General features: G+C 42.8%; 3 protein-coding genes and 2 pseudogenes across 3 annotated transcripts; 3 read left to right on the top strand and 2 right to left on the bottom strand.

Annotated features, from left to right (window-relative positions):
* Positions 1-21,051: 21,051 nt before the first annotated feature.
* Positions 21,052-97,659, bottom strand: LOC148342387 (uncharacterized; annotated as a pseudogene).
* On the bottom strand, positions 29,777-32,238 carry LOC148342389 (uncharacterized). The gene has a single exon (XM_088288815.1). It carries the CDS (start codon positions 31,391-31,393, stop codon positions 29,777-29,779), a length of 1,617 nt encoding a protein of 538 aa, XP_088144941.1. The 5' UTR covers positions 31,394-32,238.
* On the top strand, positions 46,423-66,788 carry LOC148342388 (uncharacterized). Its single transcript, XM_088286079.1, has 5 exons — positions 46,423-46,480; positions 50,764-51,225; positions 51,785-51,791; positions 60,916-61,486; positions 66,753-66,788. The coding sequence occupies exons 1-5, from the start codon at positions 46,423-46,425 to the stop codon at positions 66,786-66,788; spliced, it is 1,134 nt and encodes a 377-aa protein (XP_088142205.1).
* Positions 97,660-105,794: 8,135 nt separating the features above from the next.
* Positions 105,795-111,962, top strand: LOC148342386 (uncharacterized; annotated as a pseudogene).
* Positions 111,963-119,464: 7,502 nt separating this feature from the next.
* Positions 119,465-122,815, top strand: LOC148342385 (uncharacterized). The gene is made up of 2 exons (XM_088288787.1): positions 119,465-119,602; positions 121,320-122,815. The coding sequence occupies exons 1-2, from the start codon at positions 119,479-119,481 to the stop codon at positions 122,291-122,293; spliced, it is 1,098 nt and encodes a 365-aa protein (XP_088144913.1). The 5' UTR covers positions 119,465-119,478; the 3' UTR covers positions 122,294-122,815.
* The last annotated feature ends 6,582 nt before the right edge of the window (positions 122,816-129,397 follow it).

The following is a 129,397-nucleotide window of genomic DNA, read 5'->3' as shown; positions in this document are numbered from 1 at the left end:
CAGTTGGTCGAGGGACGCCACGACCATGTAGTACTTCGGGTCATCGGAGGTGATTCCACGAAGGTGGAAAAGCGCTTCCACATGCTGGAACCACGAAGCCGGATCGCTCTGCCAGAACTCCGGTAGCCTCACGGTAGCGGTGACGGCTGCAAGATGAGGGAGTTGGGGCGGCATGGCCGAGGAAGACACCTCTTCATCTACGACTTGAAACATACTCAGCGTCGGGGTCACCAATGTGGCAGTTGGAATGAGCACACACGACTGACTGTGAACACGTCTTTATTCCAAGACTGCCAACAACAGAATAACGCACAATCACAAATTCGCGCCAACCAACATTCACATGAATACGCCCCCAAACGGGATGCCTGCTGGGTGAGAGGCATGGTCCAAATGTCCGCCACAGCTCTTTATTTTTTGCATGAGATCTTTTTTTTATCTCCCAAGGGGATATTTCACGTGGATTGAGCTCTTAAGTAACTAAAAAAGTAAAAGAAAAAAATAATTAAGGTTCTTTAAGAATATGAATATACAAGAAAGAAATCTCTCAGATCAACATTTCACATTGTCGTTTGTCAAATGTTGATAAATTGTATTTTTCATTCGGGATTTGTCTGTTGTTTTTCATTTATTTGCACGTCACTATTTAAGTATTTTTTTCTTTTACTATTCTTTACCTCTATCAGTATTTAATTCGATTTTCATGGAATTATTTAAGCTTGCTTATGTAATACTACAATATTTATTCAATTTCTTTAATACATAAAAATTATTTCAATATTTTTTAATTATTTTTATTTAAATCTTGAATATTTGTCAACATATTTGTTCATTTAAATATGTGTGCAATTATTTTATTTATTAATTGCATTAATTAATACTTAAAATTTCATTCATTATTTATTAAATGTTTCGATATTTATTATGAATTTAATTAACTCAGTATGTGGTTGTGAATTTTAAATTGAAATATGTCGCTGTTTTATTATGTAAATGTGAGAGTGTTAAAAAATATTTCTGTATTTATTTAGGTACTTAAATATTTAATTATTCGTTTCAGTATTCATTAAATTACGATGATTCACTTTTGCAATTCAGACGCGCAGCAACGAACTGCGTAATGCGGATCCTCTCCTCCGTGGTGACGAAAAAAAAGAAGCGGGAAGATTAACGAAAGCAGGAACGGACCGTGCATCAGCAGAGCGATAAATACACTGTGTTCAGGAGGCGCACACGATATTTGTGCCTTTCTTCATTTTTACTTTGTTTATTAATGTACATTGTTTGCATTGGCCTCAAGGACTCATTCGGTGTGTATGTATTTGTAGTTTTCACTGTGTCACGTGATTTCCTAAAGCCATCAAAGGAAGAGAAATAAAAAAAGAAAATCTGGACATCAGTCTGAATCGTGGCCTTTTCGCTGGACCGGTGTAGCTACACTCTTGACATTCCAAAATCTTTGAGAGAAACTTAGACTATTTGCATTTATCTTTCTTGTTCTATTTAAAGTTCAACTTCTAGTTCAGTTTTTCACCTTTTCACAGCGTAATGAAGGCCAGTTGAGCAAGTGGAACAACTGATTTTATTGATCATCGTGGAAGGCACCTATTTCATAAGCACCGTTTCTTCTCACACCTTTTCCATTAGGTACGATTAAAAAGACAACTGAAAAGCATAATGTTAACAAATGTTCTTCCAAGCAAAGGCAATTAATTTTATTTATGTTTGATATAAAGCCACTGATGGTGTAGTGGTACACTTGCCCAAGTTGTGTGCAGGCAGCGTGGGTTCAGTTCCCACTCAGTGACGGTGTCTATGTCTGCCCTGTGACTGGCTGGTGACCAGTTCAGGGTGTAGTATAAAAACAAAAAAAATCATCATCACTCAGACACAATGGTTCTTCTGGCAATGATCACATTGGCTTCGTGTCAATAAAAAAGCTTTGCAAATTTCAATTTATTATATTTTATTCAAAATCACAAAACCACAAAGAGTCGGTTCCTTCAGTTTTTTTTTGTCCTTTTTTTCAGCTTCAGATCGCTGCAATTCTCACCAGCACAATCGTGTTTCTCAGCACTCTGTTTAGTGGCGAATTTTTTAGCACAAACGCTGCAACTGAATGTCTTGTCTCCACTGTGCGTTCTTGTGTGGATTCGTAAATTTGACTTTACAGAGAAAGATTTACCGCAAACCGAGCAGGAAAAAGGTTTTTCTCCACTGTGTGTTCTTGCGTGCCTTGTTAAATGAGAATTTTGGGAGAAGCTTTTACCACAAACTGAGCAGGAAAAAGGTTTTTCTCCATTGTGTGTTCTTGTGTGGCTTGTTAACGTTGAGTTTTGAGAGAAGCTTTTACCACAAACTGAGCAAGAAAAAGGGTTTTCTCCAGTGTGTTTTCTTGTGTGGATTCGTAAATGTGACTTTCCAGAGAAGCTTTTACCACAAACTGAGCAGGATAAAGGTTTTTCTCCATTGTGCTTTCTTGTGTGGCTTGTCAAACATGACATATCAGAGAAGCTTTTGCCACAAACTGAGCATGAAAAAGGTTTTTCACCACAGTGTGTTTTTGTGTGAATTTGTAAATTAGCCTTTCTAGAGAAGTATCTTCCACAAACCAAGCAAGAAAAAGGTTTTTCTCCATTGTGTGTTCTTGTGTGGTTTGTTAAATGCGACTTTTGAGAGAAACTCTTGCCACAAACTGAGCAAGAAAAAGGTTTTTCTCCAGTGTGTGTTCTTGTGTGCGTTTTTAAACTTGACTTTTGAGAGAAACTCTTGCCACAAACTGAGCAGGAAAATGTTTTTTCTCCACTGTGTAATTTTTTGTGCAGTTTTAAAGACAACTTTGAAGATATTGAGTCAGTGTGACGTGCCATTTCACCTATAGTTTGCTCATTATCATCATCATCGTCACAAGCGCCTGATAATGTGTCCTCATTTTGTGCTTGTGATGGCCCCCAGTGGTCTTCATCACCTTCTGTTGTCACGTGATGACTTGAGCTGCCGCTTGGAGGTTCCGCCCCTCTGTTGTCCTCACTCTCATCCTTGTTTTCATCTTCAGTCTTTATAGGGACAACGTTCAGTGGTGACTTGTTGATCTCCTCCTCCTCCTTTTTGATATGAGTCAAGTCTGGCTCCTCTTTCACAGAACGGAGATCGTTTTCACAGACGTCTGCAGGACACAAAAAGACAAACACACATTTAATTTGGTCGAGTCAAACCTCATGTGGCGACTTTGTCTTATGTTGTTTCTACCATGCTACCTTGACTTATGCCTGCTGCACACGGAGCAATGCGTGCAAGCCCAACTTGGACCGGACCATGGGGGCATTTCATAAAATTACGTCCTACGATGTAACCCTCCCTTTAGCAGCACAACAGTGATAAACGAGCATTTAAAAAGGAAGCACGTTGCGGCTGATGCCCGATTTAATTCCTGAATTAGTCACAGACGTTTCTGGAAGCGAGCTGAAGTTAGCACACACAGGCTATTGTGTGCGTCTGATGGAACACCTGTTGTGGGACCCTAACTTATTAATGGGGGACACCGCAACATAATGTCATTGATAGAATAGAAATCATTCAAGTGAAAAATGTTTACAAGTATTTCTTCTTGCATTTACAGAAAGTTTCATCGTGGGTATTTTTGCTTCCATTATAATCTGGATCCCTAAAAGAATTAAAGGGGCCCTGGCATCAGAGTCGCGATTTATTGCATGATTTACGTTTGGGTTTTTTTTTTGCCCAAAATGACATTTAGCCTGCAAGTACATTCCAACATTCCCCTTTTTATTTTTTATAAAATTTCTGTTTTGAAATAAATTTTAAAACAAAATTACGTTTGAAGAGTAAAAGTTCTTACACATAAGCATTAAGCAACAACACTTTCACTCTGACTTTCATGTTGACATATTTGAATAATGACTGTATATTTTAAAGTTATCCAATATGTATTCAAATTCGACTAAGATACACCATAATATTTGAAGAGTTCACTGAATTATTTTGGAACTGCAATGATGCTTAACAGCCATAGAGTGTCAGTAATGAGTAACAAAGTAACACAACATTGTCATTTGCATAAATTACAAGGAACTTTGAGTTGTGGGGGAGATCCAAACCACCTGGGCCACAGGAACTTTATTACCAGGAACTAAATGTTCCTGGACTTGTTGGTAGAAAAGGGGGTTGTGGCGTACTCCCTTTTTAAGCCCAAAGTAAGCCAAAGATGCAGATGCATTCCTTGCAGCATGCGCTTGTTCACTGATGAGATCCGTGCAACCCTGGATGGATGCATTAAATGTATTTTAAATGTTTGGATGGGGTGAAACTACGCACATGTGCACAAAACAGTGAAGATCCACCGAAGGTTTATTGACTCTCACCCGACGAAGCCAGTACAAAGTTAATAAATAAATAAGACCATTACGTGCTTGATTTAAAAAAAAACTTAATATTTTGTGTTTTATCCACTAAAATTGATCAACCGCCATTGATGTTTTCGCCGCAGTGTGCACATTTTTTAGAGTCCGGCAGAATTCCTTCCGGAAGGAATTGCTTGAACAAGATATAAATACCAGAAAACGTAAAATGTTAAACAATCAGTTCAAATTTTATAAAAAAAAAAAAAACATGGAGTTCACCCCCCACTATTGGTTATTCTTTGGCATATATTTTCTGCACTGATTTCATTTGGCAAAAACAAATGTTCAGCAGACCTGCAAGTAAACGGCAATATTTAAAAATAAAGCGGCAATAACCTTGGACGCATTTCCCCAAACAACTTAATGTTGTGATGCATATTTTTAACGATAGAAAGTCGTTCTTGACAAAGCAAATGAGAGTAAAACGTGTACAAACCTGCTTTGTGTGGCACAACACGAGGCTGGTTGCAAACTTCGTCCAGCAGTTGAAGATGTTGCTCGTTCTCTTCTTTTATTCCACAAAGTTCCTCTTTGTACTTGGGTGTCGTTCTTTCACACATTTTCAAATGATAATTCCCAAAAATCCGCACTTGATCTCTGCTTGACGATGAGTCATGTGCCTCTTTTTGTTAGCGGCTAGCTAGCTAACAAGCTAAGCTAACTACGCCGAAAAGCATCAACGCGCGAAGATCAGGTTATCGGGACACAAAGACTTAATGAATTATGTCGTAGTCCTTTAGAGTAGCACTGGACATCCTTTGAGAAAATTACAGTCAGTTCCACACTAAATCAGAAGAATTTAGCGGTGGACTGCTTTTGTTCCGGTGTGGACGGGTCGGTGGATGTGGTCGAGGTCCTTCGGAAGCTGTGCGCTTGCTTATGACGTCACGCTTTAAGCGCGTATTGTCCAAATATATTTATTTGCCTCAGTGGGTTTTTTTTTTACACCTGGCTGTTCTATTTTATATAATATTTTAATTCGGTTGATAAAAAAAATTAACAAAATAACTAAATTAACGCCACATTCGCGAGTCAGCATCGACGTCACTTCCGCCTATTTCCCGAGAAGCCGCTGCTGGAACAGTAGTGGGACGTTTCCGTTTCTCCGACCGAACTTGCAACAATGCTGTGGTTCACTCGGGCTGCAAGATTGTATGGATATAATGTCTGCATATACTCGCAGTGCTTCTCAGTTATTTCACGCCCGCCCCTACCAAGAAGAAAAAGATTCGCGCCCCCCCACCACCAATTTTTTCTGTCTTTGTTTGTTGATGTTAGATTGTCAATAAAATATCCCTTAACTAAGTGTTGCAAGTATGGTGACAAGCTTGCGTGACGTGTGGGGTGCGCATGCGTGGAGGAGGGAGGGGGCGGATGTTGTTGGAGTGTTGAATGAATGAAAGGAGGAAGTGAAAAATGGAAGAGGGAAGAGCATGAAAACAATAAAGCGAGGCTACAGGTACACCACTGTCTCCCTGCTGGCGTGTTATTATTGATTGGGAGGACTCCGCATTTCGACGACGTGCGCCGATCACGATCCCCGGGCAACTCCGGCCGCGAAGACGGACTCCGCATTCCGACGACGTGCGCCGATCACGATCCCCGGGCAACTCCGGCCTTGGAGACGAATCTCCCCTGCGCCCCCCCGACCACGGTCAGGAGGAAACCGAGCAGGAACGGATAACACTGGCGACCACGAAGGGACTCCAAACAAGGAAATGTGCATAGCCGTGCGCCTTTACGAGCTGGAAGTGTGCGCTGTTCTGGATAGCGGGGCCCGTAGGAGTGTGCTGCCACTGCACTATTACAACGCCATTCACCCCGACATGAGGCCCCCTCTGCAGCCCTCGACTGTCGAGACCTTGATCGGTGTAGGCCCTGGAGACGTGCCTGTACTTGGCGAGGCCCAAATACCTGTCGATATCAGCAGCCGTCAAGTGACCATTGATTTTGTTGTAGCAGATATATCTGGAAATGAAGTGCTGCTGGGTCATCCCTTTCTCGTTCGAGCCGAAGCTCGCCTTGACTTTGGCCGTCATCGCATCATCTTGTTCGGCGAAGAAGTGCCCTACTACCAAGCTGAAGCTAGCCCAAAGTCACATGCCGTGAGAGTATCCAGGTCCGTTGTTGTGGAGCCGGGGCAGGAATGTGTTGTGAGGGGCAGTGTGGATCTAGGCGCAGCCACCTTCGGGAACCTGATGCTCAGTCCCACGAAAGGATTCGTCGAAAAGCACAAGGTGCTCGTTGCTAGAGTGCTGATCGATGCCCAGTCTTCCAAAGCGGTCCCCCTTCGACTTTTCAACCCGGGCAACAAAGCTGTGACTGTTAAGGAAGGATCCATTGCTGGGCTCCTCCAGCCGGCCGAAGCCATGCAGCCGTCCAGCGTGCCCTCGGTGAAGGACACACTTGTTGGCCCGCCAGTGGTTCCTCTGCACCTGCAAGAGCTCTATGCCCAGAGTTCCCAAGACCTTAATGACCATGAGCAGCTCCAACTTAAGCGTTTGCTGTGCACCTATGGCCACACATTTTCCACAGGGCCGACAGACCTGGGCCGAACCAGCCTTGTCCAGCACGACATTATGACCCGTCCTGGCGCTCCAGTCAAACAACCGCCAAGGAGAATGGCAGGAGAAAAGCAGCAGCATGCAGACCAGCTGGAGACGAGAACCCCTGATACTGCTTCGTTGTTTCATGGCTGGACAATGGGGGAGCTGAGCCAAGCCCAGGACGCAGACGCTGACATTGCACCAATACGCGCCTGGATGTCATAGTGCAGTGGCAGCACACTCCTACGGGCCCCGCTATCCAGAACAGCGCACACTTCCAGCTCGTAAAGGCGCACGGCTATGCACATTTCCTTGTTTGGAGCCTTGAGATGGAGCATAGGTGGTTCAGGGCAGTCGCGAGGGCAACTGCTCAAGGTTGAAGTCTTGTTGGGTTTTTGAGGGGAAGGACACTGCTTCTGAATATGGCCCCAGCCTTGACAGTTATGGCAGCGAACTCGACCCTTCTTAAAGTTTTTGTGCTTACTGGATGAAGAGCTGACCGGAGATGGGGCTTCCACAGCATAATCCTCTTTCTCTCTGACAACAGCAGCCCGGGGCCGACATCCAGTGGCGAACCAGCCTTGTCCAGCACGACATTATGACCCGTCCTGGCGCTCCAGTCAAACAACCGCCAAGGAGAATGGCAGGAGAAAAGCAGCAGCATGCAGACCAGCAGATCCACGACAGCCTGCAAAGCGGTGTCGCTCAGCGTAGTTACAGTAGCTGGGCCTCACCCATTGTTATGGTGCGTAAAAAGGATGGGACGTACCGTCTATGCATCGACTACAGAGCCCTCAACGACCGTACCATCACCGATGCATATCCCCTACCGCGTATCCAGGACACGCTGGACACGCTCTCCACTGCTAAATGGTTCAGCACGTTGGATCTTGCCTCGGGCTACTGGCAAGTGGAGTTGACCCCAAGAGCACGCAAAGCCGCCGCTTTTTGTACCAGAAAGGGCCTCTTCGAATGGAATGTCATGCCATTCGGCCTTTGCAACGCTCCAGCAACGTTCCAACGGCTGATGGACCGCGTCTTGGCTGGCCTGCAGTGGGAGACCTGCTTGGTCTATTTGGACGACATCATTGTGCTGGCCAGGGACGTGACGGAGATGCTGCAACGGTTGGGCAAGGTGTTTGACCGACTTCAGCACGCGAACTTGAAGCTGAAACCCTCTAAATGCTGCCTCTTTCGACGCAAGGTTGCCTACCTTGGCCACATAGTATCTGAGCACGGTGTGGCCACCGACCCGAGCAAGGTCCAGAAGGTCCAGACGTGGCCCACCCCCACATCAATCCAGGAGGTAAGACGATTCATCGGTCTAGCCTCGTACTATCGTCGGTTTGTAAAAGACTTTGCATCAATAGCCGAGCCCTTGCACAACCTGACTAAGAAGAACGCTCACTTCCAGTGGCATGCAGAGCAACAAGCGGCTTTTGACGAGCTTAAGTGCCGCCTGACTTCAGCCCCAGTCCTTGGATATCCGCTTGACTGCGGTGAAATGATACTGGACACCGATGCGAGTGACACGGGCGTCGGTGCTGTACTGTCGCAGATTCAACAAGGTGTGGAGCGAGTGCTGGCTTATGGCAGTCACAAACTGACGAGAACCGAACTGAACTACTGCACGACGAGACGTGAACTCCTAGCCATTGTGGACTTCACTTCACATTTTCGCCAGTACCTCCTTGGACGACGCTTCAAGGTGCGCACCGACCACAGCAGCCTGCGCTGGCTGACCAGAATGAAAGAGCCAGAAGGGCAGTTGGCTCGGTGGCTCGAAAAACTTGCTGAATACGACTTTGAGATTGTTCACCGCCCAGGGCGTGTGCACGCCAACGCTGATGGCCTCTCCAGAAGGCCCTGTCGCCAGTCCTTTGTCTGCAAAGTGCCAAGTCCTTCCTCGCATCCGACGGGCGTCACACATCAGGCGCTCCAGTGCGAATTGGACTCTCTCCCCGGTTCCCTGTCGCTGAGTCCAGTGGGGGTAGAGGGACGACCGTCCACTATGGTGTCGGGTCTAGTGGGGGTAAGTCAAAGTGCCCCTGCACCCGACACACATACTGTAGACCAAGACAGTCAGACCAATGTACACATTATCAATATGACCGAGAAGGTACATGTGACGAGAACCCTTGATACTGCTTCGTTGTTTCATGGCTGGACAATGGGGGAGCTGAGCCAAGCCCAGGACGCAGATGCTGACATTGCACCAATACGCGCCTGGATGTCAGCCAGCAGTGAGCGCCCCCCTTGGACTACAGTTTCATCATGCAGTCCAGCCGTGAAGACGTACTGGTCCCAATGGAAACGACTCTACTTCAGAGAGGATGTTTTGGTCCGTCGTTTCTACTGCCTTGACGACACCCAATTCTACCCGCAAATTCTGCTGCCTCGCAATTTACGGCCGGAAGTGATGAAACAGATGCATGACGGTGCCGTGGGTGGACATTTTGGTGTTGAACGGACCGTGGCCAGATTACAAACCCGATACCATTGGTACCACATGAGAGAGGATGTCACCCTCTGGTGCCGGACCTGTACCAGCTGTGCGTCCAGGGCCCGCCCCGTCAAGAGACCACAAGCCCCAATGGGAAATGTCCGGGTTGGGGCCCCGATGGAGCGCATTGCCTTGGACATTATGGGACCACTCAATGAGACTGAGCGCAGAAACCGGTATGTGCTTGTCATACAAGATTACTTCACGAAATGGACAGAGGCGTTTCCCATTCCTGATGAGCAAGCTGTGACCGTTGCCGAAGTTGTTGCTTCTGAGTGGGTGCTACGGCATACCTCATGCACTGCACAGCGATCAGGGACGCAATTTTGAATCGGAAGTATTCCAAAGCATTTGCCGCTTGTTAGGCATTGACAAGACTCACACTACACCATTGTGACCCCAGTCAGATGGCCAGGTTGAACGCTTCAACGCTACTCTCCAGAAGATTCTGGCCTCCACCGCGGAACGTTGCCATTGGGACTGGGACCTTATGGTTCCTTATACTGTCATGGCCTACAGGGCAACTAAACACAGTTCCACCGGGTTCACACCAAACTCCATGATGTTCGGCAGAGAAGTGAGCGAACCAGTGGACCTCGTTGCTGGGTCTCCACCCGACCCAGACATTCAACCGTTAGTTCCAGAGTACGTCAAACAGCTGCGTGAACGCCTGGAGCTGGCCCATCTGATCACCAGAGAAGCTCTGGGTGAGTCTGTTACGCGTGCAAAAAGACAGTACGACAAAAACTGTTGCCATTCGCAGTACAAGATTGGAGATCCTGTGTGGTACCTTGTAAAAGGTACGCACCACGTCAAGAACAAAGTGAGGAAGTTCCTTCCGTCATATGAAGGGCCATTCTTTGTCCTTGGACAATTGGACGACCTGGTCTACCGTATTCAGAAGAACCCGAGATCCAAGGTGAAAGTGTTCCACCACGATCAACTTAAGCATTATCGCAGCCGTGAGCCCCTGGACAACACCTGGGCTTTGGACCGAACTCAGAGGTGGGCACCTATAGAGGTTCCTCCGCCAGCTGTGGAGGATGGCCCAGCACACCATGATCTAGGCCTGCGTGATTTGTTCTCAAGCGTGACTGACGATCCTGGCACCATTTCACCATCTGCATCTGACCCCACACCGGTTGTGCTCATTCCATCCTCCCCTTCCCATGGAGACCATGAAAATGGTGGGGGCGCGGTAAGTGAGTCACTCCAGCTGCGCCTGCCAGTCCAACGACCAGGACGTCCCTGCAGGGCAGCTGACCGTTATGGTGCCTAGGTGACTTAAATGGTGTGAGGAGCACTTGAATGTTCAAGGCAGTTCTCAGGGCCTTATCTAAATTTTATACAATTTTCCTACTTCGTCCATGTTTTAATGGAAGTTGTTTACAAATGCGATTTTTCAATGTTTTTTTGCTGTTAAAAAAAACTAAAAAAACTGTCACTGCTACGCTTCTGACCTGTCATTGTAAATTGCTTTATCTCAGGAATTCCGCCGGTCGCCTTAAATTGATTACTTAGGAGTGGATTTCAGTTCCTTCCTCGTGGCGTTTATTTTCACCGTGGTTAATATGCATTTCCTTATATGAACCGATTATTGTAACCAAGCTGTCATTTACCATACCTCGCTTGTATAAGAGAATGATAATCACAACTGTCTTTTGGGCACCAAGCCTCTTATAGATGTTGTAGGTCAGCTCGTGTTTCTGTGCTGAAGTGGAATTGTTTAATTACCATCCAGAGTGGGGGTAGTGTTGCGACTATGGTGACAAGCTTGCGTGACGTGTGGGTGTGCGCATGCGTGGAGGAGGGAGGGGGCGGATGTTTTTGTCGAGTGTTGTATGAAAACAAAGTGGAAGAAAAAGATGGAAGAGGGGAGAGCATGAAAACAATAAAGTGAGGCTACAGGTACACTGTCTCCCTGCTGGCGTGTTATTATTGATTGGGAGGGCTCCGCATTTCGACGACGTGCGCCGATCACGATCCCAGGGCAACTCCGGCCTTGGAGACGGATCTCCCCTGCGTCCCCCCCGACCACGGTCAGGAGGAAACCGAGCAGGAACGGATAACAATAATATAATGAATCAGTAAACACCATGACTACAATCCCAGTCTTATCTATGCACTGTACTTCTACTTTCATTTGATCAATTATTTTAACATATTCAGTAAACATGAACCTGCTAAATTAAATAATTTGTTAGGAATCGGAGGGTGGAGGTAGAGGAGGACCCAAAATGAAGGGATGTCAGGCAAGGGTAACTTAAAGGGAATTTAATTAACAAAATAGGGCAAACAAGGTACTAGGCACAAACAAACGAAATAAAGTGCAAAACAACGACGACTAACAAAACACGGCTGGGCAGAACTAAACTGGACTAGGACGCAGGGACAGGAACCAGGGATAAGCGACCGTGACAATGAAAAATGAACAATGAGCATGGACAATGAACAAGGGCAACAGTGACATCCAAGAAAGGGCAATGAACCAACGCCGAGTAGTCAGCGTAGGAGGCTTAAATAGTGACGTAATTAGTGGGTTGACGAGAGACAGGTGCGTGGCTGGTGGGCGCGTCTCTCCAGCCATGACGACATGACAGGACATGCGCTGGAAAGAAACGCCCCCACGCCCGTTGAGCAAACGTAAACAAAAACAAGACATGACGTAAACGGACTATAAGATAATTGACCTTTTGTCCCGGAAATGTTTAAAATAATGCCAGCAATCGTAATACAATCCTTCACTATTAATTACATAAATCCTACAATAAAGCATAACTTTAACTCGATTGATGAAAGTAAAGTTTAATTTAGGCTATTAATGTAACTCAGTGGTAGGCCTTCAAGGCCTTCTCTGTTGGCCAAACATAATCAAGAAAAAAAATGATAATAATCGTCACATTGCTGAGCGTTGTATTTTTAGGTGAGAGTTTTGAATCCAATCAGAATTACGCTAGCTCGTTTTGCCGGGCAGGTTTCACAATACGGGGAGCGGGCATTATGCATTCCGAGGCCTTAAGACGCAATTCTGTGGGCATCTCTTCTGTAAAAGTCAATGAGCTTTCATATTTGTTAGACGGTTGTGATAGCCAATCAGATCACAAGTTGGTTACAGTGAGCCTTCTCGCTGGCCTTATGTGTCAGGGCTCATTGTTCGGCGAGGAAGAGGAGGTGTTGCAATCGCCGTACGGCGAGGAGGGGGTGGACCCAAAAGGCGAGGAGGCAGGGATAAGGGTAACTTCAAGGAATTTTAATTAAACAATAACCGAAGGGCTAACATAGGTGCACGGACAAACCGACGGGGCAGGGAGCACAAATCAAAGACGACTTAAACGAGACTAAACTTGAGCAAGGGCGATAACAAAAACTGGGACAGAAAACAGAGGAACGAGAGCGAAGGGCGAAAAGCGAGAACTAGAACATGAACGAGATCAAAGGCGAGAGTCAAGATAGTCCATCATGGGGCAACAGGGAGCTACACGGGATAATGACCCGACACTGGGTTGATGGCATGGAAGGCATAAGTAGTCCGGTAATCAGGGGAGCAGATGGGGATCAGGTGTGTGATCGTTAATGAGGAGCAGGTGCGTGGCTGGTGAGGGCGAGGTGCTGAGGGGAAACGCCCCTGCTCAGCTGATCAAAACAAACAGGAAAAGCACATGGCAGGAAGGAGGGAAGAAAATAACAACAAAAACAATAACAAAAACACTGTCATGCCCGACGCGGATCATGACCTTATGCTGAGGGTGATGAACGCGTTTTGTGATTGGATACTCACTCGTGAGGGGGCAGCGCGATGCCGAATCAACACACCCAAAAGTCGTAACTGGCGACCGTTCGAAAATCTGAAATATATTCTTGCTTTTTTTAAACCACAATGGCCGAAGGAGGGAAAAGCATGGATTTAATTGCAGATACACTTGCAAGGACATTTTCAAGTCGGACCTTTCAAGAGAAGCTATATCGTCCAACACTCACTCAGTGGTGCGTAAGTGTGTTTCTGGATATTATTTGTCCAGCCCTGGTGTCATAAATGATGGTATTTTGATGGGGATTCATTCAAGTAGGACAGAGTAGGACTTCACTGAAGGCACCTTAAATTACTCTCATATGCTGGAAGGTCACTGACCTGGCGAGAGAATTGCCCCCACCATAAACAATGCTCAGGCCTATTTTCTCTCAGGGCAGTATCTGGTTACATCGGAACTTCAGAACCAAGACTGGTCACTTCTGTGAGCTCCAGTCCCTTCATAGTTTCATAAAGAGAATTACTTCCCATATCTATATTAGGCCATTTAAAAATACACGACTTTTTTTTTCATTTATCCTCCTGACTACCAGGGAAAAAAATTTTCTCCAATCACATTTATTTTGAAATTCCCCAATCTATGTGAAGTAATTGGAATATTCCAAAAGAAATTTTTGAAATTTTTATTTTTGTTTTGAAGCTATGATGTTTCTTCTACAGTGCACATCGGAACTCAATACAGGGGAAAACAGAACTTCATTGTGAAACAGTTAGTCCAACAAAAACATCAAAAAGTCTATTTGACAAAGTGTTCAACATAAATATTACAGTCCATCATCTCTTTTCTTTTATTTCACTTTTGCTTCTATTATGCTTATTTGATATGATACTTCAAATAGCAATTCCCTTTCTTGGAAATACAAAGGAAATTTTTGCACTTGGAGCACATAAATGTTTCACTGTTGCAGCCAGATTGGCGACACCCTGATGCATGTGTTTCATCCACCATTTCTGAAAGATGCACAGCATCATAGTCTCATCATGTCATGTCATTATCCACACCACTTATCCTGTACAGGGTCGCGGGAGGGTGCTGGAGCCTATCCCAGCTGACCACGGGCGAAAGGCGCACTACACCCTGAACTGGTCGCCAGCCAGTCACAGGGCGGACATAGACACCGGCTCTGAGTGGAAACTGAACCCACGCTGTCCGCACACAACTCGGGCGAGTGTACCACTACACCATCAGTGACTTCATCATAGTGTCTCAGAGCTGCATTTGACTGTGGTTTCCATTTTTGACGTGGGGAAGTGAAGTAATCTTCGCTATCACTTGCTGCACGTCCTGCACGTCCTACTTGGGCTCGAGCAATCAACTCTGCACCAAGGAGCAAATTGAGGATCATCAAGGATCTTCTGGGGTTTCTTCCCCAGACACTGGCAGTCACGCTTATACTGAAGCCATGAGTTGGTGATTGCCAGGTCAAAAAAGTGAAAAACTGCACGCACTGTCACTTGTCTAGTTTTCCAACCATTTTATGACAGCAAGTTCAGGTGTGCGTCATCTCACCACCATCTCTGATGACCCTCTTTCTTTCCATTTGAAGAGCTTATCACCTATGATCTTGCAGTTGTTTGGAACCCTGTTATTCATGAGGGTTCCAGTTGCTGTCAGTCCTTTTGTCATCAGGGTGTCAAGGAGGCTGATTGTCGGAAAGTACCAGTCAAAGAACAGGTGTGTACCTTGGGGATCAGACTCTGTCAATTGAAGAACAGTTTGTTCCCTGAAGCCCGACCCTCCTGTAGCTGTGAAAGTTGTCTTGCCTTGGTAGACCACAAAATCCAAAACTAGACCAGTTGGTGCAGCCGCCAAGACAAATGCCTTCGGTCCAGTTGGGTTTGGTTTGCCCGGTACATACTGGTGCACTGGTTATCGACCAGTCAAAGGAACTATTTGCTCGTCAATGCGCAATTTTCCTGTTCTTGGCAGACTCAGACATCCTTGCCTTACTTTGCTCAAGAGGGACCTGATTCTCCACAAGAGATCACTTGTTTTTTCTTCATCTAAAACATCAAAGTCGTTGACGAGCTTGATGGAGTTTCTCGATTTGTAAAACCGATTTCTGGTCATGGTTTCCGCCACAATTTTCACTCTCGTACTTGAAGCGCAATACATTTGAATGTTTGGCTATCCTAGACTGCCCATGTCAATAGAATTTCCCAAAAATCTGCAGTAAAATTTCCTCTGCTTCTGGGAATGACCCTTTCTTGTCATTTGGAAAAAAAGAGCAAAATGGATGAAATAACTTCAAACGTCCACTACAAAGGACATGTTTTAAACACTTGAATACTAGGCTCAAATAGACTTAAAATAACTCAAACAACACTTTAACATGTTCATAAGAGTCTTATAAATAAAATGCCAACAGCATTTCAAGGCAAAATGTCTTTGATAAAAAGTATTAAACACTTACTTTTCCTCTTCCCATAAAAAGTGCTTGCACTGAGGGAAGCCATTTTTCATCTACGGTGATGTCAAGGTAACAAACCACCCACCCCTACAAATTTGGTATCATTGGAAAGCTCTGAATGTCCTCTATAGAGCACAAAAAGAGTTAATGCAATTGGATGCACTGGGTGGGAGATATTTAGGTGTAAAAATGTCCTCTACAGAGGACAAATTTGAACTACTGGTCGTCAGGAGGATATTTCAATTTATATTTAAGCTTGCTTATGTAATAATACAATATTTATTCAATTATTTTAGTATGTAAAATTCTCAACAATTTAAACCTTTTTATTTCACACTTGAATATTTCTTAACATATTTGTTCTTTTGAATTTGGATGCAATTTAAATTATTACATCCATCCAGCCATTTTCTGCCGCTAATCCGGGGTCGGGTTATTGAATTAATTTTTTAAGTATTTTTTATCATTCAATATTTATTTCAAGATCAGGACTCTTCTAAATGAGTTCAATATTTATAAAATGTTTCTATATTTATTATTAATTGAATTAAGTCTGTTTGTGGTTTCCAATTTTAAATTTTAATATTTTCCTATTTCAATATATAAATAATGCAATGTATAAAAAATATAATACAGCATGAAAAAAAATATTTGGTATATTTGACAAAATTATAGTTTTTCCAAAGTGAGATTTTGCTTAGCAACAAACGCCAAACCCTTGATAGAGCTCAACCTAGAAAGTGTATTTAGCAAGTCAGAAATTTATTCAGAAAGCGTAATATTAAATGTATGTGAGGGGATATTTGAAGAGTTTGAGTTTTGTTCAATGGACCATTCATATACGAGCCAGCCAAACACAGCGAGAAAACCAGCGCTGGCTCCAGTCGCCATCAAGTTGCCAACTCCTGACATACCAAAACCTTTGAGAGAAACTGAGACGATTTGCGTTTCTCGGTCTGGTTCTTTTTATCGTTCAACTTCTAGATCTGTTTTTCACCTTTTCACAGCATAATGAAGGCCAGTTGAGCAAGTTGGACAAGTGATTTTATTGATGATTGTGGAAGGCAACGATTTCATAAGCACTGTTTCTTCTCACACCTTTTCCATTAAATACGATTAAAAAGACAACTGAAAAGCATAATGTTAAAAAATGTTATTCCAGGCAAAGGCAATTTATTTTCTTTACATGTTTGATGTAAACACCAAAACAAATCATCATCACTCAGACACATTGCTTCTTCTGGCACGGATCACATTGGCTTCATGTCAATAAAAAAGCTTTGTAAAATTCAATATACCATATTTTATTCAAAATCAAAATTTACATCTTACCACAAAGAGTCAGTTCCTTCAGTTTTTTGTTTTCTTTTTTTAAGCTTCAAGGATCGCTGCTTTTCTCACCAGCACAATTGTGACTCTCTGCATTCTGTTTAGTGGAGAATTTTTTAGCACAAACGCTGCAACTGAATGGCTTTTCTCCATTGTGTGTTCTTGTGTGGCGTCGTAATTGCGAGTTATGATAGAAACTCTTTCCACAAACTGAGCAGGAAAAAGGTTTTTCTCCACTGTGTGTTCTTGTGTGGATTGTCAAATGCGACTTTTGAGAGAAACGCTTGCCACAAACTGAGCAGGAAAAAGGTTTTTCACCACTGTGTGCTGTTGTGTGTTTTGTGAAACTTGCCTTATGAAAGAAACTCTTGCCACAAACTGAGCAGGAAAAAGGTTTTTCACCACTGTGTGTTCTTGTGTGGATTTGTAAATTTGACTTTGTTGAGAAGTATCTTCCACAAACTGAGCAGGAAAAAGGTTTTTCTCCAGTGTGTGTTCTTGTGTGGCGTCGTAATTGCGAGTTATGATAGAAACTCTTTCCACAAACTGAGCAGGAAAAAGGTTTTTCTCCACTGTGTGTTCTTGTGTGGATTGTTAAATTTGACTTTTGAGAGAAACTCTTGCCACAAACTGAGCAGGAAAAAGGTTTTTCACCACTGTGTGCTGTTGTGTGTTTTGTGAAACTTGCCTTATGAAAGAAACTCTTGCCACAAACTGAGCAGGAAAAAGGTTTTTCTCCACTGTGTGTTCTTGTGTGTTCTGTTAAACTCTTCTTATGAGAGAAGCATTTTCCACAAATTGAGCAGGAAAAAGGTTTTTCTCCACTGTGTGTTCGTGTGTGTTCTGTTAAATGTGACTTTTGAGAGAAGCATTTTCCACAAATTGAGCAGGAAAATGGTTTTTCTCCACTGTGTGTTCTTGTGTGGTTGGTTAAATGCGACTTTTGAGAGAAACGCTTGCCACAAACCGAGCAAGAAAATGTTTTTTCTCCACTGTGTGTTTTTGTGTGCGGTTTTAAAGACAACTTTGAAGTTAATGAGTCAGTGTGACATGCCCTTTCACCTTTGGCTTGCCCATCATCATCATCATCAGGAGAGCGTGATAATGTGTCCTCATTATGTACTTGTGATGGCCCCCAGTGGTCTTCATCAACTTCTGTTGTCACGTGATGACTTGAGCTGCTGCTTGGAGGCTCCGCCCCTCTGTTGTTCTCACTCTCATCCTTGTTTGCATCTTCAGTTTTTATAGGGACAAGGTTCACTGGTGACTTGTTAATCTCCTCCTCCTCCTTTTTGATGTGAGTCAAGTCTGGCTCCTCTTTCACAGAACAGAGATCGTTTTCACAGACGTCTGCAGGACACAAAAAGACAAATTTGGTTTGGTCAAGTCAAAGCTCATGCGGCGACTTTGTCTTATATTGTTTCTACCGTGCTACCTTGACTTGTGCCTGCCGCACACGGAGCAATGCGTGCAACCCCAACTCGGACCGGACCATGGGGGCATTTCACAAAATTACGTCCAACCATGTAAACCTCCCTTTAGCAGCACAACAGTGATAAACGAGCATTTAAAAAGTAAGCACGTTGCGGCTAATGCCGATTACATTCCTGACATAGTCACAGACGTTTCTGGAAGCTAAGCGAAGTTAGCACACACAAGCTATTGTGTGCGTCTGATGGAACACCTGTTGTGGGACCCGAACATATTGATGGGGGCCACTGGGGGCCATCGCAACATAATGTCATTGATAGAATAGGAATCCTTCAAGCGAAATATGTTTACAAGTATTTCTTTTTGCATTTAGAGATAGTTTCATCGTGGTTATCGTATTTTCGCGACCATCAGGCGCACTTTAAAGTCTTAAATCTTTCCCAAAACAAATGATGCGCCTTGTAATGCGACTCGCCTATTATATGGACTATGGATCCCCTGCTTGAAAATGGCAGTCTGTTCGGCACGAAAGCGGAAGAACAGGACACACCCCGCTGTGATATGATTGGCTGCTGGCCGTGTGGGGCACTGTCATCAACTCACCGACAGATGTCACCATTTGCGATGCAAATCATTGTCATATTCTTCTTAACATCGGAAAAACTTAAGATTTAAACCGTATGCAAATGAACAAACATTTTAGTTCCCAAACATAAACTTGACAGATGAATTAAACTTAACTTTTGTTTCTGGTTTTGTTGTTGCCACCATGTTGTCGGTTGGACAGTATTCCAAATGTCATGCCATGTCATTATCCACATCGCTTTTCCTGTACTGGGTCGCGGGAGAGTGCTGGAGCTGACGTGATAAAGTGTTTCTTAATGTCAACATATTTGCACCTTTGCCTTTTTACAGGCTTTTTCGCCAGTGCTATGGTGCCTTGATTGTCCTCAAAAACAATTAGTCGCTCTTTATTTTTTGCATGAGATATTTTTTTATCTCCCAAGGGGATATTTCACGTGGATTGAGCTCTTAAGTAACTAAAAAAGTTAAAGAAAAAAATAATTAAGGTTCTTTAAGAATATGAATATGCAAGAAAGAAATCTCTCAGCTCAACATTTCACATTGTCGTTTGTCAAATGTTGATAAATTGTATTTTTCATTCGGGATTTGTCTGTTGTTTTTCATTTATTTGCACGTCACTATTTAAGTATTTTTTTCTTTTACTATTCTTTACCTCTATCAGTATTTAATTCGATTTTCATGGAATTATTTAAGCTTGCTTATGTAATACTACAATATTTATTCATTTTCTTTAATACATAAAAATTATTTCAATATTTTTTAATTATTTTTATTTAAATCTTGAATATTTGTCAACATATTTGTTCATTTAAATATGAGTGCAATTATTTTATTTATTTATTGCAATAATTAATACTTAAAATTTCATTCATTATTTTTTATCTTTCAAAATTCGTTCAATATTTATTAAATGTTTCTATATTTATTATGAATTTAATTAACTCAGTATGTGGTTGTGAATTTTAAATTGAAATATGTCGCTGTTTTATTATGTAAATGTTAGAGTGTTAAAAAATATTTCGGTATTTATTTAGGTACTTAAATATTTAATTATTCGTTTCAGTATTCATTAAATTACGGTGATTCACTTTTGCAATTCAGACGCGCAGCAACGAACTGCGTAATGCGGATCCTCTCCTCCGTGGTGACGAAAAAAAAGAAGCGGGAAGATTTACGAAAGCAGGAACAAACCGTGCATCAGCAGAGCGATAAATACACTGTGTTCAGGAGGCGCACACGATATTTGTGCCTTTCTTCATTTTTACTTTGTTTATTAATATACATTGTTTGCATTGGCCTCAAGGACTCATTCGGCGTGTATGTATTTGTAGTTTTCACTGTCACGTGATTTCCTAACGCCATCAAAGGAAGAGAAATAAAAAAAGAAAATCTGGACATCAGTCTGAATCGTGGCCTTTTCGCTGGACCGGTGTAGCTACACTCTTGACATTCCAAAATCTTTGAGAGAAACTGAGACTACTTGCATTTATCTTTCATTTTCTATTTAAAGTTCAACTTCTAGTTCAGTTTTTTACAGCGTAATGAAGGCCAGTTGAGCAAGTGGAACAAGTGATTTTATTGATGATGGTGGAAGGCACCGATTTCATAAGCACCGTTTCTTCTCACACCTTTTCCATTAAGTACGATTAAAAAGACAACTGAAAAGCATAACGTTAACAAATGTTCTTCCAAGCAAAGGCAATTAATTTTATTTATGTTTGATATAAAGCCACTGATGGTGTAGTGGTACACTTGCCCAAGTTGTGTGCAGGCAGTGTGGGTTCAGTTCCCACTCAGTGACGGTGTCTATGTCTGCCCTGTGACTGGCTGGTGACCAGTTCAGGGTGTAGTATAAAAACAAAAAAAATCATCATCACTCAGACACAATGGTTCTTCTGGCAATGATCACATTGGCTTCGTGTCAATAAAAAAGCTTTGCAAATTTCAATTTATTATATTTTATTCAAAATCACAAAACCACAAAGAGTCGGTTCCTTCAGTTTTTTTGTCCTTTTTTTAAGCTTCAGATCGCTGCAATTCTCACCAGCACAATCGTGTTTCTCAGCACTCTGTTTAGTGGCGAATTTTTTAGCACAAACGCTGCAACTGAATGTCTTGTCTCCACTGTGCGTTCTTGTGTGGATTCGTAAATTTGACTTTACAGAGAAAGATTTACCGCAAACCGAGCAGGAAAAAGGTTTTCTCCACTGTGTGTTCTTGCGTGCCTTGTTAAATGAGAATTTTGGGAGAAGCTTTTTCCACAAACTGAGCAGGAAAAAGGTTTTTCTCCATTGTGTGTTCTTGTGTGGCTTGTTAACGTTGAGTTTTGAGAGAAGCTTTTACCACAAACTGAGCAGGAAAAAGGTTTTTCTCCAGTGTGCTTTCTTGTGTGCGTTTTTAAACTTGACTTTTGAGAGAAACTCTTGCCACAAACTGAGCAGGAAAATGTTTTTTCTCCACTGTGTGTTTTTTTGTGCAGTTTTAAAGACAACTTTGAAGATAATGAGTCAGTGTGACATGCCCTTTCACCTTTAGTTTGCTCATTATCATCATCATCGTCACGAGCGCCTGATAATGTGTCCTCATTATGTACTTGTGATGGCCCCCAGTGGTCTTCATCACCTTCTGTTGTCACGTGATGACTTGAGCTGCTGCTTGGAGGCTCCGCCCCTCTGTTGTCCTCACTCTCATCCTTGTTTTCATCTTCAGTCTTTATAGGGACAATGTTCACTGGTGACTTGTTGATCTCCTCTTCCTCCTCCTCCTTTTTGATGTGAGTCAAGTCTGGCTCCTCTTTCACAGAACAGAGATCATTTTGTCTGACGTCTGCAGGACACAAAAAGACAAATTTGGTTTGGTCCAGTCAAAGCTCAGGCGGCGACTTTGTCTTATATAGTTCCTACCGTGCTACCTTGACTTGTGCCTGCCGCACACGAATCAATGCGTGCGACCCCGATTTGGACCGGACCATGGGGGCATTTCACAAAATTACGTCCTACGATGTAAACCTCCTTTTAGCAGCACAACAGTGATAAACGAGCATTTAAAAAGGAAGCACGTTGCGGCTGATGCCCGATTTCATTCCTGACATAGTCACAGACGTTTCTGGAAGCGAGCTGAAGTTAGCACACACAGGCTATTGTGTGCGTCTGATGGAACACCTGTTGTGGGACCCGAACTTATTAATGGGGGCCACTGGGGGCCATCGCAACATAATGTCATTGATAGAATAGAAATCCTTCAAGTGAAATATGTTTACAAGTATTTCTTCTTGCATTTCGAGATAGTTTCATCGTGGGTATTTTTTTGCTTCCATTATAATCTGGATCCCTAAAAGAATTAAAGGGGCCCTGGCATCAGAGTCGCTATTTATTGCATGATTTACGTTTGGGGTTTTTTTTTGCCCAAAATGACATTTAGCCTGCAAGTACATTCCAACATTCCCCTTTTTATTTTTTATAAAATTTCTGTTTTTAAATTAATTTGAAAACAACATTATGTTTGAAGAGTCAAAATCCCTACACATAAGCATTAAGCAACAACACTTTCACTGTGACTTTCATGTTGACATATTTGAATAATGACTGTATATTTTAAAGTTATCCAATATGTATTCAAATTCGACTAAGATCCACCATAATATTTGAAGAGTTCACTGAATTATTTTAGAACTGCAATGATGCTTAACAGCCATAGAGTGTCAGTAATGAGTAACAAAGTAACACAACATTGTCATTTGCATAAATTACCAGGAACTATGAGTTGCGGGGGAGATGCAAACCACCTGGGCCACAGGAACTTTATTACCAGGAACTAAATGTTCCTGGGCTTGTTGGTAGAAAAGGGGGTTGTGACGTTCAGCCTTTTTGAGACCATAGTAAGACAAAGATGAAGATGCATTCCTTGCAGCATGCGCTTGTTCACTGATGAGATCCGTGCAACCCTGGATGGATGCATTAAATGTATTTTAAATGTTTGGATGGGGTGAAACTACGCACATGTGCACAAAACAGTGCAGATCCACCGGAGGTTCATTGACTCTCACCCGACGAAGGCAGTACAAAGTTAATAAATAAATAAGCCCATTACGTGCTTGATATTTTTTAAAAACTTAATATTTTGTGTTTTATCCACTAAAATTGATCAACCGCCATTGATGTTTTCGCCGCAGTGTGCACATTTTTTAGAGTCAAGCAGAATTCCTTCCGGAAGGAATTGCTTGAACAAGATATAAATACCAGAAAATGTAAAATGTTAAATAATCAGTTGAAATTTTATTAAAAAAAAAAAAACATGGAGTCCACCCCCCACTATTGGTTATTCTTTGGCATATATTTTCTGCACTGATTTCATTTGGCAAAAACAAATGTTCAGCAGACCTGCAAGTAAACGGCAATATTTAAAAATAAAGCGGCAATAACCTTGGACGCATTTCCCCAAACAACTTAATGTTGTGATGCATATTTTTAACGATAGAAAGTCGTTCTTGACAAAGCAAATGAGAGTAAAACGTGTACAAACCTGCTTTGTGTGGCACAACACGAGGCTGGTTGCAAACTTCGTCCAGCAGTTGAAGATGTTGTTCGTTCTCTTCTTTTATTCCACAAAGTTCCTCTTTGTACTTGGGTGTCGTTCTTTCACACATTTTCAAATGATAATTCCAAAAAATCCGCACTTGATCTCTGCTTGGCGATGAGTCATGTGCCTCTTTTCGTTAGCGGCTAGCTAGCTAACAAGGTAAGCTAACTACGCCGAAAAGCATCAACGCGCGAAAATGAGGTTATCGGGACACAAAGACTTAATGAATTATGTCGTAGTCCTTTAGAGTAGCACTGGACATCCTTTGAGAAATTTACAGTCAGTTCCACACTAAATCAGAAGAATTTAGCGGTGGGTGTTTTTGTTCCGGTGTGGACGGGTCGGTGGATGTGGTCAAGGTCCTTCGGAAGCTGCGCGCTTGCTAATGACGTCATGCTTTAAGCACGTATTTTTCAAATATATTTCTTTGCCTCTGTGTTTGTTTTTACACCTGGCTGTTCTCTTTTAATATATATTCTATGTAAGATTTTAATTCGGTTGATAAAAAAATGTAACAAAATAATTAAAATAACGCCACAAAAGCGAGTCAGCTCCGACGTCACTTCCCCCCTATGCCCGGAGAAGCCGCTGCTGGAACAAGCGTGGGAAGGTTACGTTTCTCCTACCGAACGAAGCAACAATGCTGCTGTTCGATCGGGCTGCAAGATTGTATGGATATAATGTCTGCATATACTCGCAGTGCCTCTCAATTATTTCACGCCCGCCCCTACCAAGAAGAAAAAGATTCGCGCCCCCCCACCACCATTTTTTTCTGTCTTTGTATATTGAGATTAGATTGTCAATAAAATATCCCTTAACTAACCTACATTGATAAGAAATTTAATTTCGAGAACTATTATCGTGAGGATCTCGAAGCTCAGTACTCTGTTGTGCAAATATTGATGAGATGACAAATATTTGTCATGTCATGTCATTATCCTCACGGCTTATCCTGAACAGGGTCGCGGGAGAGTGCTGGAGCCTATCCCAGCTGACTACCGGCGAAAGGCGCACTACACCCTGAACTGGTCGCCAGCCAGTCACAGGGCAGACTTAGACACCGTCACTGAGAGGGAACTGAACCCACGTTGCCTGCACACAACTCAGGCGAGTGTACCACTACACCATCAGTGACATGATAAATATTTACTAATACGTTTTTTGCCAAAAACTTTATTAACATTAACAAACAGTTATTAATACGTACATAATATAGAAAAGACAAAAAGAAGAGCCAGGGGGATTTTAAACAAAAATTCTATATGAATAACGTAAAGCAACAGCTTTAGTATTGTTGGAGTTGAGTCACCGTGGAAATGAGAAGTATTTAGTAAATCAACTTTTAAAAGCCAAACTTACGCCAATGCGTGTTCGGTTTTTGTACTCAAGAAGAAAAGGGTCAAATAAAGACTCAACAACTGATTAGAGTTCCGATATTTAGTTTCTTCCATTTCTGGAGTTCAGGAAATAGTACAAAGACAGATATCTGGGTGGCTTTTTCTTAATCTCACGAGAAACTGCACTCGGGCGAGCACAGTCAAAAAATGTGCACCATCTTTCAGCCCAGCTTCAGTTTTTATAGGAGTTTTTTATGTCAAGGGTAATGTAGGTTGAATCGGTTGAATCGGTCGTCCTCGCTCCCTCCCACGGCACGGGTCCACGTCCAAGGGAAGGTCCTCCCCAGGTTAGTCATCGTCTGGATAGCTGATGATGGTCGATTCCTGTCTGGTCCCCAAGACTGGCCTTCCCCGGCGGGCAGTCTCTCCGTCTCTCCAGCTGGCATTGCTCTGGAATCTTGTCGGTGTGCATGTGTGCATGTGTATGAGCACGTGTAGGTGCAAGTGTAAGGGTGTGTCTGTGTGTATGCATGCGTATGTGCATGTGCTCCGATCTCCAATTGTTCCGTCTTTCGGAATGTGTTTTTTTATAGCTTCTGTGTGAGTCCTCCAGTGCCCAATTTGGCATGTTTGCATCTTCTACAGCCAATGTGGAGAATGTGCTTCGTTGTCTTTGTCCATGAAGTGCTGTCAGTGTGAGTGCAGGTCATGGAAATGCTCTGTGTGCAAATTTGTTCTCACTACCCAAAATTTCAATAAAGTTCACACATTTAAACTAAGTACTATAAATTTAGCATTTGAGAAAAAATAATAAATCAGAAAACATCAGGACTACAATCCCAGTTATTCTTGTGACCCGTGCTTCTAGTTCCATTTGATTAATGCTTTTTGTTTCAGCAATCTTTAACATATTCCGTAAATATGAACCTGCTAAATTAAACAATTGACCTTCTGTCCTGTCAGTGTTTAAAATAATGCCAGCAATCATAATACAATCCTTCATTTACCATTGCAGTCGTCTTTTCATTGCAGTATTTTTTATCATTGTAGCATTTTATTAATTTCCCCTCTGGAACACGGACAGACATTCGGAGTGTTTCCTTACACTTGTAAATGTTGTGGGATGTAAGTGTGTATATACACATGGGGATTTGTGTATTTACGTATATACTGTGTATATTCGCATAGGTTTGCTTTTTCTGAATGTCTGCTGCTAATGTCATACATTAACGGCTACATTGCACCACCGCCTCTGTGTGATCCATATCTTTGCCGTCGTAACACTGCAAATTTCCCCATTGTGGGAATATGAAAGGACATCCTTATCTTTATCTTTAAATCCTTGTGTTGGTGCTTGTTAAATAATTTTCCATAAGATTAAGATTGAACAAAATGGTGAAACAAAAATTTAAAAAGTAAATTCTGTAACAATTAAACATTGAATACTAAATTATTCCTAAAAGAGTTCAATGAATCTTGAAATTAATGGTGAATTATTGTAGTTTAATGAATACTGAAACGAATAATGAAATATTAAAGTACTTTAAATAAATACCGAAATCATTTTCGAACACAATAACAGTTAGGTAATAAAAGAGTGACATATTTTAATTTAAAATTCGCAACCACATCACAACCTGGTGAAAAACCCTGTAAAAAGGCAAATATGTTGACATAAAGTATCAATTTATCATGTCAACTGTTAATAATAGGGAAATACATTTGGAATACTCTCCAACCAACAACATGGTGTCAGATGTATAAACAAAACCAGCAACAAAAGTAAAATTCAATACAGCTCTCAAGTTCATTTTGGGAACAAAAATGTTTGTTCATGTGCATACGGTTCAAATCGTACGTTTTTCCAATGTTTAGAAGAAGATAACAATGATTTGCATCGCAAATGGTGACATCTGTCGGTGAGCTGGTGGCAGTGCGCCACATAGCCAGCAGCCAATCATATCACAGCGGGGTGTGTCCTGTTCTCCGCCTTCGTGACGAACATTTTCTCAAAGAAAAAAAAAACGACGCCATCTTTCATTCGTCTCGTCGAACAAAGAGAAGCTCACGAGTTATCGCCAAGCAGAGATCAAGTGCGGATTTTTTGGAATTATCATTTGAAAATGTGTGCAAGAACGACACCCAAGTACAAAGAGGAACTTTGTGGAATAAAAAAAGAGAACGACCAACATCTTCAACTGCTGGGCGAAGTTTGCAACCAGTCTCGTGTTGTGCCACACAAAGCAGGTTTGTACACGTCTTACTCTCATTTGCTTTGTAAAGAACGACTTTCTATCGTCAAAAATATGCATCACAACAGTAAGTTGTTTGGGGAAATGCGTTCAAGGTTATTGCCGTTTTATTTTTAAATATTGCCTTTTACTTGTCGGTTTTCTGAACATTTGTTTATTCCAAATGAAATCAGTGCAGAACATGGATGCCGAAGAATAACCATTAGTGGGGGGTAAACTCCGTGTTTTTTTTCCCGGTTTAAAATTTGAACTGATTATTTAACATTTTACATATTCCAGTTTTTATATGTTGTTAAAGAAATTAAGTTTGTCATGTCATCATGTTTCAAAACTATGCTGACAGATGTAGTTTATGTTTATATCCACTGTTGGAGTTGAGCCACCGAGAAAATGAGAAACATTTAGTAAATGAATCTTAATAGCTAAACTTACTCCAATGCGTGTTCGTTTTTTGTACTCAAGAAGAAAAGGGCCAAATAAAGACTCAACAACAACTGATTAGGGTTGCGATATTTTAGTTTCTTCGATTTCTGGAGTTCAAGAAATAGTATCTGGGCGGCTTTTTCTTATTCTGACGAGAAACTATAATCAGACGAGCACAATCAAAAAATGGCGCGCTGATCTCAGCCCAACCTGACATTTCATAGGAGGTTTCCTATGTCAAGGGTCATGTAGGTTGAATCGGTCGTCCTTGCTCCCTCCCACGTCCACGTTAAACGTCCAAGGCTGACCTTCTCAGGCAGGCGGCAGTCTCTCCGTCTCTCCTTCCCCTGTATTCTTGTCAGTGTACAGATTGTGTGGTGTATGTTTTCACAGATCAAATTGTGTTTTTGGTGTTCTTGATAGCATCCCTGTGACTTCCTCCCCTGCCCAACTTGATGTTTGTATCTTCTATGGCCTATGTGGAGAATGTGTTTAGTCGTATTTGTCCATGAAGTGCTATCTGGTTTGTCATCAGTTTAACCTGAGCAGACTGAATCTGTTCTGAATGAGAGTGTGGGTCATGAAAATACTATGTGTGCAATTTTGAGGTCTTACATTGAAACTAAGTCATATAAATTTAGCATATGAATGCATCAGTAAACACCATGACTACAATCCCAGTCAATCTTATCGATGCACTGTACTTCTACATACATTTGAAAAATGCTTTTTGTTTAATCAATGTTGAACATATTCAGTAAATATGAACCTGCTAAATTAAATAATTGACCTTCTGTCCCGTAAGTGTTTAAAATAATGCCAGCAATCGTAATACAATCCTTCAATATTCATGTCCGGTGTGGCCATTCCCTATAAGAAGGGAAGGCCGGAGAGAGGGGACACCTTTCCCTTTTTTCTTTTTGGGGAGACTTCTTTTGACATCAGCATGTGACGAGAATAAAATCTCTTTCTCACCAAAATGGCTGTGTCAGAGAATCTTTTTCCATCACCAATTCTGCCATGCTCCGCGACCTGTCCGGAGGGAAGCTGAGCTAGACCCACACATCAACAACAAAATATACCACATTTCTGGCGTCACAAACAGCATTCTTGCTCCATTGAGGGTCTCAGGGTGCTGGGGCGCAGGCGTTCAACAGCCGGCCGGCTGAACTTTAGGTGAGATGCTTTTTGCAAACATATAGTGTTCGTAAGCTAAAAGGAGAGACACCCAGCTCAAGTGGAGACAGAAAGGTTAAACAAAGTTTATTTGGCAACTTCATCTTCCTTCTGTTCCTCGATGCTTTTCACACATTCCCTTTTATAACATCGAGGAATCAGATTACATTAAAGGGTGGTACAGTTCGTCTTCTCAAAAGCTGGTTTGGTCCGGTTTATCATTGGTGTGTCGTCGTGGGTCGCAGCTGACTTTGACGTCAGCATCTCTTATCAGGACCTAGCACGATGTTGCTTGCTTCATCCTCACTTCTGAAGAAGTGCCACCGCCCTTCTTTTCAACATGATATGTGCACCATGTATTGAAATAAAGTTGCGTCATGGCAAATGTATAATAACCTCCAAATATTATTCTAACATTCCCCCCTGTTTATTCTACATTTGCCCCAAATATTATCATCAATGGAATTTCCAAAGATTTAATTCCATCAAATCATTAGCTTGATAGCAAATGTAAACCCCTCTATTTTTCTTTGTTTAACTTTAATGTATTTGAGCGTTTTGGATTAACGAATAGGATCTCCCAGGTAAATTCAGTCGTCGTCATCAACTTGGTCATCAGTGTCTCCTCCATCACCAGTACCTCTGTAATTAATCAAAGGATATATTTCCTGTCGTTTGGAATTTGCTGGAGCGAGAGCTGTTGAGATAAATCGGAAAAGCAAAACGCGAATGCAGGGAATACAACAACATCCACACAGTACAAGGATTGAGGTGAACATTGTTATAGAAATCATTACAGAAAATACCATATTTTTATATTTACCAAACGTTTTGTTCCACCACTCATCCCATGCAGAGGTACTCACACCTGAGTGTTCCTTCAGCTTTCGGTTCAGGGTGCGCAAGCCTGTAATGGCTCTTGTGAGGGACCCTTCCGGAGAAGTGTTGTTAGGAATGAAATTACAACATTGATCCTCAATCATGGCGCAAACCCCTCCTCTCTCTGCCAACAGCATGTCCACCGCGATGCGGTTTTGAAATGCCATGAGTGATGTTGCTGCCAATTGTTCTTTTGGACCAATTTTACGTCACCCCAGATGGAAGGACGACGTAGGACCAATTGTTCTTTAATAGCTATAAATCCTTCTTCAATGAAGTTCCCCAATCTTTGCACGTTATAGTGTATGTAATTTATTCGATCCACACTCTTATTCGGTGTAATCCAAAGAAGAATGGACTCGAACCCTGCTGCGATTTGATTTACCAACTTATACTCATCTGGTACGCCCCTTGGTTGGCCAATTGCATCCAAATAGGTCATATCACCATCCCTCCAGGAAGCACTTCGTCTTTTCCTGGCGTAATAATAGGGGGATTCGTGGGCTTCAACTGCTCTTTGAATGTCCCCTGCTGTGGATGGAAAAATAGACACTGGTAAGAGAAGTGACACCAATGCACAAGTTCCAACTGCGTCCTTTAATGAATCAAATAATTTAGTACCCCCACACCACCACCACACATCGCTGCGTGGCAGTAGTGTACCTGATTGGAGCAGAGTTGTTTTGCACCACGCTGATGATAAGCCTCCCACTCTATTTTGTGTTCCTGTAAGATTAACACAAGTAAAGTTAGCCACTGCCACATCGGTCGAAAAGATAGGCTTATCTTTCGTTGCTTTCGTAGCCGGGTAGACATCATTCCAAGCAATGCAATCCGCATTAGGCGTCAATTTTGTCATTACTTCTAAAAGGCATGTCGATGGAAGAGCTGCTGGAATTACTCGTAGCAATGGTCTCGGGCCCATACATGAAACACAACTAGAATTTGCAGTCTTAGCAGCTGATTCCATTAATAGTAGCCAATTATTTCCTAATTGGGTAACTCCTGTAACAGCCAAAAAGTGATCATCTACAGAGAGTTTTCCTTTAAATTTTAGCACCGTTTTAGATCGTTTTTTCATCGAAGTTTTGGTCTCTATATTTTTTATAGGGGTAGCCTCAACGGGATTCTCTAAAATGGTAGATACACAAATTACAATAGTATGATAAGGATCTACCCCTTGAGAATATGGGCTTAAATCTAATTCTTCACACGGATTATTGTCGCATCCCCAATTTGTCGAGTTAATAGTTAACTGAATTCCTATCGCTACGTGTGTTAATGAAAGTTTCTTCCGCAAAGTTTTTGCACATTTTTCAGTCGTCCAGTCAGACCAGTCTTGTCCCGTTTCTGCTACCAGTCCATCCCATCTTCTAGTTCTCACAGTTAAGTACCATGTGTACCGGCGTCCATAACTTTGCGCACTATACGCATGTTGTCCTACTTTGAAAACGGATGCTTCACTCAATTTAACTTCAGACCATGGTATAATAGCAGTTGTCATCTTGTTAGTCGGCAAACAAATCATTGTTGCTGAGTCAGCAATGCTGTTGCTCCTAGCGCATGATGTAAAGTCCATCTTATCAGGTAACCTAAAATTTTTAGTTGAATGTCCATTATTATTATTTATCGGTGTATATGTTGGTGTATACAAAGCTTTCACTGCAACCAAGGCTGCACAACACAAAATCTCAAACTTTATCCACGCGAAAGTCATATCGGCCGAGAGACCCCTAATAGGGTAGGGTGGCTTATAGTTCTTCACTGGCCTAAAATGTTTTCAGATCCTATTGATCTGCCCCCACCTAGTCACCAGGCTTGCCTACCTTCCCCTTGTCGGGTGTCTCGGTTGAGATGACCCTCTTACAATGCGCAAGGTGTATGTTGCTTGGGGAAACTGTCCTCGTTTTGGGCTTATGTTTCCCTGACAATTGTGTCGAGCACAGATCATGCAGGCTCTTCAAAAAATCTTTTGAGAAAAAATTAAACCCATATGTTGTATAAAATTGGTTTATCTGTCTTACCATACCTTCCCTCCTGTTTGACATGTGTGTCAACATGTGTCAATATTCCGAAAAATATTTTTTGGAAGAATTGTTTTTTTTTTGTTTTTTTTTTTCTCTGAACTGACATATATGCCATTAGTCAAAGTAGCTCCTTTTTCTAGCCATAGATTTTCTCTTGCATAAGACTTTGTTGTTACATGTCTGCAAGGATGTTGCCTCGCAGAACGTTATCTATCAGCGCACACACAGCCACACCTATGAATGGCTTGTTAGCTGCTTCTTCACCTCTTTTTTTTTTTTTTTTTTTTTTTTCTCTCTCTCTTCTCTTCGTTTTATTTTTGTAAGTCGACTATTTTTTGTGTACTAAGCTGACCAGCGAATTTATATTTTGTTATCCATGAGTTTAAATGTTTTACTTTTTCCGGACATTGGCTTTCTATAAATTTCTAGTCCTTACACGTTAATTGTTGTTTCGGATCGTTTTTGCTAGCTTTTTTTACTGTTTGATTTCCCCATGTTTTCCTAAACTGTTCTCCAATCCCTGAACAGGCTGACAATTACTCTGTTTGAGGTAATTCCCAAGCTTCTACCACAAGTGGCGGAGAATTCTTGCATCTGCTTCCCAGACAGTTGTCAGTTAATTTTCCTGTTCCAAAATGAGGTTGCAAGCCTCCATACACACTTATTCATTCACACTATTTTTCCCTTATTTCTCTTTTTTTCCCTTTCAAACGCGCGTGGAGGATACACCCCTGTTATCATCTATCAGTTTTATAGACTATCTCTGTCTCTTCACGTAATATTGACTAGTATTCTTACGGTTTTACACAGTTTTAAAGACTTACTCTGTCTAGTCCCCACAATATCCCCACGGAATTTAACTACTTACTTGCAGAGGAGTCCGCCCTCCTGTTAACGCAGAATTTAACTACGTACCCCTTCAAATGCCCACATTTATCACACTCATTCATCACATTCGGACTTCACACACTCACCCAAGATGAGCTGAACGTCTCTCTCCGCAGCCGCCCTTCAACTTTCAGCATCCAGTAGCAAAGTCGAGGACCAGGTCCAAAAAAAAATAATAAAAAAAGATAAACAAAAAACAAAAAAAGAAAAGAAATCCTGGAAAAAAAATAAAAAATAAATCCTTGTTGTGGCCACGATTGTCCTCGGTCGTCGGCTTCGCCCCTGGACGCCTCCAGTATGTTGGGTCCACGGCTCTGAAGGACCAATTGTATGTCAGGTTCGCCAATTTGACATATAGTGTTCGTAAGCTAAAAGGAGAGACAGACAGCTCAAGTGGAGACAGAAAGGTTAAACAAAGTTTATTTGACAACTTTATCTTCCTTCTGTTCCTCGATGCTTTTCACACATTCCCTTTTATAACATCGGGGAATCAGATTACACTCAAGGGTGGTACAGTTTGTCTTCTCAAAAGCTGGTTCAGTCCGGTTTATCATTGGGGTGTCGTCGTGGGTCGCAGCTGACTTTGACGTCAACATCCTTTATCAGGACCCAGTTGCTTGCTTCAGACTTCGATGCCAACTTATCAGGGCTCTTCTGGATGTTGTTTACTTCTGAAGAAGTGCCACCGCCCCGCCAATTGCAGACAACTCCCTGTATCACCCCGTCACACTGCAAACACTCAGCATAGTTCACTATATTAAACTGCAACATGTTATATGCACTACATATTAAAATAAGCTGCATCACGGCAAATGTATAATAACCTCTTAATATTATTCTAACAAACTGTTTTAGGAATAATTTAGTATTCAATGTTTAATTGTTACAGAATTTACTTTTAAAATTTTTGTTTCACCATTTTGTTCAATCTTAATCTTTTGGAAAATTATTTAACAAGCACCAACACAAGGTTTTTAAAGATAAAGATGTCCTTTAATAGTCCCACAATGGGTAAATTTGAAGTGTTACAGCAGCAAAGAAATAGATCACACAGAGGCGGCGGCGTAATGTAGCCGTTAATGTATAACATTTGCAGCAGACATTCATAAAAAAAACATGCAAATATACACTGTATATACGTAAATACACAAATCCCCCTAAATATACACACTTACATCCCACAACATATACAAGTGTAAGGAAACTCTCCGAATGTCTGTCCATGGTACAGAGGGAAAATTAATAAAAATGCTGCAATGATAGAAAATACTGCAATGATAAGACGACTGCAATGGTAAATGAAGGATTGTATTATGATTTCTGGCATTATTTTAAACACTTACAGGACAGAAGGTCAATTATTTAATTTAGCAGGTTCATTTTTACTGAATATGTTAAACATTGATGAAACAAAAAGCATTTATCAGATGAAAGTAGAAGCACGGGTCACAAGAATGACTGGGATTGTAGTCATGATGTTTACTGATTTATTATATTATTCTCATATGCTAAATTTAGAGTACTTAGTTTAAATGTGTGAACTTTATTGAAATTCTCAATCGTGAGAATAGATTTGCGCACATAGCATTTCTATGAGCTGCCCTCACATTCACAGCACTTAATGGTCAAATACGATAAAGCACATTCTCCACATTGGCTGTAGAGATGCAAACATACCAAATTAGGCACTGGAGGACTCACATAGACGCTATCAAAAGAAAAACACATTCCAAAAGACATTACAATTGGAGATCGGAGCACATGCACATACGCATGCATACACACAGACACGTACTTACACCTGCATATACACGTGCACATACACACGCACATTCACATCCACATACACGGACACATACACGTATACCTGCATATACATGCACACCGACAAGATTACAGAGGAATGCCAGCGGGTAGAAAGACGGAGAGACTGCCCGCCGGAGAAGGCCAGCCTTGGCGTGTCAGTCTTGGGGACCAGACGGAATAATTGGTGGTGGGGGGGCGCGAATCTTTTTCTTCTTGGTAGGGGCGGGCGTGAAATAATTGAGAAGCACTGCGAGTATATGCAGACATTATATTCATACGATCTTGCAGCCCGAGTGAACCACAGCATTGTTGCAAGTTCTGTAGGAGAAACGTAACCTTCCCACTGCTGTTCCAGCAGCGGCTTCTCGGGCCAAAGGCGGAAGTGACGTAAGAACTGCCTCGCCAATGTGGTTTGAATTTATTTATTTTGTTAATTTTTTCATCTACCGAATTAAAATATTATATAAAATATACATTAAAACAGAACAGCCAGGGGTAAAACAAACACAGAGGCAAAGAAATATATTTGAAAAATACGTGTTTAAAGCATGACGTCATTAGGAAGCGCGCATCTTCGACCTCGTCCACATCCACCGACCCGTCCACACCGAAATAAAAACAACCACCGCTATTTTTTTCTGATTTAGTGTGGAACCGACTGTAATTTTCACACAGGATGTCCAGTGCTACTCTAAAGGACGTCGACATAATTCATTAAGTCTTTGTGTCCCGATAACCTCATCTTCGCGCGTTGATGCTTTTCGGTGTAGTCAGCTTAGCTTGTTAGCTTAGCTTGTTAGCTAGCTAGCCGCTAACGAAAAGAGGCACACGAGTTTTCGCCAAGCAGAGATCAAGTGCGGATTTTTTGGAATCATCATTTGAAAATGTGTGAAAGAACGACACCCAAGTACAAAGAGGAACTTTGTGTAATAAAAGAAGAGAACGAGCAACATCTTCCACTGCTGGACGAAGTTTGCAACCAGCCTCGTGTTGTGCTACACAAAGCAGGTTTGTACCCGTCTGACTCTCATTTGCTTTGTCAAGAACGACTTTCTGTCGTTAAAAATATGCATCACAATATTAAGTTGTTTGGGGAAATGCGTCCAATGTTATTGCCGTTTTATTTTTAAATATTGCCTTTTACTTGCAGGTCTGCTGAACATTTGTTTTTGCCAAATGAAATCAGTGCAGAAAATATATGCCAAAGAATAACCAATAGGGGGGGGTGAACTCCATGTTTTTTCCAGTATAAAATTTGAACTGATTATTTAACATTTTCAATTTTCTGGTTTTTATATCTTGTTCAAGCAATTCCTTACGGAAGGAATTCTGCCTGACTCTACAAAATGTGCACACTGCGGCGAAAACATCAATGGCGGTTGATCAATTTTAGTGGATAAAACACAAAATATTAATTTTTTTTTTTTTAAAGTCAAGTACGTATCGGTCTTTTCTTATTTATTAACTTTGTACTGGCTTGTTCGTATGAGAGTCTATGAACCTCGGGTGGCCCTGCACTGTTCTGTGCACGTGTGCGTAGTTTCACCCAATCCAATCATTTAAAATACATTTAATGCATCCATCCAGGGTTGAACGGATGTCATCAGTGAACAAGCGCATGCTGCAAGGAATGCATCTGCATCTTTGGCTTACTATGGGCTTAAAAAGGGAGTACGCCACAACCCCCTTTTCTACCAACAAGGCCAGGAACATTGTGTTCCCGGTAATAAAGTTCCTGTGGCTCAGGTGGTTTGCATCACCCCCGCAACTCATAGTTCTTGATAATTTATGCAAATGACAATGATGATGTATCAGTGCGAGGTCTTGTGTTACTTTGTTACTCATTACTGACACCCTTTGGCTGTTAAGCATCATTGCAGTTCAAAAATAATTCTGGGAACTCTTGTAATATTATGGTGTATCTTAGTCTAATTTTAATACATATTGGATAAGTTTAAAATATACAGTCATTATTCAAATATGTCAACATGAAAGTCAGAGTGAAAGTGTTGTTGCTTAATTTATGTGTCGGGATTTTGACTCTTCGAACGTTAATTTTGTTTTAAAATTTATCTAGATACAGAAATTTTATAACAAAAAAATAAAAGGGGAATGTTGGAACGTACTAGCGGGCTAAATGTCATTTGGGGCAAAAAAACAAAAAACAAACAAACGTAAATCATGCAATAAATAGCGACTAGGCCAGGGCCCCTTTAATTCTTTTTGGTATCCAGATTATAATGGAAGCAAAAAGTACCCACAATGAAACTATCTCTCAATGCAAAATGAAAAACTTGTAAACATATTTCACTTGAAGGATTCCTATTTTATCGATGACATTATGTTGCGATGGCCCCCAGTGGTCTGCATCAATATGTTCGGGTCCCACAACAGGTGTTCCATCACACCCACACAATAGCCTGTGTGTGCTAACTTCATCTCGCTTCCAGAAACGTCTGTGACTATGTCAGGAATGAAATAGGGCATCAGCCGCAACGTGCTTCCATTTTAAATGCTCGTTTATCACAGTTGTGCTGCTAAAGGGAGGTTTACATCGTAGAACGTAATTTTGTGAAATGTCCCCATGGTCCGGTCCAAATCGGGGTCGCACGCATTGCTCCGTGTGCGGCAGGCACAAGTCAAGGTAGCACGCTAGAAACAATATAAGACAAAGTCGCCGCATGAGCTTTGACTTGACCAAAAAAAATGTGTGTTTGTCTTTTTGCTTTCTGCAGACGTCTGTGAAAACGATCTCCGTTCTGTGAAAGAGGAGCCAGACTTGACTCACATCAAAAAGGAGGAGGACGAGGAGGAGATCAACAAGTCACCAGTGAACGTTCTCCCGATAAAGACTGAAGATGAAAAAAAGGATGAGAATGAGGACAAAAGAGGGGCGGAGCCTACAAGCAGCAGCTCAAGTCATCACGTGACAACAGAAGGTGATGAAGACCACTGGGGACCATCACAAGCACATAATGAGGACACATCAGACGCTCATGACGATGATGATGATGATGATGATGATGATGATGCTGGGCAAGCTAAAGGTGAAAGGGCATGTCACACTGACTCATTCACTGCAAAGCTGTCTTTAAAACCGCACACAAGAACACACAGTGGTGAAAAACCTATTTCTTGCTCAGTTTGTGGGAAATGCTTCTCTCGAAAGTCTTTAGTAAGGCACACAAGAACGCACAATGGAGAAAAACCTTTCTCTTGCTCAGTGTGTGGCAAAAGCTTTTCTTTCAAGTTATATTTAATAAAACACAACAATACACAGTGGAGAAAAACCTTTTTCTTGCTCAGTTTGTGGCAAGAGTTTCTCTCAAAAGTCGCATTTAACAACCCACGCAAGAACACACAGTGGAGAAAACCCCTTTTCCTGCTCAGTTTGTGGAATATGCTTCTCTCAAAAGGGAACTTTAACAGAACACACAAGAACACACATTGGTGAAAAACCCTTTTCCTGCTTAGTTTGTGCCAAGAGGTTCTCTCGAAAGTCGTATTTACGAAGCCACACAACACACAGCGGAGACAAGCCATTCAGTTGCAGTGTTTGTGCTAAAAAATTCTTCACTAAACGTAGTGCTGAGAGACACAATTGTTCTGGTGAGAATTGCAGCGATCCTTGAAGCTTAAAAAAAAAGACAACAAAAAACTCAAGGAACTGACTCTTTGTGGTAAGATGTAAATGTGATTTTGAATAAAATATGATATATTGAATTTTGCAAAGCTCTTTTATTGACACTAAGCCAATGTGATCATTGCCAGAAGAACCATTGTGTCTGAGTGATGATGATTTTTTCGTGTGTTTACATCAAACATGTAAAGGAAATAAATTGCCTTTGCCTGGAACAACATTTTTTAACATTATGTTTTGCAGTTGTCTTTTTAATCGTACTTAATGGAAAAGGTGTGAGAAGAAACGGTGCTTATGAAATCGGTGCCTTCCACAATCATCAATAAAATCACTTGTTCCACTTGCTCATGGCCTTCATTACGCTGTGTGAAAAGGTGAAAAACAGAACTAGAAGTTGAACTATAAAAAGAACCAGAAAGAGAAACGCAAATCATCTCAGTTTCTCTTCAAGGTTTTGGTATGTCAGGAGTGGGCAACTTGATGGCGACTGGAGTCAGCGCTGGTTTTCTCGCTGTGTTTGGCTGGCTTGTATATGTATGGTCCATTGAACAAAACTCAAACTCTTCAAATATCCCCTCACATAGATTTAATAATTACGGTTTCTGAATAAATTCCTGACTGGCTAAATACACTTTCTAGGTTGAGGTCTATCAAGCATTTGGGGTTTGTTGCTAAGCAGAATCTCACTTCGGAAAAACTTTCATTTTGTCAAATATACCAAATGTTTTTTTTCATGCTATATTATATTTTTTATACGTTGGATTACTTATATAATGAAATAGGGAAATTGGCAACCACATACAGCTTTAATTCAATTAATAATAAATATAAAAACATTTTATAAATATTGAACTCATTGAGAAGAGTCCTAATCTTGAAATAAATATTGAATTATAAAAATGACAAATGTTTTAAATTATTTCAATAACCCGACCCCGGATGAGCGGCAGAAAATGGAATAATTTAAATTACATACATATTCAAATGAACAAATATGTTAAGAAATATTCAAGTGTGAAATAAAAAGGTTAAAATTAATATTGATATAATTTCACATATTAAAATAATTGAATAAATATTGTAGTATTACATCAGCAAGCTTAAATATAAATTGAAATAAATGGAAAAAAAAAGTCGTGTATTTTTAAATGGCCTGATATAGATATGGGAAGTAATTCTCTTTGTGAAACTATGAAGGGACTGGAGCTCACAGAAGTGACAAGTCTTGGTTCTGAAGTTCCGATGTAACCAGATACTGCCCTGAGAGAAAATAGGCCTGAGCATTGTTTATGGTGGGGGCAATTCTCTCGCCAGGTCAGTGACCTTCCAGGGTGTGAAAGTAATTTAAGGTGCCTTCAGTGAAGTCCTACTTGAATGAATCCACATCAAAATACCATCATTTATGACACCACGGCTGGACAAATAATATCCAGAAACACACTTACGCACCACTGAGTGAGTGTTGGACGATATAGCTTCTCTTGAAAGGTCCGACTTGAAAATGTCTTTGCAAGTGTATCTACAAGGCGCCGCGTTCAGGACCCAGTCTCCCCAGGAGGCCTGGGTTCGAATTTCCCCATTGTGGGACTAATAAAGGGAATATTATTATTATTATTAATTAAATCCACAGGACCTTTTCAAACTTGTCTTTATCTTCGGGTTCATTGAATACCTCGATGGCCTCGGCTCCGGCATTGGTTCGCAAAAGGGCTATTTTTCTTTCGTCCGCTCTGTTTCCGACTCCCACGGCGGCAAGGTAGAGCAGGAATTGTTGCTTGAAAGCGCGCCAACTCGCGTCCACATTTCCCGTCATTTTCAGCGCTTCTGGTGGCCTTACGGAGTCCATCTCGCGTCAGTCCTTTTCTTGACCCGCGACCTGGTACCATGTAATATTCTGTCTTCTATCTTAAGAAGTCACGCAGGTAACGTGATGCTGCAAGCTTGTATGTCTTTATTTACTGACTTGCATTCTCGTCTATGTGCAGACACACTTGTTCGTCTGGTAACCATTAATTGCACTCCTTTTTAAACTTGTTTGTAAAGCTTGTATCAGTCACTTGAATAAGATATTGTAATTAACGTAGACCCACCAAATTTTATATCTATATCTATTTCAATTCCCAGACTGTTGTAAAAGCTTTCTTTGAATATAATCTAGACAGTGGCATCCTCACAGGTATTTTACAACGTATACATTTCGTTGTGCCGATAATCACCACAATCCAGAAGTGTTGGTTCGCAATAATTGTCGCGGTTCGGTGAACCGCGTGTGGGGAAAGGAGGACCCAAGAGCGACAGAAATGGTAGGAACAGGGTTTATTGGAGGAGGAGGCGGCGCGGCGGGGCGAGCCGAGAGCGTGGCTGCGGGAGCGAGGATCGGCGGACAGGCGTTGAAGCGGCGAGCACCGGGAGTTGCTGGCCGGCTGGCGGAGGAGCGGCGGGTGCGGCACGGAAGAGGCAGGTGAGCGGCGTGTCGGGGGAAGCGCTGGCGAGACGAACGCCGGGCAGGAACTCGGGAACGGGTGCGGGAAGCTCAGGACCGGACGGGCTCGGGTCGGCTGGAGGGGGAACAAGAAGGCACGGAGGTCAGACAAGCACGGGAGGCTACCGGATCCGGCGAACAGACAGCGTGTCGAGACATGGCCAGTACCACGTGAGGTGACGGGATAATCCGGCGTCTGGCTCCTGGCGCGGCTGGATCTTATGCTGGTCATGATTGCTGCTGACGAGCCGCAGGTGCGCAGGAGCCGATGCCCACTTTCTCCGGAGGAGTGCCTGGCTGGGAAAGGTCGCGAACCTGCAAGTAATCAGAACCGCCAGGCCCTCCTCCCAAACCCGAACCGTCACAGTACCCCCCCCTAACGGACGCCTCCTGGCGTCCTACCCGGTTTGTCCGGGTGCAGGGCGTAGAACTCCCTGATGGGGGAGTCGTTCAGGAAGAGCTTGCGAGGGATCCACGAGCGCTCCTCCGGACCGTAACCTTCCCAATCCACCAGGTATTGGAAACCCCTACCTCGGCGCCGCACATCCAACACCTTGGATACGGTGAATGCCGGGTGGTCGTCGATGATCAGGGGGGGTGGAGGGGCGACGGTCGGAGGGCTCAGAGGGCTGGAGGAAACAGGCTTGAGAAGGGAGACGTGAAAGGTAGGATGGATTTTGAGGGAGTCGGGGAGCTTGAGCCGGACGGAGCCCGGGTTAATTACTTTCACGATCGGGAAGGGACAGATGAACCGGGGAGCCAGCTTGCGCGAATCAGTCTGTAGGGGGAGGTCGCGTGACGAGAGCCACACCATCTGTCCGGGCTTGTAGTCCGGAGCTGGGGACCGGTGGCGGTCGGCCAGGCGCTTGTTTTTCAGTGCCGTACGAGTGAGGGAGGTCTTCACCTCGGCCCAGACTCCTCGGATCCGGCGGAGGTGCTCCTCGACGGAGGGGACGGCCACGGCATGCTCCTGGTCACTAAACAGAGGGGGCTGGTAACCGAAACAGGCCATAAAAGGTGACATACCTGTTGCAGCGGAGGAGAGGGAGTTGTGAGCGTATTCGATCCAGGGCAGGGCCTCGCTCCATGAGACCGGGTTGCGGGCCACCACGCACAGAAGTGCGGCTTCGAGGTCCTGGTTGGCCCGCTCGGCCTGGCCGTTGGTCTGAGGATGGTAGCCGGAGGAGAGGCTGGCGGTGGCCCCTACTGCCTTGCAGAACTCTCTCCAGACCTGCGAGGAGAACTGGGGGCCTCGGTCGGACACGATGTCCACCGGAATTCCATGGGGTCGGAAGACGTGTTGGGTGAGGAGTTTAGCTGTCTCCAGGGCGGTGGGCAGCTTGGGAAGGGGGACGTAGTGGACGCACTTGGAGAAGCGGTCGATGAAGGTTAAGATGACGGTGTGCCCATTGGAGGGAGGAAGACCGGTGACGAAATCCAGTGCGATGTGGGACCAGGGGCGGCTCGGGATGGGCAGGGGATGGAGGAGGCCGGCCGGGACCGAGTGGGAGGCCTTACCGCGGGCACAAACGCAGCAGGCCAACACCAACTCGCGGGTGTCCTTTGCCATGCGGGGCCACCAGAAGCGCTGTTGGAGGAAGCGGAGGGTGCGCGGCACGCCCGGATGGCAAGTAAGAGAGGATGAGTGCCCCCATTGGAGAACCTGGGACCGCGTGGCCTCGGGCACGAACAGGCGGTCGGAGGGGCCTGGCCGGGGGTCCGGTTGTTCCTGCTGGGCCTCTCGGACGATCCGCTCGACCTCCCAGGTGGCCGCCCCCAGGAGGCAGGCGGAGGCTAGGATGGTTTCGGGCGTATCCTGGCTGGCGGGAGATGAGAACAGGCGCGAGAGGGCATCAGCCTTACCGTTGTTGGAGCCGGGTCGGAAGGAGAGGGTGAAGTTGAATCGACTCAGGAACAGGTTCCAGCGAGCCTGGAGAGGGTTCAGCCTCTTGGCGGGCTGCAGGTAGGCCAGGTTCTTGTGGTCGGTCCACACCAGGAAGGGGGTCGGGGTGCCCTCGAGCCAATGTCGCCATTCTTGGAGGGCCCACACCACCGCCAGCAGTTCCCGGTTCCCGACATCGTAGTTTTTCTCCGCCGGCGACAGGCGCCTGGAAAAAAAGGCACAGGGGTGGATTCTCTGGGTTACGGGGTCCCGCTGGGAGAGGACGGCTCCCGCCCCGGTGTCGGAGGCATCCACCTCGACGATGAATTGTTGCGAGGGGTCGGGGTGCTTGAGCACCGGGGCGCTGGTGAAGGCCTCTTTGAGGTGGGCAAAGGCTTGGGATGCCGCCGGGGTCCACTGGAACGGGGTGGCTGTGGAGGTGAGCGCAGTGAGAGGACTGGCTACCTTACTGTAGTCCCGGATGAAGCGGCGGTAGAAGTTGGCGAACCCTAAGAAGCGCTGAAGCTCCTTACGAGTCGCGGGCGTGGGCCACTCCACCACGGCCTGGATCTTGGCGGGGTCCGGCTGAAGTTGCCCCCGGGCGATGATGTAGCCCAGGAAGGGCACTGAAGAGACGTGGAACTCGCATTTTTCGGGCTTGACGTAGAGGCGGTTCTCCAGGAGGCGCTGGAGAACCAGCCGGACATGTTGGCGGTGATCTGGGAGAGAGCGGGAGAAGATGAGAATGTCATCGAGGTAGATAAATACGAACCGGTTCAGCATGTCACGAAATATGTCCGTCATCAGGGCCTGGAAGACGGCGGGGCGTTGGTGAGGCCGAAGGGCATCACCAGGTACTCGAAGTGCCCCAGGGGGGTGTTGAACGCCGTCTTCCACTCGTCCCCCTCTCGGATGCGGACCAGGTGGTACGCGTTTCGGAGGTCCAACTTGGAGAAAACCTGGGCCTCGCATAGGGGTTCGAAGGAGGGATCTATGAGGGGGAGCGAAGACTTGTTTTTAACCGTGATTTGGTTCAGGGGCTTGAAATCGATGCAGGGACGGATCGAGGAATCCTTCTTCTTGACAAAAAAGAATCCAGCTCCCAAGGGAGAAGAGGAGGGGCGAATGAGCCCGGCTGCCAGGGACTCGCGGATGTAGCTCTCCATCGCCTCCTTCTCTGGCCTGGAGATGTTGTACAGGCGGCAGTTGGGTAGGGGAGCCCCCGGGAGAAGGTTGATGGCGCAGTCGTAGGGCCGATGGGGAGGGAGGGTGCGGGCGAGGTCCTTACTGAAGACCTGGGCGAGGTCGTGGTACTCGGGAGGCACGGTGGAGACGTCTGGCCGAGGAGGAGCGGGGGGAGGAGAGGAAGGAGCCGGATCCGCGGAACGCAGGCAGTGGGAGTGACAGAACTCGCTCCATCCGGTGAGGGAACACTTCCTCCAGTCAATGGCGGGGTTGCGGGTCTGGAGCCACGGGAATCCCAGGACCAGGGGGACCTGGGGGGAGTGGATGAGGAACAGTCGGATGGATTCCCGGTGGTTGCCCGAAACGATGAGGGTCAGGGGGGTGGTCTGCTGGGAGACCTGGGCAATGAGGTGCCCGTCCAGCGCCACCACCCGCCGGGGGGAGGCGATGGGTTCCATGGAGACCCCGAGTTGGCGTGCTAGGGTTAGGTCCAGGAAGCTTCCGTCGACCCCCGAGTCGATCAGCGCGGTGACCGGGAGAGGGGCGTGTTGCCCCAGCAAACGCGCGGGGATCGACATCCGTGGGGAAGAGCCAGTGGCGGACACTAGAAGGCCTGGTTGCCGAGAAAGGCGTCGCTGCCGCTCCTGGGCGTCCAGGGTGGTCCTTCCCACTTGCTTGGGTTCATCCGGGCCGGCGGAGGGCGGGGCCGGAACCGGAGGGCTGCTTTCGGCGGCCTGGGCAGCCGCCGGGACCGGTCGGCCTGCCGGTCCCGTAACCGGTGGTCGACCTTGATGGCCAAGACGATCAGCTCTTCGAGGGTCGAGGTTTCGTCGCGCACGGCCAGCTCGTCCTTAAGAGCGTCGGTCAGCCCGTTCAGGAAGACCTCGCGGAGAGCCGGCTCGTTCCAGTGGCTCTCGTGAGCCAGGATGCGGAATTCGACCGAGAAGTCCGCTGCCGAGCGGGAGCCTTGTCGGAGGGTGAGCAGTCTTCGGTGTGTATACTTGAAAAAACAATGTTCCTCACCGTACTGCAGCCTAAGCACTCAAGTAATAAGGGAAGTTCCGCTTATGTGTACCAACATTGCCGTCCTGCAGACTTGTGGCATGACTTATCTTCAGACTGCTGCTGAAGAAGGACTGAGCCTTCCTGACTCTACTTGCCTCCGACCAATCCAAAATGCATCTCAGTGTCCATCTACATTTAAAAAGCAAGACAACAGTACAGGAAAGGCTCTGTGTTCGGCGAATGTTTCCCACAGCTACAGTCTTGGAGAATGTTTGTGGATTGACACCGACCTTGGTACGAGTTGGACAGAATTTGCCCTGCTTGAAATTCCCTCTAGTCTGGTGCTGCAAGAGAATATGTTTACTTTGAGAGCAGTCAAAGGATTTCAAAGAGGCTTGACCCAGGATTCTCTTGGACATTATATGGCATACTGCAGGAGGGCTGCTTTTGCCTGGGAGATGTACAATGACCTGGAAAGTGGAGTGAAAGCAGCATCAGAAAAGACAAAGATCTTCCCACATGCTTTGTTCTTCACAAAGCAGTGATTGCGTAATTGTTGCAATGTAAATAGTTTGGTGTTTTTTTTTTTTTTTACACAAAGCTATAGTTTCAACCCAAACTTTCTCTACAGGCTCTCATCAATTACACATGGACTGTTTTTATATTAATTCAGTTGTTCTCAAATGAGGGAATGCTACATCGAGGGGTGTGTTTATGTTGTTTTTATTTCAAAATAGTTCAACGGATGTTTCGGCCTCACGTCTGCTATAATTTAAGAAATAATAACATAGCTTTAATGACTACTGATGAAATAAACAAGTGAGCAGCAGAACAACATATTAAAAGAAATAAGATCGAATTTAAAGTAATGGACAGCAGTGAAAACAGGAAGATTTTAAGATTATTGCATGCTAGCAAAGAAAAGCTACAACAGTGAGTGTGACATGTTTACCTGAAGTTCGTCCGGCAACAGTTGCTTTCCAGGATCATGAAGAATGTAAAATGCGCAGAAACATGCAAAACATCGGTTCATTCCAGGAACTAGTTTATAACCTGGAATTAATAACAAATACGAGTGATTCAAGTGATTAGCTGAACGCGGTAGCGCGATACCTAGCTCCTTGTTCGACAGCATCCAAAACAAAATAGACTGACGCCGGAGCGTTAGTGTTTGTGACATCACCGCGTGAATTAAAACGTGTAATATCTATCGAACCGGAGCAACACAAACGAAACTTTTAACAGCACAAACAAGCACAAACGAAGCACAAACGAATGGCACCATTCCCGACCCATTTGGATGAAAGTGGGGGGCTGGGTGACGTCACCACTCGAAATAAAAAAGTGTCATATCTCTGGAACCGAAGCAGCACAAACGGAAATTTTAACAGCACAAACGAGCACAGATGCAGCACAAACGAAACAAACTATTTCACCCTATTTTTGCAAGAAATGGAGGGCCAACTTCACGCTGATGGACTAGGCGCGCGCCGTTGACCAGTACGGTGTGATAGACTGGATCGTGCTAGTCTAAGGAGTTATATCAATGGAATTAGGCCATAACTCATTGAGAAACTGGGTTTCTCGGGAAACTGTGTTTCCCCTGCGGATAGCACGGTAGTGTAAATTAAGGGTTCTGCGGTCCCTCTAAAACCGAATCGTGTTATTCAAGGAGTTATATAAATGGTATTAGGTCGTAACTCGTTTAGAAACATGTTTTCTCGGTGCGGAAAACTGTCTCGTGTCCGAGATCTTACATTGTGGAAACAAAGGATGGACAAAGAGTGAGGGGGAACTGGAGGAGTCTTCTGAAGGTTCCCGAGGACTAGTGATGGGTCCAGCGACACTGAGGCGACGATGTGTGCGCCGAGCTTCCAGGGCAAACCCGTGTCAGTGAGCGTACTGCTTTAAGAAAGTCACGTGACCACTATCAGAACCGTGTCGACACAGCGGTCGCGCACCAAACTGTGTTTATAAGGAAGCGCATCTGTCAACAGGATGCACGCTCAAAACAAGCATCGAGTTATTGGTGCGTTACTCTGCGTTAAATATCCGCAAGATGGAAGACGTCACTGGTAAACGCAAGTTTTCTGCCTTGTGCGCACTCAGAGGTGCAGCGCTATATGTCAGCAGGACACGTTGCACGTATGGAAGACCCGCTCTTTCCTGGAAGTCCATGGAGGCAACGTTCCCTCACCTATTTATATTAGCCACACAGGCGTTGTGCACACCGGCCTCTTCAGTGCCTTGTGGGAGGATCTTCTCAAAGGCGGGGGAAATTGCCTAAAAAAAAAAAGATATAAATAGACTGAATAACAAAACGCTGGAGAAACTATTTTTTTTAATAAAAATCTTGAATTACAATGAGTCCATTGTCATTCACAACACTTTTACTTAGGCATTCAGACAGATGTTCACTTAATTTATCAACTGCGTCTCGAATATCAACGATTTTTTTTTATGAAAGTATGTATATGTAAAAATAATGTGAATGGAAATGCCAAATCAATGGAATTGGATAAAATTAGTTTGACAGATCAGAGTCTGATGACCCTGTCAAAATTTTCCTGCAAGTCCACCAGGTGTCAGTATTCAGCAACACAGTGTCAACACAGTGTCAATACAGTGTGTCACTGTGTCAAAACGATACAGGATGCCTCATCTACCCATCACTACCGAGGACTGCAAGAAATCTTCTGATAAGGCTGAGGCTGCAAAGCAGGCGGATACATCGAAGGAGCACAGACCTCAACCACCAGCAATTTCTGGGATTACTGAACCTCTTCGAAGATCAACAAGAGTTAGACGACAACCGGACAGGCTGATTGAAAATGTTTAATGTTGTGTTATTGTTGCTAAAATGGTTGTAGAGCTGCTTGTTGTCATAAAAAAATGGGTAGATATTGATCAGAAGTGAAAATAATTGATAATAAAACAAAATTGTTTAACGTTTGAAAGGGAGATGTAATGATAGCAGTTATATCATTAGTCACTAGTTAGCAGTATTGCCTGACGTGTGTTTGGTTACCAGACGAACTCGTGTGTACACACATAGACGAGAATGCAAGTCAATAACTAAAGAGACACAAGCTTGCAGCATCACTGGACCTGCGTGACTTCTTAAGATAGAAGACAAAACTTTACAGTAACCATTAAAAAAAACGGATAGTCACCATAATTTTTTTTTTTTTAAAACGTATCGTAAACATACTAAAGCTGTTGCTTTATGTTATTTACAAAGAATTTTTGTTTAAAATCCCCCTGGCTCTTCTTTTTGTCTTTTCTATATTATGTATGAATTAATAACTGTGTTTGGTTGTTAATGTTAATAAAGGTTTTTTTTTTTACAAAAAACGTATGAGTAAATATTTATCATCTCTTCAATATTTGCACCATAGAGTACTGAGTTTTGAGATCCTTACGATAATAGTTCTCAAAATTATATTTCTTGTCAATTTAGCTTAGTTAAGGGATATTTTATTGACAATCTAACATCAATCTACAAAGACAGAAAACAAATTGGTGGTGGGGAGGCGCGAATCTTTTACTTCTTGGTAGGGGCGGGCGTGAAATAATTGAGAAGCACTACGAGTATATGCAGACATTATATTCATACAATCTTGCAGCCCGAGTGAACCACAGCATTGTTGCAAGTTCGGTAGGAGAAACGTAAACGTCCCACTGTTGTTCCAGCAGCGGCTACTCGGGGCATAGGCGGAAGTGACGTAAGAGCTGACGCGCCAATGTGGCGTTAATTTGTTTTTTTTTTATCAACCGAAATAAAATATTATATAAAATATATATTAAACTAGAACAGCCAGGGTCAAAAACAAGCGCAGAGGCAAAGAAATATATTTGAAAAATTCGTGCTTAAAGCATGACGTCATTAGCAAGCGCGCAGCTTCCGAAGGCCCGTCCACACCGGAACAAAAACACCCACCGCTAAATTCTTCTGATTTAGTGTGGAACTGACTGTAATTTTCTCAAAGGATGTCCAGTGCTACTCCAAAGGACGTCGACATAATTCATTAAGTCTTTGTGTCCCGATAACCTCATCTTTGCGCGTTTATGCTTTTCGGTGTAGTTAGCTTAGCTTGTTAGCTAGCTAGCCGCTAACGAAAAGATGCACATGACTCATCGCCAAGCAGAGATCAAGTGCGGATTTGTTGAGATTGACGTTTGAAAATGTGTGCAAGAACGACGCCCAAGTACAAAGAGGAACTTTGTGGAATAAAAGAAGAAGAGAACGAACAACATCTTCAACTGCTGGACGAAGGTTGCAACCAGCTTCGTGTTGTGCCACTCAAAGCAGGTTTGTACACGTTTTACTCTCATTTGCTTTGTCAAGAACATTGCATGCATCACAACAATAAGTTGTTTGGGGAAATGCGTTCAAGGTTATTGCCGTTTTTTTTAAATATTGCTTGTCGGCTTGCTAAATATTTGTTTATGCCAAATTAAATCAGTGCAGAAAATAAATGCCAAAGAATAACCAATAGTGGGGGGTGAACTCCATGTTTTTTTTCTCAGTTTAAAATTCAAACTGATTATTTAAGATTTTACATTTTCTGGTTTTTATATCTTGTTCAAGCAATGACTTAGGGAAGGAATTCTGCCTGACTCTAAAAAATGTGCACACTGCGGCGAAAACATCAATGGCGGTTGATCAATTTTAGTGGATAAAACGCAAAATATTACGTTAAAAAAAAACTAGTACGTATTGGTCTTATTTATTTATTAACTTTTTACTGGATTGGTCGGGTGACAGTCAATGGACCTCGGGTGTGTAGTTTCACCCCATCCAAACATTTCAAATACATTGAATGCATCCATCCAGGGTTGCACGGATCTCATCAGTGAACAAGCGCATGCTGCAAGGAATGCATCTGCATCTTTGTCTTACTATGGGCTTAAAAAGGCTGAACGTCACAAACCCCTTTTCCACCAACAAGTCCAGGAACATTTAGTTCCTGGTAATAAAGTTCCTGTGGCCCAGGTGGTTTGCATCTCCCCCACAACTCATAGTTCTTGATAATTTATGCAAATGACAATGATGATGTATCAGTGCGAGGTCTTGTGTTACTTTGTTACTCATTATTGACATTCTATGGCTGTTCAGCATCATTGCAGTTACAAAATAATTCAGTGAACTCTTAAAATATTATGGTGTATCTTAGTCTAATTTTAATTCATATTGGATAACTTTTAAATATACATTATTCAAATATGTCAACATGAAAGTCAGAGTGAAAGTGTTGTTGCTTAATTTATGTGTAGGGATTTTGATTCTTCACACGTAATTTTGTTTAAAAATGTATTTAGAAACAGAAATTTAACAAAAAATCAAAAGGGGAATGTTGGAACGTACTAGCAGGCTAAATGTCATTTTGGGAAAAAACAAAAAAACAAACATAAATCATGCAATAAATAGCGACTATGATGCCAGGGCCCCTTTAATTCTTTTAGGCATACAGATTAGAATGGAAGCAAAAAGTACCCACGATGAAACCATCTCTGAATGCAAAATGAAAAATTTGTAAACATATTTCACTTGAAGGATTTCTATTCTATTAATGACATAATGTTGCGATGGCCCCCAGTGGTCTGCATCAATATGTTCGGGTCCCACAACAGGTGTTCATCAGACGCACACAATAGCCTGTGTGTGCTAACTTCAGATCGCTTCCAGAAACGTCTGTGACTATGTCAGGAATGAAATTGGGCATCGGCCGCAACGTGCTTCCTTTTTAAATGCTCGTTTATCACAGCTGTGCTGGTAGAAAAGGGAGGTTTACATCGTAGGACGTAATTTTGTGAAATGCCCCCATGGTCCGGTCCAAGTTGGGGTCGCACGCATTGCTCCGTGTGCGGCAGGAACAAGTCAAGGTAGCACGTTAGAAAATAGGACAGTCGCCGCATGAGCTTTGACATGACCAAACCAAATTTGTCTTTTTGTGTCCTGCAGACGTCAGTGAAAACGATCTCCGTTCTGTGAAAGAGGAGCCAGACTTGACTCACATCAAAAAGGAGGAGGAGGAGGAGGAGGAGATCAACAAGTCACCAGTGAACGTTGTGCCAATAAAGACTGAAGATGTAAACAAGGATGAGAGTGAGGACAACAGAGGGGCGGAGCCTACAAGCAGCAGTTCAAGTCATCACGTGACAACAGAAGGTGATGAAGACCACTGGGGGCCATCACAAGCACATAGTGAGGACACATTATCAGACGCTCATGACAATGATGATGATACTAATGATGATGATAATGGGCAAGCTAAAGGTGAAAGGGCATGTCACACTGACTCATTAACTTCAAAGCTGTCTTTAAAACCGCACACAAGAACACACAGTGGAGAAAAACAGTTTTTTTGCTCGGTTTGTGGCAAAAGCTTCCTGCATAAGTCAATGTTAACGATCCACACAAGAACACACAGTGGAGATAAACCTTTTTCATGCTCAGTTTGTGGAAAATGCTTCTCCCAAAAGGGAAATTTAAAAGAACACACAAGAACACACACTGGAGAAAAACCTTTTTCCTGCTCAGTTTGTGGCAAAAGCTTCTCTGGAAAGTCTAATTTAAGAAAACACACAACAATACATAGTGGAGAAAAACCTTTTTCTTGCTCAGTTTGTGGTAAAAGCTTTTCTCTAAAGTCACGATTAACAGAACATACAAAAACACACACTGCACCTCTTTCTTGCTTAGTTTGTGGTAAAAGCTTCTCCCAAAAGCCGCATTTAACAAGCCACACAAGAACACACAGTGGAGAAAAACCTTTTTCCTGCTCAGTTTGTGGAAAATGCTTCTCTGAAAAGTCTACTTTAATCAAACACATAACAACACATAGTGGTGGCAAGCCATTCAGTTGCAGCGTTTGTGCTAAAAAATTCGCCACTAAACGGCTTGCTGAGAGACACGATTGTGATGGTGAGAATATAGGGCTGGGCGATATGACCTAAAATCAATATCGCGATAAATTGGGCAATTTTACCTTGATAACGATAAATGCACGATAAATTCCCCCTGAGGACCAAAATCAAAATAAATGCAGGAAATGCATATTAACTGATTTTTTTATTGGCCAACTAGTTCACATTACTTTCAATGAAAAATAAAAGTACAAAAATCATTTGTATAAACATTCCAAATAGCTTGCTTTGCATGATTTGATCAATGTCACAAAGAACAGGAGAAAAAGGGTACCTCTCACAAAATCTTTTTCTGCAAATATATTGTGCCGAGATGCTGTAATTCCATTTGCAAAGGCCTAGATTTGTGTAAAGGTATCTTGTAAACAATCTAAATAATGCCATGTGCAAAGGCTCTAGTCGCCTGTAAACAAAAGGCTAAATAAAATGAAAAAAATGTCAATGTAATGCCAATGCCAAATAAACGCGTGTGGTTCATCAGGAAAATGCCGTCTCGAGTGGTGCGCAGTCGCCACTTGTCATCTATGTAATGCACATTCAGGCTCAAACAGGGATCCATGTTGCGACTCGACCACAAGTCGGATGTGGATGCAAAATGCTTGACATGTCTCCCGTCCCGATGTTGTCCATATCGGAAGTCCTGTTTGCGGCAAATATTTTCGTACCTCTTGTCGGCTACTTTCATGAGGCGTTTCAATCCTGTGCGCTCCACTGTAACTAGAGGAGCTAAATCTTTCGAGCTATGTGCTCGGCTATCGCGTCCACCACCGAGACGTTCTCTCGAATGGTGTCGCCTCCGTTATGGGCTGTTGTCACTTGTCCAAACTTGCTCCTCACTTTGAACTTTTAGCACAAGCTCCAAGTCAACAGCATGGTTGTGTTGTGGGTGGTGAAAAAGAAAAGGTTCGACGCGCTGTTTTGGTGCTTACGACGCACTTTGTAGTTCGTGTTCTTTTGCTTAAACATCGTCTTTATAGAACCCTAAACATTTCCGAACGACAGATGTCGAATTTCTTTTCGGGACAAGCGCGACAGGAACAATTTCAACTAACGTTACTTCGTCTTCAGCCGTGTCAGCTGCTTCTAGATTTGAATCGACAGCTACGACCGCGTCGTCAGTTTTCTTTCTTGTTCAGCTGGGTGGAGTCACATGACTACAGCCGCTCAAGCCGTCTTTCAGGGGCATGAACATAGCTGCAGACTAAAAGGACTTCTTTTTTTTTTTAAACACCGAATTAACCGACACGGGCAAAATGATTTTATTAAATTTCGATCACGGTAAATTTTCGTTTTATTGCCCAGCCCTACGAGAATAGCAGCGATCCTTGAAGCTTAAAAAGACAAAAAAAAAAACCTGAAGGAACTGACTCTTCGTGGTAAGATGTAAATGTGATTTAGAAAATATGATATATTGAATTTTCAAAGCTTTTTTATTGACATTAAGCCAATGTGATCAGTGTCAGAAGAACCATTGTGTCTGAGTGATGATGATTTTTTTTTGTGTGTTTACATCGAACATGTAAATGAAATTAATTGCCTTTGCCTGGAACAACATTTGTTAACATTATGCTTTTCAGTCGTCTTTTTAATCGTATTTAATGGAAAAGGTGTGAGAAGAAACTGTTCTTATGAAATCGGTATCTTCCACAATCATCAATAAAATCACTTGTTCCACTTGCTCAACTGGCCTTCATTACCCTGTGTGAAAAGGTGAAAAACTGATCGAGAAGTTGAACGATAAAAAGAACAAGAAAGACAAACGCAAGTAGTTTCAGTTTCTCTCAAAGGTTTTGGAATGTCAGGAGTTGGCAACTTGATGGCGACTGGAGTCACCACGGAGGAGATGATCCACATCACGCAGTTTGTTGCTGCTGTTGTCTTAATTGAACCCCGCAGGCCACCCGCCAGCGTCCCTGAATTTCACCGTCGGATCGTCAGCTATCCCACGTCTGACCCCAGATTGTTGTGGAATTTTCAGCAGTTAGGGAAGATCAATGAGATAGTCTGGAAAATAAATTGTCTTTTGAGTCAGTCTGCAGAGTGATCTCAATGGGAGAAGTGCGTGGGAAGATACTGACGCACACAGGAAGATGAAGATTTATTTGACAGGAACTGTGTAATCTTAAAACAAAAAGATACCTTTTCTGCGTTGAGCCTACTTATCAGTCAAGGTCGTGTTGTTTTGGCTTCACAAAGAATCCTCTCGTACAAGAACCGAAAAGCACTTTCTTCAAAAGCAGTTGGCCACAATAAATAACAAAAACCTTACTTGCTAAATAATTTTCCATAATATTAAGATTGAACAAAATAGTGACACAAATATTGAAAAAGTAAACAATGTCACGATTAAACATTGAATACTAAATTATTACTAAAACAGTTCAATGAATCTTGAAATAAATAATGAATCACCGTAGTTTAATGAATACTGAAACGAATAATGAAATATTTAAGTTAGTTAAGTTGTGAACACTGAAACCATTTTTTAAGACTCTAACATTTAGAGAATAAAACAGTGATGTATTTTAATTTAAAATTCGCAACCACGTCGCTGGCGAAAAACCCTGTAAAAAGGCAAATATGTTGACATAAAGTTTCACTTTATCATGTCAACTGTTAATAATAGAGAAATACATTTGGAATACTGTCCAACCAACAACATGGTGTCAGATGTGAAAACAAAACCAGCAACAAAAGTAAAATTCAATACATCTCTCAAGTTCGTATTTGGGAACTAAAATGTTTGTTCATGTGCATCTTAGGTTTTTCTGTATGTTTAGAAGAAGATAACAATGATTTGCATCGCAAATGGCGACATCTGTCGGTAAGTTGGTGACAGTGCTCCACACAGCCAGCAGCCAATCATATCACAGCGGGGTGTGTCCTGTTCTTCCGCCTTCGTGAGGAACAGGAAATCCTTTCAGTGGGACTTTGAAAAACGATGCCATCTTTCTTTCATCTCGTCGAACAAAGAGAAGCACACGAGTTATCGCCAAGCAAAGACCAAGTGCGGATTTGTTGAGATTGGCGTTTGAAAATGTGTGCTAGAACGACACCCAAGTACAAAGAGGAACTTTGTGGAATAAAAGAAGAGAACGAGTAACATCTTCAACTGCTGGACGAAGTTTGCAACCAGCCTCATGTTGTGCTACACAAAGCAGGTTTGTACACTTCTTACTCTCATTTGCTCTGTAAAGAACGACTTTCTATCGTTAAAAATATGCATCACAACATTAAGTTGTTTGGGGAAATGCGTTCAAGGTTATTGCCGTTTTATTTTTAAATATTGCCTTTTACTTGCCGGTTTGCTGAACATTTGTTTATGCCAAATGAATTCAGTGCAGAAAATGGATGCCAAAGAATAACCATTAGTGGGGGGTAAACTCCGTGTTCCCCCCCCCCATTTTAAAATTCGAACTGATTATTTAACATTTTACATATTCCGGTATTTATATGTTGCTAAAGAAATTAAGTTTGTCATGTCATCATGTTTCAAAACTATGCTGACAGATGTAGTGTATTTTTATATCCACACTGATAAAAATTTTGGGGCTGATCTACTTAGAAAATGTAAGGTAACCTTTTGCATCACACATTTATGTTTATAAAGCAAGGACAGTGCTTTTTTCATCTACTTAATTTCTTGTGCATAAGAAATCGGTTTTGTAAAGTCTACTTAATTTTACATGTCAAGTTAGTTTCAATTTTGCAAGTGAAGTCAACTTAATTCTGCAAGTTTGTTAACTACATTACTTCAGTAAATGCAACCTAACTATTCAAGTTAACTTGCTTGCAAAGTTAAGTAGACTTTACTTGCGAAAATAAAACTAACCTGACTTGCAAAGTTAAGTGGATTTTACTTGCAAATCTAATTTCTTCCACACAAGAAATGAAGTAGCCTTTACAAAACAATCCTTGCACTATCTACATAAAAATGTGATGCAAAAAGTTACCTTACATTTAGTAAGTAGATCAAGCACACCATTTTGTGTCATGCTGGGTCTACTTTAAATATTAAGTATGTGACACCTGTTGGACAATCATCCACTGATCACTCAAAATATGTTTCCAAGGCCAAGGGTCAACATGACTATGAATGAATTCCAACAACTGATTAATCAAATAATTGGTAACAATTAAATTATAAACTATTTTTGTAAAGGACAAACAGGCAATCATTAGTTGCGGCCCCAACACTACACCATGAACAACATGTGTCAAACCATGCATGTATAATTTTGTGACTTAATTCAAAACAAAACTTGGAATTTCTTGAGTTTATATAAGCATATTTATTTGACAAGAAAATATTTTTTGTTATGAACAGTGAGGGTGAAGGTAAGACGTGGCAAAGTTAAATACATTGAAAGGACATGTTCATTCATAATCAATGTTTGTCTCAAAAATTAACTCACCTAATATCCGTTCATCTAACACCAACCAAACATCCATCCTATGCTTGTGGACGTTTTTATTAAATTCTGTTAAAAATAATTATAATTTTGTCACCATTTAAATAGAGAAATCTAAGATCATAAAAGGATGAATGCATGTTCCGTGGAATGTGATTTGTCAACACGGAAAAGCTCTGAGTGATGAAAACGTTCAGATATGGTTAAGGAACAGGTCTCTTTGATGGCAAAAGTCTGACTATGGTAAACAATTGATAATTAGACCTCAATGAAGTGATTGTGCAGTTGAAAAAGTTCATATATTGACTGTGAAAAGCGAAAGTGAGAAACTAGAATTAACTATTTGGCAAACACGAGAACGTATTCAGTCTCGAGGAAGACTGAATGCAGTAAAATTGCAATAAGAAGAACAATAAACCAGCCCAGAGTGTTACAATGTCCTGGAAACAAAAGTTTGGGATTGGGAACGACTATTGTGAGGATCTCGAAACTGCGAATATTGATGGGATGATAAATATTTACTACACGTTTTTGTTTATTTTTTTTTACTTTATTAACATGAACAAACCAAACAGTTATTAATACGTACATAATATAGAAAAGACAAAAAGAGCCAGGGGGATTTCAAACCAAAATTCTATATAAATAACAAAGCAACAGTTTTAATATGTTGACGATACATTTTTTTTTTATGTTCACAATCTGATTGACGTTGAACCGCTTCGTTGTGATGACGTCAGCCATTTCCGTGTTCCAGCCTGAGAGCGTCTGCTAAATTGCTAACGTAGCCATCGTCTTATTTTGTTCGGATACGTAATGGTTGCAATACAACATTTCTGTTCATAGCTGCTGGCTCTCCGCCCGAGCGCGGTTTGAGTCAGACTTCTTTTAAAAGTTGAGCGTCCATCGAAGCAATTAATTTTAGCGATTAGCGCGCTTAGCGTCTTCTTGCTCGCTCTGCTGCGGCGCAAGATAGCTTGGCGCGGGGCATTTAAGGAGCGGCGAAAGAAATCACTTCCGGGTCAACGAGCGACGGGGCGACGCTTTTTTTTTTTGTTAATCAGGACTGGGCGACACGTTTTTTTTAAAACCAGTACTGCGTAAACTCTGGGCACAAATAGCTTTGACGAGCTCAAACTCGCATTGTCTGAGATCGCCTTTTTCGGTCCCAAAACCATGCAAAAAAGCATGTTCGCCAGGGTCCCACGCGCCCCCCTCAGCATCACACCGCGCCCCACTATTTGAGAATCACTGTATTAGTTAGTTAGTTAGTTGGCTGCCAGGATGGCCGAGTGGTCTAAGGCGCCGCGTTCAGGATCCAGTCTCCCCAGGAGGCCTGGGTTCGAATCTCGAATTTCCCCATTGTGGGACTAATAAAGGGAATATTATTATTATTATTATTATTAAAAAAGAATAGCTAAATTATAGTTGATGTGTTCATGAGGATTGAATATGAATCATAAACAGAAGACAAAACCAATTGGCATTGGCATTTGTAAAATATGATGAGGGATTAAGTTAGTGAGCTCTTATGGGAGACGGGGCGAGACGCGAATGGATTGAAGCTTCCGCCAGTGACCCGTCCAATAGTGTCACCACCACACAGCTGTGCCGGGTGGCCGTCCTCGAGGGCGTGCGCCTCCCAGTTACTGACATCATGCGAAACAGTCCGTCAATGAGAAACTGCGAATCAGTATGAGTAGAACCCCCGTTTTTGCATCGATGAAAGAAAATATTGTATTGGATGTAGAAAAAGAATTGTTACACTTGCAGGTTCAGGGGGCCAAGAGTGCTAATTCACCAGGAAAGGAAAAAAATAAAATAAAACAGCGGAAGCAGCTAATGCAGCAGCCGACGCATGCAGCTCCCATTGCGTGTGCTCTTTCAGTTTCCGCTGCTCCTGGGCCAGGTTCTGGTGACGCAGTGCCATAGCAGGTTTGTTGTCCGCACCGGCTGGTCAACAAGGTCACGTAACCAGGGTTCGCGGTTAACTTTAAAAACTGCTTGCCCATAGGGCAAGTGCCACTAAAATTTGCCTTGCCCGAGTGGCCAAATTACTTGCCCGACTTGGGCAAGTGACAATTTTTTTTCTCTAAGAATAAAATGTTTATGGTTGTAAAATGTGCGCCACAAATGTAAATAAACATATAATCTGATAAGCATAAATTAATCTTGTTTTCATCATCAACCATGAAACCCTACTCACAACAGCATGAAAATGTTAATTGTAGTTTTAATAATTAACAAATCTGCATGTTAATAATTAACAAATCTGCATGTTAAATTGGGAAAATGATATTACAGCAATCCAGATTATCAATTTTAAATCCAGGAGAGTTTATTAATTGAGGAATCACATGAGTAAATTATGAGTGTGGGAAATTTGTGTATTCCTTTAAGACCAGTGCCTGTGGCGCTGCCTCCATAAATTTCATAGCATAAACAGAACACATGTCAGGTCACATCATGGAGCTAATGAATTAACAGCCAATAATCAAATATTGCTCCCTTCCTTACTCACAACTGAATTGTCTACTTAAAAATATTCGAGCTATTTTAGTCATGTCAGAGGAATCCGAAATGTTTGGATTTGAACGAACTCGTCGCTACTTGTAAACATGCGCAGAAGGTAAGAAAACTTCCGGCTGTCAATTTTCGGCCGAAATATCGTAGGTTTTTGTTGTGTTTTTCAAACTTCAAATGAGGATGCAACTACAGAGAGTTCCAATACTGGGGGATTTATTGACGTCCACTTCAACTCGACATTCACTGAACTAACTGATCCCTGTAGCGCCCGCCCATTGCCCCCGATAAGGCCAATGGACCATACCACAACATAAGGGGGTGTCTGGGTTAAACCATCACCATACAGTGCACACAAACAGATCACACCACAGTTTCCGTCGAAATTAAAGATATTTGGCTGCTTTAAAAAATGCTTGCCCGGTCGGGTAAGTTGCCCATAATTTTATCTTGCACGTGGCCAAATTTCACTTGCCCCGGGCAAACGGGAAGCTGTTAACCGCGAACCCTGTGTCGGTTTGCCGAACATTTGTTTATGCCAAATGAAATAAGTGCAGAAAATAAATGCCAAAGAATAACCAATAGTGGGGGGTGAACTCCATGTTTTCCCAGTATAAAATTTGAACTGATTATTTAACACATTTTCTGGTTTTTATATCTTGTTCAAGCAATTCCTTACGGAAGGAATTCTGCCCGACTCTAAAAAATGTACACACTGCGGCGAAACATCAATGGCAATTGATCAATTTTAGTGAATAAAACTAAGAATATAAATTTTTTAAAAAGATATCAAGTGCGTATTGGTCTTATTTATGAACTTTGTACTGGCTTGGTCGGGTGAGAGTCAATGAACCTCGGGTGGCTCTGCACTGTTCTGTGCACGTGTGCATAGTTTCACCTCATCCAAACATTTAAAATGCATTGAATGCATCCATCCAGGGTTGCACGGATCTCATCAGTGAACAAGCGCATGGTTCAAGGAATGCATCTGCATCTTTGGCTGACTATGGGCTTAAAAAGGGAGAACGTCACAACCCCCTTTTCTACCAACAAGGCCAGGAACATTTAGTTCCTGGTCATAAAGTTCCTGTGGCCCAGGTGGTTTGCATCTCCCCCGCAACTCATAGTTCCTGGTAATTTATGCAAATGACAATGTTGTGTTACTTTGTTACTCATTACTGACACCCTATGGCTAAGCATCATTGCAGTTCCAAAATAATTCAGTGAACTCTTAAAATATTATGGTGTATCTTCGTCGAATTTGAATACATATTGGATAACTTTAAAATATACAGTCATTATTCAAATATGTCAACACGAAAGTCAGAGTGAAAGTGTTGTTGCTTAATTTATGTGGAGGGGTTTTGACTCTTCGAACGTTAATTTTGTTTTAAAATGTATTTAAAAACAGAAATTTTATAAAAAAGGAAAAAGGGGAATGTCGGAACGTACTCGCAGGCTAAATGTCATTTTGGGCAAAAAAAACCCCCAAACGTAAATCATGCAATAAATAGCGACTCTGATGCCAGGGCCCCTTTAATTCTTTTAGGGATCCAGATTATAATGGAAGCAAAAATACCCACGATGAAACTATCTCTAAATGCAAAATGAAAAACTTGTAAACATATTTTACTTGAAGGATTCCTATTCTATCAATGACATTATGTTGCGATGGCTCCCAGTGGTCTGCATCAATATGTTCGGGTCTCACAACAGGCGTTCCATCAGACGCACACAATAGCCTGTGTGTGCTAACTTCAGCTCGCTTCCAGAAACGTCTGTGACTATGTCAGGAATTAAATCGGGCATCAGCCGGAACGTGCTTCTTTTTTAAATGCTCGTTTATCACAGCTGTGCTGCTAGGAAAGGGAGGTTTACATCGTAGAACGTAATTTTGTGAAATGTCCCCATGGTCCGGTCCAAGTTGGGGTCGCACGCATTGCTCCGTGTGCGGCAGGCATAAGTCAAGGTAGCACGGTAGAAACAATATAAGACAAAGTCGGCGCATGAGGTTTGACTTGACCAAACCAAATTTGTGTTTGTCTTTTTGTGTCCTGCAGACGTCTGTGAAAACAATCTCCGTTCTGTGAAAGAGGAGCCAGACTTGACTCATATCAAAAAGGAGGAGGAGGAGGAGCAGATCAACAAGTCACCAGTGAACGTTGTCCCTATAAAGACTGAAGATGGAAACAAGGATGAGAGTGAGGACAACAGAGGGGCGGAGCCTCCAAGCAGCAGTTCAAATCACCACGTGACAAAAGGTGACGAAGACCACTGGGGGCCATCACAAGCACAAAATGAGGACACATTATCAGGCGCTCGTGACGATGATGATGATAATGAGCAAACTAAAGGTGAAAGGGCATGTCACACTGACTCATTATCTTCAAAGTTGTCTTTAAAACTGCACAAAAAAACAGTGGAGAAAAAACATTTTCCTGCTCAGTTTGTGGCAATAGTTTCTCTCAAAAGTCAAGTTTAAAAACGCACACAAGAACACACACTGGAGAAAAACCTTTTTCTTGCTCAGTTTGTGGCAAGAGTTTCTCTCAAAAGTCGCATTTAACAAACCACACAAGAACACACAGTGGAGAAAAAACATTTTCCTGCTCAGTTTGTGGCAAGAGTTTCTCTCAAAAGTCAGGTTTAAAAACGCACACAAGAACACACACTGGAGAAAAACCTTTTTCTTGCTCAGTTTGTGGCAAGAGTTTCTCTCAAAAGTCGCATTTAACAAACCACACAAGAACACACAGTGGAGAAAAACCTTTTTCCTGCTCAGTTTGTGGCAAGAGTTTCTCTCAAAAGTCAAATTTAACAAAACATAGAAGAACACACACTGGAGAAAAACCTCTTTCCTGCTCAGTTTGTGGAAGATACTTCTCTAGAAAGTCAAATTTACAAATTCACACAAAAACACACTGTGGTGAAAAACCTTTTTCATGCTCAGTTTGTGGCAAAAGCTTCTCTGATATGTCAAGTTTGACAAGCCACACAAAGCACACTGGAGAAAACAATTTTTCTTGCTCAGTTTGTGGTAAAAGCTTCTCTCAAAACTCAACGTTAACAAGCCACGCAAGAACACACAGTGGAGACAAGACATTCAGTTGCAGCGTTTGTGCTAAAAGATTCGATCTGAAGCTGAAAAAAGGACAAAAAAACTGAAGGAACCGACTCTTTGCGGTAAGATGTGATTTTGAATAAAATATGATTAAATTGAAATTTGCAAAGCTTTTTTATTGACACTAAGCCAATGTGATCATTGCCAGACGAACCATTGTGTCTGAGTGATGATGATTTTTTTAGTTTTTATATCAACCATGTCATCATTTCATTATCCACACCGCTTATCCGGTACAGGGTCGCGGGAGGGTGCGGGAGCCTATCTCAGCTGACTCCGGGCGAAAGGCTCACTACACCCTGAACTGGTCACCAGCCAGTCACAGGGCAGACATAGACAGTGAGAACTGAGTGGGAACTGAACCCACGCTGCCTGCACACAACTCGGGCAAGTGTACCACTACACCATCAGTGGCTTTATATCAAACATTATAAATAAAATTAATTGCCTTTGCCTGGATCAACATTTGTTAAGATTATGCTTTTCAGTTGTCTTTTTAATCATACCTAATGGAAAAGGTGTGAGAAGAAACGGTGCTTATGAAATCGGTGCCTTCCACCATCATCAATAAAATCACTTGTTCCACTTGCTCAACTGGCCTTCATTACGCTGTGTGAAAAGGTGAAAAACTGAACTAGAAGTTGAACTTTAAATAGAACAAGAACGATAAATGCAAGTAGTCTAAGTTTCTCTCAAAGATTTTGTTGAGATTGTCAGGGGAGGGATTTCACTGGTCACCACACCATAGAGTCATGGTTTCAAATCAAAACCAAAAATATCTCTGAACAGCTTACAAGCAAACAATGAAACAAAGAAATAAAATTATCACAAAACATGCATCTCTCATGCCATTCATATCCTCATAAGAAATAAAAACAACACGAAAACAGTACTGATGCATTCCGGGAGCCTCAGCCAATCAGATGGCTGGTTAGAGAAATGTGAGTCGTGTGCTTTGGGTAGTGTGTTTTTATTTATATTTTTGCAGTCTGTTGTCTAAACCTGTGATGTATCTTGCTTGCAATAACATGAATGATAAGACAGACATCGTGTACAGCTGCCCTTTTGTCCCGCTTTCTCCTGCACCATCAGCCAAAGAACGTATTCACATAATGTTTATGTCACAGTCAATTTGAAGCATAGATGTCTCAGACTTTGGCCAGCAGTGTGTGCTAAAATGCCCTCTGAAACACCTCAAGGGGAACAAGCCCATGGTCGAGAGAGTTTCTCAGTCCATATAATTGGCGTGTCACATTACAAGGCGTCTCGTTTGTTTTGGGGAAGATTTAAGACTTTGAAGTGTGCCTTATGGTCGTGAAAATACGATACCCACGATGAAACTATCTCTATACAAAAAGAAATACTTGTAAACATATTTCACTTGAAGGATTTCTATTAATAATGATACTAATATTCCCTTTATTAGTCCCACAATGGGGAAATTCGAGATTCGAACCCAGGCCTCCTGGGGAGACTGGGTCCTGAACGCGGCGCCTTAGACCACTCGGCCATCCTGACACTCTATCAATGACATTATGTTGCGATGGCCCCCAGTGGCCCCCATTAATAAGTTAGGGTCCCACAACAGGTGTTCCATCAGACGCACACAATAGCCTGTGTGTGCTAACTTCAGCTTGCTTCCAGAAACGTCTGTGACTATGTCAGGAATGAAATCGGCATCAGCCGCAACATGCTTCCTTTTCAGATGCTCGTTTATCACAGCTGTGCTGGTAGAAAAGGGAGGTTTACATCGTAGGACGTAATTTTGTGAAATACCCCCATGGTCCGGTCCAAATCGGGGTCGCACGCATTGCTCCGTGTGCGGCAGGCACAAGTCAAGGTAGCACGGTAGAAACATTATAAGACAAAGTTGCCGCCTGAGGTTTGACTTGACCAAACAAAATGTGTGTTTGTCTTTGTGTCCTTCAGACGTCAGTGAAAACGATCTCCGTTCTGTGAAAGAGGAGCCAGACTTGACTCACATCAAAAAGGAGGAGGAGGAGGAGGAGATCAACAAGTCACCAGTGAATGTTGTCCCTATAAAGACTGAAGATGAAAACATGGGTGAGGGTGAGGACAACAGAGGGGCGGAGCCTCCAAGCAGCAGTTCAAGTCATCATGTGACAACAGAAGGTGATGAAGACCACTGGGGGCCATCACAAGCACATAATGAGGACACATTATCGGACGCTCATGACGATGATGATGATGATGATGATGGGCAAGCCGAGGGTGAAAGGGCATGTCACACTGACTCATTAACTTCAAAGTTGTCTTTAAAACCGCACACAAGAACACACAGTGGAGAAAAACCTTTTTTCTGCTCAGTTTGTGGCAAAAGCTTCTCTGGAAAGTTTAATTTAATAAAACACACAACAACACATAGTGGAGAAAAACCCTTTTCCTGCTCAGTTTGTGGCAAAGAATTCTCTCAAAAGGTACATTTAACAAGTCACACAAGAACACACAGTGGAGAAAAACCTTTTTTCTGCTCAGTTTGTGGAAAGAGTTTCTCTCGTAAGTCGCATTTGACAAGCCACACAAGAACACACACTGGTGAAAAACCCTTTTCCTGCTCAGTTTGCGGCAGAAGCTTCTCTCAAAATGCAACGTTAACAAAACACACAAGAACGCACACTGGAGAAAAACCCTTTTCGTGCTCTGTTTGTGGTAAAAGCTTCTCCCAAAATTCTCATTTAACAAGGCACGCAAGAACACACAGTGGAGAAAACCCGTTTTTCTGCTCAGTTTGGAGGAAAAGTTTCTCTCAAAAGTCACGATTAACAGAACACACAAGAATACACGCTGCAAAAAAAACCTTTTCCTGCTCAGTTTGTGGAAAGAGTTTCTATCGTAAGTCGCATATAACAAGCCACACAAGAACACACAGTGGTGAAAAACCCTTTTCCTGCTCAGTTTGTGGAAAGAGTTTATTTCGTAAGTCGCATTTAACAAGCCACATAAGAACACACAGTGGAGAAAAACCTTTTTTCTGCTCAGTTTGTAGGAAAAGTTTCTCTCAAAAGTCACGATTAACAGAACATACAAGAATACACTCTGCAGAAAAACCCTTTTCCTGCTCAGTTTGTGGAAAGAGTTTCTATCGTAAGTCGCATATAACAAGCCACACAAGAACACACAGTGGTGAAAAACCCTTTTCCTGCTCAGTTTGCGGCAAAAGCTTCTCTCAAAATGCAACGTTAACAAAACACACAAGAACGCACACTGGAGAAAAACCCTTTTCGTGCTCAGTTTGTGGTAAAAGCTTCTCCCAAAATTCTCATTTAACAAGGCACGCAAGAACACACAGTGGAGAAAACCCTTTTTTCTGCTCGGTTTGGAGGAAAAGTTTCTCTCAAAAGTCACGATTAACAGAACACACAAGAATACACGCTGCAAAAAAACCCTTTTCCTGCTCAGTTTGTGGAAAGAGTTTATTTCGTAAGTCGCATTTAACAAGCCACATAAGAACACACAGTGGAGAAAAACCTTTTTTCTGCTCAGTTTGTAGGAAAGGTTTCTCTCAAAAGTCACGATTAACAGAACATACAAGAATACACTCTGTAGAAAAACCCTTTTCCTGCTCAGTTTGTGGAAAGAGTTTCTATCGTAAGTCGCATATAACAAGCCACACAAGAACACACAGTGGTGAAAAACCCTTTTCCTGCTCAGTTTGCGGCAAAAGCTTCTCTCAAAATGCAACGTTAACAAAACACACAAGAACGCACACTGGAGAAAAACCCTTTTCGTGCTCAGCTTGTGGTAAAAGCTTCTCCCAAAATTCTCATTTAACAAGGCACGCAAGAACACACAGTGGAGAAAACCCTTTTTTCTGCTCAGTTTGGAGGAAAAGTTTCTCTCAAAAGTCACGATTAACAGAACACACAAGAATACACGCTGCAAAAAACCCTTTTCCTGCTCAGTTTGTGGAAAGAGTTTCACATTTAACGAGCCACACAACAACACACACTGGAGACAAGCCATTCAGTTGCAGCGTTTGTGATAAAAAATTATTTTCTAAAAAGGGTGCTGAGAGACACAATTGTGCTGGTGAGAATTGCAGCGATCCTTGAAGCTTAAAAAAAGACAACAAAAAACTGAAGGAACTGACTCTTTGTGGTAAGATGTAAATGTGATTTTGAATAAAATATTATAAATTTAATTTTGCAAAGCTCTTTTATTGACACTAAGCCAATGTGATCAGCGCCAGAAGAACCAACGTGTCTGAGTGATAATTAGTTTTTTTTGTTTTCATATCAAACATTATCAATGAAATTAATTACCTTTGCCTAGAACAGGGGTCTCAATCTCGCGGCATGATAGTTTGCGGCCCCCGCCTTATTATGAAAGTTTAATGTTCGTGCGGCCCGCGAATTTGATATGACTGGCACGTTACAGTGTTTTGTGCGGAGCTGAACGAACCTACCAATCACGGTGGAGTATATGGCTCTCGAGGGTGGGCTTGACGTAAGCAGAGAGTTACAGCAGCGAGTTCATTCGTGTGCTGGGATGAGACTGTGACTGGTGATGTTGAAGATGTGCGGACGGATTATAGCAGGTTATGGATGTAGAAATGGACTATAAAGTGAAACTGTATCACTCAAACAGATAGTTGTCAGGATATGATTAGACGTCTATGCGGGGTCGAATGATCCGCTCGCGACGTAGTTAATTCTCTGTGGGTTAATGCTGCACTTTCATTCATGGGATCCTCATCAAAAGGATATGCCATGTTCGTAATAGTAGTGAAAAGTGATGAACAATATTTTTTTTTTCATTAAAGACGACGGAACTACGGCAAAATTGGCCGGCTGTTTGATTGAATAAGGAAATGATTTCTCGTCTGTGCCTGTGAAAGCTGGCGGAGACGGACTCTGTTTCATTCATGAAACTTGGTCCCGACCAGTTTAGTGTCAGAGAGTCGCAGGGGCAGTTATCTGTTATTATGAAATAGGTTGTAGTTATCGTTATCTCTCTCTGTAAAAGTAGTCAAAATAAATGACAACAACGGTCCGTAAGCAGTTGCCTTTTTGCGCTCGCCATCCCGGTCCTTACCATAGAAACACCATGGCCTTCATGGGGAGCGTATCTATGTTCCCCGCTTTGTATGGGACCGGGGAATATAGGACCCTTATTCTAAATATAAGTCCGATGTTCCCCGCTTTTCCCCAAAAGGGTCCTTTGTTCCCCGCTTTCCGCCAAAAGCCTTGAAATTGTGTTGTATTTCATAATTAATCCTTACCTCCCGGCTAATCCTCATCTCCTCCTCCCACCCTCCCCCTCTGTCTCGCCACGAAATAATAAAAAATTCATGTTCAGAAGAAGATTGGGCTGCCAGGATGGCCGAGTGATCTAAGGCGCCGCGTTCAGGACCCAGTCTCCCCAGGAGGCCTGGGTTCGAATCTCGAATTTCCCCATTGTGGGACTAATAAAGGGAATATTATTATATTATTAAAGAACTCTTAATACAGACATTTGACTCATTATTATTATTATTATTATTATTATTGATTACTGATTAATTTGATTAATTCCTTATTTATTTTCTTATTAATTCCTTATTTATTTTTAAATCTTATTTTGTGTTAAAAAATAAAAATAAAGACATTTGAGAAGATTAGATATTTTTAATTTTTTTCTTGCGGAAAACCTGATGCGGCCCAGCCTCACCCAGAGTCTGCCTCTAGTGGCCCCCAGGTAAATTTAGTTTGAGACCCCTGGCCTAGAACAACATTTGTTAACATTATGCTTTTCAGTTGTCTTTTTAATCGTAGTTAATGGAAAAGGTGTGAGAAGAAACTGTGCTTACGAAATCGGTGCCTTCCACAATCATCAATAAAATCACTTGTTCCACTTGCTCAAGTTGCCTTCATTATCCATCCATCCATCCATTATCCGCCGCTTATCCGGGTCGGGTTGCGGTGCAGCAGGGAAGCCCAGACTTCCCGCTCCCCAGCCACATCTTCCAGCTCTGCCGGAGGGATGCCCAGGCGTTCCCAGGCCAGCCGGGAGACGTAGTCTCTCCAGCGTGTCCTGGGTCGTCCTCTGGGCCTCCTGCCGGTGGGACATGCCCGGAACACCTCACCAGGGAGGCATCCAGGAGGCATCCTAAACAGATGCCCGAGCCACCTCATCTGGCTCCTCTCTACGTGGAGTGGGAGCGGCTCGACACTGAGACCCTCCCGGATGGCCGAGCTTCTCACCCTATCTCTAAGGTAGAGCCCAGACACCCTGCGGAGGAAACTCATTCCGGCCGCTTGTATCCGAGATCTTGTTCTTTCGGTCGCGACCCACAGCTCGTGACCATAGGTGAGGGTAGGAACGAAGATCGACCGGTAAATCAAGAGCTTCGCCTTTTGGCTCAGCTCCCTCTTCACCATGACAGACCGATACAGCGTCCGCATCACAGCGGCGGCTGCACCCATCCGCCTGTCGATCTCTCGCTCCATCCTCCCCTCACTCGTAAACAAGACCCCAAGATACTTAAACTCCTCCACTTGGGGCAGGATCTCCTCCCCAACCTGGGGAGGGCATTCCACCCTTTTCCGACTGAGAACCATGGTCTCAGATTTGGAGGCGCTGATCTTCATCCCAACCGCTTCACACTCAGCTGCGAACGGCTCCAATGAGAGTTGGCGATCACTGCTTGACGAAGCCAACAGTACCACATCATCTGCAAAAAGCAGAGATGAAATACTGAGTTCACCAAACCGGATCCCCTCATCGAAACGAATCCGACTTACTGCCGGCAATGCGGACCAAACTTTGACATCGGTGGTACAGGGACCCATCTGCCCGTATCAAGGGGCTCGGTACCCCGTACTCCCGAAGCACGCTCCACAGAACTCCCCGTGGGACACGGTTGAATGCCTTCTCCAAGTCCACGAAACACATGTAGACTGGTTGGGCAAACTCCCATGAACCCTCAAGGACCCCGTAGAGAGTGTAGAGCTGGTCCACTGTTTCACGGCCAGGATGAAAACCGCACTGCTCCTCTTGGATCTGAGCTTCAACCTCCCGACGGACCCTCCTCTCCAGTACCCCAGAGTAGACCTTACCAGGAGGCTGAGGAGTGTGATTCCTCTATAATTGGAACACACCCTCCGGTCCCCCTTCTTAAAAAGGGGGACCACCACCCCGGTCTGCCAATCCAGAGGCACTGTCCCCGATGTCCACACAATGTTGTAGAGGCGTGTCAACCATGACAGCCCCACAACATCCAGAGCCCTAAGGAACTCCGGGCGGATCTCATCCACCCCCGGGGCCTTTCCACCGAGGAGCTTGTTAACCACCTCGGTTACTTCAGCCCCTGAGATAGATGAGTCCACCACGGAGTCCTCAGGCTCTGCTTCCTCAATGGAAGGCGTGTCGGTACAATTGAGGAGGTCTTCGAAGTATTCTCCCCACCGACTCACAACGTCCCGAGTCGAGGTCAGCAGCACCCCATCTCCACTATAGTGTTGATGGTGCACTGCTTCCCTCTCCTGAGATGACGGATGGTGGACCAGAATTTCTTCGAAGCCGTCTGGAAGTCGTTTTCCATGGCCTCACCGAACTCCTCCCACGCCCGAGTTTTTGCTTCGGCAACCACCGAAGCTGTATTCCGCTTGGCCAGTCGGTACCTGTCAGCTGCCTCCGGAGTCCCACAGGCCAGAAAGGCCCGAGAGGCCTCTTTCTTCAGCCTGACAGCATCCCTTACCGCCGGTGTCCACCAGCGCGTTCGGGGGTTGCCGCCATGACAGGCACTGACCACCTTATGTCCACAGCTTCCATCGGCTGCCTCAACAATGGAGGCACAAAACATGGTCCACTCATACTCAATGTCCCCCGCCTCCGCCGGTACGTTGTCAAAGTTCTGGTGGGAGTTGAAACTCTTTCTGACAGGGGATTCTGCCAAGCCTTCCCAGCAGACCCTCACAATACCCTTGGGTCTGCCGGGTCGGACCAGCATCGTACCCCAACCTCGGAGCCAACTCACCACCAGGTGGTGATCAGTTGACAGCTCCGCCCCTCTCTGCACCCGAGTGTCCAAAACATGCGGCCGCAAATCCGATGACACAACTACAAAGTCGATCATCGAACTGCGGCCTAGGGTGTCCTGGTGCCAAGTGCACATATGGACACCCTTATGCTTGAACATGGTGTTCGTTATCGACAATCCATGACGAGCACAGAAGTCTAGTAACAGAACACCGCTTGGGTTCAGATTGGGGGGGGCCATTCCTCCCAATCACGCCCTTCCAGGTCTCACTGTCATTACCCACGTGAGCATTGAAGTCCCCCAGCAGAACGAGGGAGTCTCCAGGGGGAACGCTCTCTAGCACACCCTCCAAAGACTCCAAAAAGGGTGGGTACTCTGAACTGCCGTTTGGTGCATAAGCACAAACAACAGTCAGCACCCGTCCCCCCACCTTAAGGCGGAGGGAGGCTACCCTCTCGTCCACCGGGGTGAACCCCAGTGTACAGGCGCCGAGCCGGGGGGCAATAAGTATGCCCACACCTGCTCGGCGTCTCTCACCTTGGGCAACTCCAGAGTGGAAGAGTTTCCAACCCCTCTCAAGAGGACTGGTACCAGAGCCTAAGCTGTGTGTGGAGGTGAGCCCGACTATATCTAGTCGGAATTTCTCTGCCTCGCACACCAGCTCAGGCTCCTTCCCCGCCAGAGAGGTGACATTCCATGTCCCAAGAGCTAGTTTCTGTAGTCGGGGATCAGAGCGCCAAGGTCCCTGCCTCTTGCCGCCGCCCGACTCACACTGCACCCGACCCCTTAGGCCCCTCCCATATCTATATTAGGCCATTTAAAAATACATGACTTTTTTTTTTATTTCAATGTATATTTAAGCTTGCTTATGTAATACTACAATATTTATTAAATTATTTTAATATGCAAAATTATATCAATATTAATTTAAACCTTTTTATTTCACACTTGAATATTTCTTAACATATTTGTTCTTTTGAATTTGGATGCAATTTAAATCATTCCATCCATCCAGCCATTTTCTGCCGCTCATCCGGGGTCGGGTAATTGAATTAATTTAATACCTAAGTATTTTTTATATTTCAATATTTATTTCAAGATTAACTCTTCTCAATGTGTTCAATATTTATAAAATGTTTCTATATTTCTTATTAATTGCATTAAGTCTGTATTTTGGTTTCCAATTTTAAATTTTAATATTTCCCGATTTTATTATATAAGCAATCCAAAGTATAAAAAATATAATATAGCATGAAAAAAGTATTTTGTATATTTGACAAAATTATAGTTTTTCCGAAGTGAGATTCTGCTTCGCAACAAACCCCAAACGCTTGATAGAGCTCAACCTAGAAAGAGAAACTGAGACTGCTTGCGTTTCTCTTTCCTGTTCTTTTTATAGTTCAACTTCTACATCTGTTTTTCACCTTTTCACACAGCGTAATGAAGGCCAGTTGAACAAGTGATTTTATTGATGATTGTCGAAGGCACCGATTTCATAAGCACCGTTTCTTCTCACACCTTTTCCATTAGGTATGATTAAAAAGACAACTGAAAAGCATAATGTTAAAAAATGTTATTCCAGGCAAAGGCAATAAATTTTATTTACATGTTTGATGTAAACACCAAAACAAATCATCATCACTCAGACACAATGCACTGATCACATTGGCCTTGTGTCAATAAAAGAGCTTTGCAAAATTCAATTTCATCATATTTTATTGAAAATCACATTTCCATCTTACCACAAAGAGTCGGATCTTTCATTTTTTTTTCTTTTTTTAATCTTCAAGGATCGCTGCAATTCTCGCCAGCACAATTGTGTCTCTCAGCTCCCTGTTTAGTGACAAATTTTTTAGAACAAACGCTGCAACTGAATGGCTTGTCTCCACTGTGTGTTCTTGTGTGGTTTCGTAAATGCGACGTTTGAGAGAAACTCTTGGCACAAACTGAGCAGGAAAAAGGTTTTTCTCCAGTGTGTGTTCTTGTGTGATCTGTTAAAATTGACTTTACATTAAAGCTTTTGCCACAAACTGAGCAGGAAAAGGGTTTTTCACCACTGTGTGTTCTTGTGTGTTCTGTTAAATATGTCTTTTTCGAGAAGCATTTTCCACAAACTGAGCAGGAAAAAGGTTTTTCACCACTGTGTGTTCTGTTAAATATGTCTTTTTCGAGAAGCTTTTGCCACAAACTGAGCAGGAAAAAGGTTTTACTCCAGTGTGTGTTCTTGTGTGGATTGTTAAATGCGACTTACGCAGGAAGCTTTTGCCACAAAACGAGCAAGAAAAAGGTTTTTCACCACTGTGTGTTCTTGTGTGGCGTGTTAAATTAGACTTGTCAGAGAAACTCTTGCCACAAACTGAGCATGAAAAAGGTTTTTCTCCACTGTGCTTTCTTGTGTGATATGTTAAACCTGCCTTTTGAAAGAAGCATTTTCCACAAACAGAGCAAGAAAATGGTTTTTCACCACTGTGTGTTCTTGTGTGGCTTGTTAAATTAGACTTGTCAGAGTAACTCTTGCCACAAGTTGAGCATGAAAAAGGTTTTTCTCCACTGTGTGTTCTTGTGTGGATTGTTAAATGAAACTTTCGAGAGAAGCGTTTGCCACAAACCGAGCAAGAAAATGGTTTTTCTCCACTGTGTGTTCTTGTGCCCAGTTTTAAAGACAGCTTTGAAGTTAATGAGTCAGTGTGACATGCCCTTTCACCTTTAGCTTGCCCATTATCATCATCATCGTCATGAGCGTCTGATAATGTGTCCTCATTATGTGCTGGCCCCCAGTGGTCTTCATCACCTTCTGTTGTCACGTGATGACTTGAGCTGCTGCTTGGAGGCTCCGCCCCTCTCTTGTCCTCACTCTGATCCTTGTTTTCATCGTCAGTCTTTATATGGACAACGTTCACTGGTGACTTGTTGATCTCCTCCTCCTCCTTTTTGATGTGAGTCCAGTCTGGCTCCTCTTTCACAGAACGGAGATCATTTTGTCTGACGTCTGCAGGACACAAAAAGACAAATTTGGTTTGGCCAAGTCAAACCTCAGGCGGCGACTTTGTCTGACAGTACTTTCATCATTGCAGTATTTTTCTATCGTTGCAGTACTTTTACTATTACAGTACTTTTACCATTGCAGTATTTTCTATCATGCAGTACTTTTCTATCATTTCAGTACTCTTACCATTACAGTACTTTTATCATTGCAATATTTTTATGATTGCAGTATTTTCAATCATTCAGTAGTTTTTATCATTACAGCGTTTCCCCCTCCGTATAATGGACAAACATTAGGAGTGTTTCCTTACACTTAGATACGTTTATACTGTGTATATTTGCATGCTTTTTCTGAATGTCTGCTGCTAATGTTATACATTAACGGCTACATTACGCCGCCGACTCTGTGTGATCTATATCTTTGCTGCTGTAACACCTCAAATTTCCCCATTGTGGGACTAATAAAGGACATCTTATCTTATCTTATCTTATTGTTTCTACCCTGCTACCTTGACTTGTGCCTGCCGAACATGAATCAATGCGTGCGACCCCGATTTGGACCGGACCATGGGGGCATTTCAGAAAATTACGTCCTACGATGTAAACCTCCCTTTAGCACAGACATGTCCAAAGTCCGGCCCGGGGGCCAAATGCGGCCCGGGGTCAAACTTCATCTGGCCCGCAGTCTCTGTAATAAAATTAATACATTCTGGCCCACACATATACAGTGCTTAGTTCGCTCTCTTCTTAATTGCTGTTCCTAATTTACCCACTAGAGGCAGTACCACTCTGCGACATCACCCCGGGTGACCTTTACCCCCAATTTCTAAAATGGCGACAATAAACAAAAAAAGGAAAGTTGACTGAGAGCAATATCAGTGCGCAAACAAAGTACGCATTAGATATGAAGTCTTTGGCTGAAGAGTTCACACGACGTTTTCGGGATTTTGCAGCTATTGAGGAGGATATCTCTCTTTTCTCCGTGGACACAGACAATGTTCCAGCCCAGCTGGAGCTCATTGAGCTGCAGTGTGACGCCGAGAGCCGCAGTCGGCACCGGCAACTTTCTCTCGACAACTTTTACCGACCGATGGATAAAGGCAGGTTTCGAGAGGTTCGAGAGTTTGCTATGAAAATGCTGAGCTTGTTTGGGTCTACGTATTTGTGTGAAAAGACATTCTCGGTTATGAACTTAAATCAGAGTCGCGTGAGGACACGGCTCACAGACTCTCACCTCGCGCATCAATACCACTGCCTTTGAGCCAGACCTGGCCTTTGTGCTGCAGTCCAGATCTCAGTATCACCCGTCACATTAATGCAGGCAAGTCATTTGTCATTTAAATAACTGACTTAATTTTGTTTTGTTCAGTCACAAATTTAGACAAGTTGTCGGTTTTCATTCCAGAATAAAATGTTCATTCAACATTTATATTTGATGATATGTCATATATATCAAATTAGCCCTTGCACTTGTGGATAATCATTTCTGTAATTCAAAAATTCTGTGAACATTGAACTCCCATGATGAATAATTCATGTTCAAATATTATTTGCACTCAAGACTATAATTAGTTCTGTTTAAGAAAAAAAGTTAAGCAAATATTCAATTGCATGTGATGTTCATGTTTCAAATGAACCAAAATACATGTTTGATGGTTTAAATGAAAATAAAAAAGCAAATGTGAAACACAGAATCACTTGCTAAAATGTGTTTGAATATATTGTTCTTTATGTAGTTCATGTCAGCTGAGGTCGGCCCTCCCACATTTTACAACATCAAATCCGGCCCCCTTTGCAAAAAGTTTGGACATCCCTGCTTTAGCAGCACAACTGTGATAAACGAGCATTTAAAAAGGAAGCACGTTGCGGCTGATGCCCGATTTCATTCCTGACATAGTCACAGACGTTTCTGGAAGCGAGCTGAAGTTAGCACACACAGGCTATTGTGTGCGTCTGATGGAACACCTGTTGTGGGACCCTAACTTATTAATGGGGGCCATCGCAACCTAATGTCATTGATAAAATAGGAATCCTTCAAGCGAAAAATGTTTTCAAGTATTTCATTTTGCATTTATAGATAGTTTCATCGTGGGTACTTTTTGCTTTCATGATAATCTGGATCCCAAAACAAATTAAAGGGGCCCTGGAATCAGAGTCGCTATTTATTGTATGATTTACGTTTGTTTGTTTTTTTTTACCCAAAATGACATTTATCCTGCGAGTAAGTTCAGACATTACCCTTTTTATTTGTATAAAATTTCTGTTTTGAAATAAATTTTAAAACAAAATTACGTTTGAAGAGTAAAAGTTCTTACACATAAGCATTAAGCAACAACACTTTCACTCTGACTTTCATGTTGACATATTTGAAAAATGACTGTATATATTAAAGTTATCCAATACATATTCAAATTAGACTAAGATACACCATAATATTATGAGTTCACTGAATTATTTTGTAACCGCAATGATGCTTAACAGCCATAGGGTGTCAGTAATGAGTAACAAAGTAACACAACACCTCCCACTGTTCCGTCATCATTGTCTTTTGCATACATTATCAAGAACTATGAGTTGCAGTCGAGATGCAAACCACCTGGGCCACAGGAACTTTATTACCAGGAACTAAATGTTCCTGGCCTTGTTGGTAGAAAAGGGGGTTGTGACGTTCTCCCTTTTTAAGCCCATAGTAAGCCAAAGATGCAGATGCATTCCTTGCAGCATGTGCTTGTTCACTGATGAGATCCGTGCAACCTTGGATGGATGCATTAAATGTATTTTAAATGTTTGGATGGGGTGAAACTATGCACACGTGCACAAAACTGTGCAGGGCCACCCGAGGTTCATTGACTCTCACCCGACGAAGCCAGTACAAAGTTAATAAATAAATAAGACCATTACGTTCTTGATTTTTTTAAAAAAACTTAATATTTTGTGTTTTATCCACTAACATTGATCAACCGCCATTGATGTATTCGCCGCAGTGTGCACATTTTTTAGAGTCAGGCAGAATTCCTTCCGGGAGAAATTGCTTGAACAAGATATAAATACCAGAAAATGTAAAATGTTAAATCAGTTCAAATTTTATAAAAAAAAAAAATACATGGAGTTCACCCCCCCTATTGGTTGTTCTTTGGCATATATTTTCTGCACTGATTTCATTTGGCAAAAACAAATGTTCAGCAGACCTGCAAGTAAAAGGCAATATTTAAAAATAAAGCGGCAATAACTTTGGACGCATTTCCCCAAACAACTTAATGTTGTGATGCATATTTTTAACGATAGAAAGTCGTTCTTGACAAAGCAAATGAGAGTAAAACGTGTACAAACCTGCTTTGAGTGGCACAACACGAGGCTGGTTGCAAACTTCGTCCAGCAGTTGAAGATGTTGCTCGTTCTCTTCTTTTATTCCACAAAGTTTCTCTTTGTACTTGGGTGTCGTTCTTTCACACATATTCAAATGATAATTCCCCAAAATCCGAACTTGATCGCTGCTTGGCGATGAGTCATGTGCCTCTTTTTGTTAGCGGCTAGCTAGCTAACAAGCTAAGCTAACTACGCCGAAAAGCATCAACGAGCGAAGATGAGGTTTTCGGGACATAAAGACTTAATGAATTATGTCGTAGTCCTTTAGAGTAGCACTGGACATCCTTTGAGAAAATTACAGTCAGTTCCACACTAAATCAGAAGAATTTAGCGGTGGACTGTTTTTGTTCCGGTGTGGATGTGGTCGAGGTCCTTCGGAAGCTGCGCGCTTGCTTATGACGTCATGCTTTAAGCACGTATTTTTCAAATATATTTCTTTGCCTCTGTGTTTGTTTTTACCCATGTCTGTTCTATTTTAATATATATTTTATATAATATTTTAATTCGGTTGATAAAAAAAATTAACAAAATAACTAAAATAACGCCACATTGGCGAGTAAACTGTGACGTCACTTCCGCCTTTGCCCCGAGAAGCCGCTGCTGCAAGAGCAGTGGGACGTTAAAGTTTCTCCTCCCGAACTTGCAACAATGCTGTGTTTCACTCGGGCTGCGAGATTGTATGAATATAATGTCTGCATATACTAGCAATGCCTCTCAATTATTTCACGCCCGCCCCTACCAAGAAGAAAAAAGATTCGCGCCCCCCCCCACCATTTTTTTCTGTCTTTGTATGTTGATCTTAGATTGCCAATAAAATATCCCTTAACTATGCTAAATTGCTAAGAAATATAATTTAGAGAATTATTATTGTGAGGATCTCGAAACTCAGTACTCTGTTGTGCAAATATTGATGAGATGATAAATATTTACTCAAACGTTTTTTGTAAAATCTTTATTCACTTTATTTACACCAACTGACCGGTACAAGATCGAAGGCTCATCTTCGGATATGCTGCCATGGATATTACGGCCCTGGATGAGGACCCACTCCACTGAAGTCATCTTCCTGCAGCACTTCATTCAATTGACTCTTATATTATCTCATCTATTATCGCATAGCATCATTGTATGTGTCAAATGTTGCCCAGTTGGCATCCATTGCAGCCTGGTCATCCTGGAAGGGGGATTCCCCCATCTGTGGTCCCTTCTCAAGGTTTCTCACTTTTCCCCTAATGAGGTTTTGTGAGTTTTTCCTTGCCCTCCTGGGGGTTAAGATCGGGGATGTCGATTGTGGCTATGTAAAGCCCTTTGAGACTGTCTGTGATTAAGGGCTATACAAATAAAATTGACTTGACTTGACTATTCACAAAAGCAAACCAAACACAGTTATTAATACCAAAATCCATGCGATGTATCTAATTTGAAGTACTTCGCACCTGCCATGTCACTCAGGACTTCTTCACGCTTGGGAAACTGATAATGTTCTCTTATATGAAAAAAAATCAGTGCCTACCTTCTGCCAGGGAGTTGTGGGAAGGTCAGCTACTAATACGTACATAATAGAGAAAAGACAAAAAGAAGAGCCAGGGGGATTTTAAACAAAAATTCTTTGTAAATAACATAAAGCAACAGCTTTAGTATGTTTACGATACGTTTTTTTAAAAATAATTTTATGGTTACTATACGTTTTTTTTTATGGTTACTGTAATGTTCCGTCTTCTATCTTAAGAAGTCACGCTGGTACAGTGATGCTGCAGGCTTGTGTCTCTTTATTTATTGACTTGCATTCTCGTCTATGTGCGTACACACTTGTTCGTCTGGTAACCAAAACACACATCGGGCAATACTGCCAACTAGTGACCAATGATATAACTGCTATCATTACATCTCCCTTTCAAACGTTAAACAATGCCTTTGTTTTTTTTTCATTATTATTATTTTTTATTAATATTATAATAATTTTGTTTTGTTATAAATTATTTTCACTTCTTATCAATATCCACACATTTTTATGACAACAAGCAGCTCTACAACAATTTTAGCAACAATCACACAACATTAAACATTTTCAATCAGCCTGTCCGGTTGTCGTCTAACTCTTGTTGATCTTCGAAGAGGTTCAGTAATCCCAGAAATTGCTGGCGGTTGAGGTCTGTGCTCCTTCGATGTATCCACCTGCTTTGCAGCCTCAGCCGCATCAGAAGATTTCTTCCAGTCCTCGGGGACCTTCAGAAGACTCCTCCTGTTCCTCCTCACTCTTTGTCCATGCTTTGTTTCCACAATGTAAGATCTCGGTCCGGCTTCGCTGAGGACAGTCGCTTTTTCTGTCCCAACAATTAGGTCCCTCGATCCTTACAGTGTCTTTCTCAGAAAGACGTTCCAGATGTTTTGTAGCTCTGTCATATGCAATTTTCTGTTTGAGTTTGAGCATTCTCTTATTTTCAATCCAAATGTTGTGGTCATGTCCTTGTGGTATTTGTGGTGCGAAGATTACGGCACATGAGTAGGTCAGCAGGCGAAGAAGCTCCCCACTCCAGATGTGCAGCTCTGTAACTCAATAGGGCAAGGTAAGGATCAGATGCATCATCCTTGGCCTTCCTTAGCAGTCTCTTGATGATTTGCACTCCCTTCTCAGCCTGCCCATTTGCCTGTGGGTATAAAGGGCTTGAAGTGTTGATGTGAGCCTCAGCCTCCTCCGCCGTAACGCAGTCCTTGATGTCACTGTTAGGGTGCGGCGCTCGGGATAACGCATCAGCAAGCACTATGTATTTTCCAGGCGTGTATATTAGCTCAAAATCATAGCGCTGCAATGTCATCATCATGCGTTGAATTCTGGGCGTCATGTCATTGAGATTTTTCTTCCTAATTGAAATCAGTGGCTTATGATCAGTCTCTGCGATGAATGTGGGCAGTCCATAAACATACGTGTGAAATTTGCCACATCCAAACACTAAACCCAGTGACTCCTTTTCGATCTGAGCAGAGCGTTTTTCAGTCTCCGACATTGACCTGGATGCATCGGCTACAGGTTGCCATGTGTCTCTCGCCTTTTGCAGCAGTACGGCACCTAGCCCATCTTTCGACGCAAGCGTGGAAATTTTGGTTGGTTTTGATGGATCAAAGTAGGCAAGGACTGGCTCAGCTGTCACAGTTCTCTTTAGATCTTGCCATTCTTCGTCATGTTTTGTTGTCCACTCAAAGACTACGTCGTGATGCAGCAGCAAACTTAGGGACTTTGACTTGAAGAGAGGTTTGGAATGAACTTGCCCCGGAAGTTTATCATCCCCATTGCTCGCAGAAGTCCTGTTTTCTCAGTTGGAGCTGGCATGTCCACTATTGCTTGCACTTTGGTTCTGTCTGGCACCACTCCATCTGCTGTGTCAATTCTGTAACTCCAAACAGACATTTCAGAAATCAGAAATCCCTTTATTGACATTGTACTCAAGTGTGCAACGAGATTAGAGATTTCTCTCGTTTTAGTTCATTCATTTTAACTCTTTGTAGCAGTTTCTCAAGTCTCTCATTGTCTTCTTGTTCTGTGTTCCCCCACACAACCAAATCATCAATGTACACACGGGTTCCTTGCAGACCTTCTATGATTGACTCCATAGCTCTGTGAAAGATCTCAGGCGCAGACTTTATGCCAAATGGCAGTCTCAGAAAACAGAAACGCCCAAATGGTGTGTTGAAGGTGGTGTACCTGCTGCTTTCGGTGTCCAGCTTCAGCTGCCAAAATCCATGCGATGCATCTCATTTGCTAAAGTACTTCGCACCTGCCATGTCACTCAGGATTTCTTCACGCTTGGGAATCTGATAATGTTCTCTTTTAATGTTTTCATTCAGATCTTTGGGGTCGAGGCAAACACGTAACTCTTGGGAGTTCCCCTTTTTAACACACGTGATGGAATTTTCTTCCACTTTCTCTATGACTCCGATCCATGTCATTCTGCTCAGTTCCTTTTTTAATCTCTCTTTGAGAGGGGCTGGAACTCTTCTCGGGCATGTACTACAGGTTTAGCATCTTCCTTGAGCTGTATTTTATAAGTGTAAGGTAGCATACCTTGTCATTTGAAGACAGAAAAGTATTTGTTCACAATACTCTTACTACCTTCACTCTGCAACACTTTGTTCTTCTGATTGACATCCTTGCTGTTGATTTGGTAAATTCTTTTTACCAATCCAAGATCTTCAGATGTCCTGTCTCCAAGGATTGACTCCAGTCCACTTGGCACAATTTTGAACGTTAACTTGTGTTGTCTTCCCTTTGCTGTCACTTTTAGCCTACAACATCCCTTTGTTTTTATTGGCTGATTGTTGTAAGTTTTCAATTTCACGGGCTTGTCTGTGACTCTTTTCGGTTTCTCTTCAAGTGATTTCAAGTCTTTTTCGTTAATTATGTTTGCTTTTGATCCTGTGTCAATTTTAAAAGTAACTTCAGTCCCATTGACAAGCAGTGGTGCAATCCATTTATCTTCTTTTACTGCATTAACAGCTTGCTCTGGGTCTCCTCTAGTTTGTTGTTGCACATCGCTTTCGTCATATGACACGATTTTGATGAAAAAAGTGTCACTTAGGTCATCACTACCATCTGTGTCTTCCTGCACGGTGTGCACTTTCTTCTTGGTGTTGCACAGCTTAGCATAGTGATTTTGCTTTATACACTTAGCACATGTTCTCCCAAATGCAGGACATCGTTTTGGCTCGTGCATTTCTCCACACTTTTTACAGCTGAAATGAGCTTGATCATTTTCATTGTTTTTGGTCTTTTTCTTGAATCGCAGTTTACCTTTCCTCGTCACTGCCTTCACGGACTCTGTTTTTTCATAAGATGGCGCTGCTTGGGAAGTTAGCACGTGCTGCTTTGCTAGCTCGTTAGCTTGGCAAGTCTTTATTGCACTTTCCAATGTTGGGTCGGCTTCCCTCAACAGTTTCTCTCTTAGTTTCTTTTCGTTCGTCTCGAACACAGTCTGATCCCTTATCATTGAGTTTTTCAGATCACCAAAGTTACAAGACTTAGCTTTGATTTTGAGATCGGTGAGGAAATTGTTTAAGGACTCACCGGGCTGTTGGAGTCTTGAACGAAGCACGTATCTCTCACAAGTTCCATTTTTCTTAGCTAGACAGTGTTCATCAAATTTTTGTAGGACCTTTTCAAACTTGTCTTTATCTTCGGGTTCATTGAATACCTCGATGGCCTCGGCTCCGGCATTGGTTCGCAAAAGGGCTATTTTTCTTTCGTCCGTTCTGTTTCCGACTCCCACGGCAGCAAGGGAGAGCTGGAATTGTTGCTTGAAAGCCGTACATAATTTCAACAGGAGGTTCTACTGTCAGACCCAAAGTGTATCCTCAACCTGAGCTTCATTCTGTCTTAACTGGGGCCGGTCTGTCATCACTACGAGCAGGTGTACAACGTGAAACTATTCCAACAATACAGAGTGACCAAGCTTCACCAACAACCTGATCGTTTGCTTACAGCACTGGAGAAGCAAAATGAAATTACATCTTCACTTTTCAAACAACAATCACTTTTGCTGTTACCCAAACGAGATTTGCAAATATTTGATGGAGATCCATTACAATACCTAAGTTTCATAAGAGCCTTTGAACACAATATCGAAGAAAGAACTAATCACAAGGACTGTTTGTACTATCTCGAGCAATATACCAGAGGCCAGTCCCTGGATCTGGTCCGAAGCTGTCAGCATCTGCCACCTTCTCGTGGATTCATTAAAGCGAAGGCTTTGCTACAAGAACATTTTGGAGATCCGTTTAAAGTAGCTTCTGCATACATGGACAAGGTACTTTCATGGCCTTTGATAAAGGGAGAAAATCTCAAGGCGATGCAGGCCTACAGTTTATTGCTTCGTGAATGCTGTAATTCAACGGGAGATTCTGTAGGTGACCTAAACGTGCCCACCAATATGCAAATTATGGTTAAAAAACTGCCTTACAAGCTTAGAGATAAGTGGAGAAGTGTGGTCTGCCATCTGCAAGAAACGTACCATCGCAGAGCCACATTTCATGACATTGTGGAGTTTGTGGAGAAGCAAGTTAAGATTGCAAGTGATCCTCTCTTTGGAGATATACAAGATTTACCTGCAACAGGAAAAGGAGAGTTTAGAGCTGGGACATTTCGGACTGGTACGAAAGCTAAAGGGAGTAGCTTTGCCACTACAATATCACCTGTGGAAAAGAAAATGGAGCCTGTAAATAAAATGGAGAAGAACTGACCTGTAAAGGCATGCTTGTTTTGTGGAGCTGGACATTCTTTGGATGTTTGCCTTCTATTGGATAAAAAGACGCAAGTTGAAAAGATGTCTTTTTTGAAGGAAAAAGGAATGTGCTTTGGTTGTTTGTGCATTGGGCACAGAAGCAGAGAATGCAAAGGACGTTTGGTGTGTAGAGTATGCAATAAGAAGCACCCTACGTTGTTGCAGATTTATTCCCAAACGAAGCAAATAAGTTCAACACTGGCCGATGTTGATTTAGAAAGTGTCAGAGACGGTGCTGTGGTGTCAATTCAATCCAGTGGCTTGACTGGGACCGGTAAACAGGACTGTGTGTTATCAATACTACCCGTCCAGGTGAAATCCAAAAGAGGTAACAAAACTTTGTCTTCTGTTGGGTACAGAGGCGCGCAGAACTGTGTTGAGAGGGCTTTTGTACTAGATCTCCTGTGAGGAATAAATCGGCTCCTGTGTGAAGTTGCCGGCTTCCTGGTCGTCTTTCTCTCAAAACGAGCGCGCATAATTGTTGGATGAATGTCGGTCATGTTTGGTTAATCATTAATGGAGTCAGATAATTAATTCGAATAATTTGGTAAAAGTTATGCTACAGTCTTAGAGTTAAATTCCAACAGCACCAAGAGAACAAAAATAATGTACTTGCTTATGAGGAAAGGTGAACAAATTCAAAATCTTTGACTTAAACAAACTTGTGAAACATTAATGTCTATTCAAGACATGAGAGAGGCAATTAACCTTGAACGATTTCCCCAAACAACTTAATGTTGTGATGCATATTTTTAACGATAGAAAGTCGTTCTTTCCAAAGCAAATGAGAGTAAGACGTGTACACACCTGCTTTGTGGAGCACAACACGAGGCTGCTTGCAAACTTCATCCAGCAGTTGAAGATGTTGCTCGTTCTCTTCTTTTATTCCACAAAGTTCCTCTTAGTACTTGGGTGTCGTTCTAGCACACATTTTCAAACGCCAATCCCAACAAATCCGCACTTGATCTCTGCTTGGCGATAACTCGTGAGCTTCTCTTTGTTCGACGAGACGAATTAAAGATGGCGTCGATTTTTAAAGTAGCGCTGAATGGATTTCCTGCGTGAAAACTGCAGTCTGTTCCGCACGAAATCCGAAGAACAGGACACACCCCGCTGTGATATGATTGGCTGCTGGCCATATGGAGCACTGTCACCGCTCACCGACAGATGTCGCCATTTGCGATGCAAATCATTGTTATCTTTTTCTAAACATTGGAAAAACTTACGATTTGAACCGTATGCACATGAAGAAACATTTTAGTTCCCAAATATGAACTTGAAAGATGTATTGAATTTTACTTTTGTTGCTGGTTTTGTTAAAACATCTGCCACCATGTCGTCGGTTGGACAGTATTCCAAATGTATTTCCCTATTATTAACAGTTGACATGATTAAGTGATACTTTATGTCAACATGTTTGCACCTTTGCCTTTTTACAGGGTTTTTCGCCAGCGACGTTGTTGCGAATTTTAAATTAAAATACGTCACAGTTTTATTATCTAAATGTTAGAGTGTTAAAAATGATTTCAGTGCTGTTATTAGTCCTTAAATATTTCATTATTCGTTTCAGTATTCAATAAACTACGGTGATTCATTAATTATTTCAAGATTCATTGAACTGTTTTAGTAATAATTTAGTATTCAATGTTTAATTGTTACTGTAGTTATTTTTTTTAATATTTGTGTCACTATTTTGTTCAATCTTAATGTGATGGAAAATTATTTAGCAAGTAAGGTTTTTGTTATTTATTGTGGCCACCTGCTTTTGAAGAAAGTGCCTTTCGCTTCTTGTACTAGAGAATTCTTTGTGAAGCCAAAACAACACGGCCTTGACTGATAAGTAGGCTCAACGCAGAAAAAGTATCTTTTTGTTTTAAGATTACACAGTTCCTGCCAAATAAATCTTCATCTTCCTGTGTGCATCAGTATCTTCCCACGCACTTCTCCCACTGAGATCACTCAGCAGACTGACCCAAAAGACAATTTATTTTCCAGACTATCTCATTGATCTTCCCTTACTGCTAAAAATTCCACAACAATCTGGGGCCAGACGTGGGATAGCTGAAGATCCGCCGGTGAAATTCAGGGACACTGGCGTGTGGCCACCCGGGTCCAATTCAGACAGCAGCAGCAATGAACTGCGTGATGCGGATCATCTCCTCCGTGGTGACAAATGCTGATTCCAGTCGCCATCAAGTTGCCAACTCGTGACATACTAAAGCCATTGAGAGAAACTGAGACTATTTGCGTTTCTCTATCTGGTTCTTTTTACAGTTCAACTTCTAGTTCAGTTTTTCACCTTTTCACACAGCGTAATGAAGGCCATGAGCAAGTGGAACAAGTGATTTTATTGATGATTGTGGAAGATACCGATTTCATAAGCAACGTTTCTTCTCACACCTTTTCCATTAAGTACGATTAAAAAGACAACTGAAAAGCATAATGTTAAAAAATGTTGTTCTAGGCAAAGGGAATTCATTTTATTGACATGTTTGATGTAAACAAAAAAAATCATCATCACTCAGACACATTGGTTCTTCTGGCAATGATCACATTGGATTAGTGTCAATAAAAGAGCTTTGCAAAATTCAATTAATCATATTTCATTCAAAATCACATTTACATCTTACCACAAAGAGTCGGTTCCTTCAGTTTTTTTAAGCTTCAAGCATCGCTGCTTTTATCACCAACACAATTATGTCTCTCAGCAATATGTTTAGTGGAGAATTTTTTAGCACAAACGCTGCAACTGAATGGCTTGTCTCGACTGTGTGTTCTTGTATGGCGTCGTAAATACGACTTTTGAGAGAACCTCTTGCCACAAACTGAGCATGAAAAAGGTTTTTCTCCACTGTGTGTTCTTGTGTGTTCTGTTAAATGTGCCTTTTGAGAAAAGCATTTTCCACAAACTGAGCAAGAAAAAGGTTTTTCTCCTCTGTGTGTTCTTGTGTGTTCTGTTAAACTTGACTTTTGAGAGAAGCATTTTCCACAAACTGAGCAAGAAAAACGTTTTTCTCCACTGTGTGTTCTTGTGTGTTCTCTTAAATTTCCCTTTTCAGAGAATCCTTTGCCACAAACTGAGCATGAAAAAGGCTTCTCTCCACTATGTGTTCTTCTATGTTTTGTTAAAGTTGATTTTAGAGAGAAGCATTTTCCACAAACTGAGCAGGAAAAAGGTTTTTCTCCACTGTGCATTCTTGTGTGGATTGTTAAATCAAACTTTTGATAGAAGCTTTTGCCACAAACTGAGCAAGAAAAAGATTTTTCTCCACTGTGCGTTCCTGTGTGCCTGACTAAATGAGACTTTTGCGAGAAGCTTTTGCCACAAACTGAGCATGAAAAAGGCTTCTCTCCACTGTGTGTTCTTGCGTGCCTTGTTAATTGTGTCTTTTGAGAGAAATTCTTGCCACAAACTGAGCAAGAAAAAGGTTTTTCTCCACTGTGCATTCTTGTGTGGATTGTTAAATGAAACTTTTGACAGAAGCTTTTGCCACAAACTGAGCAAGAAAAAGGTTTTTCTCCACTGTGCGTTCTTGTGTGCCTTACTAAATGGGACTTTCGAGAGAAGCTTTTGCTACAAACCGAGCAGGAAAAAGGTTTTTCACCACTGTGTGTTTTTCTGTGCCCTTTTAAAGACAGCTTTGAAGTGAATGAGTCAGTGTGACATGCCCTTTCACCTTTGGCTTGCCCATCATCATCATCATCATCGTCATGAGCGTCTGATAATGTGTCCTCATTATGTACTTGTGATGGCCCCCAGTGGTCTTCATCACCTTCTGTTGTCACGTGATGACTTGATCTGCTGCTTGTAGGCTCCGCCCATTTGTTGTCCACACTCTCATCCTTGTTTTCATCTTCAGTCTTTATAGGGAGAACATTCACTGGTGACTTGTTGATCTCCTCCTCCTCCTTTTTGATATGAGTCAAGTCTGGCTCCTCTTTCACAGAACGGAGATCGTTTTCACTGACGTCTGGTGGACACAAAAAGACAAGCACACATTTGGTTTGGTCAAGTCAAAGCTCATGTCGCGACTTTGTCTTATATTGTTTCTACCGTGCTACCTTGACTTGTGCCTGCCGCACACTGAGCAATGCGTGCGACCCCGATTTGGACCGGACCATGGGGGCATTTCACAGAATTACGTCCTACGATGTAAACCTCCCTATCGCAGCACAACTGTGATAAACGAGCATTTAAAAAGGAAGCACATTGCGGCTGATGCCCGATTTCCTTCCTGACATAGTCACAGACGTTTCTGGAATATGTATTCAAATTAGACTAAGATACACCATAATATTTTTTTAGAGTTCACTGAATTATTTTGGAACTGCAATTATGCTTAACAGCCATCGGGTGTCAGTAATGAGTAACAAAGTAACACAAGACCTCCCACTGATACATCGTCATTGTCATTTGGATAAATTACCAGGAACTACGAGTTGTGGGGGTGATGCAAACCACCTGAGCCACAGGAACTTTATTACCAGGAACTAAATGTTCCTGGACTTGTAGGTAGAAAAGGGGGTTGTGAGTTTCAGCCTTTTTGAGACCATAGTAAGACAAAGATGCAGATGCATTCCTTGCAGCATGCGCTTGTTCACTGATGAGATCCGTGCAAACCATTCAATGTATTTTAAATGTTTGGATGGGGTGAAACGATGCACACGTGCACAAAACAGTGCAGGGCCACCCGAGGTTCATTGACTCTCACCCAACGAAGCCAGTACAAAGTTAATAAATAAATAAGACCATTACGTGCTTGATTTTTTTTAAAAACTTAATATTTTGTGTTTTATCCACTAAAATTGATCAACCACCATTGATGTTTTCGCCCCAGTGTGCACATTTTTTAGAGTCAGGCAGAATTCCTTCCGGAAGGAATTGCTTGAACAAGATATAAATACCAGAAAATGTAAAATGTTAAATAATCAGTTCAAATTTTATAAAAAAAAAAAAAACATGGCGTTCACCCCCCCCTATTGGTTATTCTTTGGCATATATTTTCTGCACTGATTTCATTTGGCAAAAACAAATGTTCAGCAGACCTGCAAGTAAAAGGCAATATTTAAAAATAAAGCGGCAATAACCTTGGACGCATTTCCCCAAACAACTTAATGTTGTGATGCATATTTTTAACGATAGAAAGTCGTTCTTGACAAAGCAAATGAGAGTAAAACGTGTACAAACCTGCTTTGAGTGGCACAACACGAGGCTGGTTGCAAACTTCGTCCAGCAGTTGAAGATGTTGCTCGTTCTCTTCTTTTATTCCACAAAGTTCCTCTTTGTACTTGGGTGTCATTCTTTCACACATATTCAAATGATAATTCCCAAAAATCCGCACTTGATCTCTGCTTGGCGATGAGTCATGTGCCTCTTTTTGTTAGCGGCTAGCAAGCTAACAAGCTAAGCTAACTACGCCGAAAAGCATCAACGCGCGAAGATAAGGTTATCGGGACACAAAGACTTAATGAATTATGTCGTTGTCCTTTAGCGTATCACTGGACATCCTTTGAGAAAATTACAGTCAGTTCCACACTAAATCAGAAGAATTTAGCGGTGGGTGTTTTTGTTCCGGTGTGGACGGGTCGGTGGATGTGGTCGAGGTCCTCCGGAAGCTGCGCGCTTGCTTATGACGTCATGCTTTAAGCGCGTATTTTCCAAATATATTTATTTGCCTCAGTGGGTTTTTTTTACACCTGGCTGTTCTATTTTAATATTTATTTTATATAATATTTTAATTCGGTTGATTAAAAAAATTAACAAAATAACTAAATTAACGCCACATTGGCGAGTCATCTCTCGCGTCACTTCCGCCTATGCCCGGAGAAGCCGCTGTTGGAACAGCAGTGGGACGTTTACGTTTCTCCGACCGAACTTGCAACAATGCTGTGGTTCACTCGGGCTGCAAGATTGTATGAATATAATGTCGGCATATACTCGCAGTGCCTCTCAATTATTTCACGCCCGCCCCTACCAAGAAGAGAAAGATTCGCGCCCTTCACCACCATTTTTTTTCTGTCTTTGTAGATTGATGTTAGATTGTCAATAAAATATCCCTTAACTAACCTAAATTGCTAAGAAATATAATTTTGAGAACTATTATAGTGAGGATCTCGAAACTCAGTACTCTGTTGTGCAAATATTGATGAGATGACAAATATTTGTCATGTTATTGTTGGAGTTGGGTCACCGTGGAAATAAGAAGTAGTTAGTAAATCAACCTTTAAAAGCCAAACTTACTCCAATGCGTGTTCGTTTTTTGTGCTCAAGAAGAAAAGGGTAAAAAAAAGACTCAACAACTGATTAGAGTTCCGATATTTAGTTTCTTCAATTTCTGGAGTTCAGGAAATAATACAAAGACAGATATCTGGGCGTCTTTTTCTTAATCTCACGAGAAAACTGCACTCGGGCGAGCACAGTCGAAAAATGCGCGCCATCTTTCAGCCCAGCTTCAGTTTTTATAGGAGTTTTATATGTCAAAGGTAATGTAGGTTGAATCGGCTCATGGAAATGCTATGTGTAGAGGTTATTTTAGATTCCATTAGTTTCTTCTTATTTTAGTTGTTCAACCTCTTTGTTTGGTGGCGAATAAAAACAACTTTTTACGCGTGAACAAACACTGATGGTCGAAGCACGGCAAAAAGACCGTGTTGCTCCTTCGCCATCATCTTTATTTCTTCTTCAACCAAAAAACACTTTCTTCTTCGTGCATTACAGTAAATAAAGAATTGCGCCCTCTAACGTTGACACATTTCACTCCACAAATCAAAATAATTACAAAAGACAAAGAAATGTATAATTTCTTCTCACAAACATACAAATGGCAAAAAACAAATATTTGCAATCATTATCCATAAAAATATAAACATTTGTGAAATGGCGCTAACAACTCATATTCAGAGACACAAAAGACAAGGGCCCGGAAACCCTCAGTGTTGAGAGAACACTATATCGGCAAAGGTAGGCCCCGCATTGTCTCCCTATACATTGATGACGGCGCTGAAGAAAGCGGACACAGAGACCGTGACTGAACATGTCATCAGAGCTGAACAGATTATCACGGCACTGAGACGCGCGGGTGAAGCGCCGAGCGAAGGGTTGATGATGGCAATGATTATGAGAGGGCTACCGGAAAAATATAAGCCTTTCACGTTAATGGTGACGCACGGTGTTGTATCCTCTACTATTAATTCGGGTAAGGATGAATGAAGGCTCAGGTGTAGACGGATGACTTTTTAATTACAACGAAGCAAAACAGGAAGACTTGAAGAGCTCTCATTTACATTGCTCAACCGCACGCGCTGCTTGATGACGTCACGCATAACCACGTGATTCAACACAGACCACAAATACATAACATTATTAAAACACCTTGAAACGTGTGTTGGCATTTCAGGTTCAGCGCTTTCTTGGTTTAATTCGTATCTGTCGGAGAGGACGCACCGTGTAATTCATGGCAATACGACTTCGGATCTTTGTAAGATCACATGTGGAGTTCCGCAGGGATCGGTACTTGGACCTCTATTGTTTAGCATCTATATGCTACCGCTTGGTGATATTATACGGAAATATAACATTAGTTTTCACTGTTATGCTGATGATACGCAATTATCCATGCCGTTGGATATAACAAATCCGCGCGACTGCTATAAATTAGAGGCGTGCCTTGCCGAAATTAAACAATGGATGTCTTTCAATTTTTTGCTTCTTAACTCAGATAAAACCGAGATGCTCATCATTGGACCAGCGCGTCATCGGTACCTTTTCAAAGACACCACTCTGAATATCGATAAATGTAATATTATCCAAAAGGATTCAACAAAAAATCTCGGTGTTATATTTGACGCAACTATGTCTTTTCAAATGCACATTAAAAATATTACTCAAACTGCGTTTTTTCATCTGCGTAACATTGCTAAAATTCGCCCAATTCTATCAACGTGTGACGCGGAAATCTTAATCCATGCGTTTGTTACGTCTCGCCTCGACTATTGTAACGTTTTGCTCTCGGGTCTCCCCATGTCGAGTATTAAAAGTCTGCAGTTAGTTCAAAATGCAGCAGCTAGACTCTTAACTAAGACGAGAAAGTTTGATCATATTACCCCGATATTAGCCAATTTGCATTGGCTTCCGGTCCACTTGAGATGTGATTTTAAAGTTCTGCTACTTACTTTTAAAATATTGCACGGCTTAGCACCTTCTTATCTCGTTGACCTCGTGGTACCATATGTTCCGTCCCGAAACCTTCGCTCACAAAATGCTGGTCTTTTAGTGATCCCGCGAGCCAAAAAGAAGTCCGCAGGTTCTAGAGCGTTCTCTATTCGGGCACCAATGCTTTGGAATGCACTTCCCTCAGATATTAGAGGCGCCACCTCAGTAGAAATGTTCAAAACACTATTAAAGACGCATTTATACTCTTGTGCATTTAGCTGAAATATTTGTTGGCCTGTTTACTGCCACTTTATTCTCTTTTCTGCCCCCTTTTCCCCCGGCTGGGGGATTAGGTGACGGTGACCCACTAGGAAGTTTAAGGCATTGACCAACTGGGCAAGCACCTGTTCCAGTGATGTCGTCTTCCTGCAGCGCGGCATTTGATCAATTTATTTATATACTTTAGCATCTAATTTAATTATTTGTTGGCCTGTTTACTGCCGCTTCTTCTCTTTTCTGCCCCCTCCTTCCCCTGCTTGGGAATTAGGTGATGGTGACCTGCAATGAAGAATACGGCACTGACAAACCGGGAAGGGACCTGCTCTGCCGAAGTCGTCTTCATGCAGCACTTCATTCAATTGACTCTTATATTATCTCATCTATTATTGCATAGCATCATTGTATGTGTCAAATGTTGCCCAGTTGGCATCCATTGCAGCCTGGTCATCCTGGAAGGGGGATTCCCCCATCTGTGGTCCCTTCTCAAGGTTTCTCACTTTTCCCCTAATGAGGTTTTGTGAGTTTTTCCTTGCCCTCCTGGGGGTTAAGATCGGGGATGTCGATTGTGGCTATGTAAAGCCCTTTGAGACTGTCTGTGATTAAGGGCTATACAAATAAAATTGACTTGACTTGACTTTCTTGACTCTGTCTTCCTGCTTCTTCGTCTTGCGAACCATGGATTCGTTGATTTTTAATTCCCTCGCAGCTGCTCGATTCCCATGAACATTTGCGTAGCTGATAGCTTGTAGCTTGAACTGTGCTTCGTAAGAGTGTCTCTTCATTGATGCCATTTTTGCTGATTAATTGCCTGAGCAACGTGTTGCACCTGGTATACAAAGAGGCATCGGGGCTGCTTTGCACTGGGGGGGTGCCTTTGCATTGTCATTCACACCCATCTCCCCTCTCATATCCGCCTGTTGTCGTTCACGCCCATCGTTCCCCTCTCACGCCCCCTGCTGTCGTTAGCCACGCCCGCCTTCTCTCTCTATATAAGCGGTGTGCATGCAGTAAATGTTTGCAGTCAGCCCAGCAGTGCACTTGTTGCACTTGGTCCACATAATGGGCGCTCCACCTCAAAAGGCGCCCTGGCTTTCTTGGACGAGTTTCAGGACTTTAAAGTGGGCCTGATGACTGCGAAAATAAGGTAATCCAATGTATAAAAAATATAATATAGCATGAAAAAAAATATTTGGTATATTTGACAAAATGATACGTTTTTTCCGAAGTGAGATCCTGCTTAGCAACAAACCCCAAACGCTTGATAGAGCTCAATCTAGAAAGTGGTTTTAGCAAGTCAGAAATTTATTCAGAAAGTGAAATATTAAATGTATATGAGGGGATATTTGAAGAGTTTGAGTTTTGTTCAATGGACCATACATATACGAGCCAGCCAAACACAGCGAGAAAACCAGCGCTGACTCCAGTCGCCATCAAGTTGCCAACTCCTGACAAAACCTTTAAGAGAAACTGAGACTATTTGCGTTTCTCTTTCTGGTTCTTTTTATAGTTCAACTTCTAGTTCAGTTTTTCACCTTTTCACAGCGTAATGAAGGCCAGTTGATCAAGTGGAACAAGTGATTTTATTGATGATTGTGGAAGGCACCGATTTCATAAGCACCGTTTCTTCTCACACCTTTTCCATTAAGTACGATTAAAAAGAAAACTGAAAAGCATAATGTTAACAAATGTTGTTCCAGGCAAAGGCAATTAATTTCATTTACATGTTTGATGTAAACACACAAAAAACTCATCATCACTCAGACACAATGGTTCTTCTGACACTGATCACATTGGCTTAATGTCAATAAAAAAGCTTTGCAAAATTCAATATAACATATTTGATTCAAAATCACATTTACATCTTACCACAAAGAGTCAGTTCCTTCAGTTTTTTGTTGTCTTTTTTTAAGCTTCAAGGATCGCTGCAATTCTCACCAGCACAATTGTGACTCTCAGCACCATTTTTAGAAAATAATTTTTTAGCACAAACCCTGCAACTGAATGGCTTGTCTCCAGTGTGTGTTCTTGTGTGGCTCGTTAAATACGACTTACGATAGAAACTCTTTCCACAAACTGAGCAGGAAAAGGGTTTTTCGCCACCGTGCGTTCTTGCGTGCCTTGTTAAAGTTGATTTTTGAGTGAAACTTTTCCTACAAACTGAGCAGGAAAAAGGTTTTTCTCCACTATGGGTTATTGCGTGTTCTGTTAAATGTGCCTTTTGAGAGAAGCATTTTCCACAAACTGAGCAAGAAAAAGGTTTTTCTCCACTGTGCGTTCTTGTGTGGATTGTTATCTCAAACTTTCGAGAGAAGCTTTTGCCACAAACTGAGCAAGAAAAAGGTTTTTCTCCAGTGTGCGTTCTTGTGTGCCTTACTAAATGAGACTTTCGAGAGAAGCATTTGCCACAAACTGAGCATGAAAAGAGTTTTTCTCCACTGTGTGTTCTTGTGTGCCTTACTCGAGACTTTTGAGTGAAGCATTTACCGCAAATTGAGCAGGAAAGAGGTTTTTCTCCACTGCGTGTTCTTGTGTGGATTGTTACATCAAACTTTCGAGAGAAGCTTTTGCCACAAACTGAGCATGAAAAGGGTTTTTCTCCACTGTGTGTTCTTGTGTGCCGTTTTAAAGACAACTTTGAAGTTGATGATTTCCCACACTGAGAACATACCCAATTGTCAGTGTGACATGCCCTTTCACCTTTGCCATGCCCATCATCATCATTAGTATCATCATCGTCAAGAGCAACTGATAATGTGTCCTCACTATGTGCTGGTGATGGCCCCCAGTGGTCTTCATCACCTTCTGTTGTCACGTGACTACTTGAACTGCTGCTTGTAGGCTCCGCCCCTCTGTTGTCCTCACTCTCATCCTTGTTTTCATCTTCAGTCTTTATAGGGACAACGTTCACTGGTGACTTGTTGATCTCCTCCTCCTCCTCCTCCTTTTTGATGTGAGTCAAGTCTGGCTCCTCTTTCACGGAACGGAGATTGTATTCACTGACGTCTGCAGGACACAAAAAGACAAATTTGGTTTGGTCAAGTCAAAGTTCAGGCGGCGACTTTGTCTTATATTGTTTTTACCGTGCTACCTTGACTTGTGCCTGCCGCACACGGAGCAATGCGTGCGACCCCGATTTGGACCGGACCATGGGGACATTTCACAAAATTACGTCCTACGATGTAAGCCTCCCGTTAGCAGCACAGCTGTGATAAACGAGCATCTAAAAAGGAAGCATGTTGCGGCTGATGCCCGATTTCATTCCTGACATAGTCACAGACGTTACTGGAAGCGAGCTGAAGTTAGCACACACAGGCTATTGTGTGCGTCTGATGGAACACCTGTTGTGGGACCCCAACATATTGATGCAGACCACTGGGGGCCATCACAACATAATGTCATTGATAAAATAGGAATCCTTCAAGCGAAATACGTTTTCAAGTATTTCTTTTTGCATTTAGAGATAGAATTAAATAATCCTGGGCTTGTTGGTAGAAAAAGGGGTTGTGACGTTCTCCCTTTTTAAGCCCATCGTAAGCCAAAGATGCAGATGCATTCCTTGCAGCATGCGCTTTTTCACCGATGAGATCCTTGCAACCCTGGATGGATGCATTAAATGTATTTTAAATGATTGGATGGGGTGAAACTATGCACACGTGCACAAAACAGTGCAGGGCCACCCGAGGTTCATTGACTCTCACCCGACCAAGCCAGTACAAAGTTCATAAATAAGACCAATACGTACTTGATTTTTTTTAAAAACGTAATATTTTGTGTTTTATCCACTAAAATTGATTAACCACCATTGATGTTTTCGCCGCAGTGTGCACATTTTTTAGAGTCAGGCAGAATTCCTTCAGTAAGGAATTGCTTGAACAAGATACGTCAGAGTTTTTGCCAAAAACGAGACAAGCCTGCACAAATGAATCACCCAGCCAAGATTGTCTTTGTCACTTGCGAGGAGCAGTCCGCCAAAGAGAAAAGCTTTCCCGCTCTTGTGCGGCGTTTTATTGAAGCACAGCAAAGTAATTTGTATATGCAAACTCATAAAGAATGGACACACTTTGACTTTATCACACCCGTCCGTCCACACTCTTCCTGTTGTTCGAACGGTTTCAGCTTCCAAGACATGTTTGGGTCACACTTCTGTTCAATGCGAGCTAAACGGTCTCCTGTCAAACACGGTTCAAGACGTGCATCTGTTTTTGTGGCTTCCTGCTAAACTGCCAGCATAGACACAACTCTGTTACCACTGAACTCACGTTTTCCTGTTTAAGAAGTCCATGTTTTTGTGACCTTCTATTAACCCGTAAGCATAGTTTTGAAACATGAGGTGTCAGGTTGAAATGCCCTGAGGCCTTTGGGAGAGCTTAATTTGCTGATGACTGAAATAGCTTAGTGCACCAGATAAAGGTGACTGACACCAGGGAAAAAGCAGGCATTGTTGTTCATTTTTACAGCCGTCCTGCTTCCTTCAGCTCTGTGCACCCTCTCGCTGCTAGCCACCCCCCCCAATATTAAAAAATAAAACGGCAATAACCTTGAACGATTTCCCCAAACAACTTAATGTTGTGATGCATATTTCTAATGAAAGAAAGTCGTTCTTTACAAAGCAAATAAGAGTAAAACGTGTACAAACCTGCTTTGAGTGGCACAACACGAGGCTGCTTGCAACCTTCGCCCAGAAGTTGAAGATGTTGCTCGTTCTCTTCTTTTATTCCACAAAGTTCCACTTTGTACTTGGGTGTCATTCCTGCACTCATTTTCAAACGCCAATCTCAACAAATCCACACTTGATCTCTGCTTGGCGATAACTCGTGAGCTTCTCTTTGTTCGACGAGACGAATGAAAGATGGCGTCGTTTTTATGTTTATTTTTTTATTTTTTTTTTTGGCGTCGTTTTTTTCCTTCGAGAAAATGGCAGTCTGTTCGTCACGAAAGCGGAAGAACAGGACACACCCCGCTGTGATATGATTGGCTGCTGGTTTTATGGAGCACTGTCACCAACTCACCGACAGATGTCACCATTTGCGATCCAAATCATCGTTATCTTCTTCTAAACATTGGAAAAACGTACGATTTGAACCGTATGCACATGAACAAACATTTTAGTTCCCAAATATGAACTTGAGAGATGTATTGAATTTTACTTTTGTTGCTGGTTTTGTTTTTACATCTGACACCATGTCGTCGGTTGGATAGTATTTCAAATGTATTTCCCTATTATTAACAGTTGACATGATAAAGTGATACTTTATGTCAACATATTTGCACCTTTGCCTTTTTCCAGGCTTTTTCGACAAGTTGCGATGTGGTTGTAAATTTTGTTTAAGTGGGGTTTTCTAAGAAAAGATACAAGTCCAGTTTCTTTGCTCTGACCCAACTTGGCCAGCGTTTATTTCCAACAACGTGTTCCTCGAATGCCCTGCAGTCCTAACAACAGGCTTACACACATCCAACTGCCCTGCAGTGCCCCCTACTGATGCACCTGATAACACAGCATACCATATTGTTACATCCTTTCTCTTTTTGGAAAGCTTGTCCTTTAAATTGGACTTGGTGCAGAACACATACAATGTGAACAATGCTGAGACAACAGTTTTTTTTTTTCTCAGTGACAGATGCAATTTCAACATCCCAAACAAAACAGTGCTCCTCTGTTAGGAGGAATCCCACCCTTTTTTTTTTTTTTTTTCACAATTACAATTACCCTTAAAAATAAGAATCCCCAAAGCATGTGATTAAGTAGTAAAGTCCTTGTACCGCTCGCGGCTTGTGAATAACTCTACCACTCCTAGTTGTCATCGGCCTATCCCTATCGGACGGAGCGGCTGGCTGAGGTTGTATTGGACTCGCTTGGGTGTTTGGTGGATCCTCAGCCTCCATGTCAATTGGCCCCACATGTGGATCTCCCAGAGCACGCCTGAGGTGTCTACGGTTCCTTCTCAGAACAGCACCTGAATCCAATTCAATGTCATAGGATCTGCAATCAATACAGTTTTTCACTCTGCCCAACCTCCACTTAGTGTGGGGGTGAAAAGGCTGAACCCTAACACAATCGCCAGGTTTTAATGCATCGAGATCCCTAGCAGAGCGGTTGTAATAAGCACACTGGCGGAATTGATTTTTCAGCAGCACTGGCCCTGCTCTAATCACTTTGGGCCGAAGAAGGCTGGGCTTGACTGGGAGCAGTGTCCTTGTACGGCGGCTCAGCAGTCTTTGCGCCGGGCTTGAGTCTAGTCCTTGTGACGGTGTATTGCGGTGATCCAATAACGCAAGATATGGGTCCTGCCCAGCCGCTTTAGCCTTTTGCAAAAGTCTTTTTGCTGTCTTCACGGCAGACTCTGCTTTGCCGTTACTCTGAGGGTAACCTGGAGATGATGTCTTGTGCTCGAACTCCCACAGCCGACTGAACCTGTGGAAATCCTCCGATGAGTATTGAGGTCCATTATCTGAAATTACAGTGCTGGGAATGCCATATCTAGCAAAGTGGGCTTTCAGTTTCTTTATCACCGTGGCAGATTTAGTGTCAGGCAAAAAGTCTATTTCCCAATAATTCGAGTAATAGTCCACTGTCACATGGTAGTTCTTGTCCTGAAAAATGTCGACGCCCACCTTTGCCCATGGCCTGTTTGGCAAATCATGTGGGTTGAGTGTTTCCTTCTGTTGTCTGTCATCTACTGACCTGCAGATGTCACAACGAGCGATGTGTGCTGTAATATGGTCATTCATGCCAATCCAGAAAACGCATTCTCTGGCTCTCCTCAGACATCCTCCAACACCTAGATGAGATGAATGCAGACGGCTGGTGATGTCCTTCTGGAGTGCGGTAGGGATAACAGCACGTTCACCTTTAAAAACAATGCCATCTTGGTGACTCAGCTCCCCTTGAAACGAATAGTATGGCCTGATCTCCGGCGGTATTGATCTTCTGTCTGATGGCCATCCCTGTTGCATCATCTTAATAAGCGTTTGAAGCGCTCTATCTTCTTCTGTAGCTACTCTAATCCTGCTCAGGCTGTCACTGGAGATAGGGAGGTGCTGCACCATGTTAACAGTTTCTATGTCAGCCTCAACAGAGCCCAGGGGTGAGCATTCTGGGAGATATGCTCTACTCAACGTGTCTGCAGTAACATGTCCCTGCCAGGAACGTACACTACAGTCAAATCATATTTCTGAATGCGCAGCATCATCCTTTGGAGTCTCTTTGGAGCACTCAACAGAGGTTTCCTCACAATTGTCTCGAGCGGCTTATGATCGGATTGGACAGTGACCTTACGCCCATACGTGAACTGATGAAATTTCTCTACACTGAAAACCATGGCTAAAAACTCTTTCTCAATCTGAGCATAGCCACGTTCCGTCTGCGTGAGTGCTCTGCTTGCAAAAGCAATGGGCTTGCCTTTCTGCATTAGTGCTGCCCCCAAACCAGTGTCCGATGCATCGCATTGCACCACTAAATCCTCCTCAGGGCAGTAATACTTCAGGACAGGAGCACCTGCAATCATCATTTTAAGTTTCGCAAAAGCCGTTTCATGTTGCTCCATCCATTCCCATTCAACATCTTTGTGTGTCAACTGTCTCAGTACCTCACATTGGTCTGAAAGCTTGGGGCAAAATTTCGCCAGATAGTTTATCATACCCAACAGTCTTTGCACTGCCTTGACGTCTGTGGGCCTCGGCATGTGCTCAATGGCACGGACCTTGTCTGGGTCAACTTTCAGTCCACCTGCTGTGAGCCTGTGTCCAATGTAATTGCACTCAGCCTGTCTCAGTTTGAACTTGTCTGGATTCAATTTAATGTTCTTTTGTTTACATCTGTCCAGAAACTGTCTCAACTTTGCATCATGGTCTCTTATCGCATCTTCCTGTCTCTCACCCTGGCCTGCAATAAGCACATCGTCAGCAATGATATACAGACCAGGCAGTCCATCCAATGCTTGATTCAATTTTCTCTGGAAAACCTCAGGTGCCGGACTAATCCCCATGGGCATCCGGAGCCATCTGTAGCGCCCAAATGGGGTGGAGAATGTGGTCAGGTAGCTAGACTTCTCTTCAAGTTTGACATGCCAGAAACCACTTTTAACATCACACACCGTGAACAGTCTAGCTTTCGACAAGTCTGGGAGTACATCTTCAATAGTTGCCAATGGGAAGTGACTGCGCTTGAGAGCCTTGTTCAAGGGCTTTGGATCAATGCATATTCTTGGTCTGCCATTTTGTTTTTGTACTACCACCATGCTGCTGATCCAATCGGTGCTACAGTCCACTGGTGCGATAATACCTCTGCGCTCAAGGTCTTGAAGCTCCTCCTTCAGTGGCTTCAGCATAGCAACAGGCACCCGTCGCTGTACTGGTTTGACACTTTTGTCCACTTCTATTGTGTACTCTCCTTCCAGACACCCATCTCCTGAGAATACATCTGCAAAGTCTATCTTAATCTGTTCAAATGTCCACTCTCCTATTGTCTCTTTCTCTGTTGTCACAATACTGTCCATTGCCATGATATTTTCATAATGCACCTTGATAAGTTTCATAGCCTCACTGGCTCTTTTCCCTATAAGTGGGACAGTGCAGTCATCATCCACTACTTGGAACTCCAATCGATACAGTTTCTGGTTCCTTGGGTTCCTCAGCTTGACTTTACATCTGCCCAGCGGTTTCACCTTACTACCATTATACATCAAGTTATTATTAACAGTTATTGGCACGTTACTTTGCATTAAAGATCCGCAAGATGGAAGACGTCACTGTTGATGCACACTCAGAGGTGCAGCGCTATATGTCAGCAGGACACGTTGCACGTACGGAAGACTCGCTCTTATACTGGAAGTCCATGGAGGCAACGTTCCCTCACCTATTTATATTAGCCACACAGGCGTTGTGCACACCGGTCTCTTCAGTGCCTTGTGAGAGGATCTTCTCAAAGGCGGGGGAAATTGCCTCAAAAAAAGAATTAGACTGAATAACAAAACGCTGGAGAAACTAATTTTTTGGAATAAAAATCTTTAATTACAATGAGTCCATTGTCATTCACAACACTTTTACTTGGGCATTCAGACAGATGTTCTCTTAATTTATCAACTGCGTCTCGAATATCAAAGATTTTTTTTATGAAATTGCGTGTATGTAAAAATAATGTGAAAGCAAATGCCTAATCAGAATCAGAAATCCCTTTGTCATTGTACTCAAGTGTGCAACGAGATTCGAGAGCTCCTCTCTCCAGTGCAATACAACAATAATTCAGTTAAATATATAAATTAGATAAATATGAAAATTAAATAGTGCGATGGAATGCAATACGAAATAGGATATATAAAAACACATCACGTCGCTAATCAATAGAATTGGATAAAATTAGTTTGACAGATCAGTGTCAGATGACCCTGTCAAATGTTTCCTGCAAGTCCACCAGGTGTCAGTGTTCAGCAACACAGTGTCAACACAGTGTCAATACATTGTGTCACTGTGTCGAAACGATACAGGATGCCTCATCTACCCATCACTAGCTGCCACCATGTTTAAGTGGGGTTTTCTAAGAAAAATACACGTCCAGTTTCTTTGTTCTGACCCAACTCGGACAGCCTTTATTTGCAACAACCCGCTTCTCCGATTCCCTCTAATCATAAATACAGGCTTAGAATTAGAAATTAGAAATCCCTTTATTGTCATTGTACTCAAGTGTGCAACGAGATTAGAGGGCTCCCCTCTCCAGTGCAATACAACAATAATACAGACAAATATATAAATTAGATAAATAAATAAGAGAGTGCAATGGAATTTAGTACTGAATAGTGCATATAAAAACACATCACAATGCTGTTCTGCAAGGTAAGGGTGTTCTCGTGTGTGTGTGAGAGTTCAGAATGGAGATGGCTCTCGGAAAGAAACTGTTTCTCAGTCTATTGGTCCTTGATTTGATGCATCTGTAGCGCCTGCCAGAGGGCAACAGGTCGAACAGGTGTGAGTTTGGGTGGGTATTGTCATTGACGATGTTGAGAGCCCTTCTGAGGCACCGGGCGGTGTAGATGTCCGACAGTGAGGGGAGAGGGCAGCCAATAATCCTTTGCGCTGTTTTGACTGTCCTCTGGAGCCTCACTCTGTCCGCCTCAGTGCAGCCGCTGTACCAGGTGGAGACACAGTACGTCAGCAGGCTCTCAATGGACGAGTGGTAGAAGGCCAGCAGCAGCTTCCTGTCCAGGTTGAATTTCCTGAGGACTCTCAGGAAGTGCAGACATTGGCGGACCTTCTTTACCACTGCTGTGGTGTTGTGACTCCAAGAAAGGTCATCGGAGATCTGTACTCCCAGGAACTTGAACGTGTGGACCCTCTCCACACACACGCCTTCGATGCAGAGGGGGGGCGGCAGCGTCTTGTTCCTCCTGAAGTCGACGACAATCTCCTTTGTTTTAGCAGTGTTAAGGTGCAGTCTGTTGTCCTTGCACCAAGTTGTCAGTCTCTTTACCTCCTCTCTGTAGGCTGTCTCGTCACCTTCCGAGATCAGACCGACCACTGTCGTGTCGTCAGCAAACTTGACGATGGTGTTGTTGCCGTGGGCCGGGCTGCAGTCGTAGGTGTAGAGGTCGTACAGGAGAGGGCTCAGCACGCATCCTTGGGGGGAACCGGTGCTCAGCATGAGGGTGGAGGACGTGTAGGGGCAGAGCAACACAGTCTGGGGTCTGTTGGTCAGAAAGTCCTTAATCCAGATGCGTGTGAGGGCAGGGAGGCCGAGAGTGTCCAGTTTGGCGACGAGGATGTCTGGGATGATCGTGTTGAATGCCGAGCTGTAGTCCACAAAGAGCATCCTTGCATAGCTCTGCTGTCGTTCCAGGTGGCCCAGCACAACATGCAGAGCAGTGTCGATGGCGTCCTCAGTGGATCTGTTAGCCCGGTATGCAAACTGGTAGGGGTCCAGAGTGGGAGGAAGGCAGTCCCTGATGTGCTGGAGAACCAGCCTCTCGAAGCACTTCATAATGACTGGTGTGAGAGCAACAGGACGGTAGTCATTCAGGTGGACGGCTGGTGACTTTTTGGGGACAGGAATAATGGTGGAAGTTTTCAAGCAGGAGGGGATGACTGCCTGAGCCAGGGAGCGGTTGAAGATCCTGCAGAAAACATGTGACAGTTGGTGGGCACATGCTCTGAGGACCTTGCCTGGTATTCCGTCGGGTCCAGTAGCTTTCCTGGGGTTGACCGCCAGGAGCGCGCGCCTCACATCGTGTTCCTCTACGATGAGTGGGGGGGAGTTGGAGCTTGAAGTGCGGGGGTGTGACGGTTGGGGCGAGTCAAAGCGAGCGAAGAAGCAGTTAAGCTCCTCTGCCAGCGATGCACTCGGGTCTACAGAGGTCGTTCTGCTGCCACGGAAGTTGGTGATGCTCCGTAGACCCTGCCACACCTCCCGTGGTCTGTTTCTGGCAAGGTGGGCCTGCAGCCTCCCCTTGTAGGTTGCCTTGGCTAGCTTGATGCCTTTGCTCAGGTCAGCACGAGCCACCCTGTACTGGGCTTTGTCGCCTGACCTGAAGGCAGCGTCACGGGCCTTGAGGAGAGAGCGAACCCTGCTGGACATCCAGGGCTTCGCATTTGGGAAGGTCCGTATAGTCTTATGTTGGGACACAGTTTCCATGCAGAACTTGATGTAGTCCAGTACACAATGCGTGTAGACATCAAGGTCCTGATGATCAAGAGGTCCCAGTTTGTGTCATGAAAGCAGTCCTGTAATTCACTCATGGCGCCGTCACGCCAGGTTTTCACAGTCTTTGTGGTAGGCCTGAATCTGCGCCTGAGAGGGGTGTACGCAGGTGCGAGCTGCAAGGACAGGTGGTCTGACTGGCCGAGAGGGGCGAGTGGGAGGGCTCTGTATGCGTGCTTGATGTTCGAGTACACATGGTCGAGAGTGTTGTCTCCCCTCGTTGGGCACTTGACATGCTGGTGAAACTCTGGGAGTACAGTCTTTAAATTGGCCTTATTAAAGTCTCCCGCTACAATGTGGACGCCATCAGGGTGCGCCCGCTGATGTTTATTCAGAGATTCAGATTCAGATTCAGATATACTTTATTGTCATTCTTGTACACATGTATACAGAACGAAATGTCGACACATCTGACCCGCACAGGTTCCATAAATATACAGATATAACTATGTCGTATTTAGTAGGAATATAGAAAAGGGATTATGTACAACAGTGCAAAAAAATAGAAAGTTTGTAGAGTGAAACACGCAAGTGGGGGGGTAACAGCTGGGTAGGCTTACTATATGTGTGATTGACCGTTTAACAGTCTAATGGCTAGGGGGACAAAGCTGTTGCAGAACCTGGTGGTTCTGCACCGCACACTGCAGTACCTCTTCCCAGAGGCTAGCAGAGTGAACAGTCCATGATGGGGGTGAGAGGGGTCCCTAATGATGTTTTTGGCTCGGGATAGGCAGCGCTTCTGGCCAATGTCCTGAATGGAGGGGAGAGAAGTCCCGATGATTTTCTCTGCTGTCCTCACCACCCTCCTCACACTACTCCAGTCGGAGGCACTGCAGCCTCCACACCACACAGAGATACAGTTAGTCAGGATGCTCTCTATGGTGCTTCTGTAGAATGTGATGAGGGTGGGTGGGGGCAGGTGGGCTCTCCTCATCCTCCGCAGGAAGTACAGGCGCTGCTGTGCCCTCTTCACCAGTGATGCAGTGTTCACAGACCAGGTGAGTTTGTCTGTGATGTGCACCCCTAGGAACTTGGTGCTGCTGACCACCTCCACAGCCTTGTTGTTGATGAGAAGTGGGGCATGGTTGGGCTGGTTTTTCCTGAAGTCGACAATGATCTCTTTAGTTTTGTCAACATTCAGGACCAGGCTGTTGACTCTGCACCAGCCCACCAACTGCTCCACCTCCTCTCTGTAGGCCAGGTCGTTGTCGTCCCTGATGAGGCCCACCACTGTTGTGTCGTCCGCAAACTTCACGATGTGGTTTGTGGCTGACCTAGGGACGCAGTCGTGTGTCATCAGGGTGAACAGCAGGGGGCTCAGGACACAACCTTGGGGGGAGCCCGTGCTGAGGGTGATGACATTGGAGGTGATCTGACCAAGCCGCACTGACTGGGGTCTGTCAGTGAGGAAGTCCAGCAGCCAGTTCCGCAGGGGGGTGTTGAAGCCCAGAAGTCTCAGTTTGTCTACCAGGAGTTGTGGGATGATGGTGTTGAATGCTGAACTGAAGTCCAGGAACAGCATCCGCACGTGGGTGTTCTTCTCCTCTAGGTGTGTCAGGCTCAGGTGAAGAGCAGAGGAGATGGCATCCCCGGTGGAGCGGTTTGTCCGGTAGGCAAACTGAAAGGGGTCAAGTGAGGAGGGGAGACTGGAGGTGATGTGCTCCTTAACCAGCCTCTCAAAACACTTCATTATGGCAGGAGTCAGTGCAACGGGCCGGTAGTCGTTCAATGATGAGATCTGGGGTTTCTTTGGCACTGGGATGATGGTGGCAATCTTGAAGCATGATGGTACTGTGGCTTGGTCTAGCGAGGTGTTGAAAATGTCTGTTAGGACACAAGCCAGCTGATCGGCGCACTCCCTAAGGACCCGCCCTGGAATGTTGTCAGGGCCTGGAGCCTTCCGTGTGTTGACCCTTTTCAGGGTCTTCCTCACGTCAGTTGAGTCCAGGAGGAGTGCTCTTTCGTCCTGATGTGGAACCGCTTTCACTGCAGGGGTGCCATTTTGTGCCTCAAACCTCCCAAAGAAGTTGTTGAGGTCATTCAGGAAGTCCATGCCAGTGTCCCCCACTGGGGGGGTGGTTGGCTTGTAGCTGGTGATGGCCTGAATGCCTTTCCACATATCCCTGGTGTTGGTTGTGCTGAGGAAAAGGTCCTGGATTTTTTGACTGTGAGATCGCTTTGCTAGTCTGACAGCACTGTTCAGGTTGGCCCTCGCTGATCTCAGTGCCTCCTCATCACCAGATTTAAAGGCAAGGTTCTGTGCCTTTAGCAATTTGCGTATCTCAGCAGTCATCCAGGGCTTCTGATTGGCACGGCTGCAGATGGTTTTGGTGTTGCTGACGTCCTCTGCGCATTTACTGATGTAGGCTGACACAGACATGGCATACTCACCTATGTTTATTTTGTTGTTGTAGGTGGCAGCCGATTTAAACATGTCCCAGTCTGTGCATTCAAAGCAGTCCTGTAGTGCCTCCATTGCCCCCTCAGTCCACACCCTCACCTGCTTCACTGTAGGTTTTTCTCTGGTCAGCAGGGGCTTGTATGCAGGAATTAGCATAACAGAAAGGTGGTCTGATGAGCCAAGGTGGGGGCGGGGGGCTGCTCTGTATGCTCCTTTGATATTTGTGTAGGCCAAGTCCAATGTGTTCCTTCCTCTTGTAGCAAAGTCCACATGCTGGTAGAAATGCGGGAGAACTGTTTTCATGTTGGCCTGGTTAAAGTCTCCAGCAACAATGAAAATGCCTCCAGTGTAAGCATGCTGCAGTTCACTCACAGTTCGGTAGAGAACGTCCATTGCCTCCTTTGTATTAGCGCTGGGGGGCACGTACACAGCAGTAACGATAGTAGCGGTAAACTCCCTGGGGAGGTAGAAGGGTCTGCAGATCACCGTCAAAAGCTCAATGTCCCGTGAGCAGTGATTCGAGATTATCCTAGCATTTTTACACCAGTTGTTATTGGTATAAATGCATAGTCCGCCTCCTCTGTTCTTACCGGTGAGTTCGCCGCTCCTGTCAGCACGGAATGCAGTTAGCCCCCCAATGCTAACAGCGTCAGCCGGGATTGATGAGTTTAACCATGTCTCCGTCAGAATTATAGCGCAGCAGTTCGTCATCTCGCGGTTCGATGTTAGCTCCAGTTGTAGATGGTCCAGTTTATTGTCCAGAGAGCGAACGTTGGAGAGAAAAATGGATGGGAGAGGCGTTCTGAAGGGTTTAGCCTTTAGCCTAGCTGTTAGGCCAGCCCGACAACCCCGCTTCCTCCTCCGGTCACATCGCCTACGCTTGCCTCTCTGCTCCGCTGCTCCGTAGGCCGCTGGGTCTTGTCGGCGTAGCACTCCGAGGCTATGTAACCACTCCAGAGTGGTCGTAGCAACGGGCACTTGATTACTGGATGATCGCATATCCTGCAAAAACCTGCGATCATATGCTAATCTGCGGTTTGAGTTGACTGTGTCCGCCATCAAAAACTGAGTCGAAGACTGAGCATTTTGACCAAGATGTCCAAACTGTTGCGAGCCGATGTAGCCGCCGCCGAACAGGGCGCCGCCATTTTTGATGACGCACGCGAGTAGCGAGAGCGCCGTGCTAGTGCTAGCTTCGGGAGGGATGTAAACAGCTGTGACAATCACGACCGTTAGCTCCCTCGGGAGAAAATAAGGCCGGCATTTAACGGACATGAACTCGATGTCGGGGGAAGAGTGCTTCTCGACGATCGTGCTATCGCCGCACCAGTTCTCATGCACGTAAACACAGAGCCCCCCGCCCCTTCTCTTACCGGTGTCCCTCGTCCGATCCGCGCGATGTAGCGAGCGCCCGGCCAGCTGGATGCTAGCGTCGGGGATGTCCGCGTGCAGCCAGGTTTCCGTGACGACGATCACACTGCTATCGCGCACATAGCGGTTTCCCAGGATTTGTAATCCCAGGTCGTCGATTTTGTGGACCACGGATCTGGCGTTGGTGAGGTGCAGACTCTGTAGTGGCTGCCTATGGGGCTGCCGTCGCAGCCGTTGCAAGACACCGGACCTGCAGCCTCGCTTCTGCTTCCTCTCTCTGCGTCGCCTGCGCCGCCTCCCGGCCCCGATGACCAGCCACGGTGAGCCGGGCAGCCTCGCCAGTTCGTTCGGAATTTTGCGATCATAGCAAAATTCCTCTGTGATGGTTATTTCGCATCGATATCCAATGTTCACGATGTCCTGGCGGGTATATCGATGTTGTGCCTCAGTTGATGCCAATAAGAGCAAGCAAACACTAATAAAAAGTAAAAAGGAGCACTGTGAGGGGGAGCTGTTAGCCGCTGCGTCCATGCGCGCCGCCATCTTGTCAACAAGTCCAGGAACATTTAGTTCCTGGTCATAAAGTTCCTGTGGCTCAGGTGGTTTGCATCTCCCCCGCAACTCATAGTTCCTGGTAATTTATGCAAATGACAATGTTGTGTTACTTTGTTACTCATTACTGACACTCTATGGCTGTTAAGCATCGTTGCAGTTCCAAAATAATTCAGTGAACTCTTCAAATATTATGGTGGATCTTAGTCGAATTTGAATACATATTGGATAACTTGAAAATATACAGTCATTATTCAAATATGTCAACATGAAAGTCACAGTGAAAGTGTTGTTGCTTCATGCTTATGTGTAGGGATTTTGACTCTTCAAACATAATGTTGTTTTAAAATTTATTTAAAAACAGAAATTTAAAAAATAAAATAAAAAGGGGAATGTTGGAATGTACTTGCAGGCTAAATGTCATTTTGGGCAAAAAAAACCCAAACGTAAATCATGCAATAAATAGCAACTCTGATTCCAGGGCCCCTTTAATTCTTTTAGGCATCCAGATTATAATGGAAGCAAAAAAATACCCACGATGAAACAATCTCGAAATGCAAAAAGAAATACTTGTAAACATTTTTCACTTGAATGATTTCTATTCTATCAATGACGTTATGTTGCAATGGGCCCCAGTGGTCTGCATCAATAAGTTAGGGTCCCACAACAGGTGTTCCATCAGACGCACACAAGAGCCTGTGTGTGCTAACTTCAGCTCGCTTCCAGAAACGTCTGTGACTATGTCAGGAATGAAATCGGGCATCAGCCGCAACGTGCTTCCTTTTTAAATGCTCGTTTATCACTGTTGTTGTGCTGCTAAAGTGAGGTTTACATCGTAGGACGTAATTTTGTGAAATGCCCCCATGGTCCGGTCCAAATCGGGGTCGCACGCATTGATTGGTGTTCGGCAGGCACAAGTCAAGATAGCGCTGTAGAAAATAAGACAAAGTCGCCGCATGTGGTTTGACTTGACCAAACCAAATTTGTCTTTTTGTGTCCTGCAGACGTCAGACAAAATGATCTCTGTTCTGTGAAAGAGGACCCAGACTTGACTCACATCAAAAAGGAGGACGAGGAGGAGATCAACAAGTCACCAGTGAACGTTGTCCCTATAAAGACTGAAGATGAAAACAAGGATGAGAGTGAGGACAAGAGAGGGGCGGAGCCTCCAAGCAGCAGTTCAAGTTGTCACGTGACAACAGAAGGTGATGAAGACCACTGGGGGCCATCACAAGCACATAATGAGGACACATTATCAGACGCTCATCACGATGATGATGATGATGATAATGAGCAAACTAAAGGTGAAAGGGCATGTCACACTGACTCATTATCTTCAAAGTTGTCTTTAAAAGGGCACAGAAAAACACACAGTGGTGAAAAACCTTTTTCCTGCTCGGTTTGTGGCAAAAGCTTCTCTCGGAAGTCTCATTTAGTAAGGCACACAGGAACGCACAGTGTTGAAAAATCTTTTTCCTGCTCAGTTTGTGGAAAATGCTTCTCTCAAAAGGCAAATTTAATAGAACACGCAAGAACACACAGTGGAGAAAAACCTTTTTCTTGCTCAGTTTGTGGCAAAAGCTTTTCTTTTAAGCCAAATTTAAAAACACATACACGATTACACACTTGAGAAAAACCTTTTTCATGCTCAGTTTGTGGAAAAAGCTTCTCTCAAAAGGCACATTTAACAAGCCATGCAAGAACACACAGTGGAGAAAAACCTTTTTCCTGCTCAGTTTGTGGCAAGAGTTTCTCTCGAAGGTCTCATTTAATAAATCACTCAAGAACACACAGTGGTGAAAAATCTTTTTCCTGCTCAGTTTGTGGCACAAGCTTTTCTTTTAAGTCAAATTTAAAAAGACATACACAATTACACACTGAAGAAAACCCTTTTTCATGCTCAGTTTGTGGAAAATGCTTCTCGAGAAAGGAAAGTTTAACAGAACACACAAGAAAACACAGTGGAGAAAACCCTTTTTCCTGCTCAGTTTGTGGCAAGAGTTGCTCGCGAAAGTCTGATTTAATAAGTCACACAAGAACACACAGTGGAGAAAAACCTTTTTCTTGCTCAGTTTGTGGCAAAAGCTTTTCTTTTAAGCCAAATTTAAAAACACATACACGATTACACACTGGAGAAAAACCATTTTCATGCTCAGTTTGTGCCAAGGGGTTCTCTGTAAAGTCACATTTACGACGCCACACAAGAACACACAGAGGAGAAAAGCCATTCAGTTGCAGCGTTTGTGCTAAAAAATTCTCCACTAAACAGCATGCGGAGAGTCACAATTGTGCTGGTGAGATAAGCAGCGATACTTGAAGCTGAAAAAAAGACAAAAATACTGAAGGAACTGAGTCTTTGTGGTCAGATGTAAATGTGATTTTGAATAAAATATGATATATTGAATTTTGCAAAGCTCTTTTATTGACACTAAGCCAATGTGATCATTGCCAGAAGAACCATTGTGTCTGAGTGATGATGATTTTTTTTTGTGTGTGTTTACATCAAACATGAAAAATAAATTAATTGCCTTTGCCTGGAATAACATTTGTTAATGTTCTGCTTTTCAGTTGTCTTTTTAATCGTACCTAATGGAAAAGGTGTGAGAAGAAACTGCTTATGAAATCGGTGCCTTCCACAATCATCAATAAAATCACTTGTTCCACTTGCTCAACTGGCCTTCATTACGCCGTGAAAAGGTGAAAAACTAAACTAGAAGTTGAACTATAAAAAGAACCAGAAAGAGAAACGCAAATCGGCTCAGTTTCTCTCAAAGGTTTTGGTATGTCAGGAGTTGGCAACTTGATGGTGACTGGAGTCAGCGCTGGTTTTCTTGCTGTGTTTGGGTGGCTCGGGTATGAATGGTCTATTGAACATAACTCAAACTCTTCAAATATCCCCTTACATACATTTAATATTTAGCTTTCTGAATAAATTTCTTTCTTTCTAGGTTGAGCTCTATCAAGCGTTTGGGGTTTGTTGCTAAGCAGAATCTCACTTTGGAAAAAAACTATCATTTTGTCAAATATACCAAATATTTTTGTTCATGCTATATTATATTTTTTATACATTGGATTATTTATATAGTGAAATAGGAAAATATTAAAATGTAAAATTGGAAACCACATACAGACTTAATTCAATTAACAAATATAGAAACATTTTATAAATATTGAACTAATTGAGAAGAGTCCTGATCTTGAAATAAATATTGAATTATAAAAAATACTTAAAAAATTAATTCAATAACCCGACCCTGGATGAGCGGCAGAAAATGGCTGGATGGATGGAATAATTTAAATTGCACACATTTTCAAAAGAACAAATATGTTCAGAAATATTCAAGTGTGAAATAAAAATGTTCAAATTGTTGATAATTTTACATACTAAAACAATTGAATAAATATTCTATTATTACATAAGCAAGCTTAAATATACATTGAAATAAATAAAAAAAAAGTTGTGTATTTTTAAATGGCCTAATTTAGATATGGGATGTAATTCTCTTTATGAAACTATGAAGGGACTGGAGCTCACAGAAGTGACCAGTCTTGGTTCTGAAGTTCCGATGTAACCAGATACTGCCCTGAGAGAAAATAGGCCTGAGCATTGTTTATGGTGGGGGCAATTCTCTCGCCAGGTCAGTGACCTTTGAGGGTATGAGAGTAATTTAAGGTGGTCACTAGTAGACTGGTCGAATCAAAGGGGAGACGCATCTGCTCTCCCTCTGGGGGACTTTTGGAGGGAAATCCTGAAGACTAGCGTGATGGGAATTGCATATGAAACAAGGGAAATTAGATATTCATGTCCTATTTGGGCATTCCCCATCAGAAGGGAATGTCTGAGAGGGGGCTCGCAGGTGCGCGGAGCGCACACACGCACACGTTTTTGGGGAGACTTCTTTTGACATCAGCATGTGACGAGAATAAAATCTTTCTTCTTTCTTTCGTTCTTTTCCATCACCAATCCAGCCTCTCCGGAAGGCAGCAAGGACCCACACTTCAAAGACAAAATATACGCACTTGTCAACATTTTTCTTTCTTGCACATTCTTAAACACATTCTTTTTTTACTTTTACTTTTTAAGTTACTTCAGTGCATTTCACACCTGTGCCTTCAGTGAAGTCCTACTTTGTTCTACTTGAATAAATCCCCATCAAAATACCATCATTTATGACACCACGGCTGGACAAATAATATCCAGAAACACACTTACGCACCACTGAGTGAGTGTTGGACGATATAGCTTCTCTTGAAAGGTCCGACTTGAAAATGTCCTTGCAAGTGTATCTGCAATTAAATCCACACTTTTCCTTCCTTCGGCCATTGTGGTTAAAAAAAAGCAAGAATATATTTCAGATTTTTGAACGGTCGCCAGTTACGACTTTTTGGTGTGTTGGTTCGGCATAGCGCCGCACTGCCCCGCAGTATTGGAACTCACTGGAGTTGCATCTTCATTTGAAGTTTGAAAAACACAACAAAAACCTACGATATTTCGTCCGAAAATTGACAGTCGGAAGTTTTCTTACCTTCTGCGCATGTTTACAAGTGGCGACAAGTTCGTTCAAATCCGAACATTTCGGATTCTGACATGACTAAAGTAGCTCGAATATTTTTAAGTAGACAATTCAGTTGCGAGTAAGGAAGGGAGTAATATTTGATTATTGGCTGTTAATTCGTTAGCTCCATGATGTGACCTGACATCGTGTCATTGACTGTGTTCTGTTTATGCTATGAAACTTATGGAGGCAGCGCCACAGGCACTGGTCTTAAAGGAACACACAAATTTCCCACACTCATATTTTACTCATGTGATTACTCAATTAATAGGCTCCCCTGGACTTAAAATTGATATCTGGATTGCTGTAATATCATTTTCCCAATTTAACATGAAGATTTCTTAATTATTAAAACTACAATTAACATTTTCAATAACTGCACAGGATGATACATGCTGTTGTGAGCAGGGTTTCATGGTTGATGATGAAAACAAGACTGTGTAATTGTAATTCTGTTGTAATTCTTTCGAGGCAGGAACTGTCCGAAAAAAAAATTCATGCAATTTGTAATCACACACTTTGTCATCCAAAAAGTCACTCAGGGCAAGGTAATTTAATCTTTGGGAAGGAGAAAAAAAATTGTCACTTGCCCAAGTTGGGCAAGTAATTTGGCCACTCGGGCAAGGCAAATTTTGGCACTTGCCCTAAGGGCAAGCAGTTTTTAAAGTTAACTTCGAAGCCTGCGAGTGAACCACAGCATTGTTGCAAGTTCGTTCGGAGAAACGTAAACGTCCCACTGCAGTTGCAGCAGCGGATTCTCCGGGCAAAGGCAGAAGTGACGTAAGAGCTGACTCGCCAATGTGGCGTTAATTTATTTTTTTAAATTTTTTTTTTATCAACCGAATTCAAATATTATATAAAATATATATTAAAATAGAACATCAAGGTGTAAAAACAGACACAGAGGCAAAGAAATATATTTGAAAAATACGTGTCTGAAGCATGACGTCATTAGCAAGCGTGCAGCTTCCGAAGGACCTCGACCACATAAAAAAAAAAATAAATAAATAAAATAAAAAAATAAATTAAAAAAAAATAAATTAAAAAAAAAAAAAAAAAAAAAAAAGGACCTCGACCACATCCACCGACCCGTCCACACCGGAACAAAAACACCCATCGCTAAATTCTTCTGATTTAGTGTGGAACTGACTGTAATTTTCTCACAGGATGTAATTCGTTAAGTCTTTGTGTCCCGATAACCTCATTTTCGCGCGTTGATGCTTTTCGGCGTAGTTAGCTTAGCTTGCTAGCTAGCTAGCCGCTAACGAAAAGAGGCACATGACTCATCGCCAAGCAGAGATCGAGTGCGGATTTTTTGGAATTATCATTTGAAAATGTGTGAAATAACGACACCCAAGTGCAAAGAGGAACTTTGTGGAATAAAAGAAGAGAACGAGCAACATCTTCAATCGCTGGGCGAAGTTTGCAACCAACCTCGTGTTGTGCAACACAAAGCAGGTTTGTACCCGTCCGACTCTCATTTGCTTTGGAAAGAACGACTTTCTTTCATTAGAAATATGCATCACAACATTAAGTTGTTTGGGGAAATGCGTTCAAGGTTATTGCCGTTTTATTTTTAAATATTGACTTTTACTTGCAGGTCTGCTGAACATTTGTTTATGCCAAATTAAATCAGTGCACAAAATAATTGCCAAAGAATAACCAATAGTGGGGGGTGAACTCCATGTTTTTTTCCAGTATAAAATTTGAACTGATTATTTCACATTTGACATATGACAATGTCAAAGTGTTCATGTTTTTCCATTCTTTATGAGTTTGCATATACAAATTACTTTGCTGTGCTTCAATAAAACGCCGCACAGGAGCGGGAAAGCTTTTCTCTTTGGTGGACTGCTCCTTGCAAGTGACAAAGACAATCTTGGTTGGGTGATTCATTTATCAAGGCTTGTCTCGTTTTTGACAAACACTCTGACATATCTTGTTCAAGCAATTCCTTATGGAATGATTGAACCTGACTCTAAAAACTGTGCACACTGTGGCAAAAAGATCAATGGCGTTGATGAATTTTAGTGGCTATAACACAATGGATTAAGTTTTTGAAAAAATCAAGTACGTATTGGTCCTATGTATTTATGAAATTTTTACTGGCTCGGTCAATGAACCTCGGGTGGTCCCGCACAGTTTTGTGCACGTGTGCGTAGTTTCACCTCATCCAAACATTTAAAATTCATTGAATGCATCCATCCAAGGTTGCACGGATCTCATCGGTGATCAAGCGCATGCTGCAAGGAATGCATCTGCATCTTTGGCTTACTATGGGCTTAAAAAGGGAGAACGTCACAACCCCCTTTTCTACCAACAAGGCCAGGAACATTTAGTTCCTGATAATAAAGTTCCTGTGGCCCAGGTGGTTTGCATCTCCCCCACAACTCAAAGTTCTTGATAATTTATGCAAATGACAATGATGATGGATCAGTGGGAGGTCTTGTGTTACTTTGTTACTCATTACTGACACCCTATGGCTGTTAAGCATCATTGCAGTTACAAAATAATTCAGTGAACTCGAATAATATTATGGTGTATCTTAGTCTAATTTTAATACATATTGAATAACTTTAAAATACACCTTATTCATATATGTCAGAGTGAAAGTGTTGTTGCTTAATTTATGCATAGGGATTTTGATTCTTCACACGTAATTTTGTTTTCAAATTTATTTAGAAACAGAAATTTTATTAAAAAAAATTAAAAAGGGGAATGTTGGAATGTACTAGAAACAATATAAGACAAAGTCGCCGCCTGAGCTTTGACCAAACCAAATTTGTCTTTTTGTGTCCTACAGACGTCAGTGCAAACGATCTCCGTTCTGTGAAAGAGGAGCCAAACTTGACTCACATCAAAAAGGAGGAGGAGGAGATTAACAAGTCACCAGTGAACGTTGTCCCTACAAAGAGTGAAGATGAAAACAAGGATGAGAGTGAGGACAAGAGAGGGGCGGAGCCTCCAAGCAGCAGCTCAAGTCATCACGTGACAACAGAAGGTGATGAAGACCACTGGGCGCCATCACAAGCACAAAATGAGGACACATTATCAGACGCTCATGACGATGATGATGATGATAATGATGATGATAATGGGCAAGCTAAAGGTGAAAGGGCATGTCACACTGACTCATTAACTTTGTGTTTAAAAGGGCACAAATAAACACACAGTGGTGAAAACCCTTTTTCTTGCTCAGTTCATGGTAAAAGCTCTCAAAACGCAACGTTAACAAGACACACAAGAACACACTGGAGAAAAAACATTTTCCTGCTCAGTTTGTGGCAAGAGTTTCTCCCGAAAATCACATTTAACAAGCCACACAAGAACACACAGTGGTGAAAAACCTTTTTCTTGCTCAGTTTGTGGAAAATGCTTCTCGGAAAAGACATATTTAACAGAACACAAAAGAACACACAGTGGTGAAAAACCTTTTTCCTGCTCAGTTTGTGGCAAGAGTTTCTCTCAAAAGGCAAATTTAACAAGTCACACAAGAATACATAGTGGAGAAAAACCTTTGTCCTGCTCAATTTGTGGAAAAAGCTTCTCTCAAAATTCAAGTTTAACAATCCACACAAGAACACACAGTGGTGAAAACCCCTTTTCCTGTTAAGTTTGCGGAAAAGGTTTCTCTCAAAAGTCTCATTTGGTAAGGCACATGAGAACACACAGTGGTGAAAAATCTTTTTCATGCTTAGTTTGTGGAAAATGTTTCTCTCAAAAGGCGAATTTAACAAGCCACACAAGAACACACAGTGGAGACAAGCCAATTAGTTGCAGCGTTTGTGCGAAAAAATTCGCCACTAAACAGCAAGCTGAGAGACACAATTGTGCTGGTGACAATAGCAGCGATCCTTAAAGCTTAAAAAAAAGACAAAAAAAACTGAAGGAACTGACTCTTTGTGGAAAGATGATGTTGGAGTTCAGTCACCATGGAAATGAGAAGGAGTTTCGTAAATCAACCTTTAAAAGCCAAACTTACGCCAATGCATGTTCGTTTTTTGTACTCAAGAAGAAAAGGGTCAAATAAAGACTCAACAACAACCGATGAGAGTTCCGATATTTAGTTTCTTCCATTTCTGGAGTTCAGGAAATAGTACAAAGACAGATATCTGGGCGGCTTTTTCTTAATCTCACGAGAAAACTGCACTCGGGCGAGCACAGTCGAAAAATGCGCGCCATCTTTCAGCCCAGCTTCAGTTTTTATCGGAGTTTTTTTATGTCAAGGGTAATGTAGGTTGAATCGGTCGTCCTCGCTCCCTCCCACGGCACGGGTCCACGTCCAAGGGAAGGTCCTCCCCAGGTTAGTCATCGTCTGGATAAGTTGATTCCCGTCTGGTTCCTAAGACTGGCACGCCAAGGCTGGCCTTCCCTGGCGGGCAGTCTCTCCGTCGCTCGCCTCGCTGGCATTCCTCTGGAATCTTGTCGGAGTGCATGTGTGTGCAGGTGTACGTGTATGTGCAAGTGTGTATGTGCGTGTGCTCCGATCTCCAATTGTTCTGTCTTTCGGAATGTGTTTTTGCGATTGCGTCTGTGTGAGTCCTCCAGTGCCCAAGTTGGTATGTTTTCACCTCTACAGCCAATGTGGAGAATGAGCGTCGTATTAGACCATGAAGTGCTGTGAATGCAAGTCATGGAAATGCTATGTGCGCAAATCTATTTTCACTACTGAGAATTTCAATAAAGTTCACACATTTCAACTAAGTACTCTAAATTTAGCATATGAGAATAATATAATAAATCAGAAAACATCAGGACTACAATCCCAGTCATTCTTGTGACCCGTGCTTCTAGTTTCATTGGATACATATTCAGTAAATATGCTCCTGCTAACTTTAATTATCGACATATTGTCCCGTATGTGTTCAAAATAATGCCAGTAATCGTAATACAATCCTACAATGTAAATTTTGATTTTGAATAAAATATGGTATATTGAATTTTACAAAGCTTTTTTATTGACACAAAGCCAATGTGATCAGTGCCAGAAGAAGCAACGTGTCTGAGTGAGGATGAGTTTTTTTGTGTGTTCACATCAAACATTATAAATAAAATTAATTGCCTTTGCCTGGAACAACATTTGTTTACATTATGCTTTTCAATTGTCTTTTTAAACGTACTTAATGGAAAAGGTGTGAGAAGAAACTGTGCTTATGAAATCGGTGTCTTCCACAATCATCAATAAAATCACTTGTTCCACTTGCTCAACCGGCCTTCATTACGCTGTGAAAAGGTGAAAAACTGAACTAGAAGTTGAACTAGTAAAAGAACCAGAAAGAGAAACACAAATCGTCTCGGTTTCTCTCAAAGGTTTTGGAATGTCAGGAGTTGGCAATCTGATGGCGACTGGAGTCAACGTTTATTTGTCACCACGGAGATGATCCCCATCACGCAGTTCGTTGCTGCGGCTGTCTGAATTGGAAAGGTGAATTGCCGTAGTTTAATGAATACTGAAAGCAATAATGAAATATTTAAGTAATTAAATAAACACTGAAATAATTTTTAACACTCTAACATTTCAATAAAATAGTGACAAATTTAAAATTCGCAACCATATACAGACCGACTGGTTAGCACGATGGCCTCACAGTGAGAGACAGCATCGGGCGCGGGTTCGATCCCGGCTCCGGCCATCCTGTGTGGAGTTTGCATGTTCTCCCCGTGCTTGGGTGGGTTCCCTCCGGGTACTCAGGTTTCCTCCCACATTCCACAAACATGCATGGTAGGCCGATTGAACACTCTAAATTGCTCCTAGGTATGAGTCTGAGCGCGGATGGTTGTTCGTCTCTGTGTGCCCTGCAATTGGCTGGCAACCAGTTCAGGGTGTCCCCCACCTACTGCCCGAAGATAGCTGGGAAAGGCTCCAGCACCCCCCGCGACCCGAGTGAGGAGAAGCGGTATAGATAATGGATGGATGGATACAGAGTTAATTAAATTCATAATAAAAATAGAATTATTTACTAAATATTGGACAAATTGAAGGGTCCAAATTTTGAAAGATAAAAAATAATAAATGAAATTTTAAGTACGAATTAATTCAATAAATAATTAAAACAATTCCACACATATTTAAATGGACAAATATTCAAGATTGAAATAAAAAGTATTTAAAAATATTAATAGAATTTTTACATTTTGAAATTGTTTAATACATATTGGAGTAACACATAAGCAAGCTAAAATAATTACATGAAAATCGATTTAAATACTGAAAGAGGTAAAAAAACGTGAAAGAAAAAAAAAACTTAAATATTGAAGTGAGTATACAATTAAATGAATAAACAACAAACACCTCATGGAAAATATAATGTATCAACATTTGTCAAACCACAATGTGAAATTTTGATCTGAAAGATTTCTTTCTTGCATATTCTTAAAGAATCTTCATTATTGTTTTTCTTTTACTTTTTTAGTGACTTAACAGCTCAATCCATGTGAAATGTCCCCTTGGGAGAAAGAAAACATCACATGCAAAAAATAAAGAGCAACCTATTGTTTTTTCGGACAATCAAGGCACCAAAGCACTGTCGAAAAAGCCTGTAAAAAGGCAAAGGTGCAAACTTGACATAAAGGATCTCTTTATCACATCAACTGTTAATAATGGGAAAATAGATTTGGGATTGTCACTGATGGTGTAGTGGTACATTCGCCTGATTTGTGTGCGGGTATCGTGGGTTCGGTTCTCACTCAGTGACAGTGTCTATGTCTGCCTTGTTCCTGGCTGGCGACCAGTTCAGGGAGTTGTGCGCCCTTCGCCCATAGACAGCTGGGATAGGCTCCTGTGATCCTTTACAGCAGGGATGGGAAAACATTTTGATTGGCGGGCCACAATGGGTTCTAAAATTTGACAGACGGGCCGGACCAGGAGCAGATGGATAAAGTGTTTTGGTGCCCTCACGTCATCTGAGAAAAAAAACACATTTAATTTTAAATGAAAGTGGAAAAAAAGCATTAAAACAGTATATGTCTTTGAAAAACCACAGTATTTAGAAAATAAAACATGAACAAGGTTTATTAATTTAATTTTTTTAAAGTTCGGCAGGCCGGATTAAAACATTTAACAGGCCGCATGTGGCCCCCGGACCGTGGTTTGCCCACCACTGCTTTCCAGGATAATCGGTAAGAAATACTGTCCAACCGACAACATGGTGGCAGATGTGTTAACAAAATCAGAAATGTTTGTTAATGTTAATAAAGTTTTTTTTTTTTAAACGTATTCGTAAATATGTATCATGTCACTGATGCTGTAGTGGTACACTCGCCTGAGTTGTGTGCAGGCAACGTGGGTTCAGTTCCCTCTCAGTGACGGTGTCTAAGCCTGCCCTGAGACTGGCTGGCGACCAGTTCAGGGTGTTGTGCGCCTTTCGCCCGTAGTCAGCTGGAATTGGCTCCAGCACTCTCCCGCGACCCTGTTCAGGATAAGTGGTGTGGATAATGACATGACATGACAAATATTTGTCATCTCATCAATATTTGCACAACAGAGTACTGAGTTTCGAGATCCTCACGATAATAGTTCTCAAAATTATATTTGTTATCAATTTAGGTTAGTTCAGAGATATTTTATTGACAATCTAACATCAATATACAAAGACAGAAAAAAATGGTGGTGGGGGGCGCGAATCTTTTTCTTCTTGGGAGGGGCGGGCGTGAAATAATTGAGAGCAACTGCGAGTATATGCAGACATTATATTCATACAATCTTGCAACCCGAGTGAACCACAGCATTGTTGCAAGTTCGGTCGGAGAAACGTAAACGTCCCACTGCTGGAGCAGCGGCGGCTTCTCGGGGCAAAGGCAGGAAGTGACGTAAGAGCAGACTCGCCAATGTGGCGTTAATTTAGTTATTTTGTAAGATTTTTTTATCAACTGAATCAAAATATTATATAATATATATATTAAAATAGAACAGCCATGGGTAAAAACAAACACAGAGGCAAAGAAATATATTTGAAAAATACGTGCTTAAAGCATGACGTCATTAGCAAGCGCGCAGCTTCCGAAGGACCTCGACCACATCCACCGACCCGTCTACACCGAAATAAAAACAGCCACCGCTAAATTCTTCTGATTTAGTGTGGAACTGACTGTAATTTTCTCATCGGATGTCCAGTGCTACTCTAAAGGACTACGACATAATACATTAAGTCTTTGTGTCCCGATAACCTCATCTTCGCGCGTTGATGCTTTTCGGCGTAGTTAGCTTAGCTTGTTAGCTAGCTAGCCGCTAACGAAAAGAGGCACATGACTCATCGTCAAGCAGAGATCAAGTGTGGATTTTTTGGAATTATCATTTGAAAATGTGTGCAAAAACGACACCCAAGTACGAAGAGGAACTTTGTGGAATAAAAGAAGAGAACGAGCAACATCTTCAACTGCTGGACGAAGTTTGCAACAAGCCTCGTGTTGTGCCACACAAAGCAGGTTTGTACACGTTTTACTCTCATTTGCTTTGTTAAGAACGACTTTCTATCGTTAAAAATATGCATCACAACATTAAGTTGTTTGGGGAAATCGTTCAAGGTTATTGCCGTTTTATTTTTAAATATTGCCTTTTACTTGTCGGTTTGCTGAACATTTGTTTATGCCAAACGAAATCAGTGCAGAAAATAAATGCCAAAGAATAACCAATAGTGGGGGGTGAACTCCATGTTTTTCCCAGTATAAAATTTGAACTCGTTTAACATTTTACATTTTCTGGGTTTTATATCTTGTTCAAGCAAGTCCTGACGGAAGGAATTCTGCTCGACTCTAAAAAATGTGCACACTGCGGCGAAAACATCAATGGCGGATGATCAATTTTAGTGGATAAAACACAAAATATTAAGTTTTTTTTTTTTAAATCAAGTACGTATTGGTTTTATTTATTTATTTATTAACTTTGTACTGGCTTCGTCGGGTGAGAGTCAATGAACCTCGGGTGGCCCTGCACTGTTTTGTGCACATGTGCGTAGATTCACCCCATCCAAACATTTAAAATACATTGAATGCATCCATCCAGGGTTGCACGGATCTCATCAGTGAACAAGCGCATGCTGCAAGGAATGCATCTGCATCTTTGGCTTACTATGGGCTTAAAAAGGGAGTACGCCACAACCCCCTTTTCTACCAACAAGGCCAGGAACATTTAGTTCCTGGTCATAAAGTTCCTGTGGCTCAGGTGGTTTGCATCTCCCCCGCAACTCATAGTTCCTGGTAATTTATGCAAATGACAATGTTGTGTTACTTTGTTACTCATTACTGACACCCTACGGCTGTTAAGCATCATTGCGGTTACGAAATAATTCAGTGAACTCTTAAAATATTTTGGTGTATCTTCGTCAAATTTGAATACATATTGGATAACTTTAAAATATACCGTCATTATTCAAATATGTCAACATGAAAGTCAGCGTGAAAGTGTTGTTGCTTAATGCTTATGTGTAGGAATCTTTACTCTTCAAACGTAAATTTGTTTTAAAATTTATTTAGAAACAGAAATTTTATAAATATAAAAAGGTATAAATATAAAAAGGGTAATGTCGGAACTTACTCGCAGGATAAATGTCATTTTGGGTAAAAAAAAAAAAAAAAACCCAAACGTAAATCATGCAATAAATAGCGACTCTGATGCCAGGGCCCCTTTAATTCTTTTAGGGATCCCGATTATAATGGAAGCAAAAATACCCACGATGAAACTTTCTCTAAATGCAAAATGAAATAATTGTAAACATATTTCACTTGAAGGATTCCTATTTTATCGATGTCATTATGTTGCGATGGCCCCCAGTGGCCCCCATTAATAAGTTAGGGTCCCACAACAGGTGTTCCATCAGACGCACACAATAGCCTGTGTGTGCTAACTTCAGCTAGCTTCCAGAAACGTCTGTGACTATGTCAGGAATGAAATCGGGCATCAGCCGCAACGTGCTTCCTTTTTAAATGCTCGTTTATCACTGTTGTTGTGCTGCTAAAGTGAGGTTTACATCGTAGGACGTAATTTTGTGAAATGCCCCCATGGTCCGGTCCAAGTTGGCGTCGCACGCATTGCTCCGTGTGCGGCAGGCACAAGTCAAGGTAGCACGGGAGAAACAATATCAGACAAAGTTGCCACATGAGGTTTGACTTGACCAAACCAAATTTGTCTTTTTGTGTCCTACAGACGCCAGACAAAATGATCTCCGTTCTGTGAAAGAGGAGCCAGACTGGACTCACATCAAAAAGGAGGAGGAAGAGGAGGAGATCAACAAGTCACCAGTGAACATTGTCCCTATAAAGACTGAAGATGAAAACAAGGATGAGAGTGAGGACAACAGAGGGGCGGAGCCTACAAGCAGCAGTTCAAGTCATCACGTGACAACAGAAGGTGATGAAGACCACTGGGGGCCATCACAAGCACATAATGAGGACACATTATCAGACGATGATGATGATGATGATGATGATGGGCCAGCCAAAGGCGAAAGGGCATGTCACACTGACTCATTATCTTCAAAGTTGTCTTTAAAAGGGCACAGAAAAACACACAGTGGTGAAAAACCTTTTTCTTGTTCAGTTTGTGGCAAAAGCTTCTCTCGAAAGTCTCATTTAGTAAGGCACACAAGAACGCACAGTGGAGAAAAACGTTTTTCCTGCTCAGTTTGTGGTAAAAGCTTCTCTCAAAACTCAACGTTAACAAGCCATGCAAGAACACACAGTGGAGAAAAACCTTTTTCCTGCTCAGTTTGTGGCAAGAGTTTCTCTCAAAATTCAGGTTTAATATACCACAAAAGAATACACAGTGGAGAAAAACCATTTTCCTGCTCAGTTTGTGGCAAAAGCTTCTCTCAAAAGTTTGATTTAACAATCCACACAAGAAAGCACGGTGAAGAAAACCCTTTTTCTTGCTCAGTTTGTGGCAAAAGCTTTTCTTTTAAGACAAATTTAAAAACACATACACGATTACACACTGGAGAAAAAACTTTTTCCTGCTCAGTTTGTGCCAAGAGTTTCTCTCAAAAGTCGTATTTACGACGCCACACAAGAACGCACAGTGGAGACAAGCCATTCAGTTGCAGCGTTTGTGCTAAAAAATTCTCCACTCAACGGAGTGCTAAGAGACACGATTGTGCTGGTGAGAATTGCAGCGATCCTTGAAGCTTAAAAAAAAGACAACAAAAAACTGAAGGAACTGACTCTTTGTGGTAAGATGAAAATTTTGATTTTGAATAAAATATGATACAGTGGAACCTCGGTTCTCGACCATAATCCGTTCCTGAACCCTGTTCGAAAAGCGAATTGTTCGAACACCGAAACCATTCCTTTGCTGCTTGCACTGACTTTCTTTGGAGGCATGATTCGGGGCTAAAACACTTCGTACACCTATATAAAACGCGAGAGCAAAACGCAGCACGTCCGCACGCAACAACAGTTGGTCACAAAGAGAGCAAGAGAGCGATCTACACCCGTACGCCGCTCAGCATCCCACCCTCGCGTACGCACTCACGCGTCATACCGGCATTCGAACTCCGAGGTTTGTTCGAACTGCGAAGCAAGAATTTCTCTTTTTTTTTGTTCCAACTCCGATTTGTTCGACCTCAGAGTCGTTCGAGAACCGAGGTTCCACTGTATATTGAATTTTGCAAAGCTTTTTTTTTACATTAAAGCCAATGTGATCCGTGCCAGAAGAACCATCATGTCTGAGTGATGATTTTTTTTTTTGGTTTTATATCAAACATTAAAAATGAAATTAATTGCCTTTGCCAAGAAAAACATGTGTTATCATTATGCTTTTCAGTTGTCTTTTTAATCGTACTTAATGGAAAAGGTGTGAGAAGAAACTGTGCTCATGAAATCGCTGCCTTCTACAATCATCAATAAAATGACTTGTTCCACTTGCTCAACTGGCCTTCATTACGCTGTGTGAAAAGGTGAAAAACTGAACTAGAAGTTGAACTATAAAAAGAACCAGAAAGAGAAACGCAAGCAGTCTCAGTTTCTCTCAAAGGTTTTGGTTTGTCAGGAGTTGGCAACTTGATGGCGACTGGAGTCAGCGCTGGTTTTCTCGCTGTGTTTGGCTGGCTCGTATATGTATGGTCCATTGAACAAAATTCAAACTCTTCAAATATCCCCTCACATACATTTAATATTTCGCTTTCTGAATAAATTTCTGACTAGCTAAAACCTCTTTCTAGGTTAGAAATCAGAAATCCCTTTATTGTCATTGTACTCAAGTGTGCAACGAGATTAGAGGGCTCCCCTCTCCAGTGCAATACAACAATAATACAGGCAAGTATATAAATTAGATAAATAAGAAAGTGCAAAATACTGATAGGGTATAAAAAACACATCACAATGCTGCTCTGCAAGGTAAGGGTGTTCTCGTGTGTGTGTGAGAGTTCAGAATGGAGATGGCTCTCGGAAAGAAACTGTTTCTCAGTCTATTGGTCCTTGATTTGATGCATCTGTAGCGCCTGCCAGAGGGCAACAGGTCGAACAGGTGTGAGTTTGGATGGGTATTGTCTTTGACGATGTTGAGAGCCCTTCTGAGGCACCGGGCGGTGTAGATGTCCGACAGTGAGGGGAGAGGGCAGCCAATAATCCTTTGCGCTGTTTTGACTGTCCTCTGGAGCCTCACTCTGTCCGCCTCAGTGCAGCCGCTGTGCCAGGTGGAGACACAGTACGTCAGCAGGCTCTCGATGGACGAGTGGTAGAAGGCCAGCAGCAGCTTCCTGTCCAGGTTGAATTTCCTGAGGACCCTCAGGAAGTGCAGACGCTGGTGGACCTTCCTTACCACTGCTGTGGTGTTGTGAGTCCAAGAAAGGTCGTCGGAGATCTGTACTCCCAGGAACTTGAACGTGTGGACCCTCTCCACACACACGCCTTCGATGCAGAGGGGGGGCGGCACCGTCTTGTTCCTCCTGAAGTCGACGACGATCTCCTTTGTTTTTGCAGTGTTAAGGTGCAGTCTGTTGTCCTTGCACCAAGCCGTCAGCCTCTTTACCTCCTCTCTGTAGGCTGTCTCGTCACCTTCCGAGATCAGACCGACCACTGTCGTGTCGTCAGCAAACTTGACGATGGTGTTGTTGCCATGGGCCGGGCTGCAGTCGTAGGTGTAGAGGGCGTACAGGAGAGGGCTCAGCACGCATCCTTGAGGGGAACCGGTGCTCAGCATGTGGGTGGAGGACGTGTAGGGGCCGAGCAACACAGTCTGGGGTCTGTTGGTCAGAAAGTCCTTAATAAAGATAAAGATAAAGATAAAGATGTCCTTTATTAGTCCCACAATGGGGAAATTTGAGGTGTTACAGCAGCAAAGATATAGATCACACAGAGTCGGCGGCGTAATGTAGCCGTTAATGTATAACATTAGCAGCAGACATTCATAAAAAGCATGCAAATATACACAGTATAAACGTATCTAAGTGTAAGGAAACACTCCTAATGCCTGTCCATTATACAGAGGGGGAAACACTGTAATGATAAAAACTACTGAATGATTGAAAATACTGCAATGATAAAGATATTACACTGATAAAAGTACTGTAATGGTGAGAGTACTGAAATGACAGGAAAGTACTGCAATGATAGAAAATACTGCAATGATAAAAGTACTGTAATGGTAAAAGTACTGCAATGATAAAATATACTGCAATGATAAAAGTACTATAATGGTAGAAGTACTGCAACGATGGAAAAATACTGCAATGATGAAAGTATTGTAATAGTAAAAGTACCGCAATGATAGGAAATACCGTAATTATAAAAGTACTGCAATGATAAAAGTACTGTAATAGTGAACATCCTGCAGTGGTAGAAATACTACAGTGATAGAAGTATTGTAATAAGAATACTGTAATGGTAAACAAAATACATCATTGGTCAATATTTAAGTACACCCTTGGCTGAAAGTACAGTAGTAGTTAATATTGCATCCTAGGACTGCACAATTGCACTAATGCCCGCCCGTTTGTAGGCCTGACCCAATGTTCATGTTAAAAAGTCTGACAGCAGTCGGCAGGAAGGAGCGGCGAAATCTATCTTTGGTACAGCGAGGGTGTAACAGTCTATCACTGAAGGAGCTGTGAAGTGTTCTCAGAGTGTCATTGAGTGGGTGGGCTGGGTTGTCCAGCATTGATGACAGTTTTGCTGTCATCCTCCTGCCCCCCACTGAGTCCACAGAGTCCAGGGAGCAGCCCAGGACAGAGCTGGCCCTCCTCACTAGTTTGTCCAGTCTCTTTTTGTCCCGGTCCGAGATGCCTCCTGCCCAGGAGACCACTCCATAGAAGATGACTGATGAAACCATCGAGTCATAGAAGTTCCTGAGGAGTGTTCCCCGAACGCCAAAGGACCTCAGCCTCCTGAGTAGGAAGAGTCTGCTCTGACCCTTCCTATAGAGAGCATCTGTGTTGTCGCTCCAGTCCAGTTTATTGTTCAGATGAACACCCAGGTACTTGTAAGTTGAGACCCTCTCAACGTCTGTTCCCTGGATATTCACTGGTGCAGGTGGAGAGTGCCGACGCTTGCGGAAATCCACCACCAGCTCTTTGGATTTCCCAGCGTTGATTTGGAGGCGGTTCTGCTGACACCAGTCCACGAACCCCTGCGTAACCCCTCTGTACTCCCGATCGTCATCGTCAGTAATGAGGCCGACAATCACAGAGTCATCAGAGAACTTCTGCAGGTGACAGGTTGTGGAATTGTATTTGTAGTTCGAGGTGTAGATGGTGAACAGGAAGGGAGCCAGCACAGTTCCCTGCGGCGCTCCCGTGCTGCAGAGGAGCACGTCAGACACACAGTCCTGCGTCCTCACGTACTGTGGCCGGTTTGTGAGGTAGTCGTGAATCCATGTGATGAGGTGGTGGGCCACTCCCGCCTGCTCCAGCTTGTCTCCCAATAAGGCGGGCTGGATGGTGTTGAAAGCACTTGAGAAATCAAAGAACATGATCCTCACCGTGCCCCCCGCCTTCTCCAGGTGGAAGAGTGAAGTGTGGAGCAGGTAGATGATGGCATCATCCACACTGATGCCAGGCTGGTATGCAAACTGGAGTGGGTCCATTGAGGAGCTGACCAGGGGGCGCAGATGGACGAGGACCAGTCTCTCCAGGGTCTTCATCAGATGAGACGTCAGCGCCACTGGTCTGAAGTTGTTGAGCTCCTTCGGATGGGGTGTCTTTGGAACCGGAACCAGGCAGGATGTTTTCCACAGCTGGGGGACTCTGCCCAGCTTCAGGCTCAGGTTGAACATGTGCTGGACGATTCCACACAGCTGGTCTGCGCAGGATTTGAGGAGCTGGGAGCTAATCCCATCTGGGCCTGCTGCCTTCCTCGCCTTCATCTTCCTCATCTGGTTCTTCACCTGAGATGTTGTGAGGAACAAGGCTGAGCAGGAGGAAGTGGTGGTTGTCTGATGAGGCTGGGAACTGGAGCCTGTGGAGAGAGAGAGGGGCGAGAGAGGAGGAGAGAGAGTCTTGTTCGCAGTGGCAGGAGGGGTTGGTGGGGGCTGCATCAGGGAAGCCTGAGCGGGGTCAGGCATTTGATCAAACCTATTGAAAAATAGGTTCAACTCATTTGCCCACTGAAGCCCCCCCGCCCTTCTGGGTCTTACCTGGTTGTCCGTGGCCTGAGATGGTCTTCAGGCCCCTCCAGACATCCCTGGCATTGTTCCGCTGTAGTTGTTCTTCCATCCGCATCCTGTAGGACTTTTTCCCCTCTCAGATCCTCCTTCTCAGCTGACGCTGCACTCTCTTCAGCGCGTCCTTGTCGCCTGAAACAAAAGCCCTCTTTTTGTCCTTCAGGAGAGCTTTAATGTCCGGTGTGATCCAGGGTTTGTTGTTGGAGAAACATCTTACAGTCCTGGTGAGAATGGTGTTCTCCATGCAGAAGTTAATGTAGTCTGTCTTAACTGTTATTTCGGTATTTATTTAAGTACTTTAATATTTCATTATTCGTTTCAGTATTCATTAAACTACAATAATTCACTATTAATTTCAAGATTCATTTAACTGTTTTAGGAATAATTTAGTATTCTATGTTTAATTGTTACAGAATTTACTTTTTAAATTTTATTTTAACTATTTTGTTCAATCTTAATCTTATGGAAAATTATTTAGCAAGCACCAACACAAGGTTTTTAAAGATAAAGATAAAGATGTCCTTCAATCGTCCCACAATGGGGAAATTTGCAGTGTTACGACGGCAAAGATATGGATCACACCGAGGCGGCGGTGCAATGTGGCCGTTAATGTATAACATTAGCAGCAGACATTCAGAAAAAGCAAACCTATGCGAATATACACAGTATATACGTAAATACACAAATCCCCATGTATATACACACTTACATCCCACAACATATACAAGTGTAAGGAAACTCTCCGAATGTCTGTATATGGTACAGAGGGAAAATTAATAAAATGCTGCAATGATAAAAAATACTGCTGTCATAACCCGTGTCGGTCATGTCAGTGTTTTTGTTATTATTTTCTTCACCTTCCTGCCATGTGCTCATTCTGTTTATTTAGTCAGCTGAGTGGGGCGTTCCCTCCAGCACTCGTTCCCCACCAGCCACGCACCTGTTCCCCGTTACCCTCACACACCTGATGCCCATCTGCTCCCCTAATTACTGGACTATTTGAACACCTCACTCCGACAACTCATTGGCGGTGCATTCCTCCGTTACGGACTGTCACGACGGCTCTCTGCTCTCGTTCATGCTCTTGTCCTCGCCCCCGCTCTCGCCCCCGCTCTCGCCCCCGCTCTCGCCCCCGCTCTCGCCCCCGCTCTCGCCCCCGCTCTCGCCCCCGCTCTCGCCCCCGCTCTCGCCCCCGCTCTCGCCCCCGCTCTCGTCCCCTAGCATTTGTCCCTGTCCTTGCTCCCCACTCTTGTGATCCGGTTAGCCACGTTAAGTTTGCCTTTCTTATTTTGCACCCTGCCCCGTTGTCTGTCATTATTTTGGTCCCCTAATAAATTGCTTAAGTTACACCTTCTCCAGCTTCCCCGCATTCTGGGTCCACCTCCTCCTCGCCGACCGGCGACCCTGACAACTGCAATGATAAGATGACTGCAATGGTAAATGAAGGATTATATTATGATTGCTGGCATTATTCTAAACACTTACAGGACAGAAGGTCAATTATTTAATTTAGCAGGTTCATATTTACGGAATATGTTAAACATTGATGAAACAAAAAGCATTTATCAAATGGAACTAGAAGCACGGGTCACAAGAATAACTGGGATTGTAGTCCTGATGTTTTCTGATTTATTATATTTTTCTCATATGCTAAATTTATAGTACTTAGTTTAAATGTGTGAAATTTATTGAAATTTTGGGTAGTGAGAACAAATTTGCACACATAGCATTTCCATGAGCTGCATTCACAGCACTTCATGGTCTAATACGACGCTCATTTTCCACATTGGCTGGAGAGATGCAAACATACCAAATTTGGCACTAGAACTGTAACATAGACACTATCGCAAAAAATATAAAAACATAACAATTGGAGATCGGAGCACATGCACATACGCATGCATACACACAGACACGGATTTACACTTGCACAAACACGTGCACATACACACGCACACGTGCACACCGACAAGATTACAGAAGAATGCCAGCGGAGAGAAACGGAGGGACGGCCCGCCGGAGAAGGCCAGCCTTGGCGTGCCAGTCTTGGGGACCAGACGGGAATCAACTATCCAGACGATGACTAACCTGGGGAGGACCTTCCCTTGGACGTGGACCCGTGCCGTGGGAGGGAGCGGGGACGACCGCTTCAACCGATTCAACCTACATTCCCCTTGACATAAAAAAACTCCTCTAAAAACTTAAGCTGGGCTGAAAGATGGCGCGCATTTTTCGACTGTGCTCGCCCGAGTGCAGTTTTCTCGTGAGATTAAGAAAAAGCTGCCCAGATATCTGTCTTTGTACTATTTCCTGAACTCCAGAAATGAAAGAAACTAAATATCGGAACTCTAATCAGTTGTTGAGTCTTTATTTGACCCTTTTCTTCTTGAGTACAAAAACCGAACACGCATTGGCGTAAGTTTGGCTTTTAAAAGTTGATTTACTAAATACTTCTCATTTCCACGGTGACTCAACTCCAACAATACTAAAGCTGTTGCTTTATGTTATTCATATAGAATTTTTGTTTAAAATCCCCCTGGCTCTTCTTTTTGTCTTTTCTATATTATGTACGTATTAATAACTGTGTTTGTTAATGTTAATAAAGTTTTTGGCAAAAAACGTATAAGTAA

The sequence above is a fragment of the Idiotropiscis lumnitzeri genome, chromosome 2 (assembly GCF_059441095.1).
Source record: "Idiotropiscis lumnitzeri isolate Australia: NSW breed Sydney's pygmy pipehorse chromosome 2, RoL_Ilum_1.0, whole genome shotgun sequence".
Taxonomy (NCBI): domain Eukaryota; kingdom Metazoa; phylum Chordata; class Actinopteri; order Syngnathiformes; family Syngnathidae; genus Idiotropiscis; species Idiotropiscis lumnitzeri.
The sequence above is the reverse complement of the archived record's forward strand: the minus strand, read 5'-3'. Positions and strand labels throughout refer to the sequence as shown.

Coding starts and splice junctions, on each gene's coding strand:
- LOC148342389 (XM_088288815.1), bottom strand. CDS start 31,393: ATGACTTTCGCGTGGATAAAGTTTGAGATTTTGTGTTGTGCAGCCTTG.
- LOC148342388 (XM_088286079.1), top strand. CDS start 46,423: ATGGGTCCAGCGACACTGAGGCGACGATGTGTGCGCCGAGCTTCCAGG. Junction 46,481..50,763: donor AGCTTCCAGGGCAAACCCGT/GTCAGTGAGCGT, acceptor TGACAACAGAAG/GTGATGAAGACCACTGGGGG. Junction 61,487..66,752: donor AAAACAATTTTTCTTGCTCA/GTTTGTGGTAAA, acceptor TTTCCCCAAAAG/GGTCCTTTGTTCCCCGCTTT.
- LOC148342385 (XM_088288787.1), top strand. CDS start 119,479: ATGTGTGCAAAAACGACACCCAAGTACGAAGAGGAACTTTGTGGAATA. Junction 119,603..121,319: donor TGTTGTGCCACACAAAGCAG/GTTTGTACACGT, acceptor TGTGTCCTACAG/ACGCCAGACAAAATGATCTC.